The sequence below is a fragment of the Anomalospiza imberbis genome, chromosome 4 (genome assembly GCF_031753505.1).
Source record: "Anomalospiza imberbis isolate Cuckoo-Finch-1a 21T00152 chromosome 4, ASM3175350v1, whole genome shotgun sequence".
NCBI lineage: Eukaryota > Metazoa > Chordata > Aves > Passeriformes > Viduidae > Anomalospiza > Anomalospiza imberbis.
The window spans coordinates 21,892,195-22,008,878 of NC_089684.1; the positions used below are offsets into that span (position 1 = coordinate 21,892,195).

Sequence of the window (116,684 nt, forward strand, 5' to 3'; positions counted from 1 at the left end):
ATTACAGCAGAGGCTCAGCAGGGTAAGGCCTGTCAGGAAACATCCACACAGGCCAAGGATGGTCCAGAGACTACCTACAGTCCTTCAGAGACCCATGCTTGCATCATGTCAAGAAAATTAAAGACTTTTTTAAAGAGTCTCAGGAAGAACAATAATGTCCCGGTTGGAGACTTTGCAGAAAATTAAATCTGGGTGCTTGGAGTAAGATAAATAGTGGAGAGGTGCCATTTGCTAGGCTGTCCACACTTAGGGAGTTACAGAACACATTGTCACAAGTGAAGGAGGGGGTACACCTTACACTGCTCTTTTCTAGGATGCTAGGGGGTAGACTGAACCTGGAATCAGACAAAGACAAAACAAAACACAATAGATGAGGCCTAAAGCTAGGGAAATACAACCTGAAAGGTTCTAATTTTTAAGAGCAAGTGGTATTTTTTTCTTAAATTGTGGAATAATTTAGCAGGGGAAGTGCCAGAGCCTTTCCATCAAGGATTTATCTAAAATATACATCATGGTGCTTTAACTGGTTACCTAAAGGCTGTGCTGTGTGAAAAGTCAGAAAAGATGATTGTGTAGTCCATTTTAGTCAGTGGATCACACTTTTAAGCCATTTGTGCTGTTACTGCAACTAAAGCATGACACAAACCTGAAGATGTCTGCCCTGTTGCTGGAGGTCTATGCAGAGAGCAGATGCCAAAGTGGCATTCCAAAGTGAACAGATAAATTCAGTATGTCCTATGCAAAAGACATGTAATGGTATTAATTTCACAATCCTTCCAGGGCTTTTGAAACCAGGGATTGAGAGAGGAATCAAGAGAGGGGGCTGCTAGCCCCCTAGGGAGCTTGTGAAGCTCCCACATGTGTCCTGATTATCAAAGAAACTTTGTGGGCTGTTTCTTTGGGGGCTTCTGTGGCTTTGACTGTTTCAGTTGGCTGTGCTTCCCTGCCAGAGCTTTTCTTAATTTTCAAGCAACCAAAAAAAGGGTGCTCCATCTGAGGGAGGTCAAGAGAGCAACAACTTTATGGAAAGGGCAGGACTCAAATTAATAAATGTGGGTGGGATGGAGATGGTGAGGTGCAGTTGTCTTTCACATCTAGTCACCCATGTTAATCTGTCCTAATTGCATTAGAGAGAACGAACAGGCAGCAGAGCTGATGTTTGCTGAGGCTGATGTTTGTAACAGCTCTGGGCATCTGCTGGGAGATTTCACCAGGTCAGCTGTACTGAGGGCAAAGACGCCAATCCCAAGTGAAGGTAGACACTGCCTGTACATGTGTACACGTGTCTGTACTAGACTAGTACAGACTAGTGACAGGGATGTCACTAGTGACAGGGATATAAACATATGTATGCATAAATGCTCTCAGGAAAGATAGCTTAAAAGTTGGATGAATATAATGCCCCTTTACTCCAAACTTAGATGAGACCCCCACTTTTCATGTTGAAAAACAAGCTCTTAATTTCTCATTTGCTCCTCTTGCACTCTGAACGTGATGCTTTCCCACCAGATAATATTTATCATGTTCCCTCACAATGTGCTGGCTCTTTCAGACCGTTCTTCTCTGGCCAAGCTTTTGAGCAATGAATTGCGTCATTGAGGCTTAAATGCAGGTCAGAGTCTGAGTCTCACTAAGGACAAACTTTCCTGAGGCAAGGAGAGCAAGATCTGGTCTGGGAGCTGAACATCACAGAATTAGTGGTTTTAGCATTTCAGTCCATTTAAACTCATTGATACATTTCTCCCAACTCTATGGTTTTGCTACGTACAAATCAGCAGCAATGGGGAGGTTAAAATCCCCAGCTGAAGCCTCCTGATGGCATCACTGTACTTGATATGTGTCACCTGTGCATGGAGGTGACAGCCTGTTTTAATGATGCCTCCGAGCCCTTTTGGCCCGTGCACACCTGTGGTGGTATCTGTGGGTGGGGAAGAGTGGAGAAGAGCAGCATGTGAGCGCAGACACCTTGTGTGCATATTCAGTTGATCCAGCAGCTGCAAGGAGTTTGCATTTTTAAACAATGCCCTCATTACTTGGCCCCTGTCTTGCTTTCCTGGTTTGTTTTCTGTCTTTAGGTATGGCAGTGGTGAAGGCAGGGAGCTGCCCCTCAGCAGAGCACTGAGCTGGGTATGAAATGGGACATGTAATGAAACCTGCCAGGTAAAGGGCTTGTCCTGGGCTCATCTTCCTCTCATCCTTCCTCCTTCTCATCCCTTTTTGCAGTCACCTTTCCAGCCCACCCTGTGGTCCCACAGGAAAGCAACAGCCTTTTCTTTCTGCGTGGAACTAATTGCCATCCCCATCACCATGGCTGTAGCAGCATCCACAGAATACAGCCATGGAAAGCTTCTCTTTAAGGTACATCCTCCCTCTCCCCAGGACAGTTGAGAAAGCAGGGGGCCTGCATTCATCTCCTCTTCCTCATGCTTTAAAACCAGTCCTGTTTTAAGGTATCACAAATTTTGGCTGGCCTGAGTGTGGGGAAAGCAGGTTGCAGGATGCTGTCAGTGCTACTGCCCAATGAAGGGGGAAGCAAACCTTGGTTTGCTCTGGGTGGGACGTTGCAGGCTGCTGAGGGTATGGGGCTATTCCTTCTAATAGATTCATTGGTTGTTGTGTGGCTTTCAAGCTAATTCAGGTTTAAAAAAAAATTCCCCCCACTTTTCCCCACTTAACTGTTGGACTTTCCTTCTGCCAGTGGATTTAGAAAAAAACATTCACAGTATGCCAGGCCTCATCCCATGGGAAGCACTAAATGAGATTTAACATCTATTTCCAAGCCACCAAAAAGGTGTTGACACTCTCCCTGCTGTTAGGTGCTAAGCAATAGGCACTGAGTTGTCTGCACGTGCCGGTTAGTCTCACACGTGTGGCTGGGAGTCTTGTGTGTGGTGGCCATCCCCACATGCCTGCTCTGTTTGGTGCTCCTTCCCCAGAGGTCAGAGCTTGGGACCTCTTTCCAAAATACCTCTGTGCTGGTACAGGATGAACCTCAAGGGCAGAGCATCCTGAGGAGGGATGGGCACCAACTGGTGCAGCTCAGTGAGCAGCCAAACTCACCTCCAAAGCATGGAGAAATGTTTTCAATTTAAATGCACAAGCACTTCACAGTCAGGGGAGCAATCTTAGGCAGTGGCAGTGAGACCCAGCCTGCCTGGGCTTTAACACACCAAATTGAAGAGAGCAGCACAGCTCCCAGTTGCAACAGGGGCAATTTAGAGATGGATTTCCCTAAAGAAAAGGGTAGCCCTAGGCAGCAGAAACCTCTTGTCTTCTTTTGGTGCTTTTTGCAGGATTTCAATGGCATTAAATCCCTCTGAGTCCTGCAGGTGTGTTTTTTCTCCTGAGATAATGGTGTTGGTTGGAAAATTGCCTATAAAATGTCCATCCTTTGGGATTACAATCTGGGGAATTGACTTCTGTTTGTTAATTTTGTCAACGTATTTATTTCACATTAAGGTGTGGAAAAAATATATTTACAAGAAAGCATCCACCAAGATAGTCAGACCATCAAGCCTTGATGGTCTCTTTCAGCTTTGAACAGAAAGTGTTGTTCCCTGCACTTCGAAGCCAGCCCAAATCAGCACAAACAATCATTAAGCATTAGCAAAGGCTGTGAATGCCAATAGTCCTAATATTAAGCCTTCTGGTGCTCTTCCTGGAATTATCTGACTCAATTGCATTCTGTTACACTTGCAATCTGCTTTCTGCTATTGGTTGATAGACTGGCAGACATTGAAATTTTCATTTAGAACAATCTGAGATTGCTTGGTTTGGGACATTTTAGGTTTTTCTCTGGCTTTTTTTTCTTGTTCTGACAAAAATGTTATGGTTACCAGAGGACAGCTTGGGGAAGGGCTTGATCAACAGCTTGCTTTTGGGCCGGTATAGTCTACAGCTGAGAGGAAGGGTGAGCCTTGTTAGGTATGGGAGATGTCAGTGTGCTGCTTCCACCTCTGTCCTCATCCTCTGTCCCTTACTGGATTTGTTTTCACAGCCCAGAGAGGCACAAGCCTTTTTGAGGGGTTTTGTGGTGCAAGGAGACAGCATGGGGGACGTGGGGGGAGCTAGGTCTCATGGAGCTGGGGTTTGGGCTCAGCACAAGGATAAACTTAAATCTTCCTCGGGAGACTGAGGGGAAAAGAAGTTGTTGTTCTAACATGAACAGGGAGGTTCTTCCTCCTCAAACTATTGCACTCCTCCTCCTCCTCCTGACAGAAAACACGGGGGAGCAGGGAGAGCCCCCTCTTGCCATCATACCCTCCTGCAGCCATTTGTGCAATCCTGGCCCTCGGGGCCACATCCCAGTGCTGCGGGAGTCACTGCCCGAGTGAACAGGGCTCCTCCCGAGCCTCCCACCCTGCTCCCCGTCACCTCTGCCTTGCCTGGATGAAAGGCTCTTTGCCGGAGACACCTGGCAGCACTGGCGCCTGCAGTCGCCTTTCAGTCTCATGGAAGATTTCCCTGCGCAAACTCTCCCGGCTGCCCGAGGTGAGAAGCTGCTGCTGCCAGCGGCACTGCTTGATGCCTGCCATTTCGGCGTGACACACCACCGGGGATGCCAGCTACTGGCACAGCCTGCGGTGGCATTCAACACTAATTCATTTATTCCATTTAGCTACGGGCAAGGCATTTCCAGAGGATTTAAAATGTGCAGGGACATGAATTCCCCCTCCTGAATGCTTATGCGTAAGGCTCTCATTTGCACAATGGTGAAGGTGTCAGGAGGTTTCCTGTAGGATTTGGCTGGGATGCCGACCCCGAGGGCAGCTTTTGCATCCTTAGGTCTGCTATGTGGGAAGGATCTTTAGAAGTGAAAAACGTTCTTACAAACGCTATCTACGCAGCTGCTGGATTTGGGAGACTTTGTCCTGAGGGAGTATTTTCTAATTTTTGGTTGTGGCTCCATGAGATAATGAACTGTAACCATGTCCTGGCATATCTATCTGTATACAAATCATTAACCTAGTGTGAGGAAAATAACTTGCCTAGCAAAGTTTAGCTCCTTGGTACTGCTTTACACAACTAAATTCTATAAGCAAACAAAACCTGACAACCTCGTTTTTGTCTGTCATGAACCACAGCTGTCCTGTTGCGGGCCTCCTGAGAGAGGGCTGCACACATCCCCTGTCGAGGAGCACCATCGCATGTGCCTAAGCTGTGCTCGAGGACTTGAGGGATGCTTTGGTGAGCATATTTCCTCCATGGAAGATACTTTTTTTGGAGTGGGCTGGGAAGCCACAAGATGCAGATACATGCCAGCTGATGGCACTTCCCTTGACCTGCTTTCCACCGACATGTGAAAACCATCATTCCTCATTCCTTCAGTTTTGTGCGTGGGGGTAGGCTTGGCCTAGGGGCTGGTCCCCATGTGTGTGGTGGGAAGGAGAACTGCTGGGTGCTTTGGGGCAGTTTAGTTTAATCTCTTCTGCCAAAAACAGTCTCAAGGGAGTCTGAGGAGAGAAACAAGTGCCAGGCTTGCCTAATGGCTGCACTGCCAGGGAGAAACATGCTAAAAATCCTCAGGCAGATGTAGGACGCCTAGGAGAACCAAAGGGCATTTTGGTAGATGCTCTGAAGTGCTCCAGGGGCAAAGTTAGGACCGCCATTTGAACAGCAGGCTCGTGACTTCAAAATACAGTCTCAACATGCTCTTTTCAGGCAGCTCATAAATCTATTGCTTCCTCACTGGGCTCTGCAAGGGACCAGACCAAAACACAGGAAACGTGGCTACTGCATGTCTCTCCCACCTCCCTTGCCATCTCCTCATGACTTTGTTGGAAAAGAGTGGTGGTGGTGCTCCTCCTGCCACAGCTGAGCCTCCAGTTGTGTGGGCAGGTGTGGGGACTGCACACCTGCCACCATCCCTGGAGGCCAAGTTTGTTCCTTGTAGCATCTGCTGGGGAGGAATTGGCTCCTGCCACAGAAAGGGGCTTCATAAGGGAGGGGCAAAGGGCCATTATGTCACTGCCATCTCCCCTCCAAGGAAGCAGAGATCTCAGAAGCGCCACCAAACACTTCCAGGGAACTTAATCCCCTACTCACAGACTGCACAGGGGACGGTGACTGGACCAAGCCCTGCTGGGAAGGCTAGATAAGAAGCTGCTTACATGCCCTGAGGAGAAATTCCTTTCCCTTTTCCAGGTGACAGGTTTATGACATGTGGCTGAAAGATGCTCAGTTTCTCAGAAGTCACAAACATCCCTCAGTGCCGACAGCTGCCAAATTATGTGTGCTGTTTCCATATATACATGTGACTGCATAGGCAGGCACACATATATACGTGCATATATATGCAGATTAACATGCACACACATATGCATGCGTACGGCACGTGCACCCAAAGCTTTTAGCAGGGAACAGGGTCTGACTCAGTGGCACAGAGATGTCACATCATGGCACATGTTGCCCACCATTCCTGTCTCCCTCCCTCCCTCCCTCCTGGGGGCTTTAGGGGGTTCTCATCTGGTGTGGGGGTTCAGGGGCTCAGCAGCACAGCCTTTGGCACCAGCTGCTTCCCCTGGTACTGCTCTGAGTCAGCACAGGTGGCAGATGATTCATCTCTTGCATCAGTATGATGCTCATCTGTACTGTCTCAGGTTAGATTTTTTTTTTTTTTTTTTTTTTTTTTTTGTAATGGTAGGATGATTAATCTCCTTTTGCTGGTACTTCAAAAGCTTCAGTCCCAGGGGCACTGTGTTATGTGGTTGGTCTTCTAAAGAAAACTGTGCTACCACTTCCCTTTCTCTGTGCTAAGCTGCACTGCCTGGGTTTTTGCACTTTGCTCCTTCCTTTCATGTTAACTTATGGTTGGGTTTTTGTGGCATCCAGATAGCATTAGCTATCCAGGAGTGATAATTTTCCCTTCCACCTCATCCCTAATAATCTAGGAGGGCAGTGATTACCACAGCATCCTGCAATCTCACTCCTGCAGGGCTTGGTCTAAAGGTGGTGAAATGGTTTGGCTGAAAATGTCTTGCACTACAAGAAAAGCCTCCCCAACTGCCTCTGCCTGGACTGAGTGGGCATGTCTCTCCTGAAGGAAACCAGAATGCTCACCCAGTGTAGAAAAACACATATTCAGCTTTTAGCAGCACAGAGGTGAAACTCTTTAATTTGCCAGCAATTTTAGGTATTGGTTCTCAGTTGTAATTGCTGGTTTCTGAAGTGGAGAGAAAGAGCTGCTGGAAGTAATGAGAGTTGGGGGCACAAGGGCTTTAAATTGGGTGTTTGCAAGCACCAGCTGGAGATGCACAAGAGGACATCAAAGAGCCATTAGGTTGATCCAGACAGCGAGAGAACTTTCAAAGTACAGATATACCTACCTAGAGGAAGGAAATACCCTTTCTTCCAGGAAGGAAATATCCCCATGGATGTGGAAAAGAGGGACAGTGAAGGAGAAGGGGGAAGGTCCAGTCCCTGGCATGGATGCAGCAGAGACCACGTGGGTTTCTGGCTTTGATTTTGATTTTAGTGTTTCTTGAAAAATAGTAATAGTTTCTCAGAATAATCTGGCAGGTGTGAAATATGGCCTCACCACGGATATGTTTTCACTGCTTGTGGTATTCCCTCTGAAGTGGGCTGTAAAAAGCCTGCCTTTCTAATTGAATTTGTGTGTAGATGGAGAAGGTATAATCTAAGATAATTAATGCTAATTAATTATTGCATGGTCAAATGAGCAGGAAATGTATATAGAAGCTTGAAAAAAATTAATTATATGAAAATAGGATAATTGCTTGTGTGTTCAGATACACATTTATCTGAGCAATCATATACTCAGCATTTTAAAAAGGGTTACTGTAGGACAAAAAAAAAAAGCTGTGAAGAGAACACATTTCCTGAAAGACTCCCTATTGCATATTAAGAAAACCCCAAAACTAGCAAAAAATAGATGAAGTTAAGAAGAGGCTAGTTTCAGTATCACTTGCTTTTGAAAGGGAAAATATTGACATCACACAGGCTGCCACACTCTCACAATACAAATACACCTGGCCTCTGAATGTAGCCATTGTTAAAAAACCAGAAAAGGCTAAATTTTGATAGTTTGTCTCAGAGGGTGCAGCACTTTATTTTGTAAGGAACTGCAGTGAAGCTGGACAAAGCAAGGTGAGAAGGCTGAGGGGTGAGTGGCTGGGTCCCATAGGATGGGAGAGTGCAGAGACAAAGTGATGGTTTTTACATCTGCCACAACTTGGCCCAAATACCCATTACAGCTGCTGCAGACAGAAGCTGGTTTCCTTACAAATACAAAAATACTTGCTTAGAAAGTCTCCAGAGCTATCAGGACCCAGGTTTTCTTCCCATATGTTTTTTTCCTGTCAGCTCCCTAATTGTGGTGCATGATGAAATGCTCCTCCTCAGCAGCCACGGCTGGGCTCAGAGCTGGTGGAGGCAGGAGGAGATGGTGCTGCAGTCTGGGAAACTGGGGTTCCTTAAAGGACCTGTGGGGTTCACCTCCCTCTCTCCACAGGCTCTTGTGCTGAGGTGGTACAGTGCTGCATTGCTAAGCAGGTGCATCACCTCTGGGGTTACTGGTGGGATGTGTGGGACAGTTTGTGAAGGAAAATCTGTCCAGGGAGCATGAGATGGACTTCTGGGGGAGAGAGATCTATAACACAAACCTTTATAGCCAAAATTCCTCACTTTCTTCCTCCTCCTTGTCCAAGGATTCTGATTTTGGATGGTTTATTGAAAAAGCAAACTTGCCAAAGGTTTGCAAAAAGTTGCTTGGTGGGAAGCCTAATTTTTTCTTGTAAGTGTGTTTGATTCAGAAATTCATCCTAACCCTCGTCTGAAGACTTGCAGTGCCCAGACACGTGTTTATCTGTTTACACCTTTCCTCTGAGAAGAAAGTGGTAGGAAGATGACCAGAGCTTGGACCTTTCTCCATGGAAGAGCACCACAGTTTGCTGTTGGTGCACCTTAGTACCAACTTTCTATCATCTTTGGAGAAAAAGAAAGAAAGATGGAGGAACTGTCCTTGGAAATGGATAATGGGCTCAGCATTTTCTGGGACCTGCTCTTGTCCATAGGGCTGGAGGAGGAGCTCAGTGCTGCACCTTAAGGCACAATCAAGTCCTCAAAAATATCTAACAGCTAAATTCTCATCTCTAAAAGGCTGCAGCAACACTGGTTCAGAATTCATTGAATATTTTATTCAGGCACAGGCATCAGGTTGGCTTCCAGGAAGTGGGTGGATGAAAGTGTGAGGGGGAGTGTGTGATTTGTATTAAATTAGAAATAATCAGTTAAGCCAATAGTGATTCCAGGGAGCCCCAGCAGACCATTTCCAGTAATTGATTTTTTTGGGAGCCCTGCGGATAGAGCTTTTCTTTTTTTATAATGGATCTATCCCCTGATGATTAACTAAGTAATTCCTCTAGCAATTACATCCTCTCTGAAATGACAGTTTCATGGCTTAGAAGTTACTGGGAGCTGCTCTGATCACCAGGCCTATGCAGTTTATGCCCCTGGGGAAGTCCCACCTCATCCCTCCAACATCCCCATCCCTCTCAGATTTGTCTGTCCCCACAGCTTGAGTCCCATGCTCTGTCCTCTGTGCTGCCCTCTTGCACATGGCAACCTCCTGGCAACACTGTAAATGTAACATAGAGATGGCAAACAGCTCCCACCTGTCCTTCCCAACAGACCCTGGCACAAGGGCTGTGCCTGGTCTCTCGTTGGGCACTGAAGCCTGCGGGACTGGAAGGGAGGTGTTGGAAGATGCAGGGGTGCAGGAATTGGAGCACAGGTGTCTCGTTTCTCATCTGGAACCTTGGCATTTGGTGACACTAGGATTGCAGTGGTGCTGGGCAGTAGCTCAGGTAGGAGTGACTTGTTGTCCCTCAGCAGCCATAGGGTGGTGGGCATTTGCAGTTGGAGGTGTGTCTGCTCATGGAGGAAGGGTCTCCATCTGCGTGCGGGGCCAAACGTGGCACAGATCATCTGAATGTCGATGTTGTCCACTGAGATGCATTTGGGCATACCTAGGACATAACAGACACATTTCTGGTATTCTATTCTATTGTATTTAAAATTGCCTCTTGAATTCTAATAGTTAGTAGGACATGATTGACCACTTTCACCTTTTGAGTGGGAGCTGCACAGGCACACCTTTTCCCAGAAGAAAGCTGTAAACTTGAGGGCGTGTGATGGAGACAAGTCCCTATGGCTACTGGCCAACAGCAAATGATTACAAACCAGCAGGGCACTCACTTCCTTCAGTTTCATATAAACTGGATAATTATCCCTTGGCTTGGGTATCATCAGTGCAGTGTTGGCTTGTCAAGTTGGCAGGAGCCTGTTTGGTCTAAGCAACAGGAAGTTTCCTCTGTGAATACTTAAAACTTTAATAATTATTTATTGAATAAGTAGGATGAGAGCCAGGACATAGCAGAAATGTGAGGAGTTTCCCAGGTGACTTTCCAAAGACTTTGAGATACTAGCAGGTCCAGCTCTAAAGTTATTAGAAGGAAAGAAAATCCTCTCTAAAGAGCTTTTGGCTATTCTTCTTGCTCTCTTTCCCTCCCTCATTTATCTGGCCTAATCTCTTCAATCTGGCTTTATTTAGTGAAGTTGAGGAAACTTTTTTTTTTTTGATAAACTGAGTCCTTCCTGAGTGATCTTGGTGGAAGAGATAGAAGAAGAGAATACAAACCACAGCACCATATTTATTCCTGACAATGTGAGCTGTGGCTGCTAGTCCTGAGACAAACAGATAAGTCCAGTAATTATAGATAAGTGCTTTTGTTTGATCTGTATAACAGTTTCTGCATTTTCAGGTAATTTCCCTTAGGCATTCACAGGCAAGTGGGAAGCTCTTCTTTACAGTCTATATTTTAATCTATTTTCAATTGACTTGTTTATGAGCAGACAAACAACTTTCTTCCATTTTTAGGACTAAGCCTTTTCCTGAGACTGTATATGAGACTGTATATAAGCTATTACAGGTTTTTAATATAATACTTTCTGACTTCTGCCCTTTCCTCCAAGTAAGTCAGCAAATAAAATAAAATACCCAATTGCTTCACTCTTGATTTTTCCCAGTTGAGAGAACTTCAAAATGCCCTGGCATGTTGCAAGGCCACCTTGCAATACAGAAGGCAAAAGCCCAGGCGAAGATTTGTCCGAAGCCTGCTAGAAGTTATGAAAACTTCTCCAGAGAATTAAGAGTAGTGTGTGAATAACTCAAAGCATTCATTTTCCTAGCCTTCAGATTCCTCTGAAAGCCCACTGGGATGTTTTCCAGAGGTATGAACAGACACAGAGGCGCTTTGCTAAATCCCATTCACAAGCTCACACACAGTCAGAACTTCAGGGCTGCTTGCAGACACACTCCCCTGGCCAGGAGGTTCGAAAGTGGACATGAGCTGAAGCCAGCTCCATAAGGGAGTGATGAAGCCAAGCATTTGTTATCCCACCTTCAGCTCCCTGAAACAAAGCCAAAGTGAGGGGGCAGGCTGGGCTGTTAGCAGGATGGCTCACGCAGGTGTTTAGAAAGCACTTGTCTGTCTGAAATCGCTGCACTCTGTTGGTGGCTTTAGGTGATTGCCTTTTGGCAGCTGCCTCCAAAGTCGTCCTTTGGCAGTGCAAGACCTCTTGTGGTCAAAAGAAACATCTCCCTTGGCAGTGTTGTGACCAAAAGCCACGTCTGAATGGATTCCAGCTCAGCTTCTTGCAATGAAGCTTCAAGGATATTCCAATGAAGTTTCTAGAGCCCGAAGAACCCTAGAGTTTCTTAAGGATCTTGTCTGCATCTGAGTTACTGCCACCACCTTAATGAAAAGGCTGATGTTGAACCAGATAAAGAAATGTCAGTATAAGGCAAATGCAGAATGAGGCTCCCGTTTTGGACCAAGGAATATCTAATGGGCTCATATTGGGTAGTGTGATTGTGCCTGGCAGTGAGGGAGCACGGGTGTTTAATTGTGGGCTGTGTTAGTGTCAGCTAGTTGTAGAGGGAATGAGTGTCTAATATTTGACACAGCTCTCTATCAGTCATGGTAGATTAAATAACAAGACATACATTAACCCATTTAATAATTAGCTACCATCATATCAACTTGATAAAAGAGTACTATTAAGTTAGTCTGACATTGTGTTAATACAGTCTTTAATTTTTAACACAGAAGATTAAGATAAAGTGACTGTCAAGGATTACATTGCAACACCTTTTTCAGCTATGTTGGGGTAAATATCTTTTTGACAGCATTTGACATGTTGACCCCCATGTGTGGTATTTTTCTGAAACTTTGTATTAATTGCTCCCTTGCCTCCCTTTCCTTCGGGAAAGAGCAAACTTGGAATGGGCACCTGTCACAACAGAGCCAGTTTCAGGGAAGGAAAGGCGAGGATGCGGTGCAGAGCAGTGACTGTCCCATGCCGGGAGCCACACAGAAGAAGAATGGATGAAGGACCTGGCTCAGGTCTGTTGTGGGGTTCCCCATTCTACTCAGGGTCTCATTCACCTCTCTGTGCATTACTTCATCTGTGTAAAAATAGGAATATTGATTTTTTTTTTTCCCACGTCACTTTGTTTGGTATGTCACTGCTAGCATTGCCGTACTTCATTGGGGTTAACCATATTTCTTGGGGTGGTTCAGGAGGTAGTGAGAGCACGAGAGCTGCTGTCCTGTGTGTGCATTTCTGCTGACCACATGGAAAGTATGGGTTTATACTAATGTGGCAACAAAAGCGATGTGTGGTTTGTGAGTGACTTAAGCTGGTTACACCTAGCAGATATCTTCCTCATCATGAAATTGAGTAGGAAGTCTGATGAGAAACAATCATTTGGGTTATGATCATGTCATATAAATTTGCTGTGTGTATATTTTGTCTTTTATTTTGCTCCATTGGTGCTGGAGGATTTTGCGCTAGCAGTGCTTTTCTGAGCCCTTCAGGTAGCATCCTCTGGCAGGACTTTTGATCCCTTGCCTTCACTTCTGGATTTAAAAGCAGTACAGGGGAAGACTGCTGGTGGGAATCATGCCCAGCAATAGGCAGGGTATAGCAGCCTCTGGCTCTGCTTTGTCCTGTGGCCAAAGCACTGGTGGGCACCCAGGGGAAACCCTCTGTGGTGGGGTTTTCCAGCAAAACCTCCCCTTTAGAAGTGCTCCATAATGATGCTGGAGGGATTTCTTTTGTAGGAGCTCATCTAAGCCTCTTACAAACCCTATGTAAGCTTTCAGTACCCAAGAGGATGTGCTGCCAGGATTGGCCAACCACTGTGCAGATGAGTTTCTTTCCATCTCCAACACACTGCCTGTTACTTGTTTTCCATTCCTGCTTAGCTCCTATGTTAAAGTGAGTGTCTCTTGATGCATAACAATCCATGTCTGTTGATGCACAACAGCTCATTGCCTTTGCTATGTCACTGGGCAAGCCACTGCATATTAATGTGAAGGCTTTGGGTGGTTAATTTCAGTTTAAATTCAGAAACTAGATTTTTTTTTATCCTGGTGAAAAACTGATAGAAAATGAGTATTTGGTCTGCAAATAGATATTGACTAATTTGAATATTAATTTCTGTGTTTATTGCTGACATGAAAGACTAAGTGGCCACACCATAGAGGGGTTGGAGAGATTTTTATGAAAGGGACTTGAATACTGTTATACCTGTGCATTCCTTGTTAAACACCACAGTAATGCCAGTGGATGATATTAAAAAGTAATGGTGAGCTCAGAAAAAAAAGAGAAGCCAGCTTAAAATAATAAGAAGGAAAGGAATATACACTCACACACATCTGTGGAGAGGCCATTTTAGTTCTTATTTACCCTTTGGCTTTTGAGCTGCTGTTTATGTTGGTAAGCTCTTTTCCTACACTCATGCTGTATCAATACTTTTTTATTACATTGAAAATGAGGTGCCCATGATATTACTCAGCTGGAGGGCAGAGGCTTTAAGAAAAGTAAATATGACAAGATTCTTGATAAAATCATGGGAGATGACAAGCTACTGTTGCTGCTTAAACTGTCTTTACTGGTGAAACATGTTGAATAGTCAGCTGGGAGTGGGTACAGGTAATGATTCTGAAAAATCACATTAACAGCGCTCATTCAGGAAAATGAGCTCTTGATGGGAGGTGCTAATTGTTATTAATTAAACAACTTACAGATTATATGATTAGTATTGACCCACAATGTTAAAACAGTAAATTATTTATAGTGTGGGCAAGACTACAATATGGGAAATTGAATAAGTTAATAAATCAAAATTAATGGTTGTCTGGAACAATTATAGCCATTAGTGAAACTACGGTCACTTTAAATATGTAAAGAGAAGTTCATAAAAGCTAATAGTGTTGCCCTGATAAGGGGCTTCTTGGACCAAAACAGAGATACAGACCACCCCAGATTCCATGTAATAGGGGCATCAAATAAGGGGTCACCTGTGTGGTCAGGAGAGGCTTTTCTTCCCTGTAGCTTTCTTAAAGTGGCTCAGAGAAACAGTTAAAGCTGTATGCAGTATACACCTCCCCAGTGAAGCCAATGAAAATTAATGACTGAAAATATCTCTCAAGATCAGGCCTTGGTGTGAAGTCCTCCCAGAGATTTACAAATAATAAATTGCACTTCATTTAATAAGCCCAAATCCTGCTCTACACTCATAAGGGCTTTTTAAAGTGCTCTGAAACTTGGAGAATCTCTAAGGGTTTAGAAGAAAAACTACTGCTTGTTGGCTGCTGCTGGGGCACTGGGCTGCCAGTGATTCATGTTGCTTTTGCTTTCTCACCAGGCTGTGTTGGTACAGCTGCTTTGTTCCAGTTTGGAGCTGGGGCCTCAGTCCCTAAACCTTCTCTCACCCTGCTGAGTCCAATGGCGATGCCTTCACTGGCTGGAGTGGCATGACATGCTTGGTCTCAGACTGTGGAATCTCACATATCCCTGTGAGGTTTCTGTCTGTGAAAGGGAGAGGGGCTTGTGGGATGAACTCTTTCTACCACTGAGGGCAGAGAACCTTGTGTTCAAAGATGATCTCAACATGAAGCTGTGGGTCCTGGGCCCCTCTGGAATTCATGTCCACTGGCTTCCGGCCTGAAGGGTCGTGAGGACACATAGGGATATTTTTGTGAAGAGAGGGACAGGAACACACTCTGAACATACATCAGGGCAAAAGAGGTAGCATGCTATGGATCTGCTCTCCCTTGTATGTGTTCACTTATGTGGAAATGCAGTGAAGCCTTAACACCCAATCACCAGGAAACTGAATATCTCCAGCCAACGTTGTACTCTGTTACTGAGGCAGATTTAATCAACAGGAACCAGTGCTGGAGGGCAGTGACAGATAAGCAGAGAAATTAGTCGCAGAGTCACTGTAATTAAAAACATCTGGGTGATGTCAGCCTGCCTAAAAGGCCATTTCCATGAAGAGTTTGTGAGTACTCCTAAACCTCTCATACTAATTGGCAAGAGAAAGCCTGTGCATTACCTGCCACCTTTTTTTTTTTTTTTCCTATGTTCGTGTGTGCATGTCTGTGCAATATTTATTGGTTTGGATATTCCCACAAATAAAATTTCCCATTTTTCAATGTTGGAAAACCAATGCCACTTAGGAATTTAGAAGGACAAATTGATGGCCAGACTCCTCAGCAGATGGAAATGTTTAACAAATTTCTACATCCGCTGGAAAGACTTCCACAGATATATCTTACCCGGAGATTTCAGCCAAGTCTTTATTTGTACATGGGGAAATGTTCTTTTTTTATATGAGAATTTTCTTTTCACTGACACCGAGCAGAAACAAGAAAGCAGTACCTCTCACCCCCACCTCCGAGGCAATGGAGTTGGCTCTGGTGGATGCAATTCAGATGGAAAATGGACAGAGTTCAGCTCTCCTTCCCAGGATGCATGGCAAGGCTTTCAACATCAGTGCCCTTCAATCAGGGAATATGTCCTTTGCCTTATTAATAAATAGGGAGAAGACAAATGGGTTACTTCAGGCCAGCACTGGAGTAGGAGTTTTCCACTGGGACATTGGGAGAGTTGAGCTGAGTGCTGGGCAAGGGTAGGGATGTCGAGCTGGGTGCTGCTCTGGTTTTCTCCAGCATGGTAAAATGAGGCCACAGAGAAGGAGTGGATGGGCAGGGGACACTCTCATCAAGGCATCACAGTGCAAGGAAGCAGGGGTGACTGCAAACAGGCACCTGTGCTGCCTTTCTGGGGATGGGCACCTTAGGGACATGCAGAGGATTTCTCTGCCAGTGAAATCAGCCAGGGCAGATACAGCCATAGGATGTTTTCTCTTTTCCAAGGTCAGTAAGACTTTTTGATGAGGCAGGACTAATATGATTAATGTCTGAAAGGGACTTTTTTTTTTAATTGTTCAGTTTAATTGACAGCTGGCTGGGGTTTTTATTGTTTGTAGGACATGCTTTGCCCCAGCTAAACCTCGCATCTTATTGGTTTAGTTTACAGTCTGAGCAAGAGTCATCCTCAATAATGCTAGCATGAGACTGTCAAGTGGAAGAGAATTCAGGCCTTTTTCAGACGCTGTCCTTGTTATTTTGTGGAATCCAAAGCAGGGGAATGAATGCTTCAATGCAGACTTGCTGCTGCTGCTGCAAAGACTGGTGTGAGAAGGGGCAGTGAGGGTCACCAAGATCTGTTGCAAGACATGTTATGCAGTGAAGTGTCACTGACATCTCCATTAATGAGCTGCTGCAGGAAATTGTAATTGCACTAGAATTAACCTGGGGTATTATTTAAGCATTTTATCAGACTGATCTAATCTGCTTTTGCAGGTGTTTATAACATAACCATAGTTGGGATATTTTTGCATGCTACAAAACTCTCTTAAACTCCGTGAACATGTTACGTTAGAGATTGAGCTTTCTCTGTGTAAACATCTCCCTGGAGCAGAGAGGGCTTGCCTTGTCTTTCCTGTACAGAAAAGTAGAGGTTTTTTTTTTTTTTGATGAGGCCACCATAATACATTACAAGCTCGTTGTGACTTTATGGCTCCCCATGGCAGAGAACCTCATCCCTTAGTCCCACACTTTCAGGAGCAGCCTCTAACTTGGCCGCTGTGTGCATCAGGCCAGTTATTCTGGCACTGGCTCGCAGAGGTGTGGAATTCTGATCTCCCACAGGCCCTGGTGGGATCCTCTGCAGCTCTGGAACATGTCCATGGGCTGAGCACACCGCAACCAGTATGTGAGAAAAACAGCAGCTGCTTTTGTAGGTGTCTCAAACAAAAGGGAAGGAAAAGAGCCACATTCTCTGACCTCTTTGCTGCAATGTGCTCACCATATTATTTCTCCTGGCCCACAGGAGGTCATATTTTCTAAAGTGCACAGATAGCTGTCCCAGTAGCCAGGGCTATTTTGAAGACACCTTATTGTTATTTTTTTTCTCCGCCATGTAGTCTCTTGAAAATACTTTGACTTTCTGCTAAATAGAAAGTAAGTTTTCTTAAAGAGATTTGTGTTGTAGAGGTACGCACAGAATGAAACCCTGCCATGCGTTCAGAATTCCTAACTCAATTTGTATTAAAGTGTGTCATCAGCCCCATGAGACGAATGGGCTGCATCTGGGCAAGGTCAGGCATGCTGTCTCTTAACCAAGCTTCAAGACAAGTCATGTGGTGGCAAAATCCACCCAAGTAAAGAAACAGTCAGTCAGAGGGAGGCTTGTTGGCAACCCTGCTGCCTCATCCTTCTCTTCCTTCCCTTGCAGCCCCCAAAAGCTTCCTCTGTGGAGGGGATGAGAGTGGCCAGCCAGAAATGCTGCATGGGTGGAATGGAGTAGAGTTATCATCTGCCCTGCCTTCCCAGAGCTAATGTGTGTCCCCAGGTTGACTGTAGTGCATTCTAAAAAAAACTTAAGGACACCAAAAGATGCCTATAGGATGGGCTGGGGGAGCTTGTCCAGCTGCATTTGTTGCTGCTCTACCTCTCAAGATGATGAGAGGTGCGGGCCCTAACTTTTGTGCAGCTCTAAAGCCTCATAAAACATAATAGACCAGATCAAAGGCCTCTACAGCTTAATAGCCACTTCCCTCCTTCCCTCCTAGCCTTTTGCTAAGGCAGTGCTGGGAGTAGAAGCCTGAACGAACAGGTTGAGAGCAAAATCACCTGGTTTCACAGGGAATGACATTTGTGCTTCAACAACCAGGAGTAAAAAGCCTGAGACAACAATTTGCTGAGTGCCACAGCCTACTAGTTATTAGGCATGTACAAACCTGAGGGAATGGCTGCTCCCACAGCCTCATGCTCAGCTGGAAGTGGGCAGAGGAGGTGGTGATGCTTTTGCTGCCCCTTGCATCGGTCATCAGCCTCAACCCTCCTTTCTCCAGCAGTGAAAACTGGTGGTAGCCGCTCCATTGGAATCTGGGATCTGCCATTCCTAACAACAAAGCACCACAGGCACTAGTGGTGCTGCACTGGGAAAAGAGATGAAACTGCCCCTTCTTGTCACTTGGACTAACTAGAAGAGTCTGTGCTGGTGCAAGGGAGGCAGGGGATCCCTAACAGGTGTATTTTTGGGTGAAGTGCTGTCTTCACCCCACAGTGTAGCTCCTGGGAGTGAAATCTATTCATACTCTACTGTTTTCCCTGCTCCCATGCCCCAAAATGTTATTTCTGAACAACTCAGCGTGTTTATTGGGGAAGTTGATAATACCAGCTGGTGCAGATGGTATTTGAAATGAGAAGTTTTAAACTTTGGAATGTCACCAGTATTTCCAGTTTTCTTGTCATGCTGGGCTGCATTGAAAACAGTAAGTGAAACTTCTAGTAATTACCTGATTCTTCCTGAAAACAAAGGCATAGAGCAACTTAGTCCTTGTTACCTGCAGTGCAAGGTGACAGATCATCATCAGAGGAATGAGATCAGGACTTATGGAATGGCTTGCTCTAGAGCAAGTGGGTGAATGTAGTGTGCTGTTTTCCATGAATATTCATTCCCATTTTAAAAGTGACTTTACATCAGCCATTCTGGGGTAGTTGGTATCTCTGGAGATGATTACCCATTTAGGGGTACTGGCTAATATGTTTGCCTTGAACTTTTTAAAAGCAAAGGTCCCATGCAGTGTGTTTTCCAAGTGAGATGTTTTTCACAGAGATGGGAATAGTGAATGCTGGCCTGTGGGGTCCTCTTCTCCAGCTGCCTCAAGAACAAATCTTCCAAATGCTGGGGGGGTGGGGAAGGCTTTTTACCATGGCAGTGAAGGGAACTGAGAGTGAGCCAAATTATGGCTGCTACTGTCTTTCTGAATTAGGAAGGAGATATTCTTGATATCAGGTATTTTATAGCATGCCTCAAACTTCCTCTGATTTGTTTTTCAATTTTCATGCAACAGAGTTTTATTCCAAACACGGATATCAGAGTTTAGATTGGTGACAGTGCTGGGTTAGGGCTGTGTCCAAATATTGTGCTGAAGCTGAGTAACACCACTTTGCTAGGCAGCAGTTTTGCTCTTGATATCCAGGAGTGTGGCAGAAATGGGAACACACAACACACAACTCTGTCTCTGGAGGGGGCTGTTTGCCAGCATGCAAGGTTGCAGGTTGCAGCATGCAGGCTGGCCAAGCCCAGCCTGCACGGGTTATAGGAAAAGCAGCTCCATCCAGATTTCCAGAAAAGCTGGAAATGTTTAAAAGCTAGAGGTGCTGACCATCCTCGGGAGCCCCACCTGGCTCCTTTCCCTGCTTCCCACAGCTGCCTGGCAGGCAGTGACAGCTCTGCCAGCCGCTGGGAATACGTTTGCTCTAAATATTTCTGAGCTGCTGTTTAGATCGTTAAGAGCCTGTTTGCATTAGGAGAGGGGAAAAGGGGCCATGCAGTGAATAAAAAAGCTCTTGCAAATCTTCCAGTGTTCTCCAGCTCCAGGAGAACTGGTTACAGAAAACCTTTGTGTGACTAAAAGCACGGGGCAGCCGCTGCTCTGGTGCCTCGGACATGAAAGGGGTCTATGGGAGTTTCCAGCCCTGCCAGCATCTCTCCTTGAACTGGTCCTACCCCCGGTTACTGTGAGGCCAAGTGTGAGACCCAGAAGGAAGGATGCATGGATAGGCAGCTCAGCAACCCCCACCAGTGCATTTTTCTTGGGGTATCAGTGTAGGTTGGTTATTAGGGTCACAATTTTTTTTTCTGTAAAACATTTACTGCATTAATAAATAATGTTTCACAGAGCTCTGCTTTCAAAAGAAAAGCCAAAGTAACTTTGCTGGGTGTTGCCAGCCCTACCCACTCAACTACTTTTAGCTTTGAAAGACCTTATCAAGTTGAACACAACTGACAGGTCATATTTCGAGGAAGCGAGCCAAAAACGTTTTCACTATTTATTTAGGTACATTCAAGTGCTGAGCAGTTTAACCCCAATGCACCCTCTTCATCTGCTCCCTACATGCATTTTAAAATTGGTTTTGTAAAGGAAAAATGTAGCTTGACTATTTATGCCCTGAAACATAATTATGTGTTTTCTGCAATGTTATAAATATGTGGATGATCATTTAGTAAAAGGTAACCGGGGGGAAGGGGAAGAAAACCCCCAAAGATGATTTCCATCAGTGCTTCCAGGCTTCACTTCCACTGTTATGCAATTAAATCCAATTCAGTTGATGAATTAGTTACCCAAAATGGAAAGACAGAAGGTTTCTATCTCTTTCCATTATTATGAGTATGATGAAAGTACCACAGGACCCCATCCCTGATAGGGACCGCTATTGTCTGAGACACAAAGCTGAGTAATAAACACAGTCCCCAGGGGAGATTCTCAGCTGCTGTAAATTATCACAGCAATTAATGTGCTATTTTGAAGTATGACAATTTACAACAGATGATAATCTTCCTCCTGGCCAGGAAGAATTACTGATTTTAGCACACGATTCTATGAAGCCAGCTACAATTGCAAACTGCCCTGATTTACATGCTCGGCTGAGAACTACCTTCTCTGTCATGTTCCTCTGAATTAAAAGGATTAAGTGCAACATTTAGGTTCTCCCTCTTCTTCACAACAGACACCTGTTGAGGACCCACCTTCCAGGTGCAACCAGTAGTTTTTAGGCATTGCTCTTCTGGTGGAGAGTTGTCTCAGCCTCGTGAAGGCAGCCTGGACTTGCCCTGTTAACCTCACCCTGCCTGTGCTGTCTTCCAACCTTGTGTTATTGAGGTTTGTTGCTCTAAAGGTGGGGAGTTTTATAGTTGCTGCCTTAAGGAGTCTTTGAAATGATATGGGAATGCAGGCTTTGAAAAGCAAAACAGTAGACAAAGTTGGTGTATTTCTGCAGCTGTGTTGTGGCCTGAAGGATAAGCAATGATGAGGTTAGTGAGAAACTCCTGCAGAGCACCTTATTTGCCACAGTAGCTACCAGCACTGGCTTCTCTTTGCTTTACAGGCTATACTCACCCAGCACCTTTGGGCACGTGAGTATTTATCTGCTATTACTTTTGTTACCCTGTTTGGGCCTTGGTGTACGTAGGATACCGATATCACAGAATAAGCTGAATTGACCCATAGGGATCATTGATTCCATCTCCTGGCTCTGCACAAGAACATCCCCAGGAGTCACACCATGGGCCTGAGTGTGTTGTCCAAATGCTTCATAAACAGGCTTCATGCTGTGTCACCACCCTGGGGAGCCTGTTCTGGTGCCCAACCACACTCTGGGTGAAGATCCTTTTTGTAATATCCAACCATGATCTCTGCCACGGCTGAAATACTTCTGTCTCTCCAGAAGACCCTTGAGGAACACTGCTTTTTTTTTAAAGAGATGCATACTGACTTCCACAACATCTTAAACAGAAATTTTAGAGTCTGACTGTGTGTTTAGGCAGCTAATTTATCTAAACCAATCTCAAGCAAGGTTATTTTTTAATTTCCCTTTACTTTGAGGAGGTTGGATCGCTATTGTTTCTTCTGTACACATTTATTTTTAAACCTATGCATTACACTGAAAACTCACAAGAGCGTGGACCCCTCAGATGTACTTTACACCTAGCACAAATACACATTAGATGGAATCCTGGCTTGATTTGGTTTTTTTTTAGCCTCCAGATGTTCCAGATGCCAGTACTGTTACACGTGTCCAATGCAAACGGGATTTCTTTATCTGGTTAAGCACTTTTGGATCCTGCAGGATGTAGACATTACTATTATAATAATGGTTATGGTAATTTCCAAGGTAGGCAATAAATCTATCACTTAATCCATCTCTTCTAATTAGACAGCAAGCATAGCATCACTATCTTGGATAGAAGGAGTCTCAAGTGAGATCAGTGTTTAAAATCTAAAATTCAAATTATCCTTTCCTTTCTGAAGATGGGGTGGGGGCAGTGTTTAAAAATAACAGACTCCTGTGATTTATATGGTATCCTCTTGTCTTATCAAAAAAACTACAGATTCAAATTGAAAAAGCTTTAGTGGGCCTAATGGAGAAAAGTCTTGAGTTTAATCCTACCAGGCATTTTAAAACCATGAGATGATACAGAGCATAGATTTTAAGATGCAAAATGAAATACTTAATCTTCATCAGTTAAAAAAAAGCCACTTCAGTAACACAGAAGATTATGTAACTTTGAGGAGAGGGTTTAAGTAAACCAGGCTAAGTAAAACAGCCTAAGTAAACCAGGACTGTGGGAGCTGGGAACAGGAGATTTGAGTGGGGGGTTTGGGTCTGAGTTTGACTCACTGTTGGGGGGTCAGTGCATGTGAATTCTAGACCTGACTATGTAAGTTGAGATCCTGGCTCACCCAAGGCCCCTCTTATATAGGAAAAGTCTAAAATGTTTGAACAACTCAAAGGAGCAGGACCAGCTGTGCACGTCCCTGTGATGCTGAAGCAAGGGCCAGAGTGGTGGCTTGGCTGGTACTGTTTGTATGGGAATGGATTGCTGGTCACAGTCTGTATTGCATTTTACTGTCCTCATTTAATCTGCTAAAAATAGTTCTTTTGGAAAGGTTTTGCAGCCAATTTTACTGGTTCAAGAATCCTTTCAGGTGCTGGCTTAGAGATCTGGCTATGAACTGGAGCTGTTGTAAAGAGCTCTGTGCTCCTGCCTATGGCTTCTGGATTAGGGCTGTAATTATTGCAGTGCACTTGGCATCAAACCCACATGAGCTGCTTTCTCCAAAAAAGTGAGAATAAATTCCAGCTTTTGCAGGAAAAAAAATTAAAAAGGCAAGTCAATCAGTTTTAATTTCACCCAGTGGGAGCTTGCAGGTGGTCTGCTAGTTCTATGTTAGTTTTTATTCCATGAACTTTTAGTGGGATGCATTTGAAACTGGGCTGTGCCTGCAGTTCATGCTTTTCCCTCTTATTTTTTACTGCTCTAAACTTTTTCTTTCATTAGTAAAAACAAGGTGCTTCCTACACACAAATCAGAATGGTCTGAATGCCTCTGATGTAACAGGTGGTTTTGAGAACCAAAATGTTTCCATGTAGGGTATTTTTAGCTGACTTGAAGCATAACAAGCGGCTTATGTCTGTGGCCCTAAACATGAGTGGAAGGGACTTGTCACTCATAAAGCCTTATCTGATACAGAAGTTTTCCTCCACCTAGAGCTTCTCTGTTCTGCCAACTTCTATCCTACTGTGGAGAAGCTATAAGGATTTGGATCATTAATTAATAGTGGTATCCTAAGGATATTGTCTTAATCCAATGCCGTAAAATAGAGCACTGATTTATGGATTTGTTTCTTTCCTCTGCCTTAAAAGACTGAAAAAACTCTCCCCTCCCAAAAAAACCTCACCCAAAAAACCAAACCCCAGAAGTGGAGTTTTTTATAGTGGCAAAATCTGGACATAGTGAAACTGCTGCATGGGCTGGAGGATGGGGGACGAGGGAGGAAACCCTCATTTTGTTTCCCCTTCTGTCAGAAACACAGTGTGTATAAAACAGCTAAAGTAGCTTACAGAGAAAAGCTCTGCAAACAAGGCTGAAAGCAGCATTCACCCCTGCCTCAACAACAGCCTCTGGGACGTCCTGTGTGGCCTCACTGTCTGGGATGGACATGTCCACTCAGGGTCAGTCTCTGCAGAAGCACTGCTTTTGGAGGAGATGTGCAGATTAATACCAGCCATGGACCTTCCCCCACCAGCCATCAATTTTTTTTTTAAATTTTAATTTATATCAGCTTAACTCAGATCAAAATTGAGACCATTGTGCTAATAAACCCACGACCACTGTCCTGATGGGATATGAATTGGTGGCCTTTTACTTAGACCTGCTTTCATTGGTTTCATATACCAACATAATCATCTGGCATTAGCATCCAGATGAGGGTCTTAAAAAAGGAAAATTATCATGACATATTGGAGGTGACATTCAAATACAAAGTCCCTATCATTTTCTTGACTAGAATTATGCAATTATGAAAAAATGAGCCCATTACGTGCTGGAGGTCCTTTTCAGACTGCAGGAGAGCCTTGCAGGCAGGGAGTGCAGCAATAACACAAACCAGACTTTGTGTTCCAGCAGTATTTGACAGCATTAAATATAACGCAGGTTCATCTAACCTTCATGTCTCCATTCAGATGCCTGACAATAGCAGCAGTGTTGTTTTATTATGGATTGAAGTGCATCTTGACTGGCTTTTCTTTGCCCTTCAGAGCATGCTGGAGAGATCTAGATATCCTTTTTTGTTTAGTGCATTGAGGGAACTGAGGCAGTTCTCTTAACTCCCACATCTTTCCCATGGCATGGGCAGCCAGCTGTGGGGGCTCAGCATGTTCATAGCCCTGTCAGGGGCCAAGCCTTCTGCTCCCAGTTCAAGGGCAGCGCTGAGTATTTGGTGAGTGGCAAAGAGCTGCAAGGAAGGGATGGGCAATGAAGGAGCAACAGATCGGCCACACTGGTGCTGTTTGACTTTTCACACAATCAGCAGCAGCACGGAGGGGATGCAGGGGTCTGTGGCCATGGGTTAATCTATCCTGACAGCAGAGCTGTCAAGGTATCTTTGCATAATGGGACCTAGAGATAATTGGATTTAGCACTCTGGGCCGAGCTGTGAACTTCTGGAGTGAAGGGGCTGGTAATTAGGATTATTCCCCGTGGTGGGGTCAGGGTGTCTGCCTGGCCAGGAGGTGGCTGGGGTAAAATATTTGCTCAAGTCCCCTGTGCTTTCTGCTGAGCTTGGGGTAATGAGCCAGAACCCACAGCACCTTCCTCAGAGTAAAGCTTATTTTGCTCCTCTTCATCTCAAATGATTTTCTTGCCCCCCCCCCACCCCCCCCCCCCGGTTAATCTCAAAGGAATATTTTGAGGGAAAAAAAATATTGATATAGAATAGTTTTGGGTTTTTGTAGTTTTTTTTTTTTTTTTAGTTGTGGTCTTATACAGCATTTCAAACCATACTTAGGCAATAATAAAAGTTACAGAAGTCAGAGTGAAAAGAAAGATGAAACACAATTATGCTAAATTGTAATTTAAAATGCAAATTTGCCGGAGAAACGATAAACCCCTAATTGCTGTGTTCTCTCTTATCATTGCTTCAAAAGCTCTGTGTGCTCCCTTCCTCCCTCTGGGAAGGGCCTCAGCCGCGGCTGTGCTGCCACACTCTGACCTCTCCAGCGAAATACGGGTGACCCAAAATAAAACCAAGAGGGGAAGGCTGGGGCACCTACTCCCCCCGGGGGGGAAGAAGCAATGATTTACAGGGAATAGTCTGTGAACATATAGGTCTGGAGAACACCAACCTGCTGCCTGCACCTTCCAGTCTGTAATGCCAAAAAAACCCCATAACTGCACTTTAAAAGAAGCTTAGCTGAGAAATGTGAAAATACTGCAGCTATTGAGATGCGTTTGCACAGAGGCTGGTAAGTGAAATAAAAAAAAAATATATAGTTAGTTGTTGAGCAAAATGTTTATAGCTCTTCAAAGTTATTCTTGGTGGCTGAAATCCCTGGTTGGACTATGTAGCAGACAGCCTGATGTGCTCCACACACCACCACACTCTCCAGGAGGGCACCTTTTGCCTCTGGTTGGGTGGCCAGAGGCAGAGGGGCCTCTCCAGTGTCCTCTCCCCTACCTTCGTTGCTGCCACTGCCCAGTGTTATGGTAGAGGTCCCAGTGTTTGCACGTGGACCTGTGGCCATGCTCTGGTCATCAAAGATGTCCTCAAGGACAGCACAGAAGTAATTACACCCCGTGGTCTCAGGCAGGCTGACCTCCTGTGAATATCTCCAATCACTTTCTGAAGCTGTTTGTGTTTTAACCTTTGCCTTAAGTAGCCCCCATAATTTTACCCCATTGTTTTACTCTGATTCCTTGTGTGGCATTGGAGGATCTTTGCCAGGCTTTGTGCTCAGCATCTCACAGTGAATTCAGAAGAACTGTGCATTTTTAACCTGCAGCCTTCTTGTGGCTTTTTCTGCTTGTGGTCTGTCTCACTTTCTCTTTAGTTATACTTTATGAGATGCCCTGAGACTGATTACTGACAGGCAGTGCAGTCATTTTGGAAGCTCTGATCACTGTGGGAGGGGCTGACACCTCCATCTCCCTTGCACAGGCTGCCCAGGGTGGTGACAGACACTAGGGGATCACTCTGCCTGCCAGAGGACTGTGAGGGGCAACAGCAAGGGGAAACAGCAGTCAGATCTCCACCGAAAGGCACCAAGCATTTGGGGCCTCACAGAGTCACAGATGGGATTTGCTGGCTGTGTACTCACCATGGTTGCGCGACACGTTTTCCTTTCCAGCCCCACCTGTGCTCTAGAGCACTGTACTTTGCCTAGATTTTGGCAATGCACTGAGCTGAATCACTTTGTCTTTTCACTGGCAAGGTTTCTCAGAGGCTGGGGCACATCTGGGATGCAGGTAGGATGTCTCTCTGGTGTTTGCCAGAGACTGAAACAGTGGTGGGTCTGAGGGTGCTGGAGTGGGAGGTTTTTCTTTTGCCTCTGACCCAGCAGGGTGCTAATGTGAGCAGTGGAAAATCCATTACCTTTTAAACAGTCCTAGATGACATTTGGGAAGGAGTAAGCAAAAAAGAGGATGACACCGTTTCTACTTGCACAAGGGGCTTGGGAGATAGTCAGATGGGTTGTGTTGCTTCAGACAGTCCTGCTTTCTGTTTTCCCTTTTTGCCATTGCAGCATGAGGTAGGAGAGCCAATTCAGCCCATTTGGTGACTTGTGTTTTAGTTTAAATCCACTTTCATTGGTAATATGGACTCGGGTCCTTGCACTGAAGTGTCTCAGCTGCATCCTGCTGCATCCAGGGTAAGAGCTGCAGGATGACAAGGACTTGTGGGCCCAGCTTCAGGGTAGCCATATGTAGGACCTGCTGCTGCAGTGGCTCCTCATTGCTGCTTAGTTTTGCTTATCATTGCTCTGCCTTTTGCAGGCTCTGGTCTGCTTTTTAGGGTTGCACCCTGCATAGCTGCTTTTCAGCTATGGTGGGCTGAGTTCCCTCTGTGATTCCCCATCAAAGGTGCATCTGAGCATGATGAGGATTTCACAGCCTCTGTGCTGGCTCTTATGGGATAGAATTGTCACAGTAAGGCATTTGGGATGCTCTAAAACAGTGAGAAAAGGGTTTCTTGGCATGGTTGCTAGCTTCTCCTCTGGGCTTGCACTGTGGGACAGCCAGTCAGTCACACGCTACTTTTGTCTGCCATGGAGAGGGGACAGGGCTTTGCAGGCAGGCTGGCACATGTGTTGCTATCCAAGCTGGTTTGGGTGAAATGGCTATTGCTTAGTACCTCCAGCACCATTTAACTGGGTGAACAGCTTGCTGGCAGGTATGGCGCCAGCTGGAAGCACACCTACAAATGTAAGCACATTTGGAAGAGGCATTCACATCATCTGAGAATCAAACCCCGACTCTTAAAGGCCAGTGTGTTGTTTTTCCTGAGCTGGGATCTTGAATTATTAAGGCAGCTTTATTCTGGAGATATGTATTAGATGTGGAAATTTTTGGTGTTACCACTTGTTGGTGGCATTTCTGAGCTGGCTTTTGCCAATGTCTTTGACTTGATCAGTGCTTTATTGATTAGTGTCCTGCATTTTCTCTGGAAATACTCATACAGTGCTACTTACCTTGTGGCCTAATGACATGGTTTAATTTGGCACACCATTAATGCTGCTACTGTTAGTGTGTCCTCAAAGCACCACAGCAGTGTCTCAAGCCCTCAGTGTGCCACGGCTGGGCAGGAAGGTGGCGGCAGTGGTAGCTGGCCTAAGGACCCTAAAGCAGCAAATTAAGTTTCAAAATGAGCTTCCAAATGTCATTCCTGCCCCGAACCTGGGTTGGATGCTGTGCCCATTCAAACACAGGCATCACCCCACTCCTGAAGGCTCCTAATGGCTTTCATTCCAAGAGTCTCAGAAATCTAACCAGAATGCATAAACACTAGTTCAAAAGATGTTTGTAAAGCCAAAATGAGGGTCATCCTTAGTTCATGTAGCTGGGTGAAGTCAACAGGCGCTTGCTCTCATGCTAACTGCAATGTGACTTTCGAATTTTGGAGCTGGAGGTTGGCTGCTTCCACACAGTCCAGGGAGCTGCAGCCAATGGCTGTGGCTTGACAGCAGCAGAGCTGAGCGAAGATTATTTATTTCCACCTAGCAGAGCCATAATAAAAAACTTCTTGTCTCAGACAGGCACGGTGCTCACCTGGCTCCTTCTGTGCTGATGGATGAGAAAGCAAATGAGGTTTTACTTGCCTGTGGAAAAAATATTCTCAAAGAAAGCCAGCCTGAGATCAGCTTGTTGGAAGAGCTGACAGGGATTTTTAAAGCCATTTTTGAGGGTAAGGCACTAGTGAAGTAATTATTGTCTGAACGCATGCACACCGTAAAATGGGTATGTTTTCTAAATGGTCTCTTAAAGCAAAACTGAGTAGTAAGTAGGAATGCTTCCCTGCAGGCTGGCAGAAGGACACAGTTGGTATCACACATTTTAGCAGCTGGCATGTTAATGAGGCCATTTTTATTGAAATGAGCTAAATACTATTAACATTTGTGGACTCCCAACTGATTTCTGAAGCATTTATTGAACTCCAAAAACTGCCTCAAGAATCAATTAAAAATAATTTTTTAGATTTGATAGAAGACGAAAGAAAATTGTGCCATCATGTTTATGTTTATCTGAACAGATCTTACCTTTCTGTTGCTGACTTCAAAAATTTTCCTCTCTTTTTTCCTTTTTGGTGCTTAAAATACCACTGAAAAATATCTCTTTGGAGAAGGTGGTAAGGTGATTTGTAGACAAGATTTTTGTTGGCGTGGGTGCTCTTCCGCATGGGAAGATGGCTGGTGTATGGTTAAAAATGAACATAAGGCTCTGTTATACAGTGATTGCACTTGGTCATTTTTACCAGTGAATGAAAAGTGTATTTAAATTATTAATTAAAATATTAAAAATTTTTAGAAAGGAAGAAAGCAGTGAAGAGCTGTCTGGGAGGGGACAAGAGCATTGTGGGGGATTGGATGACAAGCAGTGCTTCCCATGTGTCCTTTCACCAGGCAGATCTGGGTGAAACCCCTGAGCTTTGATATGTTTTGGGAAGCCTGAGCAGTCAAATTTGGGAGCAGTGGTGAGGAGCTGCTTGTCCTCACCAGGGCATCTGGTGGTCCAGCATACCCAAACACACCATGGCACAGGCACATGAGGCCTTGTTGCCTCCCTGGCTGTTTCCCTTGGCTTTGGGAGAGCTGCAGCCCAATATTTAAAGCATTGTGACAAGCTCTAGTATCTTCAAGGCAGAGTCAATTATTCGGTGCTAAGGTGAGGGGCTTGTTGGTAAAGACAAATGTTAAAAAGAAAAATCAAGTCGCATTCTTGAAAGCGACATTAATCTAAGAGGAGTGTCAGCTTGCAGATGCTGCTGAAGTCATTACCTTGAGCTGAAACAACAACCTATGCAATTTTATTTCCCTTGTTTTGTATTTTTTGTCACAGCAGGGATTCATTGCCTGAAAATACATGTAATGTTCATCAAAGATAGTCAAAGGTTGCCCCAAGCCTTGACAGTGCATTTAGGGTGGCAGGAGCCAGGCACAGTGTGGTGGCTGAGGGCACCCCCTGAGCGATGGGCTTGGGGTGTCCTGTGCAGCTGCTTCAGGTGGGGGCAAATCCACAAGAAGGGACGACGGGCTGGTTTGTTGAAATAATCTGAGTAAGGGTGGCTGGGCCATCATTTGGCCTCCCCCCAGGGACTGCAGGGCTGTAGGTCCTTCCTTGCTGTCAGGTGTGCTTTCAGGTTGGGGCAGAAAACCTGCTCATCAGCAAGGCTCCCAGAAAAGCAGGTTTGTGCATTGAACGCTGCTGGAGTGGGAATTTTAGTCTTTATCCCAAGCGCATCTTGTCCATTAGCTAATGAGTCCAGTCTGTGGCAGAAAAATCCTCTTGGCTCCATTTAACAGCTCTGGAGAGGAAGGCAGAGCATTAGAGTATGATCTACAGTTACATACCAAAAATACAGGCTGTTATGTCTGCGTGTGGTCTGTGAGACCACAGCCTGCCACAGATGCACAACCATGCAGCAGCTGAAATGAGCAGCACTTCTGTTTCTGTACACTCTCCAAAAAGTTGTGTCATTGCTTCTATTTTTACCTCATATCTAACCTGAAAATTACTAGCCACTCAGGTGATGATTTTTTTCATTGCTTTCCTTTTAAAGAAAAAAAAAGACAACAAAACAAACCCTCAGAACAAGCAAAAAGATCCCATTATGAAAGCACAGACTGTGCAAAAAATAAACCAGTAGGCAAACCCCCTCCCCCCCCAAAAAAAACCCTACTACTTGTTTTATAAATATCCCTAGAAGTGGTTGGGGTTTTTTTTCTTATCTGACTTGAATCCTTTCCCAAACTTTAAAAATATCCTCATCTGAAGGAAGGATAACAAAACAAGAAGAAACAGCATTTCACCCCAGTGCCTTTAATAGTACATGTGTGCTTCCCCCAGCTGCCAGGCCATTGCCCAGCCCCCACTTAGGTGGTGAGAGCATGAGACACAAGCAAGAGCTCACCCTGAGGTGAAGGAAGGAGCTTCTCCCACCCGTAAGTGCTGGAGATGAGATGTAAGCCTGGCGGGCCAGGACGGTGTGGAAGAGAGCAGGTGAGCATCTGTGGTGCAGGCTGGAGCTGTGGCAGCAGCATGGGGAGCTGCAGGCTCATCGCGGCAGCAGAGTAGCATCCCTCGCCTGCTTCCTTCACCCCTCCTTGCCAATGGCATCCCTTGTGTGCTCATGCTTCTGGCTGTCAGGGGAACAAGCTTGAAACACTCTGCATGGAGGTTTCAGGGATCTAGAGCATGGCTGACAAAGTCAGCACACTACAGCTGTAGAAATCACTCAATGTACACTCATCACTTCACTCATCTGAGTTCAGTTCTGTCATGTGAAAAAGAAACATGGATGATGCTTGCATGTAAGCCTGCTAAATGGTGTCCATGAGCAGCAGTGTGGCAGAAATCCAAGATGAGCTTGTAGCTGTGCTGCAATTACAACACACAAGTAATTAAAACATTTAACCCCCAGCCAAGGTGTTTGATGATAAAGGCAAAGTTCGAAAGCTCCATCAATTAATCCCTGGGAAGGGCTGGTGCTCCCCAAGCCCAAGGGCTGCAGTGGGGCTGGAGACTGGGCTGGGGTAAGGGCTCCAGCCCTGGCATTGTGCAACCAGGCACAAATCCAGTGGATTATTGTTGGTTGATTTTAACATTGCTTAAACTATTTGTATAGGTCTCTTTAGATGCTGAACAGTTTTATGGCAGCTGCTGGCTGGAAAGCTTCATGTGCCAGGGCCCTAGTCCTGAAATAGTAATTTAGATGCTAACTCTTACTAAGATTAGTAGCTCTGTTTTACTGGGATTGGATTGTTCCCAGTAGTTAACCACATGGGAGTTTGCTGGAAGATGAGCAGCTGAAGATCAGAAGTCAGCAAGAGGATATGATGATGACTGATAGGTGTTGAAGGAAGCAGAAAGGATAACTAAGGTGATGGCATTAGTGAGACAGAATTTCAGTGTAATTCTTCTTACAGCTTCCCTTACATACTTTAACCTTGGTCCTATTTCTTTTTGGTTTTAGGGTTTTTGTTTGGGGTATTTCCTGGCTGATTGGCTGGGGGGGATTTGTTTGCTTGTTTCTTTTGTGTTTCCTACAAGTCTCCATTTTCACTTGTTATTATTCAGGGAAATCCACCTCATCCAGCCCCTGCCTGTCTCAGTGCCTTTGCTGCTGCAGGGATGTTCCTCCTCCTCTGCCCAATTTGGCCAATGAGGAGCACTGGCAATGTGCCTCTTTGGGAAGCTTTGCAGTTTGGATACTGTTTCACTTATATTTTCATTTTAAAAATTAAAAATGTACCAGCAGTGGGAACGTTGCCCACAGGACTCCAGTATGCCAAAATGAGTGGAGCCAAATGGCACTGGTTGCAGCTCCCTGTTCACACTGTGCCACTGGATCCAAGCATCATTTGCTGAAGCTGGACAGGTTCTGGGTGAGATTGCTGGCTCTTACACGACACAATGAGAAGTGTTAAAAAGCAGGGCTGGCTCTTGCCTCCAGAGAAAGTAGGTGGCTGCTGAGCAGCAGCAAGAAAATGCCCCAAAACATAATGGCCGTTTATTGCCTGAGAGGGTAAATGGGTATTTTCCTTGCAAATGAGAATTTAGAGTTGTCAATGGTAAAGTCTATCTTTCCCCCCTGCCTCCTGTGTGTGAGTGTGCCTAAGTGAAAGTCTAGAAGGGAAGGGTTTGCTGAGCAGGGAGTGACCTGTACAGGCACTTGAGATGGGAAATCCCAAAACAAACATCACGGCTAAACCTCTCTCCTTTGGGCTTGGCTTTGCTTCCCCATTTGGTGTGGAGGTGTCTGCCTTTCTGGGACAGGCATTCCTCACCCAGCATGTGTGACAAGCAAGGGCTGCAAAGAATTACTGAGATGAGTGAGTTCCCTGAGTGCCAGAACAAAAAATTAGTTCAGATGGGAGGTGGCATCTCCTTTATTACTCACTGAGAGACAATGCCTCAGCTGCTGTATACAACCCAGAGACTTTAACTCGAGGTGACTCATTCAGGAAATAACATTTTCCCTCCCTCCTCATCCAACCATTCCACTCTTCCAAAGTGGTGATGCCCTCTCTGCTCAGCTGTTCTCCATCCCAGCACAAGGGAATACTGGTAGCCTGGAGCTCACCTCCCTGCCCGTGCCTGCTGGTGGCTTGCCCGGGGCAGCAGCAAGGAGCTGGGGGCTCCCCTGCAGACATGCAAGGGGCACGACAGTCATTTGGCAGAGACTTGTCCAAAACCAAGCAGGCTTCTCTATATGATGCTGCTGGAATCAGCATCACCCCACACCTGGACACAATGCTGAACTGAGCCCCCGATTTTCCAGCTGCACTTGGCTGTGTTCAGGAGGCATCTCTCTGCCTCCTTAAAAACAAACAAACAAAAATCCAACAGAAAAAAAAACCCAATCCCACTTTCCCCCCTTCCCACCCCCCAACCCTGCCTCTATAAGACAGAGAAAGGGTGTTATAATGCAATGAGTCAGATGAAAGTGTTTTCTTCTGATCTCTGTTCTCAAATGTTGCAGTGTGGTCAAAGCAAAGCAATCAGAGGTGAGATGTTTTTAAGGCTTAAGTAATTATTTTTTTTTAGTGCAAACAAGGCATAAGGGCTGACATGGGACTAGACTTAATGATTCCTGCTTAGCAGTAGGTGTGTAAAACCTGGTTAGCAGTAGGTGTGTAAAACCAGGGGAAATGGGACTAGTTGAGGAGCTGGTTGAGACTGTGGCAACAGTCTGTTGATGGTAAAGCTGGACACAAAATTGGCATTCAGACCAAAATCGGTGCAATTAGTAAAAACAACTCTTCTCGCAAGCTCAACATTTCTGCAAACACTCACTGTATCATTGCCACCTACTCATTGTGACAAGTACAAGGGGCTGCCTTCTGAATTATCTATTTCATTTATATATAATCACCTTGAAGTCATGTGATGGTGCTGTAGTCTTCTCCAGAAAAATGCTGCTTTAAACAGAAATCTCTCTACTTATAGAACTATAAAAAATGCATGACTCTGTAAACATAAATTAAAAGGGCTGAATTTATCTTTCCTGTAACTTTGCTAAAGCTGATGCTGTGATCTATGTCTGTATGAATGAAATCAGCCTGAACAGCAAGGGAACCAACTTTATACTTGATTATTGCAAATGTTCGCAGATATTCCACCTTGCTGCCAGAAGTGCATCACTGTCACACGGATTTTAAGTACAATGTATCACATAAAACTAGAAATATGAAGCTCTGTTTTGTTAAATGACTGAATATCAAGTATTTATTTTAAACACCCCATTTTGTGAGGTATTGGGAAACTGCTATCACTTATATTTTAAGAGCCCACTTGCAAACCAGCAGTCACTAGGAAAACACAGTTTGAGCCTTGGTTTTGTCATGAGGTGGCTTAAATGGTTAGATTTGGTGAATTTCTGCTGTTCTGGATTGTAAGTGAAGTTATTGTTCTGCTGCTGTCTCTTCAGGAATAATGCTGGTTTTTTTCATTTCCCTATGAATGGGAAAAATATAAAGCAAGCTGGCATCAAGGACTGTGCTTTATAAGAAAGGAACAAGGAAAGATAAAATGGCTACATATGGCAATATGGACAGTTTCCAACTTAATGGAAATAAAAGAGTCCAATTTTTTGCAGCATATAGTAAGAATTGAACTGCATTTTTATGCAAATGCTACAGAAAATGCAGCTCAGCAAAGGCTGTATTCTGACTGTTGTCTGGAAAGCATTTTGAGTACCTAAAGACTAATATTTTCCACAAGAACTTGGTGAGAAATAATATAAAGGGGTAATAGAGCATTTAAACCCATTATACCTACCAGAGGTTTATTTTATTTTTTTTTAATCTAAGAATCAGCTAGGAGGAAGAAACGCTACTGTGCCCTTAACAAACCTAAATAGTGATTCTTCCTTGCTAGTTTGTTTGTTTGTTTGTTGTTTTTAAATTCAGTCAAACCCAAATTTGTTTATGGAGAAGAACACCAGGAAAAATTGTGTATGTTTGCACAGCACAATCCAGCCCTGAGGGCTGCCACAGGAGATACTTTAGGTGCAATGTAACTTTGATAAGGTGGAGCTTTATGTGTCCTAGAGGAAAGCCAAAGTACAGCATTGCTGTGCAGTGTGGACCCAGCCTCATCCAGGCCCTTCTGTACTGAATGATGCTGAAAACTCATTGCACGTGATGAATAAGATAGTATCGCTATCGGAGGGAGCTCCACCATCTAGAGAAGCCTTTGGGAGAGGGTAGGTGGGACAGGCCTTGGATGAGCATGGCTCAGAATGAGGGTGCTCTGTAGAGTAAAAGCTGAAGGGCCCAAGCCCCTTTACTGGCATGGATGGGATGGGCTGACTTCCTGTGTATCTATCCTGTTACTGTGAAAACAAACCATGTGGCTTTAAGCCTGGGAGGCTTAGACAAATTGCTTGAGTAAGTGTGAAGGAAATTAACTTCTTGTTAAGGTGTCCCAGAAAGGGGAAAGAAGGAGTTTTATGCTGTGTGGTTGTCACAGTAACTCCTCCATGTGTCTGTGTGCCCTTAGGGTTAACCGGGACTGAAGGAGACAGTCTCCTGCCAATAGGCAGAAAGTGACAATGTATTTAAGTGTAAACCAGACCAAAGAGCAGCACACTGGAGACTTGCCAGGGAGGGGCAGCCAGGAGTTAAAATGTAGAGCACTATGTAAGGCGGACATTTGTTTCCTAAGTGGTGCAACAGGAAGGCTGGAGGAGCCAGCGATGCCATTTCTCAGTTGCTGTGGGTGAGACTGGTGCCATTTGTGTAGGGGAGGGAGGCTGTGGAGAGGCGGTGGAATACATCAGAGGAGCAGTGGGATGGATTGCAGAGGCTGGCTGTAATTTCACCTGCAGATTCCGGGCAGCAGCTACACCAGCCATACGTGCTCCCAAGACTGGGTAAGGATTTGTGGGAACTACAAGAGTCACTGTGAATCCTCATTTACAAATGGGTCAATACCCGATTCCTACACTGTAAGATTCATTCACAGCAGTTTTGAGAAGGGGGGGATTCACATCTCCCAGCTGGTCCTGGGTCTTCTAAAATGATTTGATGGTGAAGATACCCAAGGGCCCATTAACAAACACATCAGTAACCCTCAGAGTGGCCAAATCTGTATGCCACAGGATGAGGTGTGGGAGTTACCTGGGCTTTTTGGAAAGTGTTTTAATGAAAAGGATGACTTCAGAGGAACAGTTCTAAAAGTCAGGGGGAGCACTAAAGAGACTGCAAATATATGGCTGTACTATTAAGAGAAGTAGTCTCATTTCACTTCACCAGAGTTATTCGCACTCTATAAGAGCAGGAGCAATCTGTTTATTAAAAGGGAAACCAAAAATAATTAAGAATGTACTGGTAAAACAGGATACTGTTTCTGGTCACATTAAGATGTTACAGTTTAAAAGTTTTATTCAAATATATTAACCTTGATCAGTTTGATGTCTGGCTTGTTTAAAAACTGAAATAAAAACTTAATTCAGAAGAGTGAAATTAGATATTTTGGCAATGAAGTAGCTTGAGCCCTTTGATGCATTTTATTCTTTAGCATTAGTACCTGTCCTGGAAGGACTGGTTCCTGAAATTTCAAACATCTATTAAGAGATGAGTAAATAGCCCCTGTATTGTTATCTTACTGGACATCTCAAAACTGGCCATCATTCATCTTAAATAATGCTGCTTTGCTGTGCTTCTTTCACTACAAAACCCTTTTGTCCATCATTTGCAAATAAGTGCTAGAATGACTCGTTGGGGTGAAAATAATGTCCTCATCACCAATCCAAAGCTACTGCTGGAAGCATTGAGGCTGAGGATGTGCATTTTTCCACTGGTAGAGGCCAGATAGCAGGCACTGAGTTTTGTTGGGTAAGCATTTTACCAAAATACATTTTAGAACAGACCCTCAAAAATGTTGTCTTGTACTCATGGAGGGAAAAAAAAAATAAAAGCGGTCCTATGTACATTTTCTATTCTACAGACCTTTCTTAGCAGTGTTAAAGAAATTGTTCTGGAAACAAGAAATAACTTCATTTTGGTTATAGTTGTACACTCTGGACTTCAGCGATGGTCACATTACATCACTGGCAGCCAGCTTGAACCAGAGTGCTTTTAGAAAATTGATGTTTTCCTTAGTTCTTTGCCAGGGGGAATACTAGGGACCATAAAAAAAGCTTACAAAGAGACACACTGGTATAATTACCTGAGTAGTACCAAGAGACTGCTAAATTGAAAAGGAGGAAAAACCTCATTTTGTGTGTCTGCTGCTTTCCTGCAGAGCAGACACAGGCAGCAGATTGTGCCCTCACAGCAGATCATGGCCCTTGCAGAGGCCAGGAGTGCTGTTACCTGGGGATGTGTGCTATGCTAGCACGTGTTAATTTTGCATGGGGGAGAAAACCTGCTGCTTTCACTGCTGGCTGGGGCACATTACCAGTGCCAGGACAGGATATGAGGGATGGGAATGTGTGCTGTAGAACAGCCCAGGCGCTTCATGAAACAAAATTTGCTGAAACCAGAGCCAGACAATCCCTGTACTGCCCCCAGTCCTGGGAATACTCACCCTGCCAACCAGACCAAGTGCTTTAGGAGGGAGTGGACAGACCTGCTTTGGTGCACTGCTACAGCTTCCCTTGTCTTGCACAGGTTGGCTGCACAGAAAGTATCACCAGGTACCCCTGACATAAAGCATTCCCTGTGCTGAAATCAAGCAGACTCAAAATGCCTGGCAATGGAAATTTGTATGTTCTCTCTTCCCCCCATGTAATGCCCTAAGTGTCTTCTCAGAGCTAATGGTGCCAGTATGCAATTGGATGGGACAGGGAAGTTTGGGAGAAGGCATGGTAAAACAGATTTTGTTGCCAGTGCTTTACTAAGCAGAGTTAAAGGGGGTGTGATGAAGAGATGTGCTGATTAATTGAAGAGTTTGGAGCAGATATAATATGTGGCTCCAGAAGTCAATAAAAATGGCCTCTGTTTTACAGATTTTTATTGTTCCAGAAAATAATACCCAAGGAAAGGAAAGAATGGAAAGGTATGTGGGCCTGCAGAAGGAAAAGGCAAGAGAAAAATTAGATGTTTTTGTTTCCTCCCTGATGCCCTGCACTGACCATTAAATTCAGAGTGCTTGCCCAAGGTTAGGCTTGTGATTTATTTTTCTGTTGGGGATGTCATTGGGGTAATGTAAGAGGGAGAAACTTGCTGTATTGACAAGCCGTGCTTTAAAGCTTATGGGGCTGCTGATTTCTAGTTCACTGGGTAAAAAACATCTAGGATTTTGTTCTGTTTCAATCGTGATTATTGCACAGTGGGATTTGGTAGATCTTCTGTGTCCACTTCCTCTCAAGAGTTACTGGTTTTTAACTTCTTCATGTATGTCAGCCACCTAACTGGAAACAGCTTATAGAAATGAATATGAAAGATAACAGCAGCAATCTAAAAAAAATGTGGAGAGATTAATTGAAAAAGCAAACTGTAATAACTTCATTTAGATTTTTGCAGTGGGCAGCACAAATTACTTATAGCTGATAATGTTCCTCATCAGATAGACTGTACCTCACTCACTTGGAAGACAAACACCCACAAGCCTTTAAGAGTCAGGTCCCTGACAGACTGGGAGGACCCATCCTTCCCTGTGGTGTGACTGCTCACTTGGGCATGAGCCAAGATTTGGACCTGGTAAAGGAGTACTACCCAGGTGACAGCCTGGAGGGAACTTCGTTGGTTTGTTGATCCCCAGTAAAGGGAGAGCAAGGCCTTGAAGATACTGACTTTATTGGTTTGTTGATCCTCAGCCAAAGCAGGAGAGGAACTATGTTAGGATGTTAGGACCTCTGTGTGCCAGTTTTGGTGCATGAGTGAAAGGCTGAGGGTACCCCTTCCCCAAAGGCCCAGGTGTGGCCCTGGACAGCCCTTTGCCTCTTTCTTTATGGGCTAAGCCTTGCAAGATGTGTATACTCCACCTGCCTGCCTTACAGTCTGCTTCATTTTTCTACTACATGATTTGAAAAGGAAAAAAAAAAAAAAAAGAGATTGTATTTCTCAGCTTGCTGTTCTTAGAGGGATGAAAATTTGCTCCTGTGGAGCCCATTAGTATTGCCAAAGGTTGCTTATTAAATGCTTACCTCTTATGGACTGTCCCTGTAAGTCTCAGCACTGTCTGGCTATACCTTTAGCAATGCCAAACCACAAACTGAAGGGGAAGGAACTTTCCTTGAAGCTTTAGTTCTGGGATTTGTGTGATTAAACTGGATTCTCATTTTCCTTTGTAAAAATGGATGTTTCCGGCTGCTGTGGTTGCAAAGAAAAGGTTGAAAGTCTAAGCCCAAAGTATGTAAAGCTAGAGAAGCAAATAAAAAGAATATGAGGTGTTTTTTTCATTTAGCCCTATGTTTTGAACTACTCCTTTCTCCAGGAGGCTGATTCATTCTTTTGAATGGATTGCACTGGTTATACCATATTTTTTTTTTTGTTTCCATAAGGGATGACTTCAGAGCTTTTCTTCCAAAACTTCTCTGCCCAGTTTAGACATCTCTTAGGAAAACTAAATGAGAAGGAATTTGTAAGAAAAATTAATGATCTACTATATAATTTTTTCACAATTTTGTACATGGATGGAGTGGGTTTGTAGAATTACAGAATTGCAGTGACTAATAATAGTAATGAAGTATCTGATTGTACTATGTAGTTAAAGATAGTAATAATAGTCTCATTGTCTTGTCTTCCCACTCCTTGCTGTGACATCAGCCCATCCCAGACCATCACATCCTGCTCATGGCTGTGTCTTTGTTGATAAATAGTGAGTCATTATATGCTCTGCTCTATGCCTCTTACAGCTGTATTGCCCAATTTTCCTCTCTCCAGAATGAAATCCCTTTTTGCAAGGATTTAGTACACCTTTAAAACAGCCAAGTTTGTCTTGTGACAAATGTGCACTTCAGAAGTAGGAACGAATGAAATAAGGTTTTCTTTTTTTCCTATCTGATACCTGAAGTAGGTTCACTTACTTAAATGATATATTTTTATTAATGACAGAACTCCACCACCACTATGTACTGATGGCACAATCTACCACATGCTGAATGCATCATTTCCATGCCTTGTCCTTGCAGGACACATTCGACCTGTAGAGCCCTGCTGTCCTATAGGCATTAAACTCTACTTGGAATATTCGGATGCTTACATGTAAACAGATACATAGAAGTTACACCTTTTTACCACAAATACCAAACTGATTTAGTAATACTGAATTCAAAACTTCTTGCTCTCCAGCATGCTGCTACCTACATAGCATACTCAGGAAGCTCTTCTGAAACTAAAAGGTTAGCAAAATATTTTTTTTTAAGTACAAGAAATAATCTGGATGCTTTCCAAAAAGAAAAAAGTATGCACTGACACTGAGAACATACAATGATCATTCTGGCTCTCTAAATATCTGTTTTGCATAGTTGGGAGATAGTTGTTTTCTTTCGATTTAAATTTAAAAATATGATCAAGCATGTGGCATAGCAAACTTCGAGTTCTGCAGACCTACTGAATTAATATGAATTTCTTACCAAGAACCAATGAGCAGTTCATTATGCCTACCTTGTACAGATGAGTTGAGGGGAAAGATCCAAAGGTGTAACAGATCCTCAGTGAGGCGAGATACACCGTATGTTTGTTTTAACTTGTTGCATTTTACTTGGTCATTTTGTAACTCACCCTTGCAAAGTCTAAGAGACCAGACGGCCCAGAGCGTTGTACTGTTTACGGATAAAGGAGGGGTGGTGGAAACCAGGACAAAACGTGGTCCCTGGGGTGGACAGATGGATGGATGGATGGATTGTCTTTAACTCCTGCTCTCATTGCTGTTGCCTTGCCCTCCCTTTGCTTTCCCTAGGCTGAGGATCCCAAGCCCCAGCCTATCAGCTGCCAAACAAGCTTCACATAGTCAGTGATCTGGTGTAGGCTAGAGCATTGGCTGTAAATCTTGCTCTGCTGGTGACCTCCCATGGGGCTGCACCTGTGTGCCTCAACAACCTTCCACCGCCCTTCCACCTTCTCTGTGTGGAAGCCAGGAGCAGGGTGAGGTGGTGGGATATTGCGTGGGTGTGCTGCTATGGAGCAACATCTATGCTTAAGGAATGTTGCAAGCGTGTGTTCAGAGGTCGCTGTATGGAAAACCATCACCTCTCTGGCACAGCCTGTGTGTTGCACTGAGCCTGCAGAGCCTCCTTAAGAGCATCTCTTTTCCACTAGACCTAAAGTGATCCAGGAGAAGTCCTGTTCTGACTCTCTCCCAGAAGGATCCTGAGTGAAACTTTCTCCCCCCGTCCATTTACCATGAGCTGGCCTGGGGCAGGTGTGAGAATGCTGCTCTTACCTTGCCAACAACCCTCCTGCAGAAATGAAAATGTTTTCACTGCACTAAGTGGTGTATTTCATTGCAAAACAACTCTGCTGACTGCTTGCACATCTGTTCCTCTCTTCCCTGTATCACAGTCTCCTCCTTTGGGTTTCTGAGTGCTGGGGGCACCATAAAGTATTGCTTGTGGTGCACCAGACCTGCACAAGGCATCCCTTGTTCCCTAGCCCCAATTAAAGAGCCATTCTTGTGCACGGGAGGGACTGACTGGATAAACAGAGTAGAGCCCCTGCAGCCCTGCATGGGAGATAATTCAACTGCCCATTTGCTGCCTCTTTCTTTCTCTGTTCCTTCTGATGTATTTTTGGGTGGAGGGATTGAAAATTTGATTTGCTAAATAGGTTTAAGAAAATGTAAATGATAATTATAAAATTCCCTGAGTCTTTTTTTTTTTCATGATAGATTTTATGTAGCTGGCAGTTAAAATAAGTGATTACCTCATAAATATCATTTTAATAGCCTAGTAGCCTCTGCTGTTCTGAGATTTTTATCTCAGAAGAGGGAGGGAAAAATCCTTTCCTGTGGATTTATATTGCTGTAGTGGCTGCGGCTGCCACTCATTACTTGCTGAGTAATTTGAGGGGAACATATTCTGCTCATACAGGCAGACACAGAGTGAGTGAGCGTGGATGCTGCTGGGGACTGGCCACCCTGTGCCCACCAGCCAGCTGTGCCCTGGCCAATGGTGGCCCTGGCCAGTGTGTCAAGTGCTTCAGCTGAAGTTTTCAGAGTGACAACCTCATGTTTTCCAAAATCAGTCATTCCTGCACATGAGCGCCATCCTCCTCCATCAGCAACAGGCCAGGACCTTGCCCACATCCTTATTGCAAAATTGGGAAGAGATTAATTTGTTGAGTGCACTGTTCGTTGGGCAAGGAATTGGCTGGATGGCTGCATCCCAGTAATTTTGCAGTCAATGGCTCAATGTCCAAATGGAGATTGGTTACAAGGGATCTCAGGGGTCCGTATTGGGACTGGAACTGATCAATATATTTTTTTATTGCTACAGACAGTTGTGGCCAGTGCTGTCTTGACAGAATGTGGATGACAGCAAGCAGAGGGTGCAGTGGGTTTGCCTGGGGGAAGGGAAGGATCTGGACAGGCTGGAAGGGTGGCCCTGTGTGAACCTCATGGAGTTCAACGAGGCCAAGGGACACCTTTTCAACTCCTTTCAATATATATAAAGGGGCTTGTAAGAAGGATGGAAAGGCCAGCAGTGACAGGGCAAAGGGCAACAGTTTTAAACTGAAAGAAGACAGGTTTAGGTTAGACGTAAGTAAGAAATGCTTTACTCTGCGGGTGGTGAGGCATTGGAACAGGTTGCCCAGAGAGGCTGTGGGTGCCCCATCCCTGGAAACGTTCGAGGCCAGGCTGGATGTGGCTCTGACCAACTTGATCTAGTGAGAGGTGTCCTTTGCCCATAGCGGGGGGTTGGAGCGCAGATGGTCGTGAAGCTGCTTTCCCACCCAAACCATTCCGTGAGGGCGGCCTGGGGTACCTGAGATTCCAGTTCGAGAGTCGCTGAACCCCGAACCGAGCCCGCCCGCTCCCTGCGTCCCCGCGATTGTCCCCGCGATTGTCCCCGCGGGAGCGGCGGGCGGCAGGGGGCGCTGCGGCCCCGCCGTTGCGGCGGCGGCGCGGGGGCGGCGGGCGCGTTGATCCTAATTGGAGCCGACGCGCGGCTCCTCCATAATCCTTCGACATCCCCCCGCCGGCTCGTAATTCCTGGGCGGGCGCTGCCGCCGGCTCAGCGGGGGAGCCGCCGCCGCGGTCGGGCAGGTGTTGCCGCCGGGCGGGCCGCGCCGCGCCGCCCCTGCCCGCCTCCCGCCGCGGGGGGCGCGGCGGCCATGTTGTCCCCCGGCGTGAGGGAGCGGCAGGGTGCGGGAGCGGCGCCCGCCGCCCCCGGGTTAATAATAGAGCGGTAAAAGCTCCTTTGTGGCGGTAATTGGCGCACGTAGCCCTGGCGCTGCCGCGTGCGAGCGCTGGCGTCATTCCCGCAGAGGCGAGGGATGTCTCGGCTGGCCGCGGCTCTCCGGAGGGCAGGACGGGGATCCCTGGGATGCGGTGCCTCCGCCCGCGGCGGGCCGGCGGCCGGGCTCGGGGCACCGCCGGAGCCTGCCTTAAGTAAACGCAAGGTCGGTCGTGTCTCGCCGCCACCTCGCAGGCCGTGTGTGTTCCTGTGCCGTGCTCAAGGCGGTGTTTTGCTGCTGATGCTGTTGGTGGCTGGGTGGTATTTGAGGGAAGAATTGGAGCAACTAGGTCTGGCTCCAAGCCTTTGTACGTGTGAGTACCAGTGCTGCCGGTAACAATACCAGGGACTTTCCGGGTTTTATTGGCGCTCTTGGCACGGCTCAGGAGAAGAGTTGATGTGCTCAGCATGGCTGCTGGTCAGCCGGAGAAAATGCCAAGAGCTATCTCTTCCCCCCTGTAGCATCTACACGGGTTCTGTCTGAGAGGTAGAGTTCCTTTGCTCTATGCACTCTCTGAACAAAGGGTACACACTGATTTTGCACCTGGGCTGTGCAGAGCCCCTGGACCTCAAGTGCTAGAGTCATTGCAACGTGTGTATGTGTTTGGGACAACAGGGCAGAGATACCAGAGTTTGCCTAGTGGCTCCAAGCCCTGCTCTCAGGCTGGCATTATCAGATGACTGCTATCTTTGTTCATGTAGGCACTCATTTTTTTCTCTTCCTGTGAGCACACAAATTCATCTTGCTAGGGATGGGGCGCTTCTGCGGGTTTGCCAGAAGTAGAAATATGCTTTAAAGCTTTGGAATCTATGGTTGTTTCCACATTCATTTTAAACAGATGTAAATCTAGAGTTAACTCTGCTGAAAGAAGAGTTGTGTGGCACAAAACCATTGTGCTTTTCTGTGAACAGATACAGCTGCCAGAGAAATGAAAATAATGAAGTGGTGGTGAATAAGGCAGGCACCTTGCTTTCAGCTGTAATACACAGGGTTTGTGAGGAGCAGATGTTCTTCCTCTTGCAACTGCTGCTCTTTAGCTGAACATGGCTGAGGAGACAGCGAGGTCCCCATAGCCTGTGTGAGGTGTGAATGTATGTAAAGGTTTTAATGATGTCTTAAAGGCAGAGTCCCCACAATCTGATGCAGAATTACAACATTCGATACACTGTCAGACATGCTAGAGACATAGACTGGCTTTACAGGGACCTGCCTTTGCATGTCTCTTATGTGTGCAGTAAACTCTTGAAGCAACATTAATGGACATACTCTTTGGCAGTTCTGTGCTTTCGGGGCAGATTTATATCTGTACGTGGGGTCCTGTAATCACTGGTGCTGTACATTATACCTTCTGCTGATTGCCTGTGCCATAGTGTAATGTAAGGACTCTTTCAGTCCTTTACAACAGGTAGTAGTGCCATTTCTGACAGGACTGGGCAGCTCTTCCAGCCTAGGCTCTTGTGTGTTAGCGGGATTGATGGAGGTTTCTCCCATCCATTCACTTTAACGTGCTCCCTGATCCCAACAAATAGCTGTGTATTGAACTGGGACAAAGAAACTTTGACCTTTACATGAGCCTGGAACAGACATGAGGAGAAACTACACTAGTCTGCTGCTCTGTTTCTACATTTGGACTTGAGGTAAACTGGTGATCCAAGAGTAGTCCATTCTCAGATGCTTCTGTTTTTCTTCTAGTGGCCATATAGAGAGGATTGTTTATCACACACCTTAAGGAGGTTTGCTTTACAGAATTTTCTGATGATTTTCTTATTTAAATAGCTTTTCTCTTTCTTTGCAGTGACCTTGCTATAGTCAACAGCCGCTTAATAAAGTCTGGGGGACTGGACTGTATTGATTTGGGATTGACCTGGACACTTCTGAATATTTCCCACTTCTGTCATTCTAAGCAAATTTTGCTTCAATTTTGGTGTATATGCACTTATATATCTGTTTCCTCTAGTGACTGTTATTGCTCATTTTTACTGGTGGCAGTTCTAGTACATATGTGCTGAATGCAGAAGTCTGAGGACTTAGGAACTTTTTTCTCTTTTCTCCTCCTGAGCAAATTAAATTCTAATTTTGGTGTATATATTAGAGGGTATCTCTTGGTATTTAGTAAAAGTCAGTTTGGCTGCAGAAACTCTTGAATCCAATTTAGCTGATTCTGTGGAAGCGAAGGAGCCAGCTACCAACCCCACCAGTCCTCATGGCATGGTAGGATAATTGAGACCCACAGGGGTTTCCGAGTGCGCTCTCTGCCAGCCACACATGCAGCAAGCTACTGAAACTTGTGGAAATGTGCCTGTGATATCTCATGGACTTACTGCCACCAGTGGAATCCATCTGTAACTTTCATTTCACATAGGTACTGCAGCAGGAACTTACAGGAGAACTAAATGCAGGGGTCACTACTTATGGTAAGTGAGGCTGCTTGTCTCTCCTTCAAAGGATGGTATTTGGTCCTCTTTGTGGGAAAAAAATTTCATCACATTTTTTATTCATACTGATGGAACTGATGAATTTTCTTACTTGAAAACTTGATTCTCCTTAGACAAAACTGTGGTCACTAGGTCTCTGTAGTTCATCATCTACAGTTCTTCTGGTAGCTAGAGCTCAACAAAATGGTCTAAGTAGTAGGTTTTCTCTCAGGGAGGGCAGATCTACTTTGGTATTACATGAAATTTGGTGATGTTTCTTACAAAAAAAAATCTCCCCCAAATCAAAGAAAAGGATAAAAAGAAATATTAAAAAAATTAATTTTGTGGGCATTTTTTTTCCTTTTCAGGTAAAAAATAAAGAGCAGAGTAAATAATAGGGAGCAGTAAATATTTGCTATTTTAAAGGCAAACATTCCCTCCTATGTTGTATTTTTTGGTTTGGTGTTTTTGTTTGGTATGCTTTTTCTTTCCCTTAGCCAAACCACTCTCTTAGCTTTTATTTCAGGTAGATTCAACTGAATTTTTTTCTGCCCATGATTGTTTTTTGTTTGGCCATTGAACCAGATAATCCAATATTTGCACAGCACTCCCTGGAGCTGCATGAAGAGGTAATGTTGTCATTATGACAGGTAGACCTCAGGAGATTACGTGAAAGCACAAGGTCCCCTAGCAGAAGCTCCTTGGCCTTTAAATGTTCACTCTCAAATGTTTAGGATTTCCCTGCAGATCTCTGGACTGTGTTATGTTAGAGGGTGTCTGTGGTTTCCTGAAGGAAGAGCAATACTGGTATTCAGCAACAGGGCATGGAGTTTTTGGACTGTTTGTGAGTATTTTTCTCTTAAGGGAAAAATAAGGCTTCTAGTGCTAAATGTTGGGATTTACTCCTATATATATTTGAAATTTATTTTCTTTTTAGTGTGTGGCCTTTTATAGTTCTAAAAATGTGGTGATATATCTATATCATCTATATCTATATCTAATCTTTTCTGCTATGGGTTCTTGCTTAGGTCAGTGTACCTTGTTCTGTTTGTACAAAAATATTTGTTCCTCATTAAACTCACCTTCTTTTGTTTGTACCAAAACACCCTGGGCTCATGAAAACTGCCTGACCTGTGAACCTATCTGCTTGGACAAGGATTTTGCAGATCACTCTGCACACTGAAATCCAAAATTTCTCCTGCCTGGCTTATATAGTTAGTAGTGTACATTTTTAAGAAAATGCCCAGTGTTACAAGCAGCTGCAGGTTTTGTGCTTGTGAAACCTATTTGCACAAATAATAAAAGCCACCAAAGTCTCCACCCAAATCTGCCACAATTGCTCAGATCTCCAAACAATTACAATCTAATTAGAGCTGGCATTCAAAGTTGCCTCCAGCATTTGAAACAAAAGTAATTTAGCGATAATAAAAGTGTAGATTGGCAGCTCTGGATGTTGAACTCTGCCTACCCACAAAACTTACGCTGGGTGGGAAAGAGCTACAAGAATCACCACAATGACTGAAGGGCCTGACACCCTGCCTTGAGATGACAACCCCCAAGGGATGAACAAATGGGCAATTTTCTACAGGTCTCTTTACTGCCACTGCCAAGAGTGCTGCTAATTACTGACAATAATTAGTATGTTGTCTATGGCATGAATACTTTTCTGCTAGGAAAAACACCTGATTCGTTGTATGATAACAATCAAATGCCCATCATGTAGTGATGGTGTTTATGAAGTTAAGGATTATTCTGAATTTGAACCACGGCCTTTGAGGTGAAAGGCCTCAATTCTGTTACCAGCCTGCCATGTGTGAGGCACAGGGCTGTGATTACCAATTCATTTCATAAAGGGCAAGCATTTAAAATTCTCTCAAACCAGCAGCTGCTGGAGGAATGAAAAAGCAGCTGGGTCTGGACAAATATCTTTTTTTCCTCTGTGTTAATTTAAAAAGAAATCCTGCAATTCTCCCCCTGATGAATGAGACTTTCAATCAGTGTTGAACTATCACTGCTGAATGATAGCTTGTCCGTGCTTGCTTGACATAAGGAATTCTTCCAGTTCCAGAGGTGGAAGTCATGTTTAGGCTGAAGAGCACCTTAGAAAATAAGCTGCTTCATGTTACTAGTCAGTAGGAGGAGTCATTTGGATTTGATGTGAAGGTGGGTTCTAGATGAACCTGCTTTAGCAGGGGTGTTGCATTTGATGATCTTCAGAGGTACTTTACAGCCCCAACCATTCTGTGAAAAGAACCTGCTTGCCTCAGTTTCTTGTGGTGCTACTGGATTCTTTTATTGTTGTCAGTTATAACTAAAGGCAGAAAAAAGAAGCCCTTCCCTTCCCTTCCCTTCCCTTCCCTTCCCTTCCCTTCCCTTCCCTTCCCTTCCCTTCCCTTCCCTTCCCTTCCCTTCCCTTCCCTTCCCTTCCCTTCCCTTCCCTTCCCTTCCCTTCCCTTCCCTTCCCTTCCCTTCCCTTCCCTTCCCTTCCCTTCCCTTCCCTTCCCTTCCCTTCCCTTCCCTTCCCTTCCCTTCCCTTCCCTTCCCTTCCCTTCCCTTCCCTTCCCTTCCCTTCCCTTCCCTTCCCTTCCCTTCCCTTCCCTTCCCTTCCCTTCCCTTCCCTTCCCTCCCATTTTTATACTGTAAAATACTGAATTATAACATAGAAAGGATCACCAGTGACTTCTGAAAACTGACAGGTCTTAGTTTTCCTCCAGCCACGTTAGCATATGCCTTACTGCAGCAGGCAAACCTTAATTCGGTTGGCAGTAGGATTATAGCAGGTATATTTACCCTTAAGAACACTAATTTTCTATTTATAATTATCTTCTCTGCTGAGTCAGGAAGAAAATCAAAATTATCCTCTGTTTTAGATTATGTTTTCCTTGGACTGATGTGAAAATTCTGGGTGACATTATCAAAAGCATCCAATTTATGTAGGATCAAAAGACTGGGTCTTTCAAGATCATCTGCTCCTCAGATGTATAAGGGACATTAGAAAACAGTTCCCTTGGTTTCTAATGTTGAAGATGGAGACATAGATAGAAGGTTGCTGCTTCTATTGCTGTTAGTATGGGATAAGATCCTAATTTATGTTTTCAGATCAGGCTTTGAATATGATGATCTTATGTGTTTTAACTAGAAGTCAGGTTGCCCCTGGGGCAGGTTTCAAAAGTGTATGAATATGTACTAATAGTTCCACTATATTTTTTTTCTTTGTCCTGCTGCAATATGTATTTCTGGCAGCCACAATCCACTCCAGAGGATGAAGAAGAAGGTAGGAGGCTTTGGGGATGCATGTGAGAAAAAGTATTTTTTTCTGGGGGAAGTTGAGGTTTGGGTTTTTGTTTTGTTTTGTTTTTTCCCTGTAACATTCTTCTCATCTGCAAATTACTACTTCCTGTTTGAAAACTGTGTGTAAATAAGATGCTTTTATGCCTCCTTCATCATTGTGTTCCACTTCCCCTACAAGCAGATTCAGACAGAGGATGTCCCTTATTCCAAGGAGTTTGTATGCTATCAATATCCATGCCTCAGTGACTTAGAAATATTATGCTAACCCACTCAAAAGCCAAAGCTGTTTATAGCAGTTGTACCTACAGACATGCAGTAGAGATCCTTTTCTTTTCCAGTTCTGTTCCCTCATCCCTATTTAAGAAAAGCAGAATTCTGTGAACAACTATGACAGCCAGCAACCTGTCTCCTCATCTGACTGCATGGAGCTATATCAGCAATTTGGCCCAGCATCTCACCCAACACCTCATGAATCTCACCAAAATACAAGATAACAATACAGATGGAGTAAGATAACAATACAGATGGAAGCATTTAAGTCAGTATATGTATGTAGAGTGATTTGGGTTGATAAATGCTGCAGAAGTTTGAAGCACTATTTAGTCTCATGCTCACATAAACGTACATTCCTTGGCTTTGTGTTTTGTTGTGTGGATTAAGTTATAGCAGATCTGTCTGGAACACCCATTGAGGCTAAACAGTGGTGTTTCATTGTTTAATATCAGCTGCTTTATTACGGGAATTCAAATAAAATTTGACCTAAACAAGGCAGGCCTTCCCACTATTTTTAGAATGTTATGCCATATCTTATGTCCATGTTTTACAGGCCGGTGTGTAATTAATGATGTGTGTCCTCCCTTCTCTCATTAATTGACACACAGGCTTTTAGGAGCTTAAAATCATGCAGAAATGTGAAAAGTGAAAAAGGAAGAAAAGAAGAAAAAAATCTGCATGCCTTGATACCACAGTTGAAGTGGGAGCAGGGGTGGGTTGCTCTAGGCAAGTTCAAAACTGCACTGTCTCACAGTATTGCTGGGATCTATGAGCTTTGAACATTGTCTGGTTCCAATGCCTCCATGATTCTGTTCAGAGAAGTTGCTTCAAATGTGTCTTTTCCTTCTGTTGCCCCTTGCCCTGGCATCTGGCAAGAGGGCAGAGGAGCCTCTCCTTCAATTTTCTCCTGAGTGATCTCCATCTCACCGTTCGCTTTCAGGTTGGAGGCAGGTGTGCAGGAGACCATAGGTTCCTTTAATCCCTATTAAGAACAGCAGATCACAGTTGCCCCTCTGGCCTTGTTCCCTATGACTATGAAACTAGTTTTAGCAGCAGAGAGATTTAATCTTTCTAGTGGAAATGTAGTGCTGGTCAAAGGTCTGCACTGCATCTTTTAGGACAGTTTCTTAGCTGTGTGAAGTTAATTGTGAGGCAGTGTCCATTCCAAGGGATAGATTTTGGCAGAAGGCTTGTGCTACACTCTTGCCTTTCTGCAGCTCCGCTCCCTTCCCTGGGAGAGATCTCAAAGAGGAAAGCCACAAACTATGCTAGACGTGCAAAGAGGCCTCCGCCCCTCTTAGAGGCTCCTTTATTTGCCTGCCTCCTCTTCCCATTACCTGTCTGGTGACCAGAGGGAGGGAACAAGCAGTTCTGGGATGCACTGCAAGCTGCGTGAGGATGATAAGCAGCTCTGTTTTTCTTTGTTATCTCTAAAACCTACCTGGTGCAGTCTGTCAGCTGCTTCAGGTGCTCTCTGAGAGCACGGATGAGGATGAGCCAAGGTGTATATGCTACATAGTATTCTGGCTGTACCCTTGTTAGTGCCTGCAGCAGATAGGACAGGCTGATACGAAGCAGCCAGTCAGTCCTTCAGCAGTTGCTGCCCAGTTTTGTTCCGCCATCTCCAGTTAATTTAGATCATACCTTAAGTGCGTCCACAACTACGTTTAAGCAAAAGCTGTTACCATAGTAACACTGGAGATTTTCTAAATGCAGTCTATGATGTAAACAACTAAAATGACTGTCACCCCAAATAGTTTATTTCTTCTGTGTAGTTTATTGAGTATTTAAATATGTTTTGGCACACACAGATTTACCACTTCTAAGTATAACTTGGAGGAGTAACACATCTTTTCTTACTGCTTCCATTTCAGCAGATCTGTTTCCATGTCAACAGCTCACATTGATAAAGAATTGACATTCTGACTGCATTTGGCAATGTAGGATAGAAGGTGACAATTAAAATAAATCAATGTTTCTAATGATGCTGATGTTAAAACCATGCCAAAATACTGAGATTCCCATGCACAGTAGGCAGAGATTGCTTCTTTTAATCTGCAGAGAGTGAGGCAGGAATTCTCATGGGAACAGACTTTCTTTGCAAGGTTTTTAAGCCTTCCTGCTTACAGATGCAGAAAGACTGGAAAAGCAAACTCTCTCTCACACACAGAAAAATGCACCTAGCACTCTGTGTGTATGTGCACATGTGTTTGCTTTGGCTCATCCACTTCTAATCTAGGTGAGGTCTAGGAATGCATAAAGCATGTAATAAAAAATAAAATGCAATTCTTGGATTAGAAACCTTGTTTTGAGCCGAGTTTCTTGCAAAAACTGTGGAGCCAGGTGCCCCTTCTTTCCACTCCTGATTTCCTTGTAGTGTATATATGTGTTGAAATTACTAAGGGACAAGAAGAATGGGGGCCCAGAGGGGCATTTTTTAAGCTTCCGTGCCTGATCAACAGACTGGCACTTCACATTGTGTATTTTGGGGAGGTTTTTCTCTGTCTCTGTGAGTAGCATGTAGATGCATAGTAGTCACTGTTAAGGTGTCCTCACTGTCCTTGTTCTCAATTTGTTCATAAGGGCTGAGAGTAGTGTCCCAATGCATTAAGCACCCCAATTATACATGATATGAGAGACAGAAACATGACCCCCATTTTACAGGGGCAGAGAGGGATTGAAAGAAGTTTTTCAAAGCTGCAGGTTGGATTGGATGCTTACAGGTGGTGCAAGCTCCCTACCTGTGGTTGGGATGCCAGAAAATCCTTTATCTGGTATTGGCTCGGGGTCATACTGAAGTCTCATGGCAGATGAGACTTGGAAGATGGAAATCCAGATTAGCTCTTCTGATTTATAATGTACTCACCTTTAAGGGTGAGCAAAATTTGGGAAACTATTTCCATGGAGGCATTCAACTTGTCTGAAGGTACTCTGTCTAGTTTGAAGTAGGTTTAAATCTAAAATTTCTGTTACATCTGAGGACTATAAATGCCTTCTAATGTTAAGCATGTAGGTGATGTGCCTAATGATCTTAGTTGCTGTGGATTCTCCTGCAATCCAATGAAAAGAAATAGTTGTGTTCAAGCAACAATATCACCTTCAGCATGTGTCTAGCAGTGCCTGATACTGCTTTGTGAATGCGTAAATTCACTTGTTACATCTTTCATATTATGGAATTAGATAATTTTTGTGGGTTTGACAAGTGCACAAATTTATTTTGCCTAGTGAGGCTTCTATTTTTGAATGAAATTCTTAGGTGTTGTTTTAGAGAAAAGACTATAAAAGCAGAAATACTGGTAAGAGTAATGTGGTTCCTGATATCATGGAAGTATACCAAAATCTGGTGAGATTTGCTCTCGTACACAGAATCAGTCATATGCGTAATGGAAAGTAGAGATGAATATAATAAATCTCTCACATGTACTAATGACAATTTTATTTTCAAATTGCATTATTTGGAGGATCTCTGGGCACTTCAGAAGAATTAGTTGATTATGTATCACAGCAGCCCATAAGATGATAAGTATTATTACTGTATTTTATAAATGTGAAAGAATTGTGTTTTATTAATAAACAGAGAACTTGCAAAATTAGTCAAGTCCATGGCAAATAACTTTTGCCTATAGAAAAATCCCACTCTTTCAAGTACAAGACATGAAATGTTTATATTTCAGCAAACGAGCCATTGCTGAATGACTTTAATTTGATTGTGCAGGAGAGAGACACTTTTAGGACATATCCTGTGAATGTCACTGAAGTGCTGTAGCATAAAAAATAGATTGCAACTGAGACAGGATGTGTAATCTCTGTTCTTTGGTCTTGACTATTGGCTGTAGCTGACAGCAGAATAGCAGCTGGTTAGATGGGGGTGCACAATAATTAGGGCTAAGAAGATCCAGCACTCTCTGTTGAACTGCTGTTGGCCTTCCTTACTGTATGACCTAATCTCCTGGCTTCAGGGATTGGCAATCCTTCAAGGGGGCATGCACAGTATTGTTTTCCCCCACCTTGAGTTAGAGGTATAAAAGTAGCACAAGGCTGTATGTGCTGCTTCTTGGAGATTGGGCTGAGTGAGAGGTCCTGTGAGGGGGTAACCTCCAGCACCTGTGGGAATTGGTTTTGAAGGGCACCAGGGCCAGGCAGGTGTTCCTCCTGGTGCCACAGCTTTCAGTAACTGGCTCTGCCTGAGTTCTGGTGTCTCTGGACACTGGAAGATTTTACCACACACTTGCGGCTGTTCATTCTCAAGCTAAGTTTCAGTACCTATAGCCATTGTTCCATGGAGACATGACTAGCCATATGGTAGTGCTGCTTCTACCCATTTTATTACCTAAATTTAATTAACAGGCAGCTATAATATCTAGACAGACAAATATAATAATGTACTGTCATGCTTCATTGTAAATAATGTCTGTAATAGCCAAAGCAATCTTATTTGACTTAATATGAATGTGCTTGACATATGCCATCTAGAGTGAGATGAACATGATGCCTAAGACAAACTCTGAAGTAACGTGGTCCCTATTGTTCAAAAGCTCTGGAAACCTGTCCATAATCAATAACAGTAAAGTTCTAAAGAATGAAAGGATGGACATAATAATTTATATATCTGAGTTAATGCAAACCAGAAGAAATGCATAACCAAACACAGACTGGAATTGAAGAGCAGCTATAACTTAGTCCAAGAAATTCTGTACTAAAGACCCTGACTTTAACAAGACTGTAATGCCTAAAACACAGCTGAGAAACCTTTGTGCAAAACAGAAGGAATATATGAATTAAGGATGTTAAATGGTGCTTGCCTGTAATTTGATACAGCATAAAAGCCCTGAAAATGATAACCTAATTCTGTCCAAATCTGAAAATAAAGTTTGTTCTTTCCACCCAAAATTTCTTCTAATTTTACAGAGGTGCATTTGTGGACCACTAATTGAAAAAAAGCTATAATTCTAATAGCTGAGCAAACCCTGTTCTGATCCAACACTAGAAAGTGGAGGAGGAAAGAAATTAGTTACAACCCCTCATGTAAGAAAAAAAAAAAAGTGGGAAATAATAAAGAAAATTTGTTTTCCTAATAAATCAAAAATATTACACTTTTGGCTTCTGCCCTTCTAAAATAAAAGAAAGCAAGAGGTTGTCAGTGGCTAAATACTACATTGTTGGACTTTAACAGAACTGTAAAACCCATTCCTCAGCCTTTGTGAGGATGTAGTGGAAATGCAAGATGCTACTCACAATTCTGCTTGGTTTCATTCAGTGTCAGAGTTGCCTTTTGTTGTCAGTGGGGTGCAGTTCCTATGGAGTTAAATAGCACATACAGCATGGACTAAAGTGCCTCAAAACAGCTGTGTGCTGCCTTAGGCAGTACCTCAGTGGTTAACAGGGATAATGAATGTGCACACTAACAACAGTGAACATAGCCAGTTTAAGGATCAAGACCAAAGGTTATTTTGGGGTAAAAGAGAGAAGAAGGTGAAAATACACAGGTGTGCAGGAATACAGTGTTGTAAGCAGATTTAGGGCCTTGGCAAAAGCCAAAAACTTCTTACTCTGCTGTTACTTTGCAACAAAGATTTTAACCTGAAACATGGGTAGCTAAAATATCGCTTCAAGCTGCCTTAAGCTTCACAGAGGCTCTCTTCTGCTGAGGGCTGGGCAGAGCAGAAGGGAAGGGTAGTAACTAGGGCTTACTGAGACCTAGTGGGGCTTTCTGGTGGGGCACACATTCCTGAGCAGTCACTTTGCTACTTTCTGAAAGGATTGGGATGTTCCTCCTAGACTCTTCATGCTGGTGCTGGTAGGTGTGCTGGCACAGAAACCTCATACCAGGGAGAATGCTACAGTTTCAGTAGTAATAGGGTTTTGGCCAAAAAGAGAGTGGAAGAGCATGCAGTGATACATGCAATACCACTGTCTTCTTCTGCTGTCCTGGGTGTGCCAAATCCTCCTTCTCTTTTTCTAGTCCACAGCAGAGGAGCAATACAGCAAATTGACTGCTTGCTCCATTCTCTCATCAGTAGCTGTAAGATGACAAGCTGTTGCTACCACTGGAAGAGTGGCGCTGGGTCTCTGGTGACAAAGTAAGCAGGTACCAGTGACTGGCAAGTGCACACTGCAGCAAAAGGGAGATTCCAGGGTGTCAGAAATGTCTCACCTTGGTTCTGTGTTTGCATGTTTAAACGCTGAGTCAGCATCCCAATGCACAGTGTTATTCTGAAAGAAAGTTACTCCATTTACTCCATTTACTCCTCAGGTTCCTAATTGCTGGGGTCAGAGACTGGCCTATAATTGCAGCTGTCAGCTCACTGTTAAATAGAGAGATGTAAAATACCTCCTTGCACATCATTTATTAACATTTAAAACCTATCAGGGGACATATAAAGCATTCCTTTTTTGGTAACATTTATAAACTACTGAGGAGCGCAGAAATATTCCCCTATATTAATTATGGTAATTTAGGCACTGTCCATGGATGGCTGGTGAGCACAGCAGCTATGATTCTCCCCCACAGTTCTTTTATTTCCAGGCAGTGAGGTTCTCCTGAGCCCCTTCCAGCTGCAAATTCTCATGGCATGAAGCAGGGTTATGCTGGAGAGTGAATGTATTTTCAGAGCATGTATACATGAGGGAGTTGCACGAAGATTACTGGTAAGCCTGCTTAGTTAAACCAATGGAAAATGTGGCATGGATAGTCTTATTTCACCTGGTCACTTTTAGATTTGGATTAGGTTTGAAATCAAGTAAACTCCTATTTAACATCTTTAAATAAAGATGTATGAAGGCATTCGCATTCGTTTAACTTGAATTGTTTCAGTCAAATGTAAATGAAACTGGTGAAGCTTTCTTGTACTGAGGTGACCTCAGTAAATAAAAATTTCTGTCTCTGTTCTACAGACGAAAGGAGCTGCAGCTCTTCTGGGTTTTCTCAAGGCATAATTTTAGTCACCTATGCCAGAAGCTGGTGGGAATTATAAGCTTTGCTGGATGAGGGTAAATCGAGTGAGGGACATTTAGTGGTCAGGAAAGGAACATGAAGGAAGGCAGCTTTACTTGTCACTCAATGAAAATGAGCACAGCAGCTTATTTGAACTTCTCCGGGTCTAAGTGCTGTGAATGCTTGGACCTGTCATAGGCCCTCTGTGTCCTGTTATTGTTGGAGTATTGTTGGTGGGGCTAGCACAGGCACACCTGGGGTAATCCAAGTGATGTATCTGACTGGGGAGGGGTCAGCCTGGAACATGTGTAGATGGCAAATTCCCTTTAGATCATTCACTCATCTGCTGGGACAATACAGAGCTCTTGGTACCTGTGTGGGAGGGCAAGAGAATGGGCATGTACCTATTCCCATTGGGTTATTTCAGCCAGCTGATGGAAAGTAAGAAATGCAGTTACTTTCAGCTCATGAAACCTTGGTGGTGGGCATGTTTTCCTGCAGTAGTGTGACATTTGGAGAATAGAGTGTGTTATGCTGAATGTCATCTTGAGTTTCCCCTATGAAATAATTTGAAGAATGTTCCCCAGCTGCACATGCTGAACTGTGACAATTGTTGCTGAAAGCACATAATGTGGTGTAGTCTTAATTTTAAATTACTCCATCATGGAGAAACATTAAAGAATTGCTGGTTTTGAAGGATACAGATATGTAATTTTATTCATCAGAGGTGAGGCCTATATAAACACTCCCTGTCACTTTCTTGTTATGCACTTGCTGTGTCACCTGTGTTTCAGTGAGTGTCCCAAAACAGTGATGGAAAAGCACTGGATCTAAAATAGTAGGGTTCTTGAGCTAGAGGGAAGCTGATTAGATCCAGTGTCTGAAGGGGAATTCTTTTGCAGAGGTATTCTTCTCATTACTGTGCCACTAGGCCATATATCATTGGAGGGCTGAAATTTGTTTTTATCAATTCAGGAACAAGATCCTACATCTGTTCCTAATTACAGGTAGAGGTCTCAGAGGAGGTCTGAGTTACTGTGTATGGGGATATCAAAATGCCTAGCTCTCATTACTTGAATAGGTAAATAATTGTATTCATCATCTGTGCAGGGACATAGGAAGTGTAGCTGAGGAGATGTTAACAATTAACAGCAATCTCATCTGCATTACTGGCTATCAATATCTTCAGCTCTTCTGCTCAGTAGTTTAATATTGACTGTGTAAAGCCTCTGAAGAGGGATGATTTTCTTTTTTTCATGTGAATTGGACATTTACAAATTTATTTCTGGCTTTGTTCAGATTGAATTTACATTGTTTTTTTCTACAGAGGATGTGATTTATGGGTTTTGCTCTCTGTGGGGGAATGAGGGACCAAGTGTCTTCTGTAAAATGTGTGCTACCACAGCTTGTGACTGGCTTCCATTCAGGTCAAAGTGCTAACTGTTGTGCAGGACTGCTTCCTGTGCCTGAAGTGGATAATTTCTCTGGACCCAAAATTTTACTTTTGCCAGAACTCATATTGTTGCTTTTCATTTTGAAGGCACCTGTCCTGTTCCATACAATGTACAGTTTTTCCTTCCAATAAGTGCAAGGATTTGCTGTTAGTTTTTAAAAGGCCTTGTCCTCATTGTACAGTTACTCTGGTTGCTTGCAAAAAGGTCATGTGTAAGAAATGAACCAGCCTGTATTGATACAATTTACTGCTATAGATTCAAACAGACATGAGAGAAAAATAACAAAAAAGTGTAGCTACTTGCAAGTAAATACACTACTATTAATATTTTTAATTTGAGATGGCTTACCTGAAACACACTGGTGCCTTTTACTGAAGTCATCCGCATAGCCAGAGAGTATGGGCAAAAAATAGAGTTAGTACTACATACCAAATGCTGATATGACTCTTCTGTATAGTTTTACCATGATGCTACAAGGTGGCTGTCCTCCCTGTAGAAACTGTAACTCAAGGGTTGTTAACTCAACCCCTGTTAAACTGTAAGTGCTGGGAAACTTTTTTTTTCTGTTAGAAATTCAGCTGTAATCCAGGCAGTACAAACTACTGCTGACAGATTTGTTTTGCCCACTGCTAATTGTGGTAGCAAAAATGCTTTGATGGTTTCTATGTATGAGGCTGGGAAATCCCTCTGAGAAACTTAACACATGCAGTAATGTAAAATACACTGATGCTGTTACTTGAATTTTTCAGTTTGTTGAGGTGAACAGCAGTTACCTGCCAATGGGATCAGGAGACAATCTGGTGATTTCAAATTGATGCATTTAATTTGAATTCAGTACCAAGCACATTGCTGGAGTTATTAGTAAAGCAATCAGTTTGGAAGCAACTACAGCAATATGGGCGGTAAATAGATGGCAGCATGGGTTTATTAAAAGTAAGTCATACAAACTAATTTCTTTCTCTGATATGATAAAAAGCTTAACTAATAAGTAAATCCATCAGAATTATATATATCCATTTAATGGACATTTTTCTTACAGCTCCATATGACGGTCTCATAAGAAAATTAGAAGCATGAATAAGATATAATATTTTATAAAATATGATGGATTGTGAGTCATTTTGAGTGACAGTAAATATATATGTCAAGGTATATCTGAAGTGCTTGTCACATTAGTACTTATATATGTATTAATAACTCAGTTTTGAGAGAGGAGAGTGCTATCTCCTAGGAATCAATTCTGACTCAAATACTAAGTTAATGTGCTCTATTTCCATTAATTGCTTGGATGGTAGGATTAAGACTTCATTGTTTCTATGTGTGAATGATATTAGTCTTCTTGGGACTGCAAATACCATGTAGAGAGTAGTCATTAAAATATCCCCTCCTCTGTATGTGTTCCTGGCATACACACTAGAATCTTGGACAGGGAATATGTGCATAGTTGCCACTTTAGAATTTTGTCTATGAAGTAAAACTCCTTCTGTCCTACCTGAGATCAAGAAATTGACTTCCTATCTGCAATTACTCTAAAAAACCCAAACCCCAAAAAAACCTCACATTGAAAACTTACATTAAAAGAACATTGAGGTTGTAAAGCAAATCACTGAGTAATTAGGAAATAATAGAATTCAAGCGGCCTATATAATTTTATTTCAGCTTCCTAATGCAAATTTATTATGAAGCAGTCTTTAATTCCAGGAATTCACACTATTTTTAATTCAGGATTCTCCCTTGGTAGCTGTCTGCAAAGGGAGGAATTTAATCTAGACAGATTTTGGCTTCATGCAATTACATGAAAAATTCCTCAGAACTTTATTGCAGGCCAGTTTGCAGTCCACCATTCCTAATTATATTCCTGCAAAATGGAGATGTGCAGGCAGAGACATTGAAGCACTTCAGAAAAATGTTTCAGAAGCGCTACAAAGAAACATGTAGTTCTGAAGTGCAACAATGGTTTAAGAAATTGGTGAAATCTGACTTTAAAAAAAAAAATAAAACTTCAAAAATCCTTCCAAATTCAAGTTTAAGTGCAGATATTTTGTAAGGTCTGTAATTAAAGTCGTAATATGATCTTTACGTACACTGAATCTTTGTGTCTGAAGGTTTGCACTGTTGCCTTAGATGCATGACAAGTAGGTATTTTCTGCTGGATGCTCTGGATAATACCATTAGATGCACAATAATTAGGTGTTTTCATCTCATTAATATTCATTTTCATACATTTAAATGCCTCTCTTATAGCATTTGTTAATTAACATACATTTACAATGGTATATTCCTCTTCCCCATTCGCCCATTCTGACTAATTTAATGAGCTGACATATCAGATGACTTCTCATACAGGATTCTGCTGTTGTATCTTTGGTGGGAACAAAGGAGGGGTTATTGTGCTGCTTGCAAGCAGTATTAGCACAGCTATTTTTTTCTCATAAGGAATCTGGGCCATGGAGAGTTTGTTCTCAGTGATGCTATTGCAGAATAGAGGGCTCCTTACTGTCTATTTCCTTTTATTTATATTGTTAAAACTTGCATTTCAGGAGCAAAGTTTGTGCCGTAATGAATTATTCAAATTGAAAGCAAATACAGTTTGTACCCTTAAAAGTTTATGTTTTGTGCATCTCAGAGAGTAGAGTGCAGCCTGTGAGACTGTAGTGAGGGACACATCAACATTAACAGAAGAAAGCCCTTTAAACATTCTTGTAAGTAGGGCTAATTTAAAAGGTAAACTAAAACATTCAGGGAGTTGAAGGAAATCTCCATTTCCTGATAATGTCTGTAAGGAGGTGAAATAGTAACTGAAATGCTGCTGTATAATTACACCTGCTGGGGATATTCATTATGATTCTTTGGGTTCTCTGGAGTCTGACTATTAGTAGTAAGTTAGACAGCTTGCCTGTGTATCATACAAATATTTTAACAGACCATGCAGAGCACCTCCCACAATGAAGTCTGTGGTTTCTGTTCCTGTGTTGCTGCTGAAGGAAATAATAATAATAATAATAATAATAATAATAATAATAATAATAATAATAATAATAATAAACAATAGCAGCAAAACACAGACCGAAAATAAACATAGCTCCTTCTGTAAGTTTAGCAGATAAAGTTTTTGTGACACTACAGTTTTTTGAGTCTCATTTCACCAAAAATTAAGGTGAAAAACTCCTGTAAAATTCTTCATACTGATACATCAAAAAGCAATCTCAGCAGTTAAAAGATTATTCAAATTCAAAGGGAGAAAACACACCTGGAGGGGAATTTTCAAAAAGGCTCAATGTCAACTTAATTCTGTTCCCACTGAAGTCAATGGGAGTTAAGCCAGTACAGAGCGTTTTTCAAAATCTTAACCCTGGGATCTGCATAGCCATCTAAGTTCAATGAGGTTTACTCTTTAGGAGATTCCAAGTTATTAAGGGAGAGATTTTCAGTAGCACCTGAGGGATTTAGAAGCACAGTTCAATTAGTCTTTCAGTGCAATTTGTGCTTCTAAATACCTGAGACAGGTTTGAAAATCTCACGCTAAAACCCTGTCTCAGCTGTTGGTTAAAGCCTCAGTGCACATGTCTATTCTGATGAAAATAGGATTGCAGTGTGAGGCACATGCGGAATTTTGCGTGTGGTTGGATGGTACGCCGGGAGAATAGGCTGTCACATCCTCGTTAACTATAAATGAAGGGCACTGTCAAGTGAGGAGCGTTTGAACAACACTGCAAACACTGCTGCTGCCGTCCTGTGCTGGGCTCTGCTAATACTGAGGAGTCACATTCCGTGACCTGTGTTAAACTGAGAGGCACAGAACTCCCTGAAGAGGCAAGGAGGGTAAGTTAGTATTCATTTTGAGCACGGTGGAAGGATCTGGTGCCCCACTTTTTGGATTGGCATATCACTTAGGAGTGATGGATGCGGTTATACGTCAGTGAACATGATTTACATGGGTTTAAATGGCTCCTTTTGACGTGGTTTTTATACTGCAGCCACCCAACAAAATCTTGCCCTGCTAGTGCACTTGAAGATGATCAGATTTAGGTGTCTTGACAGTCCTCACTTTTTCTGCTGGCAAGAAGAGACATATTCCTCCTTTCCCAAATTTCATGGAAGAGAAAACACACTTCTTTTTAAATGTCTGAAAGAGAAAAGAGTAGACAATTCTGTCAGTGTGTTAGAAGCTGGGAGATTTAGCTGTGGCTCTTAGGAGAAAGGTTTCAAAGTCCAGTGTTCCTTCATTTTAAGGGCAGCTTGGCTGGCAATGCCAAGTTAACTTCCTCACTGTTTGGAAGCTCCAGGTATGAGATGCCAGTGATTCAAAGATTAGTCTGCCTTCTTTGCTCATAGGATGCAGTGTATGTTTCACAGAGAAATGGGCAGTATGCTTTTTCAGAGTTCAGATTCTCCTTGAGATACATCTAAGCACTCCCACTGATGGGAAGTATCTGGATGGCTACTGAACAACATTACTGCCAGAATGATGTTTTGAACCATACAGTACTCCTCAAGACCTCTTGTGAAGGTGCCTTGATTTACATTTTAACTCTGCTGTGGTGTACTTGAATGGGAATTTGGAGATCAGGAAGGAAGAAATGGGAGTAATAAGCTGATAAAGAAGTTGTTTTCCTTTAAAAATGATGGCTAAAAAGAGGATACTAAATTTGAATTAGTTCAGTGTGCAGTACACCACACAAAAATTAAGAGGAAGCTTGTAGTTTATTGCAGGGGCTGTCCTAGCCACTCTGAAATTATGTTTGATAGAAAAATCAGTCTTAGTCTTTACTTGGGTAGGCAAATGGGTGAAATAAAGTAAGTCTGTTTTTCTACTATCTCTTCTTCTCAGCAAGCCTTGTACTCATGTCACAGGGAGGAGCAGCAGGAACATTACAGCAGCAGACCTAGAGAAATGCCAGATGCTCTTCTGTGAGCAAAGGGGGATGAAGCAGCAGGAAATGAAAGGAGCCTCATCCTGATGAATGCATAGAGGTAGCAAGCTCTGCAAAGCAGGGCGAAATAGCTCCCCACTCTGTAAAAGGAAGGAGTCTGGGAGGTGAAGTAGTGGTAATTCACACAACCCATGCCAGCCTATTCAAGGGACTACTGTGTAATTCAATACAGAATGAAGAATTACCATCTTTATACACTATTGAACCTAAACCAAGCCCACAGACAAACTATTTCAAGGGAAAGCATTTGCACTTGTACTGGAAATAACAGTTAATGAATGGCTGTAGAAGCTTCAGATTACATTAAGAGTTGAGATTTACTGTCTGAGTAGGATATCTCTTATGACAATACTTTTGTTTAAATATAGCCCTTTGGAGCTGCTTGATAAAGGAAAATACGGCCAATAATGTTATAGAGCTCACATTTCAGGGAGAAGAACTCTGCAGAGAACTGCTGCTTCTGAGGCCTTCTGAGTACACTAAAATAGGAAAGCTCTGAATGTCAGAAGGCTGGAAGAGGATTTGTAATAGGCAGTTCCTAAACTGAATAAGGCAAGGCAGTGTGTGGCTGGCTTATCATCAGGACAAAAAAATGGTTGCATTATGGGGAGGCTAATGTCATGCAACCTAGGATAGGTCAGGAAGCAACTGAATTAGAGGTGAGAAAAGTGAATCACAGAATGGTTTGGATTTGAAGGCTGTATAGATCAACACCCTTGTAGTAAGCAGGCACATCTTCAACTGTACCAAGTTGCTCATAGCCCTGTCTAATCTGACCTTCAATATTTCCATGGATGAGGGATCTACAGCTTCTCTGGGCAGCCAGAGAAGTCCAGGGTTTCACCACCCTCACAGTAAAAATTTTTGTCTAATATATCTAGTCTGAATCTACCCTTTTTTGGTTTAAACCCATTCCCCTTGGTCCTATCACTACTATAAAAATTTGAAAGGCTCTATTAAAAATTCTGTCCCCACCTTTCTTATAAGACTCTTTCATGCACTCTAAGGCTGCTGCAAGGTCTCCCCACAGCCTTTTCTTTTCCAAGCTGAATAACCCCAAGTCACTCAGCATGTATTCATTGGAGAAGTGCTCCAGCCCTCTGATAATTTTGATGGCCCTACTCCAGACCCACAACATCAGGGATGTGTCTTTCCTGTACTCACCTGGATGCACTTCAGGTAGGATCTCACCAGAGAATCAGCCCCCTTGACCTGCTAGCTATGCTCCTTTTGGTGCAGCCCAGGATATGGTTGTCTTCCTGGCCTGCCAGCACTCACTCCCATGTCGAGGTTCTCATCAACCAACACTTTCAAGTCTTTCTCCTCAGGGTTGCTCTCAATCCATTCTCTGCCCAGTCTGTATTTATGTTTGGTATCACTTGAAACCACGTGCAGGATTTTACACTAAGCCTTGTTAAACTGTATGAGATTCCTATGGGCCCATTTCTCAAGTGTGTCCAGGTCCTTCTGGATGGCATCCCATCCCTCAGGTGTTTCAGCTGCGCCACATAGCTTGGGTGTCACATGCAAATTTGCTGAGCTTGCACTGTCTCTTTTTCTGTGTCATTGCTGAAGGTATTAAGCAGTACTGGTCCCAGTACAGACCCCTGAGGAACACAACTTTTCTCCAGTCTCCATTCGGACAGCAAATCATTTACTGCAACTCTTTGAGTGTGACTCTTCAGCTAATTTTTTATTCATAGAATAGTCCATCCATCAAATCTGTGTGTCTCCAATTTAGAGAGGAGGATATTGTGGGGGACTGTCAAAGGCCTTGCAGAGTTCCAGATGGATGACATCTGTAGCTCTTGCCTTGTCCACTGAATGGATGAGCTGTTGGAGTAGTCACAGGAAAATGTAGCATGAAGAGAAGGATGTAAAGAAGTGAGGAGAAGACAAAAGTATCCCCTTGACACAGATAAAAGACTGAAGAGCTCTGGGTAACTTTTCTGATTTAGTCTGCAAAAGTGTCTGATACACAGAGACTCCTATGTGGTGGTCACTCTCTGAACTCTCTTAATGCAGTCTTATTTTAGTTTCAATTTTGTGAAAAACTGCAGCTCCTGATAATCAAACACTGGAGATATCATTTTGATTCTGCATGGCTTGCCTGGCCTGGAAGCTAGACCCAGAGTGATGGGGAATGGGAGCTTTGACAGGATCGCTGCACAGATTGGTGATTTGGAGAGCAGCATTTTCTTCACTTGTGGTCTAATCTTGGAGGGAGTGAGTCACTGCTATCCTTTTTTCATTTGCTCGGAAGTTGTGCTGGTAGCAAGAACACATTATAGAAGAGTCAAATTTGCTATCCTTCCTTCCTATACTTGTGTCTCTCTTGCACTAACTTATCCCACTTAATGCAGAAGAAACCACTCACCTTGAGCTAGGGTCCATAAACAAGTGGCTCTAAAAGGGACAGACAAGCTGTTTAATTAATGGCTTCTATTCATCCCTGCCACTGAGCCTAGCTTACTCCTGCCTTTACATGGCTCAAGGGGAACAGATGACAGGGCAGTAGTGCTGCAGTATTCCTTTCCTTGCAGAGCCTGAGACCTGTTCAGCTTCATGGGGAAACAGTGACCCTGCAGCAGCAAGCCCTCTGCAAGATGTTAATCCTGCTGTGAGGATGATAGTGGTGCAAAGCTGTCATAATGGCAGCATTAGCAGGATGGATAGGTGAGATGTAGAAAGAGCTGATACAAGAATTTTGAGAGATTCCTTGGGACCATCCCTAAGATTGTGCAAATCTGTGTTCTCTAAAGATGCTTCTCCTCCCTGACCCCCAGATGAGCTGTTCTCATGATGCTGAGGCCGAAGGTTGGGACAGAGTGCATATCCTAAGGTAAAGTGGAAATAGAAACATATAACCACGGTTTGTGCTGTGCTCCTTCCTGAGTAATCAAGTACCGTAAGTTTTACACACCAGTGCACAGATTACTGGCATTTACTAGGAAGAATGAGGAGCAGGCTGGCAACTGCTTGGAGGCACATGGAATATACAGGCAATTGCTCTGGAGCATGGGGAACACACAGGCAATTCAATTCCCAACTGGTTTCTAGGCAGGAGCTACCAATTAAAATTAAAAGAATAAAAGACCGCAAGCTTGGGACTGATGATACGCTCTGGAGAGTGGAGTTGCCAACAGCTTGTGCTACAAAGATGCCTCTCTTTCAATGGATTTCAAATGGTGAAAGAAACTCAGGTAACAGATCATTCTTTTCTTCTGGCTTCCCTGATTTTCATGTACTCAGTCATACAGCCAAAATTCCTACAAAGACAGACGGGGCTGCTCCCCATGAATTCCAAACAGCAAGCCAGCCGTTTGAGAGCTGATGCAGTGAATATGCCAGCAGTCAGCTATGCCTAGGAAGTGAGATCTTAAAACCAGGCATCAGGTACCTGAGCAGAGAATTTTGAATGATAAGGCTCAGATAATCCACTAATGAGAGTGTGCTATATCTATCTATTTATCTATCTATCTATGGAATTATTTAGGAATTAGAAAAAATCCATCTGACATATCTTTCACATTAATTGTTTATGAGTCTCTGAAGTAAACCCTCCCTTCTGATGAAGGAAACTGAAGCCTGACTAGATGAGGTTATTAGACATATGTAGGATCTGCAAAGCTAGGATTTATGCTGTGTCCACCACAGTAGTCTCTGAGGATTTTGTGGAAAGTGTGTAAGTTTTAACTGTAATTACCAAACTGCAGCTATCATGGGGAGATGAAGTTGTGAATCATAATCTTTCATTGGTTAAGAAGTCAAAACATGTTTTCCTTGCCTCTCTGAGAAATCATGTGAATGTTGATTAACTAGTCAGGTAGAGGCTGCTGGATAGGAGAATTTTCACAAAAAGCAGTGAGTTTACTCAATTTTTAAAATGTTTTGCATGAAAGACAATAACATAAAGACTGTTAGTGCTTCAGGATATGGAAGTCCTCATGGTGGTGCAAGGCAAGACATGTGCTCTTACCTGAACTCCCTGCCAGCCAGGGAAAAAGCTGTGCCCACCAGCCACTGAAAAATGGTGGCAACTAATCCAGTCTAAATGTCTGGAGGAAGTGTATGCATTGTTTAAAGATGCATTTTGTCACAGGTGGCCTTTGCTTGGGAATCAGAGTAAGAAAGTGAAAACCTTTCTGGCACTTCACCTCTGTTGGGTAACTTAGGAATGACCAGACTCCACACCACAGTACTTCAGTCATTGTGGTTCCTCATGTCAACACAATTCTGCTACAGTGGGGTTTGCTTTCTGAAGGATAAACTCAGTTGCTTTTGGATTTCTCTTTCGGAGAGCTTAACGCAGAAACTGATCCACCAGCAGGTGCAGGATGGAATCATTAATTATTGCTTAGCTTAACAAACTGCATCTTAAATTATGATATCGATTACAATGCTGGATGAAAAGGCTGAGCTGGCGTTACAGTATTTGACACAAGCAGCATTTTAAAGTGTTCACACTGATTGCATGATGCACCAGTATTGTTTTTGGGAAGCAATAGACTTAAAAAATGGCATTGCATAAAGTGCTAGGTGCTTCTGAATTCATTTACTTAAACTTTGATTAATAAAATTTGTATGGCAAAAGGTGCTCACCCAGAGTTCTTGTTCTCCTTAACAAGTACAAGCCAATGTTTGCTGTATCAGTTCACCAAATAAATTATATTAAAGCACAGCAAAAATACATTTGCAGCATCCCTAGTAAGTTCTGTAGGATCTCCTGACAGGATAAACATATCTTTTCTGCCCTCCTTTTTTTCCCTCCCCCTCAAACGAGCAATAAAAACATTTTGCATAAACAAATTCCAAATTATAACTAATCATAGGAAAGCTGACAAATGTATGCTGTGCTAGTCTGTGAAAATACTAATCAAAGCAGTCTGTCAATTGTTAAAGTTAATGATTTAGATATGCAAAACTCTGACTAAATTTTTGTGGATAATTACATAATTACGCCTGGGTTAACACAATCAGAAATAGCAATTGCATGCTCCATCTTGAAACCACCATAGCAGTTTCCTACTGTCTTTTAAAGGCCTCTTTACCCTTGTTCACCCTACACACAAAGTGCAGTAGGAAAATAAAATACTGGGAATCACCCGGGAAGGAAAAGCAGCTTGGTAGGTGTCTCCTGCCTATTCCAGTCACTCTTTGCCCTCTGCAAAAACAATCCCCTGGAGAACAAAGAGCCTGCTAGCGTGGGTGGAGGTGTGGGAAAAGACAGGCACATAATGGAGGATTGGAAACAGGAGAGTTATCTGCTGTAACAAGCTGAAAGAGCAGCACCTCCACCCATGGATTAAAATGTGTGTGACAGTGAGCTTTTCCTGTGGGAGGCATTGCAGATCGAAGGGAAGGAGTTTATACTTTGTTTTAAAGGTCTTGTGGTCATGCAGGAACCTAGGACTGGCAAAGCTTACCTAGGTCATTTATTTTTTCATTTAATTATCAAATCACTCCAAGGCTCCTTTTGAACCCAGACAGTCCCCTGACACTTGTTTGCCCTAGAAGGTTCTATTAAGCTCTTCCATCCAAACCCCACCCCCTTGAGCTATGAAATGACCCCTCCACCTGAGCACAAGCTTAAAGCCCTTGCTGAGGTGCTAGAGGAAGGAAGACTTTTGGAGAAGGGGAAACAAAAGGAGGTAAGCAGACCAGGTCCTTGTGGGCACTGGTCTTTTTTCATCTCCTTTGAAAACAGCTCTGAATTTATTCTAGGCACCTTTGAAAAGCCCAGTCCTTGGAAATCTTTAAATTCTCTTGCACCACTGTTTCTTTTTCCTTTTTATGTTGGCTTTGTGCTCTCTTTTTATACTAGGTCTAACTAATACTGTATAGAGATCCCAGTTGTCTGGAATCTCAGGAAGGTGACAGAGTATAAAAGTAATATTGGGCTCTTTGCTGAATGTCACATTGGCTGGGATGGGGTAATGATAGTGATGGGCATTTAAAAAGTAATCTATCTCTTGTGTAATTTTTTATCATAATTTTTCTATAGAGTTTCCATTAAATAGATGAATGACCTAAATGAAAAAGAGAAATAAAGTGAAAGTATAAAATCAGTCCTTGTCAAGAGCTACATAAAAAGAGCCAGCCTTCTGAAACTGGCTGCCTAAGCTCCAGAATCTGCAAATAGGTGTTCAGGTGAATTGACTGGCTTTTTACTAGTGACTTATTACTAACAGGGATCCAACATATAAGGGAAGCAAATGCTTATTGACACAGATGTATTCACAACACCAGCCTTCTGCCCAGAATATGCTGTCAAAGTCAGCTTTAGCTCATTGATGTTATGGAGCACATTACTGTTTTTGTTATGTTTTCAAGTGTAACTATTAGAAAAGCACTCAGTGAGTTGCTCAGCCTGGATTAAGGGTGTGAAGTTAAATAGTAGTGCAATTGGATGTCTGAATGAAATCCAAAATGTTGTTTTGGAAACCTTGCTAGCACCTGGAGCAATATCAGAACTCTGAGGCACTATTCACCAGTCTCACACTGCTTACTTCTGCTGCACTGATGAAGCAAAAATAAACTTCCTGTACTTAGACAGATTTTAAACATTTTTCTACAAGACAGAAACCAGATGGAATATTTTCACAGCTGACACCAAAATTCACAGTTTTCGTGACTTCTGTAATATTGTGATTTATACAGGGACTTTCTGTATCAGCAGCCCTGAGCAGACAGTGCCTTGCCATTCAAGCTTTTAAACGCTGTTTGGATTGGTAGGTCAAAGGATTGTATTAGCTGTGTGAAACATGAAGTATCAGTGGAATTAAATGATAGTTCTGTGAGCTGCTCTGTTTTCACATCTTGAATATAAGTCATAATAAAAAAATATGTTGAAAGTACACTGCTCCAAAATGGATAGCAAACCCTTAAGTTATTTCTAGAAGCAAACAAGAAATTCTTACGTCAGGGCATGAGCACAAAGCAGGCAATTGCTTTAAGCATTTGTTAGATCTTTTCAAGGGGGGACATGAGTGGCAGAAGGTTTTCTGCGTGGGTCTGCATGTTTCAAAGGCAATATTTTCAGATAAACCTGACAAAAAAGTGTTGAACGTTGTTTCAGCATTTTGAGGAGGTGGATTTTTTGTTTGATTGATTTTTTTCCCTGCTGAGAATTAGGAAGCAAAGTCAAAATTGCTGGTAGACCAGTTGGAAGGAACAGGTGGTTTATGTGCCAGAGCTTAATGCAGGCAGGCGTTTTTCTCCACGTCCTATTTCATTTGCTCTCCATTTGTGTCTGGATTAGCTTGTTGTTCTTTGCAGTCAAGATTTTTCCCATCTTTGTGGGAATTCATGGTTTCATGGGAAACTTGTCTTGACCTGTACCTGAAAAAAAATTCAGAAATGCATTAGTTTTTCTGGTTTTACAAGACTTTCTCTACACATGAGAGCAATAGTTTGGCAACCTTGGTGGCTTCCTGCCTGTTTCCAGATGCAGTTCCAGATTTTATGTTTTCCTTTCACAGTTGTAGCTGATGTGACTTTTGGCTGTGTGGTATCCTTCCTAATCTGGAGCAGCATGTTGGTGGTTTTGGTTCTAATCATACTCAAAGAGTTCAGTCTGCTGAAGGAGGCAGTACATATTTATAGGATCCCATACTCTGAAAATCCATTTACCCACTTTTCTCCCTATGCAAGACAGCTGGTTTACATAGGGCTCCAGAAGTCAGAGAATTGTCTTTTCATTAATCACGCGTTTGTTTAGGAAGGGTTGTGGTATTGCTAGGGAATGTAATTTCATAGAATCATAGAATGGCTTGCGTTGGAAGGGACCTTAAAGACCATCTTATTCCAACCCCACACTGTGGACCGGGACACCTTCAACTAGACCAGTTTACTCAAAGCCCCATCCAGCCTGGCCTTTAACACTTCCAGGGATGAGGCATCCACAGCTTCTTTGGGCACCTTCTGGTGGGCACCTGTTCCAGTGCCTCACCACCCTCATAGTGAAGAATTTCTTCATAATATCTACTCTAAACCTCCCCTCCATCAGTTCGAGGCCATTCCCCCTTGTCCTATCCCTGTGTGGCTGGGAGTTCCAGAGCTGGATGCAGTGTTCCAGGTGGGGTCTCATGAGAGCAGAAGGGCAGAAATCCCTCCCTTGCCTTGATGGCTGCACTGCTTTTGATGCAGCCCAGGATGGAGTTGGCTTTCTGGGCTGCAAGTGCACATTGATGGTTCATGTTGAATTTCTCATCAACCAACATCCTCAAGACTTTCTCCTCAGGGCTGCTCTCAATCCATTCTCCACCCAGCCTGTATTGACAGTGGATGTTGCACTGACCCTGGTGCAGGACATGGCACTTGGCCTTGTTGAACTTCATCAGGTCTGCACAGGCCACCTCTAAAGCCTGTCCAGGTCCCTCTGCATGGCATCCCTTCCCAGTGATTCCAAACAGCACTGCTCCCAATACCAACTCCAGAGAACACTGCTCATCACTGCTCTCCACTTGGACATCAAATCATGGACCAGAACTCTTTGAGTGTGACCATCCATCCAGTTCCTTATCCATCGAGTGGTCCATCCATCAAATCCATGTCTTTACAGTTTAGAGACAAGGATATCGAGCAAGACAGCACCAAGTTTTGTACAAGATGAGGTAGATGATGTAAGTCCCTCTTCTTTCATCTACCAATGCTGTAACCCTATTATAGAAGGTCACCAAATTTGTCAGCCATGATTTGCCCTTAGTGAAGCTGTGTTAGTTGTCACTAATCACCTCCTTATTTTCCATGTGCCTTAGCATAGTTTCCAGAAGGATCTGCTCCATGATGTGTTGGACACAGTTGTGAAACTGACCAGCCTGTAGTTCCCTAGGTCTTTCTTTCCTTTTTAATAATGGGGGTTTATCTTTCCCTTTTTCCATTTTCTAGTTTCTTGACAACTCTGAGAAAGATGGAGGTACATATAATTGTAGGTGCTTCTAATATGTGCACCTTATCTTTATAGAAGGATTTATTGTGTAAATCAAGGGCAAAATAAATGGTGAGCAGGTAATATGCAGCAAGAGCAAGGCTAAGGCTCAGTCTCCAATGTGTTTTTCCTGCCCAAACAGTTCTTAAGGCATGCCCAAGTATCCTTCAGTCTTCTGGAACATATGTGCCAGTCTCAACTCCAATGCAATGGTCAAATGAAGTAGCATTGAACCACAATTATCCTCTGTGGTGAAACGGCACTTGATGTTGTTGGACTCTCGCATACCATCCTCCCCCCAGAAAAAAGATACAAATATGGTAGAGACAGAGGGGGAGAATGGTTAATAATTTACAGCAGATCTTACGGAATTTTGTGCAAAGTAAATACTGTTTCCAGTGATGTCTGCTGAAAATTGGCATACAATAAAACATTTGGTGATAACATATGGAAGGAGGTGTGAGAGACAGTTGAAGAAGCTTTTCTCTTTTCTGTACATGTTTATAATCTAGTGTCCTCAACATTATAGATACTACATATTGAAACTGTCTGTATGCAACCTGGCTTACCAAAAAACAAAACAAAACAAAACAAAAAAAGCACTGTTATGAGAAGAAAATACTGGCATTCTCAACATGTTATTTCCCTGTTTGGACCTTTTATGCCTGTTTCTTTCCTTTTCTTTTTTCACTGCCAGCCATCTTCAATGAATATAGACACTGTTTTACAAGGTTCATGCTAATAAACAATTGTTTAAAAGGCTGTAGCACAAATCCATGGTGTTCTTCTATAGACAGTTTGTGAAATCCAGAAAACCACATTTTAAATATAATGCTGATATATATCTAGGGCAGTTTAAACAAATACAGTCACTTTTGCAAGATACTTCCTTTGGCTACACTGATCTGGCAAGATTTGCATATATATATATATATATGCTTAAATCCCATGTGTACTTGTTTTGAAATCAATGGGATTACTTGTGTGTTTATATACTCTGGTGGTTTCAGGCTTTAAAACATAGGAGGACATTTGACATTTAGAAGAGTAGGGCTGGAAGGGGCCTCAAGAAGTCCCCCTTCTGCAGAATTGGTTATATTTATATCATTCCTTAAAGAATTGATTTTTTTTTTCTAGGCTGTTCTTAAAAACATCTGGTGATAGAGAGTCCAGATTTCATAGTTTTCCCAAGCCCCATCCCAGTACTTCACTATCTTTGTTATTTTAAATGTTTTTCTCTAATGTCTGACCTGCATCTGTCTTGCTGGAAATTAAAGCTGTTATTCGTCAAACTATGTAATATGCAAGAACCCTGTGTGTGACAAACTCTTGTACAAAGTTTTAAAATTGCCTTCCCAAAAATTTTCTTCTCTGAAGACTCTAGAATTTTCAAATCTTTTCACCTGGATACATTTTCTAGACCTCTGGTTGCTTCCACTGCTTTTCTTCTGGGGTTCTCCAATTAGACCATCTCTGCCTTGCAGTCTCTTCTTTCCCATGTCCCATTAAGTGTTACCGCTTTTCTTGACACCATGGTTATTCCTCAGTATCTCTTCAAACTCTGAGCTTCTGCACTTGTAATTCTCCTGTGCATGACATTTGTATAGACTGCAAGCACAGTAAGTGTGCTGTGTCATGGCCAGATGATTTATGGAAGTACTAAAACACAATCATTTCCACAGAAGAATTTTTTAATCCTCCTGTCCCCCGAGATGGCTTTGACTATGGGCAAAAGATAGCTTTCTCCACGCATTAAATCCAACCACTTTCGTACCTGTCTTGCAATTTAGTTCAGACCATGTTTTGTTAGTGTGTGTGTGAGTGACATTTGAGACAGCACCGCAAGCTTTACTAAATCAGGAAACGTGACATCTCCTGCTCTGCTTCTGCCACAAGGCCTGTTCCCATATGGCAGAAGGAAATTACATTGATTTGACAGGATTTATGCTCTAGAAATCCATACTAGCTGCTATTCATTTCCATGTTATCTTCTAGGAACTTAAAACTTGTTTGAATATTTGTTCTGGTGTTTTTCTGAGGATTGAAGACAAATTGGCTGGCTTGTAACTCCTTAGTTCTGCTTCCCCTGCTTTGTAGAGCTAGATAGTCTGTTTACTTTTTCCCAGTCTTTTACTACCTCATCTTCTATTCTTGCATTCCCAGAGGTGACTGTCCAGTGATTCAGAGCGGTCTTAAAGTGGTCATGTAAGATTCCTGAGTTGAAATACATTGCACCCAATCAATTTGAAGATCTCTGATTTATTTAAGGGCATATTAATTTGCTTTTTTTAGGCCGTTATCTTCCTGCTACTACGTCTTCTGTTCCTTGTCTTCATTGGCATCTGTGTCCCGTAGAAGTTTCTCAGCAGCACTATCAATTATCCTAAACTGTTTATTGTGCCTTGTATGAAATCTCTTGTGTTTAGATCCTGCTGATATCAATGATTGTGTTGCTTTTGGATCAAGGCTTAATTGTAGACCATGGAAAGAACCTTGGTTTTGGTTCATTCTTGGACAGTAGTCTTGCTGAATACTGAATGGAACTAACTGCAATAATGGGACCTGAGGTGGACTGTGATTTGGGATCCTTGCTGACCAACTTGTGTACAGCAGGGTCTGAGCTGTTGTATTGACTTGTTTTCAACCAGAACAAATGGCTCAGCTGTCACTCTGGGAGCTTAATGAACACTTATGCCACAGCATCTGCTCCTCTTTGTTAGATCTGAGAATTTATTTAAGCAAATATATAGTATGTTTAGAGAATAAATTGAGCACATTGTATTTACCTTCTGAAGTTTCTTGTTTGTGGTGGCACTTCCTCATTTGCAGTTCTTCACTGTTGTTGGTCAGAATATTGCAGTTTCTCCTTGCAGCGGTACCAGAATGGTCACTTCATCCTTTATTTGTTTCCCTTAAAAAAAGTAAAGTAGGGAGCATGCTACTTTAGTTAGAAACTTGAGTACATTTTTGTACGTAACAGTTTCTGTAATGTCAATTTTTCCATAGTCAAAAGAGGAATGTTCAGTTGAGGTTGCTCTTGAGCTGGTAAGAATTGACTGTATATAAATTAAAACTTTCAGTGCTAATTATAATACATTTATGAGGGCTTCTGGTTTCCTTCCTATAGTAGAGTATTTTCATGCCTATTATATTTTGGCACAATCTATTTTTCTGAAAGGAAGAAATGTAAAAAGTCAGTAGCTAAGGTTGTAATTTTAAGAGGTGCAATGAGAGACTAGGCTAAAAGAAATTGCAATATTCTATATAAATTCATGGAGTGTTTTAAGAAAATGTGTCAATTTTATGAGGGCTCTTATGGAAAAATTCTGATTTTGTGTGGACTCAGGTGAAAAGGTAAATTTCATGGGATTTCTGAAAATGGCTTGATTTCACTGGTTCCATGAAATCTATGACAGCCATGGAAAAATGCACAGTTCTTGTCACGGAAGAAATTTTTATTGCAGTTTGCAGAACTTTTATTTTCTGTGTACATCTGTTCCTCTGGCACATATTCTGCATTCTGGACCTCTTCCTCATCTTGTAGTCTCTTCCTGTGAATATTTTACCCTTCTTGATGGATGCACAGTGCTCTGATCCTCAGATGATAGAAATCCATGACTGCCTACAAAGGAGGTTCAGTGTGCAAATGTGGGTGGGGGAAGGGCATGAAAAGTAAGAAATACTAAATACAGTCCGGGGATTTTGTTTTTTATGGTAATGCCAGCTTATTTCATGCAATATAGGAGGAAAATAATCAGGACTAAGGAATAGGAATGATTTATCATATTCAACATGAGATCTAAGCAATGTAGCATCAAAAGCCACCTACCTGCAATCTGTAAAATCTGGGCTTGTGTGGAGGGTCCAGCACAAGACCACCCGAGGAGCATCTAAAACTTCAGAAGAGAACAAGTGTATTGTGGCATCTCAATTTATCCTCTAAGCAATGCCCTCGTTGGCTAGGACACAAGTGTGACTCTAGCATGCTCACGTTGTTCCCTGTCTTCATAGAGGCAGCAGAGCTGAAAAAGATCTTGCTTTTCAATGAGAGAAATTAAGATACAGAGGAGAAAAGGAATGCATCCTCAGACAGGGCTTGAAAATCAATGGTGAGATGAGGTGAAAACTTACACGAAGGCTGTGTCAGAAGGGCATGGGAAATGACAAAGAAAAAGCGATATTAGATAAGTAGAAGAATTAGAAAAGAAAGAGTTGTGAAGCAGATTGAGCTGAATCTATGAAGGGTTTTAAATGAAGAAGTCTGAACAGTGTCTTGAGGCAAAGAGGGAGCCATCTGATTAGCTTTGATGTAATGATATTTTTTAACATCTTTGTGTGCCTGAGCAGCCAGAACTGAGAACATTCCTGAGAGAAGCCTCTTCTGGGGAATTCCTTCCCCTTAGCTGAGGGAAGATGTGGAGTGTCCTGGTTTTGGCTGGGATAGACCTAATTTTCTTTAGTAGCTGTTGCAGTGCTGTGATTTGGATTTAGTGTGAGAATATTTAGTGTGTTGATGAAAACAGGCATGTTTTTGTTACTGTTGAGCAGTGCTTACATAGTCTCAAGGCCTTTTCTGTGCCTCAACCTACCCCACCAGTGAGGAGGCTGAGGATGCACAAGGAGTTAGGAAGGGACACAGCCAGGATAGCTGACCCCAACTGACCCAGGGGATATCCCACACCAAAGGGTGTCATCATGGTCAGCATATAGAGCTGTGGGAAGAAGGAGGAAAATGGGGTCATTTGGAGTGACGATGTTTGTCTTGCCCAATAACTGCCATGTGTGAAGGAGCCCTAATCTCCTGGGGTGGCCGAACACCTGCCTGCACAATGAAGTGATGAATGAATTCCTTGCTTTGCTTTCTGGCACATGGCTTTTACTTTGGCTATTAAACATCATCACCTTTTGCTATATTCTTTTGAAGGAGATTTTGGTCTGCTGAAACCTAGAACGGTTTTTCCCACTTGACCATCAAAAAACCTACAGTCCACCTCTTCTTAGCATTTGTGCTGCATGTTCAAGGCCAGGTTGGATGAGGCTTTGAGCAATCTGGTGTAGTGGAAGGTGTCCTTGCCCATGGCAGGGGGCTTGGAACTAGGTGATACTTAGGGTTCCTTCCAACACAAAGCATTCTATAAATGGGTGAATACTCCATGAAATTTCTCGGTTTTATCTTTTGATTCCCTTTCCCCATTGCCACCAGTGGGGAGAAAACAACTGGCTGCATGGGGCTTAGTTGCCATGACAGGGAGAAACATCACAAAGCACAGCAGGGGTGATGGTACTATGGGTTATTACTCATACAGAAAACAGAGATGACATGAATATCGGGGTCCTGGCTAATGTCATGTACCACTCCCACACTGCCATGAGAAATGGGAAGCAGAAAGCTGACCCTAACACTGGCTATTGATGCACACAAAGAATTACCTATATTTAGCAAAGCTAAGGGGAGGTTCTGAGGGGTAAAAGGAACAAATGGAAAGCAATGGCTGAGGTATGAGAGAGTTGTTTGTATTTGTGGACAGAGGTATTTGTGCTGCATGTACGCTGTTGATTATTGACTGCTATCCACTCTCTTCACTGAACCTAATAAGTTTCTAGGACCTGTATTCCCTTTTTCTCAGTTTCTGTAAATGCTAAAATAGATTTTTGCCATGTATAATGCTTTCCAGATAAAACATCATCACCTTTTGTTATATTGTTTTGAAGGAGTTTTTGGTCTGCTGGGACTGAGAACTGCTTTTCCCACTTGCCCATCAAGCAACTTGCAATCCATCTTTCCTTTGCATAATCCTATTTCAAATACGAATAATATGAATCCTCCAGTTTATACTAGCAAGGAAATTTGCGTGGTTATATTTCATCATTGCCTTAGAGAAGAAGGGCAGGGCGGCTGCCAGGCTGTCTGTACAGATTTTCTCTGCTCAAATGTAGTGAAGAAACTGTAGTTGTCTTGTTAACATATTCAAGATCTTTCCCCCCTCTTTTGCTAGCTCACAATGCCAGGAAGCTGTGGCTGTGCACTTTTCAGTTGCAGCAGATAACAGCCTGCCCACCTCATCCTCAAAGTGTACAGGTCAGACAAGGTCCTACTGTCTCCTTCTCTGGCTGCAGCATCTGGATATAGCTGGCTCTGTCTTGGTGACACTCAGATCTCTCAAGTGATGCCTAAGTCATCTCTAGTTTTAGTGAGCTTTTCAACTTAAAAAAGGGGTGTTCAGCTCCAGGACAGCAAAGCCCAGAAGCAGATGTTTGCAATAGTATTGACCAAGACAAGCCTGTAATTCAGGGAGTCTGCACAAGGAGCTGTGGAAGGTTGGAGTAAAGTGGTTTGCATCAGGCCTGTGTTGTGGTGCCCTCTCTTTTGCCAGGAAGCTAACATATGCTCTGAGGGGCTGATTACCAGCAGAGCTTCTCCACTTCCACTCTTTGTGTATGGCAGGGCAGGGTTGGAGTTTGTATCTCACTGGGACACCTGTCCTGCACCTGGTCCCTGTGGTGTTGGAATCAAAGCCCAGTGTGATGTCTTGTGGGGTCAGAACAGGATGTGTTGGTCTTCTAGTTAAAAACACAAATTAGTTTTGTTTTCTGAAACTTCCCAGTTGCTCCTTTTCCTTACATCTAGTGTCTGCTTGTATGTTTTGTCAAGTCAGGTAGGAAGAAAATGTCCACTTGGTGTAATACGTTTTGGCAGACTTTTTTCCCAGAAGCAACTTGTGCCAATATTCTATCTATTCTATCAACTAAATATACATGGCTAACATCTACAAATTTATTCATGCTGATGGGCCCCACTTGTTAAAAGTGTGCTGTTCACACCAGATGCTGCTACCTTGACCATACGCTTGTGGATTGGTATGCTTGATTTATATGCGTACAGAACTGGAGGTCACAGTGCAAGGGTATGGGCTATCTCGGCCTTTAATCACAAATGTACCCCATGGTAAGGTAGATGGATTAGTACCATCACAGGTAATCATATAATTTTACCTCTCAACCTCTTTGGTTGTCTCCACCTTGGGAATCTCCAAAGACCCATGGGGAGATGTGACACCTGTGTTCACATAAGCAGAGATCCACATTACCTGTGGTGGTGGTTTCTTTCCACCAAGGAAGAACTAGGTGACAACCCAGATATTTCCTTTTGAGTGTTCCCTTTCAAAACAGAGGCAGTGGGACTTGGAGTGCCTGACACCCTGCTTTTTGCATGTATCTGACATCATCATTTCTTCCCCAGAGTAAGCTGGCTAAATTGATTTGATTTTAAAGAAGTGAAGCACTGAGACTGTGCCTGACATTTTCAGAATTCCAGGACGCTGTGTTCCCAAATCAATATGCCGATTTAGTAACATAACTTATGCTCAGGAAGGCCATGTGACTCTCTCAGACCCATCTATCTTAGCTGAGCATTTCTATTAGAGCTATGCAAATCCTTTCCAGGACTGCAACTGAGATTTTACAAGTTTCCCAGTAGAAGGGGGTTGTGTGGAATTACAAACATCCTGCAATCCCCTGCACCAAATACCAGATTTGAATATATCCCTTTTCTTGTTTGAGTCTCAAGCAGGCCCTGACACAGGACCATCTCTGCATTGCTAGCAGTCAAATAGACAGGTGCACACACCCATAGATGTGCAGATATAGCAGCAGTAGCCTACTGCCCATAAAATATGCACTTCCATATGTAGATAAAGTTCCATTTTTAAGCAGGCACTTTAGGGAATCAAAAGATGCACTTGAAAAGGTAAAAGGGTACCTCAAGAGATATTTAAGTTTTTCACAGATTTAAATAGAATCAGAATAGTGTGCAAATGTAGTCTGTTTCTGTCTATGTGAAAACAAACCCAATAGCATTTGGCCATGTAGCTTATTTAATATATATCAAAAGTGTTTGGCTGTAGGCCATTCATGTTTATTTTACCCATGGAAACAACATGCTAGAAGCTGCAATGGCTGAGTCACTCAAAAAGTGAGTTTAGGACAAGGATAATGTGAGTGAGCTTCTTATTTTGGCAAAAGTGTTGATAAAAGTATATCAGAAAAAATGCTACTTTTCTTTGTTAAACATCAGATGGTGCAGCCTTCTTACATGACACAATGCTTTGAGTTTAAATTCCCTTTTACTTATAAGGTACTGGCAGCTGAATCTCCTAATAGTGCTAGAAAAATCTTTGTGTTATTTCAAGGTGCACAGAAACTATGTTTTAAATAGTGAGATTGTAGCAGTGAAGTTGCCTACCTTCTAAACTGATACCACTTGTTTCTCTTTAGGCCCAGCTTTGACTGAGGGTATTTCAGTACCAACCTGTTTACCTGTAGGGACATTTTTCTGACTACAACTTTTAAGAACAGGCTGAAATTTATGCTGGAAAGTGTCTGCATCTTATCATAAGACAAAAATTTTCTTCTCAGTGCCTTTCCTTACTCCAAGTAGCCCAAATACTCCTGAAGGCATCACATCTTTTATGCCCTATGCTGTGGCTGGCAGGGCCCAGTACATCAGAATCCTTTGTGCTCACCAGGGAACCAGGATTTGAAGGATCACTAAACTTAAACATTTTGTATATCAATCCACGAGGCAACACTTTAATCATGTATTTTCAAGGTTAGAGTGTTCATTTTGGCCTCATACTTGCTAAGTGGCACAGAGATGTTATGCACAGTACATGGTAATGCTATAATTTATTGCTTTCTGAAAGCCACCCAAAGTACTGCGCTGTAATCAAATAGCACTTCTTGATGACATTGTGTGCTCCAGATATAGCCTGAAACAGACTGACACAAATAAGTCATTTAAAGGTGCACAGCCAATCAGAAATTCTTGCCAAATTGAAGATTTGTGAATAAGCAGTTTTCTGGTTTTAAATTATGGCTTTGTATTAATGAGAAATTTGCTAACAATGAAGCTATGTACACACATTTGGTCTGTCCCTGCTACTCTAAATGAGGTAATTGACGTGGCCATGTTCTGATCTGCAATGTGGGACCAAACTAAGCTTAGTTTGTCTTTATGAGAAGAAAATATTTCTGTCACTCCTATTCCTTACTTGACTTTGGGTACTGACCAAAAAACCACAGTTGCACTCAAAGTGGCTGTTTATAAGTAGGTTTTTGGGGTTGGTTTTTTTTTTTTTGTTTTTTTTTTTTTTTTTTTTTTTTTTTGTTTTGTTTTGTTTTGTTTTTTTTACACTACAGAACTGTGAATCTCCCACAATCTAATTTCTGCCTCAGCTGGTTCTTACAAACATTTTCAGGTTACTTTAGATCGTATGGAAGGCATTAGTTTTTATCCGGCTTGTATCATTTAAAATCTCTGTCTTTTGTTACACTGTAGACAGTCTTCCTCCTGAATTCCTCTTTTTTTGGTGAGGACCCTCCAGTGACCACTTCCTGTCATGCTTCTCCAGGAAGCCTGGAGGAGCAATGCTTCACCTCTTACCTTTGCCGAAGTGCTTCTGACTCCTTGAGTGGCCAGGCTTCTGCCTGTGCTACTTTCTTGGCTCTACCAGACATCTGTGCTCATGTCTGCGTGTTTACTGGGCTGTTGTGGAGCCCAGTGCAGGCATCATTTCTGCCGCACTGTCACGCTGTCATTTGCCCACCAGTTACAGGAGCTGCTCTTCCCTGCATCAAGGTACCTTGCCCAGCACCTTCAGGTACAGAAAACAGCCTCAATTTCTAGTGACTGGGGGAGATGGGTAGCACACCTCTTTACTGTATTTTTGAGACTGTTGAAGAGATATTTATAGGGGTAGGTCAGCTACCACATCTGTGTGAGGCCAGATAACATTTACTAAGTGTCTGCTGGATTTTTAGAGCTCTCAGGGACAGGCATCATTACTTCATTGCCAATCATTATTGACAACAAGTAAACAAAGTTCATAGTATATTCAATATTAAACCTAATTCTCAGTATAATGTTGCTCTGTCTTCGTAGAAAATGTAACCTGTATCCCAGGAAACAATGGATCATATTTGACATTGGGAATGTGTGCAACAACATAAATACATTTTGGCACCTTAATTTGCAGAAATGTAATATTTAGCTATGTCTGGTATATTTTTAAATGCTTTTCAGCACAATTCACCTGAAGATAATTTGTTCTGTAAGACAACTTGGTGAACACTATGATTCTTGGAGTCTTGTGTTCTATAGCAGAAAGAGAAACTGGTGTATTTTTGCCTTGTGAAGCCAGTGGAAGTCTGTCTGTTGACTTTCATGGGGCTCTGGATTAGATCTTTAATGAACATCTCCTGATATCATTATGGGAGCAAACATTGGAGCAGCATCATGAAAACTTCAGATTTAGTTGATAGGAAGGATTTATTAAATTTTTTTGAACATACAGTAGTTTGAAAATTGCTTCTTGAAAATTGCTTCTTCACCTGATGCTTTGTTCATCCTTATCCCACAGTGACCTGAGCCACCCAAAAGATTATTTTTTCAGAATGAAGCTAAGGCCAAGATTAGGGCAAATGAAGAAACTATGCAAAATTAAAGCAACTGGTTGTTTTGAAACAAATAGACAGGGTGCAAATCCAAAAATCAAATGCACCCAGAGAGCTGTGGAGAGAACTTTTTGAACCTGTTAATTTCAGAAGTGTGGCATTTGGGTTGCAGAGAACCTAGTAGTTTTGAAATGCAAACACATGGTATGTAAAACATAAACCACAGAATTAATGAATCATGTTAATTTCACACTGCCCCTGCTTTGGACTAATTAGTGCAAATTAAATGTTGCACTTGTCAAGCAGAGCAGTTTGTGCACCATGTATTGCACTAAGAATTATTTTTGGATCCATTTGCACAACGTGAAAATAGTGTGAAAATATTTTTATTTCAATGAGTGGTAGTTTTGCAGTCATTAGAAGATTTCTTTAATAGGCTTAGACTCCCACGGCCTCACAGCTGCATGAGGTCTGGTTTGCATTTAAAGGTGGGAAAAGATGTAGTGGGAAGGAGGACATTTAGCTGACTGGATTTATTTAATTACCCCCCACCCCATTCTAAAATGCCAGACCAGGCTGGTCAATTATCTATCCCTTCATCAGAGGCCAATTGCTTAATTGCAAATTATCCATAATAATTACACAGCCAAATAACAACTGGATTTATTTTTAATGAATGTGGAAGCCCTTAACAAGGATTTAAATGTACCCACCAGGATTAGTCAAAATCGACAGTTATCAAAGGGCTGGAATCTGCCACTCCCACTTCTGTGGAGGAGAGCATCACTCTGCTTATTTTCTGTTCATTTTCCGTGAGATTCAGAGAAGTGAGGATACTGTGTCCATGCTCTGTAATGTTTTCAGGGTCTAATATTTCCATTGTTTCAGTGAGACAGACTGAAAAAGAGGGATTACTGAAAATGGAAAAGGCTGTCAGAACGTGGGATGCTGTGAAGCCGGGGCAGAATATAGGACAGAGTGGAAATACTGCTTTTGCTGAAATGAGATGGAGCTCTGCCAGGCAGCAAAAAAAGGGATTGTCAAAACAGCAGCACACTCCCCCTCGGAGGCATTCCTGGCGCGGGAGAGGAGGGTCTGCCCACTGCAGGGAGATGGAGGCCTTCCCTCTCGGTGGGATGCAGCGCTCAGAACTGGCCGGCAGCAGCAGGGATGTAATTAGCGCTGACACAAAACACAAGGCAAGGCTTTTGACGCTTGTTTTTCAGTTTTGACAGAAAGGAAAATCATAAGAAAGGTGGCTTTTTTTTTCTGGTTTGTTTGTTTTTTTTTTTTAGTTTTTTGCCTTTTGCTTTTTCCTTTCTCTCCCTTTCCCCCCTTAAATAGCTTTCTCTCTTCAAATTACCTGGAATCACTGGGTGCAATGGGCCACGTTCCATGGTGCTGCCCACTCCTCCACACTTGTCAGCCTGGAAAAAAAAAGGTGTACTTTATTGAAATACTAAACGAAATGAGAACAGGAATTTAAATATAATGTTCTGTCTGCTCACAGGCAGATGAAGAAGATTCAATAGTGGAAGATGTAACAGAAAATTTGGAGTGTGAAGGAGGAAATAAACTGAAGGCAAAGGAGCATGCAGAGGGGAACAAAACTATATAACGTGGTGCAGGTGAATTAAAGAGGCTGAACTGTTTTTGAAATAGAAACTTGGCATCTGTCTGTTCTCCATCTTGCCTATACTGGTGTCCAGAGGTCCAGCTCAGAAATCTGTGTCCCACTGTGCTAACCTCAGTAAAAACGCTGTAACTCAGTGTCTCCCGCCACTATTGCCCGGCATCTAAGCAAAAGCATTCTCTCAGTTCTAATTTACTTTTTCACTTTTATGTTGCCTGCTCTTTGTAGGTCATGTGTAAGCAATTTTTTCTGCTGCTTTTTCTAGGAGGTTAAGTAATTAACTTGGAGGAGAATGGGAAGCTGTGATCTTGCCTCACTTTGAAAGGCCATTTCCTGAGATTTCTGCAGCATGCTTCTTCTTTCTCTGAAATTTCTTACACTGAATTCTTGCATGGCGAGTTGATATTCTTGACATAAAAGCCCCAGCTGGGATCTCTTTTTGATTGTGAAGCATCCTATGGAATATTATACTCCTAAAGGGATTTAACTATGCTAGAGTGAGGCATGATAAAATATTGGACTGTTTTGTTTCAAGGCTTGTTTTTTTTAATGACTGAGCCCTGTCTTCTTGTACCCTGCTGTGATGTGTGTCAAAGTTTGCTAATGCAAACACAGCCTGAAAATTTCAGATTCTGCTTAATGGCTCGGTGGTTAGAGGATGTAGTCCTGAAGTTCCTGAAATGTGTCTGGATCTTGTAGATGTTACCACATGAAATAGTGATCCCATACCTGGTAGACACTTGACTTTTCATCTAAAATCTGGATTTATTTAAGATGTAGTTGATCCCCCAAATATAAATTCAGTACCATTCATCATTTTCATCCATGGCTTTGAATAGCTTCTCTAGTCTGTCTCTGCTGTTGTCAGTCTGACAGGTTTGTTCCTTACAGGGTTAATTAACAATACACTCTGGTTCCTACATGTGGAATCTATGTTAAAATCAGTGTGGGTTTCTACCTACACTTCTTGTTCACAGAAAGGAAACAAAGACCGTGCACTATGAAAACAGTTGCTGCATTTATTCTCTGTACCAGATGCCAGTAATGAGGTGGGGAGGAGGAATCATCCATCCATTCTTTTAAATTGAGCAGATATTTTCTTTCCTATTTTTCTAATTGATATACCTTGTCCTTCAGTGTCTTTATTATCATTTTATCATTCCATCCTTCTTGGTTTCTTTTCACCTTAAATATGCATCCCAGTCTGTACTGCTGTTTGCTCTTCTTAAGTCATGGTGTAGTTTTGACTCTTAGTCACATGAAGAATATCTGTTTCCAGTATTTCCAGCCCTGAAATAAATGCCTGTAATCGTTAGGGGTGGGTGCCAGAAAATTCCAGCGCTGCTGTTTTTTCTTATATTTTTATTTTTAATCTGGAAGCAGTGCATCTTGCAGCTTTCTCAATTCCTTTGTAATTTGTTTAACATGGACACTTTTCTGAGGGCAATACTAGGTACAGGCACCTTGATTTTTTTTTCTTTTTTTTTTTTTTTTTAAGATTTCTCTTTTCCATCTCTAATGTGGATTTTTATGCACCAGAAATGATTGCAAAGCAACCTTTTCCTCAGCCCGAGTTTCTCAATGAATCTTCCCTTCCCATGTCCTTAGCCTTGTCACAATAAACAATCAACAGTTCCAAATAATGCTGTAATTAGAATTTCCTCAAGGAGTAGCTGTTACGGATACTGTTCAGTATACTGAGAACTGTCGGGGGGTTACAGGGAAAGAGGAATTGGCAGCAATAGACGGCAATGACCTGGCCCGCCGCCGCCGGGAGGGCGGGTCCTTGTGACGCGGCCCGGCGGAGCGCTGCCGTGCCCGCAGGAGCGCGGCTCCGCGGGCTGCCCGTGTCCGGGACACCTGCCCGCTCTCACCGTCTGCATCGCTTCGTGCTCCAGCCTGCCAGTGCCGGCCGGGCCGGGCTCCTTGGCTCGCCGGGGCTGGCAGCCTGTGTGTGCTGGGGTGTTCTCTGCTTGCTCTGCCTGGCAGCCTCATAGGGGACTGGCAGATCAGAGAGGAACTCCGCCTTCCCTTCCCCACAGCCCGAGCTTCAACTGCTATTGCCTGTGGTAAAGAAAGGCTCTGCGGGCACTCTTATAAATTTACTTTATAGCATGTTTGTTTTGTAAAAAAAAGGAATGAAAATTTGGTAAAAAATAATTTATTTGTTTCTGCTCAGCCATTTAACTCCTTAATGGCTCAATTTTTTTTTTTAAGTGTCATTTAATCCAACACATCCATTTCATTAATTTGGCCTGGTACCCTGTGTTTTTGCTCCTCCTAAATGAAAAGTAAAGCATGGCGCAACAGCAGTCTCTGTTGTGAATTCAGGGAATTCAGAGAATCTCTTTGGAAAATAGATGCTAGCTCACCCAAGATAGAAACTGTGGCTTTGCTTCAACACCCTATTGCAACAATGTCAGTGCTGCTGGCATTGCCCGCTAGGAAGGACGGTGGTCTGCCCAAGAACTCTTTAAAATGCATAAAATCAGTTTGGAGGGAAAAGAGCAAATTACCCTTGGTCATCCTGGCAAGCCCTGGAAAGTCCTACAAACAAAAGTAAGGAACATCCAGAATGAGCTAGAGGAAAGATGAAGCTTAAGAAACATTTATAACAGGGAAAGCACAGAATGGCCTCTCAAGTGATGGGAAGGCCTCTTGTATTTGAATACCTCATTAGGAAGTTGCATGGGATATTTTAATATCTTAAAATATGGTCCCAAACAAGTAAGATTTTAAGCTGTCTCAATAGGAAGGTGATCTTCTGTTTCAGGATATGAAAATGTGGGATGAGCAATTTCCACTCCATGTGTTTAAGATTTGTCTCATCAATCACAAACCTAGGAAATAATAGTAAAGATTTATATTCTGTATGGCTCTGTACTGGTTTATTCTGAGAAATACAGAATGAGAAGGGATGGTAGCGATCCTACTTTATGAATTAAATGTCTTGTAAGTGGAAGTTGTATCCTGTGAAGTGATTGACTCTGAACGTGTGTAGTGCTCAATGGGACTACCACAATGCTTGAATGGGTGGATATGTGTGTGTCCCTTGTGAAGTCAAGGCACATCCTAGTTCAGCCTGGAAAAGCTCAGAGGCTGGGGCAGAAGCATTCAAGGTGTACAGAAATACTCTTTCCTGCTGCAGATATTCCAATCTTTTGTTCCTTTTAAAAGACAAACCCAAGCTTTTTTATTCCATCTTAGGCATGACAAATTTGAAGTTTTAGAAGATAATGACTTTTGATTTATGATGCTGAGCGAAATTCCTCCCCACCTAAAATGGTGGGGAGGAAAAAAAGGCATTCCAAAGGTAAAATTTGGAGTTAATGCTAAAAAAACTTCCGTATCTAGACACAATTATAAGTGGCTAAGAATAGGAATTCAAAAACTACTCTGCCCTCTCAGTCAGTTGCTACCATGACACTACAGTAATTTATTGCTGCAGAACATTCCCTTCTAGAACTCTCTAAATATTTTAAGGAATTTCAATTACATATTGCACAGGAAGATCTTTAAAAGCGTTCAGGTTTGCTAGCTTTAAGGACCTTAGAGGAATCCATATGCAGAAAAGCAAACAAACCCAGTGAGAAATGTACACAGTTTAATTAAAATACTAGTGTTTGGCACATTCTTTTTCTTACTATGACTTATGAAGGAAAAAATCCCTGCATAAAATCCCTTAAGCGTACAGAAATATTTTTTTTTTCTTTTGAGCTTTGTACAAATGGCTTGTATTGTCGCCAAAAAAGTCATAGACTTGGGTGCATATTTTGTACTTTTCATATGTTAATGATTTATGGACTGTGTTGCACCATTTACACAATCAACAGTAAGCTAAATGCTCATTGTCCTGAGAAATGTTGACTTCATTATGAGGGAGACGAGTAACAGATTCCCTATCTGCATCTCAGTAATCAGTTGTTATGATAGATGCTCAGCTGCTGTGGATGCAGGCAGACAGGAGAGCTGCTCAGGAAGAGAATTGCCACCCTCAGTGCCAGTCGGAACTCACTGGCTCTCAAGTTTCATATGGAAACGCACATTTTTGCTACACAAATGTCTGTAACTAGGAGGTGTAGTTTCCAGGCCGTTACAATTGCACAGTAGGTATTTTCAACACAAAACAGCTCTTCTCCTTGGTCTTCATGCAAATCTTTAAAAGAGTGTGATTAAGAAGGGGAGGAAGGCTTGGATGCTTCAGCAACTTGGTAAGGGCTCAGTTATAGCTATCAGTCCTGTACTGCCTGTTTCTGCAGTGCAATGCATGGTACCTCACAGCTATGTAAAGCTATGTAAAGCATAGCATTCAAAATTTTAGTTTGGGAGGCAGTAAATAGTGTTTCTAACTGGCATGTACTTGGGAGCTGGACTTTTCCCGTGATGCTCTTCACTTCACTTTGACAATGGACTCTGCTTTTGCCTGCTTTGCGAAGCTACATAATATAAGTAGGATCAATCTTTAGAAATAGATATTTTCTTCCTTTCAAAGTCTAAACTGAGCCTACTGCTGGTAGATTAAGGTTAAAAGGAGTTGTGAAAGGGTTAAGCCTCTACCATGATGGTAAGTAACAGAGCCCTTTTTGGGAATAATGCAGAGGTCTTGTTGCATCAGGAAGTTCATTCCTTGTTGATTTCTCTCATGTCAGGAATCAGCACTGCAAAGGAAGGAAGATCCTGGGCATGATTCTGAGCCTTGTGGACTAGACTTGGCCATACAGCTCAGTGAAGTGCTCCATCTCTGCTTGAACCAACCTAGCTTCTCCCAGTGAGGACAGCGAGGGATTATGCACTGCAGGAGCTGGTGACGAGCTGTGCCTATCTCTTATATAGGTATGATCACTATTAAATATTTGTTCCAAGTTTTGATCTTGCGGGCATCAATGCTCTCTTAAAATCAACGAGCAAAGAAAATGTAACTGAGGGGAGTGTGGCTATTTATTTTTACAATCTCTTGTATTTGTGGCCTCAGTGGTGGGACCTGATGGTATCAGTGCCCTAACTCAGAACATCTCTCAGCAGGCACTCAGCTCACCAGCCCAGCCTGGGCTGTATGGTACTAATTAATTCTAAAGAAGGCTAAGTGGATTTCAGGTATGATATTATTGGTACTGAGGTAACTGAGTGACATACCAAAAGAATTTCAAATTGCTAGGTCAGTTGTGAGCATAAAAGACTCTGGCTTGTTCTTGCTTAAATATGCTCTTTCTATATTCCCTTGGCTGCAACTAAACTGCAGAATATTTACCTGGTTGATTGTTGTTTGTAAATCTAGGCTCTTCCCTACCCCCCATCCCCTAAATCTTCCTTAGATGCCGAGAGGAAAAAATAGCATACAAAAAAGTGGCTGTAAAGCATTTCTTTTCTGTTCTGCAGCTCTGTGTAGAGCTTTTTGTGGCACTCAGGGGTGCAGTAGGGCTTGAACAGTCCAGACAGTGTGCCAAGGCATATTCCTGTAGGACATTGCTAGAGATCCCTGCTCGTAAATGCTGCCTGCAGAGCTGTAACTGGAGAGAGAAAGAGAGAGGGAAAGAGAAAGGGAAAGAGGTGAAACAGGGAGGACACAGAGCTGTGATTAAGGACTTACAGAGAAAACAGAGAGAGAACATAGTGAACAGATTGGTAAATGGAGAACAACCACCCAGGGCCAAGCTGAAGACAAAGGGGCTGAAACAGAGAGGAAAGGAAAAAAGGTAATTGCAGTTTTGGTGTATTATATTAAGATGAAAAGCTGGACCAGTCCCAGCCAGCCTATATGGAAAGTCCAAGAGCTGGCTGGAAATCAGGAGGCAGAGGCTGTGAAAAAAAAATGGAGAGGTGGTAGAAAGGAAGGTTGGTCTTGAGAGCAATAAAATGTGCTGTGCTTTGTGCAGAATTGAAAATTGTTCAGCTGGGAAGATGCATTTGGTTGTGGACAAAATGCTCAGAAATCTACAGGGAGAGATGGAAAAGGCCTTTTGCAAAGAGGCAGTATGAAGAGCTTTGCATAGAGATAATTTTTAACAAAGTAAAAAGGGTGGTAACTTCATTAAAAAGTGCTTGATACTTACCACAGTTTAATCTCAGGCCACTTGTCTGGGTATCTAAACACAGATTTAAGGGCACAATTTTACATGTGTGAAAGAAAAAGAAGTGGAGTGGGGGGCTTGGTCTACCTTCTTAGCTGGTGTAAATGTCTGGAAATCAGACTTACCTGGATGTCAGATTACTGCTGTTATAGCAGATTGCTACTAACTCAGGTTTTCACACTTAAAACCAGGAGAGTCTGAGGAAATGGAAAGAGAAGTCAGTGGTGGAGCTCTTGCAAGCCCTGCTAGTGCAGAATCTTCCTGGATGTTTTTAGTTATGAATCAGCTTCATCTTGGTTTCTAATGAGTGATTTGGAAGCTGGTGCCCATTTGTGAGAAGCACTTTTATAACAATAATATTGTCATGCGTTGTTAGTCTCATAATTTATTTCTGTGTTTGGCTAGCTATTCTCAGGCATGTACAGTCTAAAATTGAACATAAATTCCATACCACCTATGGTGTTAAATACCAATTTTAATGCAGATTTTTATTGTATTTGGCTGTGACTGAACAGAAACTAAAGAATACAGGCAACATTAAGAGACTCTCTAGAATTTCAGCCAGTCCCCTTGTTCTGACTAGGGATGTCATGAGAAACTGGAATTGGGATAAGCAAATGGGGCTGGTTAGGGCAGTTCGAGGGTTCCTTTTCTTCCCTTCTTCAATTCCTTGAAACTTTCATTAAATTATGGATAAACACTCAATAAGAACAAAAGAGTAAAAGAATGACATCTGAATTTTTAGACTCTGATGACCTAAAAAATTGCTTTGTACACATAAAGAAACATAAAGGACTGAAATGTATGACTGTAAACATCCAGACATTATACTGTCTTTTTTCAGATTCGGCTTCTGATATTCACGTTCATGAATAGCCCGTTTCAGTGACATTACTGGGACAAAATCCCTGTGGGTGTAATTCCTGTTACTTCACTAACATCAGTTAAAGTCAGTATCTCTACACAGATTTGAACGTGATTGATGAATTTGGTGAGGTCTGTGTTATACATGCAACAAGATGTGTCTGCTGTCACTGTGTGTGTATATACTGGAATCTGGTGGCAAGTCCCATCAGCTGTGTGGGGAGAGGGCTGCAAAGGGCAAACAGAGTAGAGCTGGACCAAGCAGCAAAGGACTCTATGAGGTGTCCTCTGTGGGGAGCAGTGGGGAGGGAGTTAGTGAGTAGAGATGTTGCAGAACAGCAGCTAAGGACTCCCAAGGAACAGGTACTTTGAAGAGCACTGGATGCCTAAAAGCAGTTCAGCAAATAGCCTTCTGTGAATTTGAAAGGGACTGTGAACACCAGACAAGTAGCTTTATTTAATATAGCTTGTTCAGCAAACTAATTTAAGTGAGGGAGTAAGAAACAGTTAACAAACCGCTGCAAAAATGAGAGATTTATTACAGTTGGAAAGCATGAAACTCTGCAACTACAGTATTAGTTTTCTATTTAAAATGTTAAGATTTAAAATTTAGGAGCTGCACAGGTAATTTGGAATTCTTCCTTCAGAACCAGATTGTAATGGGCATCAGAGATCCAAACTGTGAACAGAGATGTTTGATTATCCTGAGTTAACCTTAGAAAACCAGTAAGGATGGAGGAGGCCACAGCACAGAGGCAGACCAGGCTGCAGGAGCTGGAAGGAAAACCGAGGCGATGGTCTCTGATTCAGGGCCACAGCCTATCACAAGCCCGTGGGAGCACAGGAGGCAGAGCCAAACCGATGACTCCGAGGGGAAATGTGCCAACCTGCACAGAGCTCTTTTTAAATGCTGCCCCAGCACACCGTGCTGTCTGCATGTGATGGCTTTCAGCAGGCTGTGTGAAATGATTTGGTAGCCTTAGCTGAGTCCCACCACAGAAATGCCAAGCTTCTTAAGCTGCTTAACAGGCTTGGTGAAGAGGATAATGATTAACCATTTATTAAAGTCAGCCCCTCCAGGTCAGAATGAGGATATTGGTAGTGAGAAAGCTTGTGCTGCTCTTGCCTTCCCAGTGCCTTTTATGCAGATAGAGGACTTTAGCCTTTGGGGATACAGTCAGTGGTATTAAATTTACTTGAAAGTATGAAGTGCCATCATTTCAGTGCTGAATACCACTGTGGGCCATTGTAAACTTCCGCCGTGCAGTCTGAATCTCCTTAGAGGCAGACACGCACTGGTTTCTCAGGAAAGCCCTACTGAGAGCATGCAGTGTACATGTCAACTTAATTAAATGAATTTGTTGAAAATATGATCAATGGTGTGTGAAATTATATAATTATTCCATAAATATATGTTGTTAATTAATTAATATTTTAATTAAAGAGTAATTGGAAACTCATTGCATTGCTACCTTTTTTGAAGGACATGAATGTGTCTTTACCTCATATTCGCTGATTAGACCAAAAACTACCTTTTTATAAAGAAGGTATTGAACTAGAAGCCCAGGAGATTAAAAAAAAAGGAAAGAAAAAAATGGCACACCATGACAGCTATGTACCAGTTTGCCATAGGAAGGAATTTGGCTGCCCTTTAAAATCTTCACTTTCAATCAGCCTTCAGTTTTTCTAATATCCTTCATGTCTCTTATTCTGGGAGAGTGATTGTCTCTCTGGGAGTTTTGCCTTGAAATGTCTCTCTGGAAAAAGAACTTGGAATAAAGTGCTGTGGACTAGTTGTTGGTTGAGAGAGGTTGGTATTAGCAGTTTGTCAGAGTGAGACATAAATCCCTCTTTTCCCCTCATAATAATTTTCCTCCTTCAGTTTACCTGTTTATTTTGAAGACTATCCATATTAACAAACCCAGACTCCCTATTACTCACTGCCAGAACAGCACACTAAAATCCCCAGACCACTTTTTGTAACTGCTGGTGTGGAATAAATGAAAAGAAATGACTGGAAACCAAGAGAGAAATGACTGTGGCCCTTATCTTGCCCCTGGAAATTCATATATAATTCATACTGAAGCCAATAGGCTAGGAAGGACAAATTTGAGGCCTGCCTGTGAAAAATTATCAAGGGCTCACAAATTAAGGCCCTAATTTTGCCAACTTGCACAATTAAATGCAAGTGCCTTCTGTGAAGGTAGTGGAAAGGGTGCTGCTTACAGGTCTAAACTGAGCTCATGCTCTTGTTTGAAGCTTTGGGATGTACACAAATATGAACCAGAGAATTCTGGACAGTAGATAGTAATTCTGCATGTTTAGATTGTCTGCTTACCTGGCAAAATTAAGCCGGTAAGTTTCTGCAGCTGTTAACCACTCTGCAGCTGCCCTCTGCTGCAGACACATCAAGAGCTAGTAAGTGTTGTTTGGCTGTGACTGGTCTGAAATGTTGGTGGTTTTTGATTTCTAACCTGTCCTGCAGTACCATACCCACTGTAGACTGTAAGAGAAATCATAAGTTCATCACAGGGACTGCTCTTTAGTGTGTGACATAAGATTGTATGAGGCTAGCAGAGAAAGAGCAAGGAATACCATAACTAGCAGAGGGACAAGTAAAATCTAAGCCACTCAGGAGTAGATTACAGCACATTGAGTAATGGCAAAGGACCCATTGTGCATCTGTTTGCACAGGAAAACTTACACAGCTTTTCAGTGATTCATAGATTTTTTAAAAACAAAATCTGAGATTTAAATTTTTTTTTTAATTCCTATTTGCAAAACTGAGCTCCCTGTGTTGTATTCTCATAGAAAAGCTACCCTTATTTGTCTTTAAACCCAACAGTGAATCACCAGGCATGCCTGACTTATTCATGTGTGACATGTCAGGTGCATGAGAGCTTACATCACATGCTATGCCGATGCATAAAAATTTTAAGCCTGTCCTTGACAACTGAACAATTCAACAACATGGACAGAAGCTGCAAGGATCAAAAAGTAGGACAAAATTACAACTGTTTATACAGCTTTGCACAATGCCATGGCAATGCGTTTTGTAAGAAGAAATATTTACTGAGAGCAAACACAGTTTAGAATGAGATTTAGTGTCCGTGTCTTCTCTGTGGAGATGCACACACAGAATCCTGGGTTTAATGCTGCTTGAAGAGCCTGAGCTTTTTCCTTGGTGAATCCTTTGTTTTTCAAAGGTACAGGAACATTTGGGGTAAGAGGAAGTGTCCATGACATGAAAAAATACTTGCATAAGCGAAAGGGAAATTTCATTTAAGTTCTACTTCTTTTTTTTGCCATACTGCAGGTTGTTTGACAAGAGTGATACCAATTAGTGCCAACTATAGCATACTTTATGATACTGACATCTGTCCAAGAGAAACTGGCCCAAAAACATCAAACTTATTTTGCAGATGTCACTGAATAATCATTAGGTGGTGATAATTTTCAGCTGCCCAGTGGGGAAAGGTTCCAGCATATTAAATGGTTGAAGTTTCTGAATTTCAAAAATATTGCAGTGAGAATTTTCACTTGAGACAGCAGGCTGAGGGTTTGCAATCCATCTTTTGCTGCCTTGCAAAGCATAGAAGCAGAGGGAATGGTTTTTTTTCAGCAAGGCTGAAGAAAGTCTGAAATCTTTGTAGGGTTCTGTGTTCTATCTGGATTTACAGGTCCAAATTTTTCTTGGGGCTAGTTACATTGGCATCTCTGAAGTTGTGTTTGTTTATCTCCATGCTGAATTTGCATCAACAAAAATGATCATTGAGAAATGGACATTTTTATTACATTCAGCAGCTAGGTAAATGCTGGGGTGATTTTAGCTGTTATCTATTTCACATATTTTTATACCATCTGCAAACGTTCAGACTTGCAAAACTGAAAATACAGTAAGGAGTCACCTAAATAAATGGCTTGATTTTTTTTTTTTTTTTCTGCTCCCAGGATTGTTGTCAACAGACAGGACTCAGTGGAAGCTGTAGCTACACAGCAGCTCTGGTCATTGAGCTTCAAATTTAAGTGAATAAAAATGAAGTTAGGTGTCCCTGGACATTCATGTGTCTTGCATTTAGAGATCCAAGGATATCCTAAGTTATACTGGGGGCTGTATGTCTTTATATATCCTTTTGGGTGTTTTGTTTAATTCCAGAATTATCTCCCTAAAAGAGAACATCTCTCACAATTTCCAGACAAAGTATTACAATTTGGAGGGGACAAGTCTGTGCAATACTCATATCAGACTCAAACTAAGAAATTAGTCTGAATAAATCTTAGCTGCTATTTTGTGTATTTCTAGAGTCCTCAGCCTCTTCCTGGCAGTGATAAAGGGATTGGGATTCCTTCCTGTGTAAATCCAGGAGGAGGACAAAGCCTTGAGGGAAAATCTTGTCCCTTCTCACACCCCAGTGTAGAATTTACACCTTCTTACACATCCGCTCTGAAATTAATCCTCTTGGTCTAACTGAATCTGCAATAGTCTAACATGGAATAATTTACATGGATGAGGGTCTGAAAAGAGATATGAAAGACAGCAATCATAAGGATATAAGAATATAGAAACTAAAGTAAGGGGTAGTTGATTTATAATTCAGATTCACTTAGATTTGTATGTGAATTTGGCCCTTACTCTGTGAGGGAGAAAGCAAGACCTCATTGTAATTTCCTGTTGCTAGATGAGACAGTTGTAACAATATCAATATTTTTTAATTCATATGTACCTGGTTTTAGAAGAGAATTAGGAAATAGATATGATTCTTCGTTTATTTTTGAGTTGCATGCCGGGAAAACAATGCAGTCGTGTAGATATGAACAAAAATCATTGCTGCCTGTTAAAACAAATTAGGAAACATGCTTTCAAATCTTAATGTAATTTCTAGAGGAAGGAGCCTCTTGACTTGAATGGTAAAGGTCTGAAAATGGTCAGAAAGAGTCATAGAGCTAAGTGGGGATCCCAATTACAGATTAGCAGTAATGCAAATGTTGCTGCAGAGGGACCACTCAGCTTCTGCAGCTCATGATCTGTGTCTGTGCCTAGAGTGCAGGCACAGAAAACCTCCCTTTCATTATTGTTTTTAATTATCTGCACACTGACAGAGCTGAAATACCTGCTGCACACTGAGGCCCTTTGTGCAAACCCATCAGCAGAGACTGTGCAGCCAAAGCCCATATTTTTTGCCTTTTGCAGGTCTTTCAGCTGAATTCTGCTTTCATGCAGATGCCTTTCTTTCCCATTTACTCCTTATCTTCACTGGCTATTTCCCCTGCTCCACTGAACATACACAACACATACAGCTTTATGTGATGACACCAGGTTTTGGCTATCCAGCTGTGATCCTGAAGTTCTCATGTGCAACTGTAAGACTCTGGTGTTACTGTGAGGAAGTGAGGGTGTGCTGCACAAGTGTGGCCCTGGGGCACAGATGCCTTGGTGATGAGCAGTGTGTGTCTAGCTCCCTCCCCCTTCATAAAGGAGCTTGCAGGTTTGGACAAAGAGCAAGAAGCTGACAAGCTCTTCCTTAAACTCAGGAATGAGGTGTTAGTCTGTTCTCTGGTCTTGTTAGACTTATGTTCAGCGTCCCCATGTTCTTGTTGCTTATCCCTGTGTTTTTCCTGTGTACTTAGCAGGCATGATATACCTTCAAGGGAGGGCAAAGCAGCCAGGAAAACAAAGAGGAAGAGTTGGCAAAGGGCAGTTCACTTTCTTGTAGACAGTCATTGAAACTAATCCCCTCTGAGAAAACACTGCCAAAGTTATATTTCGAGTTGTGTTTCCAATCAGAGGCTGCATAGTTTGAGATCATGTGAAAACATAAAATACTGCTGGTGTACCTTTGATTTGCACCTGCTTAGTCATGTGTGGGACATGCTGTGCCTGTAGTACTGGGAGAATAAAAGGAACTGGCTGAGCAATCTGTGTGTTCTGGGGCAGAAGAGTCCAGGCCAAAGCATAGGGTCAGGTGAGCACAGGCAAAATGAATACCCACTGAGCAGTATTCACTCAACAGCAAGGAACTAGTCAGAAACAGGGAAGTGTGAGGAAACTTTGCCCAGGTTTTTGGCCTCTTGGCAGTGCTGAGCTGTTCAACATGACAGGAAAGAGGCAAAAACAGGGTAGCTCAGCCCCTCTTCACATGAGCACCTTCTACACATTGCAGAGCCCTTGCCTCCAATTCAGCCTCATTGTGAGGAGTCTGAGGAATGATTAATAGCAAAGGATGCAAGCAAGTTCTGATGGATGCTCTTGAGGTATCAGGGCTTGTGATAATGCAGATCCTCCTTGTTCACCTTACCTGCTTTCCTGATGGCTCTGTGCCAAAGATTCATGTGGCAGCAAATTTCTACCTGTTGTAAACACATGAAGGATGACTTGTGTATATGAGGGCATAAGGTACCCTTTTGTCAACAGAGAAGCAGGCAAGAGTAAAGCCTGGAAAAAGCTGTGTAGGTGAGGATGGAAGGAAGCAGCAAAGCTGGTTAAAGCTGGTCTGGGGAATGAGAACTGACTGCACAAATGCATCAGCAGGAAGATAGATGCTTACAAAGAGCATGTCCATTGATAAGTGAGGAGAAGGAAAAGGAATGATGAGGAAAGTCATAGCAACACTATACTTCTTTTAAAAAATAAAGGAAGATTGGAAAGTAATACGGATTTCAGGAAGATAGCTCTTTGAAAGCATCGAGGGGATAGAGGGAATAAATGGAAATCAGCTGGCCTACATCATGCATATCCACATGAAGGCACGTGCATACATACAATTCAGCATCATAAAGTCACTCCAGGACAGCAATAAAGGGACAAACTTAATGAATTGCTAATCGCTGTTCCCCAGAAATCACCGAGAGCTGTGGCAGCTCCGGAGGGCAAGGGAGGGGGAGAAGAGAAGGTGAAATTCCACCCTGAGCCTGGCAGAGCTGAGCAATTAAAGCCCAGTCAATCCAGGAGCAGTCCTCTGGGAAATAACGCAGCAAGTGAACGGAGCAAAGAAAAATCTTTCAGAAAAAAGGAAATGATGAATGGTGGCAGGTGGCCTGGTGCAGCTCTTCTCAAGGTGATAGGAGCAGTGCAAAGTGAATTCTTGAAAGTTAAGCTTTGAACCCTGTGTTGTGATTTGGGTCTCCATGTTGTTCTCTGGGCAATTCAGAAGGGCAGTGTAGGGGTAAGCTTTACATGGTTATATCTGCAAGGCACTTCTAGTTTTTGTTGTGGGAAGGGAGTCCAGTGGGGGGAAGGCAAATTCTACTTGAGGGTTAATAAGATGTTTAAACATTAATAGTACTAAATACCGTAATGACATATACTGTGTAAACTCATACCAGTAGCACTGTGCCATTTAGGATCTGAATGAATACAGGAAAAAAAGGAACACAAAATTCAGGGGACAAAACAAGTGGTAAGGGTTTAAAATGTACTTTAATTTCCTATTGCAGTTAGCCCATTTTTCAAATGTTTGTCTGATGTTACTTCATCCCAAAACATCTGCTTTACACAGCAGGGACTATGTTTTCAATTGGAGTCTTCCTCTAAGTAACCTAAGATTTCTTCGCTGAACCCCAGAAACCTTAGCAGCTTAAACACTGCCAAAAACTGGGATATCTCTGCAGGGCATTTAAGTTTTGTCGAGGTTTTCCCAGTTTTTTTTTTTTTTTTTTTTTTTTTTTTTTTTTTTTTTTTACTGAAATGCTGATTTCTGGTTATCTGTGACTGAGAATATATTTAGACCTATACCACAGTAAGAATTGGATTATGGCTGGAAATAGGTGGCAGGTTTGGTTTTAAGCTGAATCCAGTTTTGGAACAGGATTTGGGCTTATTTGTACCATTGCATGCATGCTGATGCCAGGGAGAGGGATCAAGAAGTTACCTTGGAGGGGACAGGGTATTATTGCCCCGATGGCAGCAGCTAGGAACCCCAGTAACCACTGTGGGAAGTGCTTTCAGGATTCATCATTTTGATGAGTCAGGCCAGACAGCAATTTCAGTTTGCTTGTCTTTCACTGTTTGCTCTTGCAGGGTTTTAGCATTTTATTTTTTTCTGGAAAGCAAGGGGATATAGGGAAAAAGGAAGGAGAACTGGGATTTTTCAGGCATTTTTGAAATTTTTGTCCATCAATGTGGCTCTGAATGGCTGCGATTCAAATGCAGTGATACAGCAAATGTAACAAAGAAAGAGATACCAGGAAAGCTGGATAGCTGGAAAATGAGAGTGGAGAAAGTAATAAAAATGAGGATCAGATTGGAAAAATAATGCAAAATACTTGATGTGAGGACAGAGTGCTTGGAAAGGGTGGAAAGGCACAGAGAGCTCAGAGATTTCTAGCAGGTGTTGAGCCTGATGCGCACATCCTTTGCACAACAGCAAGTGGCTAGGCAGGGAGAATACAAAGAAGCATGACTGACATAAGCACAGTCACCATGCCAATGAGCACAAGTGGCTGTATATATTAATAGGCCAGAGGGAAGATGTGAATGCAACAGGAGTGCAAGCTACTGAAGGTGAGCTCTTATCATCAGCAATATGTGGAAGCAGGCTGAGAATTTGACATCTGGTTGCACTGCTCACTCTCTCTGGGGAAAGAGAGCTGTTCAGGTATTTTGGAAATGTGCCTTCTAAAGACAGCCCAGGTATTCTGAGGTTGGAGCAGGGGATGGTGATGATGGGACTAGGTAACATGCAGCTAACAGTGCAAAATTACCCAGAGGAGCTGAGCCTCTGCAGCAACAGGGGACAGATGTTATATCATCAGGATGGCCTTTATTGACTAGGGTTAGAGAGCAGCCTGCAGTGACCCCAGTGCTCCAGCTGCTCTCCAGGGCACCATAGCAGGGAGCTACCCCTGCCTCTGGTGAACAAACCTGGGCTGCTGTGGCCCCTGGAGGGGCTGAGCCCAGACAATTAGTCTCAGCTTATATGACACAGCTCAGGCTTCCAGAATTTAAACTCCCTGCTATGTGCTTTTCCTTATTTCTAAAACATAGGGACAGATGGGAAGGCACTCCCTATTTCCTGTCCTGATCTGAGTGCCTTGGTACCCTTCCCCACCTCTCTGGCAGTGTAGCTGTTCTTTTTCTATGGGTTATCCTGGCTCTGTCACCCTCTCAGTGTGTTAATCACTGAGCACAGTAAACATGCAAATGGCCTGGGATGTTTTAACACTGGGGACAGCTATTCTCCTTGCTGATTGACAGCCGGGCCTCCACTGGCACATTGTTTGTTGTTGTATGAGGGTGAATAGATATGTAGATAAAGAGTGGAGCTTTCATCAATGTTTTGGGAGCTATTGTGTGTCTCTGTGCATGTACCCACACATGGACTTCTTTCTCCATGTGAGAGACCACTTTGCCATCTGAAAGAGGATGTTTTCTTCTTTTACCGTGGCTCTTCATTTTTTGCTGTGGCTTCTCATCACCTCCCTCCAGCATTAGAGCCGCCTTCCACAGAATTTGCTCTTGCTCAGTAAGCAGAACCCCCAGTTTTGTGCTCCACACCTGTGCCATTTCTTTGCTTTCTGGAATATTGGCAAGCCATTTGCCTATTGAGTTTGTATTTGAAGCATCTCACCTAATTTCATCTTTTTTATTCAGTTCTTCTACCTGCCAGTAGCTGCTCCTGGTTGAGAGACATCTGCCTTGTAGGTTTTTTTTCTCCCTAGTCAGGTTTCTAGCCCTTTTATTTCCTTGTAAATGGCTCTCTTATGTTTGCACACATATTACATAGCACTTGGTGGTTGTAGCCAATCTGACAGATGCAAATGTGCAAACAAAATAGTTTCTGAGGTATTTAAGAGCAAACCAGTAATTTTGTCCACTTTTAATATTTGTGTTTCTTTGAGGGAATTCCTTTCTTTTGTTGCAAACACCTGAAGACATCCTTGGCTGAATTTTTAGTTGTTGATTTTCTAGCAGGTTTCTACAGGTCTCTGTGATTTCTATCTTCATTCTCTTTTCCATGTAGAGATGGATAAGGAAAACTTGCAGGAATGTGCTAAAATGCATGCCAAAAAAAAAAAAGTGATATATGCTAGCATAATAGTGAGTAGTGAAAAGGGAATTTAGTAGGCTGGAGGAGTTTTCTAAAGCTCTACTCTACATTTAATTTTATGATTCTTAATGACAAATGGTGATTGTGAATATTCATGAATTTTTCCCTGGGTTAATGTCATAACCTTTGCAGTAAAAAGGCTGTTTTCACCGGTAATAACTACCTTTCAATATATTTATGCTTGTTTTTTTCTTTTTTTACAGAAATAGATCCCAAATTAACATTCAAAATGCAGGAAGGTAATTTTGCATGTTTGTTTGCTGGGGGGAGGGGACAGTGTATTTTATAAGTCTTATTGTGTTGTGTCTTTATTGAGACAATGCATTTCTTTACTTTCAAACTCTTGAATTTTTATCTCAGCATTATTAGAGTGCTGGAAAAGATGTCTCAATTCAGCTTTACTGAAGAGACAACTCAGTGTGTAGTATGAGAATTTGTTTGTCTTTTTAAGCATGAAGAATTTGCCTGTCTTTGTTTTTCTTCCAGTTATTCTAAGCATTCATTTAGTATTTGATCAGTAATTGCCTTATATCCTTTCCCCTGGACAGTATTCCCTCTTCTCCTTCCTTTTTCCTGCCTATGATTATATTTGGTGCCTTGCAGTCATTATGTCTTACTCTGCTGCACTGAACTGGATGTGCCCTTTATCTGTCCATAAGCCTAATTTATTCAAATCATTTTATATTTGCTTGCTCTGTGCATGATTTTACACTTACGTGCTATCAGCAAAAAAATTCCACTTCAAAAATTATATCCCCTGTGGGCCATTTATATAAAAGTTGAATAAAAATGGGTAGGGTGCTTAAATTTGGGACTACTGCCTTGTTCCTGTCCCTCTAGTCACCCTGAACTGTGCTGTTTTGCTGACACCTTGCTTCTTGTCCCACAGATAATTTGGAAGGCATTTGCTGTTGTGCTTTTTCTGTGCTGTGCTTTAGTGATTCTACTGAACAGTCTCACTGTGTTGGGTGCAGCACCAAATGAATCTCTTTCATCTGGATAAATTTTGCCCATCACTTCACTTTTGACTCTGTTGAGGAATGTATTGAGAGAACTTAGAGCACATTTGAGAGACATGACATGAATCCGGCTGCCTCCCCTTCCCCGGCTGGCCATTTCTACATGTTGCATAACCCCATCCTGTATTAATGTTTCCAATATCCGTTCTGTGGCTGCAGCTGGGATTACTGGTGAATGGACTCCTAAATCCTCCCTTGACTTAAAAAAGAAAAAATTTTTTTTGTTTTGTTTTGGTTTTAGATACTGTTATTTTTAAAAGGTAAAGTTGGAGTAGTTACTTTCTAGGCATCTCCAGATACACCATCCTCAGGAAGCTATCAAGCAGTATTACTAAAGGTTTGCCAATTTCCCTTGCTATTTCCTTCCAAATTCAGAGATGCAGTTAATCTAAGTCTCAGGTCCTGTCAACTTTTAATAGTTCTAATTAACTAACTACCTGTCCAGATTGGATGATAAAGCCTTTTAACATTTCATTTTTTCCCCTCATGAAAATGGATCCTTGTTTCCGGGATGTGACCTTCAACTTCTTCTGTAAATACTCAGGCAAAGGATATTAATTCAGGCTCAGTGCAGCATCAGTCTCATCTGTCACTGACTTCTCACTCATTCCCTTTCATGGCCTCGCTGATTCCACCCCTGGTCATCTGCTTTTCATATATCAGATGAAAGATTTCCATTGAGTTTCTTCACATCCTTGCCATTTTTTAAAAAGGATTTACTACTCCAGCGTTTCCTGCCAGTGTTTATAATTGCTCCATTTTGAATGCAATGTCATTGGCAGACCTGCTAAGTAATATAATAACAGTGCAATAGAGGAAACTGAAACCGTGGTTAGGGTCTGGGTGGCAAACTTCTCTGGATCTGGATATATTGAAGTGGAAGTGGCACTACTTTTACAGTGTGTAGTGCAAGACCAGAATCTGGCCTTGTATGTGAAATAGCTCATTAATTACCCAAGGCTTTTTAGCATGGCATAGTGGTGATGCTGCCTCACATTAAAGGCTCTAAACAATGTTTTTTAGGGTAATCACATAGAAACGTGGAACTCACCAGAACACCTTTTGGAAGAAAGCTTATATTTCCTCATGAAGAAAAATATCTGACCTGGTTCTGAAGTAAATCCCTTTTTCTTCCTAGAAGGTTACAACTGCTGTATGTCCATGCTAGGTTTTTTTTGTGGCACCTCTGTACATTTTTGTGTTTGATTACATGGCTGTGTTTGATTTACTGTGTTGTGTTCCATCCCACTGTCATTACAAGCTCAAGTCCCCTTCTGATAAACTTCTTCCTTTTCACACATGAATATGTTACACACCAGAGACCCGCTGTGAGGTTCTCCATATGCAGGGAGGGATGTTTCTGGTGTGCAACTGAGGTGACTCCTGACAGCTCTTGACCCAGAAAGCACCTTCGAGAGGCAGCTAAAACATAAACAGGCCCCCAAGCCTGCAGGCATCGCTCACCTGCCTTTGCAGATTATTAAGCAGACCATGAGAAGGCAGAGGTGATGTAAAATGACCATAGTTTATCTAGGAGGTCTCTGTAGCCTGCTTGAGAGATGGCAGGTTTGCCAGTGGGCTGTGGAGGGCACGCTGCTTGTACCAGCACTTTGCACTGGAGCAGAGCTGTGTAGTGGGGTGAGGGGTTTTTTTGTAGGACCTACTATTGCTCCAGCAAGGATGTGTAGCCACAGCAGCCTGTACCTCTGCCCTCCGTTTTGGAGTGTATGTACACCTTGTAGCTGGCATAGAGAATGCTGCTGCAGAAGCTCTTTTAGCTCAGCAGTCACTGCACCTTCTACCTTTCTTTATTTCGTTTTGTACCTTAATGTCCTAAATCCTATTCCCTGTGTTGCTTAATACCACATGTGGTATTCTTCCCTTCCTTGTTGGTTTATGTACACATAAAATTAGAAAGCTGTCCTCTACCAGATCAAGCTTTGCTTCCTCCCCTTAATCTACTCTGAGGTCTAGATACTTAAACTCTCCCACTATCACTGCCAATGGTCTTTCACATGTTTTGCTTCTTATATGCCATGCTTCACACCTCCTTCCCAGTCAAACTGTGAACGACACATTCGTTTTAGTACATCTCCAGTGCTCCAACCTAGTTTATTCCAGGCTTCAATTTTCAAGATGGGCCAGATTCTCTTTTGGAAACATTAGAATCCTCAAGAGATGAAAAAGGAAGGGAGGGAAAACCAGAAATATTTCTGATTCTTTGTGCACAAGGCACAGTCAGCTCTAGCCAAGCCTTCAGTAATTTAAATTCAAAATAGTTCCAACTTTTTTTTCAAAATACAAATAAGGTGTTGTACTTCTGTGTACACGGTTGTTTTCCCAGTTAAAGTTTTTCAGTCAGCAAAAGCATAAATAATGTAATATGTAACATCATTGGAGGGAAAAAATTCTTGTGCTCTTTGTCATGTTCTGTAGTGGAAATACCACTGGACAGCATTATAGATTTAAATATGTTGGTGTATCCCAGGATATGATTCGCTTCCAACTTTTTCTGAAGAAGATATCCAGAAATTCTCATTTCAGTTGTTTTCATTTTACTGTGTTTTCTCTGATTTGATATGTGATCATCAAAAGTCTTTCTGCCAACCAGTGTAGGTATTTTTTAGTGCTTACAGGGTACTAAATATTAGTATTTATGTTAAAGTAGTACATGGCTGTACTTTAGCACAGCACTTGCTGTTTCTTTCCCACATAGGAAAACATACAACTTCATTGGTAGTTTGGTTTGATGAAGGTGGGTAAGGGGCCTGTGTAAGCAATAGCAGTGCCTTCAGACCTGATGGTATTTAGAGGCCAAAATAGCAAGACAAATTCACCGAGATCTGAGCATATTGTGTTTGGTCAGGATTACCAAGGAAGGCAGTACTTTGAATGTTTGTATAGAAATGACATTGGAAATCTCCATGCAGCAGACTCATACTGAAATCCTAGGTAGAGGAGAGATCCACACCACTGCCTGCCCATGTACCTGCCACCACCACAGCCAGAAAAACTCCTGAGGGTCATGGATATCTTTTACTACTCAGCTCAACACTGATGTTGGAAGAGTTGGCTTTTCCTTTTTTTATTTTCAGCTGAAGGGCCTTCTCAAGGAGTCCTCTTTGTTGTTCTCCAGCAGCAGCCAGTGCATCAAATCACAGCCTGCATCTTTCCACCCCTCTTTTGTTGCAGAAGAGAGCCAGCTGCCTCCATACCCTTTCCTCCCCGAGCAGGGAAGTGACTGTCACTGTTACATTTGCCAGCCCCTCTGGGACACTGAAGAATGAGGCTGAGCTCCTGAGACCTGAACATATAATTTGCAGCACGCAATTTATGTCACATCATACCTAGCTGGAGTTCTAGTGCCTGGAGTACCCAAAATACATCTACAAATAGATCATGTCATGTCAAAAAAGAAATGGAAGGTGATAGTAATTGTGGACTATATAATTAGAAAGCAAGAGTGTCTAACTAACGGCAACACCTGGAATACCGGCACAAAAAGCTAATCAAAAGTCAACTTGAAATCAATGGAAAACCTATATATGGCTGTTTCTGCCCCTTAAAAATCTGTTCAGAACATTGAAAATTACACTCTGATCACACTTCTGCTGGTGTGAACCACGTGGAAATAAAGCCTTAAACAATAATCTGACTTTTCAAGACTGTTACATCCACATAAATGTACGAAGCTGGACATGGTAGGTTTTTCTAAATGTAGAATCTATCTAGAAAATCATGATGATTCCAAATCTAATAAAGTTTCCTTGATGTTATGGAGTGTAAAAGTCTGTTAGAAGTAGAGGGTAGGAGGAGAAGGAGGAGGGGGAAGCAGCTTTAGGGCCATGTGAAAACAAAGCCTTTCTTCTCCTTTTAAATATTTCTGCTGAGCCTGATTGAACACAGGATGAAAAGCTGCTGTCTTGAGATTTGAGAAAAGCAAAGGATTTCTGTTTCCACTATTACATTGAAAAGTTCTTGACTGCATGAAAGGTCATCTCTTCTAAACATCCTCAGACTTGTGGCTTAAGTGTTGGGAGAACAGAGCTGCTGATACCACAGAAATCTATTATCAATAGGATGTGATATCTATGAGTAGTCCATGTGGTCAGGAACATTAGCTCTCTATTCTTTATATTAATTTTACATTAAGCCTTAGCTTAGATACTTTGAGAATGAGGTTTTTACTAGTAAAAGTAGCATAGAGAGGTGGTGTGTTTTGACAAAAACTCTCTGTTGTACCATGGTAAGAATAGCAGAGTAATGATCTGAGGTGTTGCACTGAGACTGGCAATCACAGTGTCAGTATGAGCAGTGGGCTCTTACAGAATCGGGCCTAAATATTTGATGTTGTATTTGAGATGATGTTTCTCTCTGTTATCTAGATTGTCAGAACCACACCTAGAATGCATTAGAGCCTTGTCATGACAATTGTTTGGGGAAAAAAAAACCCAAAACCCTTCTAAAAGACATTCTTCTGTCAAAATACAGCATTTTACAGAAATACACAATGTTTCATGGAAGTGTTTGTTTCAATGAAAATTTCTCGGGGAAAACTTTCCAGGGCTAGACTGAAATTCTTAGGGAAAAAAGAAAAGAGAAGAAAAAATTACTCCCTGGGAAATAGCGTGACCAGCTGGGTCATGATGACCTCATATTTGTCCAGCCTGGGTGCAGAGGTGATTTGTACTGCATGTCTGCCTATTTATCTGCCTCTCTAATTTCTCTGAGCCTTGTCAGAGGTATTTTGTGGTGTGAATGGTTCACCATTCTCTGGTACAAAGAGTTACTCTGTAAGTCAGGGGTTAGGTTCCTGGCATTCACCACAGAGGCCAGAGTTCCTGTAGGGATAAAGCAGGACAAAAATTTAAACTCAACTTTTCCACTTCTAAGCAAGTTGGTCACCTTGTTATTACTCCTGTGGTGGATGTGGGTCCAAATGTCCCTATTAACTTTTCCTCTTTAAAAAAGGTTTTCCTTCAAAGCTGACGTAAAAGTCAGCTCTGAAACTGAGCTTTTCCTCCTGTCCCTGAAATAAATTTGTTATATTCCTGTTTGCTTCTCAAGTACACTGTCCATCAGATAAACCGACCATGAAACAGGCTGTAGTCCAGTAGATGCTAGACCAGTCATGTGTGGTTGATATGCAGGCCTTACTAGCAGTCAGGGGGAAGGTTTAATGTGTTTGGGTGAGCAGAAGGGGAAATCCTGCCTACCAACCAGTCTTCATCTGTGCTCACGTAACCTCCACAGTTTGAATATGGTGCAGGCTCTTCTACGAGGAGTAGCTGCCATTGTGATGTTTGTAGTACAAGCCAAAATTAGCTTCACTTTGAAGACAGGAGAGGATTGAAGTCAGGTCCTGGTTGCTGCTATGTCTGAGTTGTGTAGTATGCTAATGAAAATAGTGTTGGCATGAACAATGCACAGTTGTGCTTTCCAGCCGTATTTTCAGGTCAAGAGCACCCTCTTGCATTCTCAATCAATTATGTATCAAAGTGGAGGGAAGCAGGATTGTAGTCTGCTTCCTTATTGTCTCATTTCATGTTATTTATTGTTTGAAGCAAGTGGGAAGAGGCAAGCAGGCTCATCTTGGACCTTGCTGTTGTAAGAGACTGGTTTGGGTGCAGCTCATACAAGAGCTATGATCTCATCTTTTTCTTCTTCCTCGCTTCATGACCAACCCCAGCCTATCCCACAGGAAGTATTTCCAAGAGAATCGTGTATCACTGACATCTTCATCATAAACCACTTAAACATAGAATCAAAGACTCACCTTTAGACATTTCCACTGAAGTTGTTTTCAAAGAAAAATGTGAAGAGGAAAACTCTGCTCTCCCGGATATGCTTATAAATCTAGTACAACTGATTTACTGAACTCAAGTGCTAAAACTGAAATAAGGCCTGGAAATTTTATCTTCTGGCTCAGAAAACAAGATTCTACAACGGACCTCATTCATTGTGGAGGAAAGCTAAGTCCACACTAAATGTTCATATTAATTGGATAATTTGATTTAGGACTTGACTGGTAAGGCAAGGTGACCCCCTAAAGCATTGAGTTCAGTCAACTTGAGCTATTCTTAAAATGTTGTAAGATATTATTGAAGACAGGCACTGCTCTAACTGCAGAGGGGCACAAATTTGAAATGTATTATTATCAAGTGACTGTGCAGCCTAGTCCCAGACTATGATGCAAGTATGATGGGTGCTGGAAAAAAATGGACATTAAGGGAAGTAAGTCCCACATACTTTTACAGGTGCAGGGGACACATATAATATTCAGGTACTAGTTCACTATTACAATGCTTGTAGGAGATCTTTGTTCTGTGTCTTGTTGTCCTTGCCCAGTAACATGCAGATCTTCCAAGTGTCTAGTCTTGAAAAGCTGACCCTAAAAAAAAAGCAGTCTTTCAAATGTCCTGCTGTGAATAGTAGCCTGGCCCCAAACTCCGTTGATCTGATCCACATGAAGAAGTGATTGGAATTATATGTACAGGTTAGTTGCTTGAATGGCTTTGGAATAGAAGTGAAAACTGCAGTCTTGCATATTGTGTGCTTTAAGCTACAGGTGAACTTATGTCACATTTCCTATTACAACTTCACATTGCAGATATAGCCTTATTTGTAGGAATAATATGGGAGATACCGTTTTTTATTTACAAATTATTTCTTTGTAGTAATTATATGAATTTCAACACAATGATACAGGGTTTTTATTTATTTGAAATTTTAAAAAAGAATAAATAGAATTGGTGTGTTTCATCCAACTAAAAATTTCCAATAATCTATTATTAAATCATTAAAATATTTTAAACTAAATTGGCTGTAATATTTTTACAAGCAGTTGCTTATGAAGGTGGTAGTTTCCTTCCATATGCAATAAAAAGTATTTCACGTGCATGAAAAACTAGTGCACCAAATTCCAGGCTATAAATAAGGCAATTGTAAAATGTAAGTGCTTAGAAACATTGGCAAACTTCAGCCAGCAAAGCAGGGATCAGAAATTTATACCCTCGTTACTGGTAATTACAGTCGCATTCTTTACTGATCTGTATTCCCAGCCAAAACATAAAAGTGTCCTGGTGCATTACCTGCTTGGAACTAAGTCACCCCGAGCACACATGTTCCAGAAAGCCAATCTGTGGCCAGGCTAGCACATGGAGCTCTGCGTGTGCTGCTGTAAATGTACCTGTCTACCTTTTAAGCAAAATAACTGAAAGCCCCTCAGGGTGTTCTTACGAAATGTAAATTCACTGACTTGGAGACCTCAGCATTAAATCGCTGCTTTTAGTGGATGGCAGTTTAACTCCCTCCTTCCCCTAATAAAATGAGGAAAAAGAAATTCAGTCCCATGGTTGTTTTTACACACATGCAGCATTTGTCTTTTTTCTTCTTCTTCTTTGACAAAATAAGTAATTTAGGCATCTAAAAGTAGCTGCTTTTTTTTTTTTCTAACAGCAATCAGCAATAAATTCTTTATGCTCTTGTGACAGATTAATCTCAACCTGTCAATAATTCATATTTGAAGCTTCTGCTATTCAAGAATGAATTGTGAGGAAAGATGAGCCTTCTCTTGGGTTCATACTGATGTCTCCTGCCAAATATTATTAATATGCTTAAAAAAAAAAAACACATGGGAAATTAAATTCATTAGCAGTTGTCTTGTAAATATTTTGACAATGCTGCATGAATCACGTAGTTTTCTTTGAATGATGTGCAAACACACATGATTAATGTGTCTTAAACAGTCCAACTAACTAGTCTTGGTTACATAAAATTACCCATCCAGAGTGGCAGGCACCTACATATTTGACTTCAGGGGAACTGTTGCAGTTCCTTCATAGATGCTAACTGGGCTCTTTTCCATGTGGAGTGGGGTGCCAAGCACTGCCAGTCCAGTTCCAAGGCCACTAAACTGTAGCCATGAAGCAAGAGCAAAACATAGGGGATGCCCTAGGAATGAGAGCTTGTTGCCTGGAAGGCTGCTGTGACATGAGCACCTTCAAGAGTGAGTCATTCAAGTCTAAAAGTAATTTTGTAGTAAGATGGCTTTCTGGACAGGACAGAAATTTCAGGGCATGTTAGAGAAGTCCTCAGTACTGTTATCCAAATTCTGATCCTCTTAATTTGAAAAAGGGAGATCTAAGTAATTATGGAAGTCAGAACCAAAATTTCTTACTGAATGATAGAATGGTTTGGGTTGGAAGGAACTTGAAAGATCATGTAGTTCCAATACCAGATCCCCATCCAGCCTGGCCTTGAACACTTCCAGGGATGGGGCATCCACAGCTTCTTCGAGCAATCTTTTCTTGTGCCTTGCCACCCTCACAGTAAGGAATTTCTTTCTACTATCTAATCTAAACCTACTCTCTTTCAGCTGGAGAATTACCCGTTGTCCTGTCACTACATGCCCCTATAAATAGTGTTTCCCCATCTTTCTTGCAGACTCCCTAATTCTTGTGGGTATTGGGAGGCCGCAATGAGGCCTCCCCGTAGCCTTCTCTTCTCTAGGCTGAACAGACACAATTGTCTCAGCCCTTCCTTGTAGGAGAGGCTCTCCATCCATTTCATCATTTTGGTGGCCTTCTCTGGACTTTCTTCAACAGGTCCATGTCCTTCCTGTGCTGGGCACCCCAGAGCTGGATGCAGCCCTGCAGGTGGGGTCTCACCAGAGCAGAGCAGAGGAGCAGAATCCCCTCGCTGTCCCTGCTGCCCACGCTGCTCTGGATGCAGCCAGGACAGGTTTGGCTCCCTGGGCTGTGAGTGCCCATTGCTGGGTCATGTCCATCCTGCCACCACCAGCAGCCCAAGTCCTTCTCAGCAGGGCCGTGCTGGGTCTGTTCATCTCCCAGCCTGTATTGATAAGGTGTAAACTTCCTCACAAAAGGCGTCCTTTTTTCTGTTACTTTTTCATTCTATTGAAGCCGTTAATGGAAAATCACCAGTCTTAATGCATTTCAATAAGCTGAATCTCTTTGGGATCTTTCAAAGGCAATGATAAAACAACCTTGAGTTTTAAAGCTTAGTGACACTTTATGTAAAAATATTCTCCAGGAGTTTTTCTGTATGTTGCTAATGATGTAAACAATAAGCTTTCTTCCATTTAAAAGTTAAAATGCTACTTTTCCTTGTCCGGTTCTCCAAATTTCTTTGGGCTTTAGTCATCATGTATCTGTTCTTTTTGTTTTCATCACCACCTTTTTTTTTTTTTATTCTTTTTCAGATGAAGTAAACTTATTTCAAAGACTTGCAAATTAATACTGGTTGTCTCCTGTCCTAAGTGCTGTACGAACATAGAGAAAGAAACGGTCCCTTCCCAGAAGGTCTTCCTTGATGATCTGAAACAAGAAGGAGCTGATGGAGATATACTAAAATAGGCCTTGCAGGTCAGTGATGTTGGCTGGTAGGCTTGATTGAACATGCTAGAAAAAAATGCCATTGGCAGTACACAAATTTCACAGAATTTCACAGAATTTTCTAGGTTGGAAGAGACCTTTAAGATCATCGAGTCCAACCCATGTTCTAACACCTCAACTAGATCATGGCACCAAGTGCCACATCCAGTCTTTTTTTAAACACATCCAGGGATGGTGACTCCACCACCCTCCTGGGCAGATGATTCCAGTATTTAACCACTCTTTCTGTGAAAAACCTTTTCCGTAAGTCTAGCCTGTATCTCCCTTGGTGCAGCTTGAGACTGTGTCCTCTTGTTCTATCTGTTGTTGCCCAGAGAAAGAGACTGACCACCAGCTCACCACAGCCACCCTTCAGGAAGTTGAAGAGAGTGGTAAGGTCACCTCTGAGTCTCCTTTTCTCCAGGCTAAACAATCCCAGCTCCCTCAGTCATTCCTCATACGGCTTGTGTTCCGAGCCCCTCACCAGCCTCGTTGCTTTCCTTTGGACACGCTCAAGCATCTCAACGTCCCTCCTAAACTGAGGGGCCCAGAACTGGACACAGTACTCAAGGTGTGGCCTCACCAGTATCGAGTACAGGGGAAGAATGACCTCCCTGCTCCTGCTGGCCACACTATTCCTGATACTGGCCAGGATGCCATTGGCCTTCTTGGCCACCTGGGCACACTGGTGGCTCATGTTCAGCCGACTGTCAACCAGCACCTGAACATGAGCCACCAGTGTGCCCAGGTGGCCAAGAAGGCAGAGTTCTTTTCAGTGCCAGATCAGAGCCAGATCAGAGATGTGTACAGAAGCCGGGGAGACCTTTCTCACGGTATACTAAGGGAACAGGTCTCACTCATTCTGTTCTCAGGGCTATGTGTGAACTACTAGACAAAGCCTAAAGGGTACCTCATAGAGGGTAGAAGAAAGGGTGCAGGCAGGACTGCACCCCAGGGAATAAGTAAGAGGAAAGCCACCTGAGCCCTCCTGTTATATCATGGATTGTTCCTGATGTGCTTAATTAATTTCTCTGAGACAGTGTGGTTCTGCCACTGTCTCTGAATTAATCACAGCTGGTTTCTCAACCCAAGCAAATTCTTACAGAAACTTGTTTCTGTCTCCTGTGCATGCATGCAAGAAACAAAGTGCTATTTTTTAAATGTAGTCACACTTTAGATTAGAACTCGATGATATAAGCACAAGACACATCATTAACTACAGGAATCTGTTAATACTCATAATCAATAAATGGCTACAGGACTGTTTCTTGTATTACAGACACAAAGTGATGCATATTGTTTGCTAACTGCTGTTCACTTCTAAATACTGCATGTTACTCACTCATTAATTACTGCCACAATTTTCAGGAATTATCCCATAATTAATTGGCCTCTAAAACACTCCACTATATCTCTTTCACATTTGGGAAGTGCTATTCAACATCCGATTTTTCATACAAGTTCTCCATACAAGCTTTGCTAAAGCTCTTTGAACATGTCATCTTGGCAGATAAAAACATGACATGGGAATGGCTACAAGAAATGGGAATGACTACAAGAAATGAGATAGTGTGAAAAGTTTTGGAAGCAGTGAAATATCACCATTAAATGTAAAATTATTGTGGCATTCCTACATTGTGAAATTCTTCCTTCAAACTATGAACCAGGTAATACTGTAAAAAGTTTGAATGCAGACTACTTAATAATTTATCTAATTCAGGAATTGGTTCAAATTTTAGAAAAACTAATTTATTTGAATGTATTTGAGCAATATGAGTGACATAATGGCATAAATAATAACCCATACAGACTGGGCATCCTTCACTAGCATGGATCCCAAAGTAAAGCATCCATTGTGGAAATGAAGCCACTGCTTCAAGCACCTCTGCCAGCTGTGTTATAGATCCAGTCTTCCCCACAACCTCTGGTGAGCTCTTTATGAATTGCAGGGATTCGGCATCACAGATGAGTGAGCCAGTCTCTGTTAGGAAAGAAGTATCTTCTGTACAGAGAGTTGCAAAGAGAGAGGGGCAGGCAGAGATGTAATTATTTATGTGGCATATAGCTCCTTATGATCTCTAATGACTGAAAATACTGGGAATGATTTTAAGTCTCATTTTAAAAAGCACCATAAATAGTAAGTAGCACAATCCCCACTTCACAGGACTCTTTCAAGAGCCAATCTCATAGTGCCAGTCCACACAGCAGTGATCATGTAGAGCTCTGGGAAAATCTTGACATTTATTTAGGTGCTTACAAGGGAGAAGAAATCTTCTGAAAATTTAGTCCCAGCTGAAGGGGGTGCAAAGCCTTTGGTAAATTCCTATCAATAGTTGGATTGTAAAGCTGGAGATCACACAACAGCCTTGGAGTAAATCAGTATTATGCACTGTTAATCCACACCCACTCTCCAGCCAAAACAAATAAAATAAAAGCTCTTAGTGCATTACAGTAATGCAAAGCCCAAGATAATACAGGGAATGTTCTCCCATGAGCCAGAATGCCTGTTCAGCTGAGGTTCTGAGCAGTGGTGATCACAGCATGGCCAAGCACACCCAGGAAGAAGTGTCAGGGACAGAAAGGGAGGCAGAACAGGAAAAGTACCCTACCAGGGGCTGGAGGATGGTGTCACTCCATCTGTCACACCACATGTGCCAAAACCTAGTAACTTCTGCATGCTCTGTACTGGTTGCAGCAATCATGGTAACCTGACCATTGCCTGCTTTGGCAAATACAGTCTCATCCAGACAAAACAACTAAATGATGTTTCATCTTCCTGGGCCGCTCTCCCTAAAAGCCTTTATTATGAAGCTTTTGGACTGCTCCTCTTTGGCTCTGGTTAGATCAAATGGCAATTTGAGATATTTGCTGTTCTATTAAACTATTTTGCATTTATCACCTCTGGTTCCTTATCACAGTCTGTTTTGTCTGTGTGCTGAAGCCATACTCAGAAGACAAACTCTTAAAGGAGAACAAAACCTTCCCAGGCACAAATTTCTACAGTGCATAGTGAGGAGGGTTGCAAAGTGCTTCAGTGAAAATGAGCTCTTAAGCTATGTAGTAGATGAAGTTGTGGGTTTTATTAGAGAAAAATGATTCTGTTCTATATATTAATTTAAAAAGCAGATGGTGGTTGTGAAGATGGAGGAGGTCAGTACTGTGGTGGCTCCCTTTAGTAGTAACTGAAGATTGATACAGTTTGATGTGGTTTGGGTGCATTGATAAGGGTTGAAGATGAGTAGGTATATACAAAATGAAACAAAATCTTAACCATAGCTAGCACATGATCTGCTCTCTGGACTGAAAAGGACTAAATGGGTACTGGCACTGAAGGACTGACCTGCAGAAGAGGGCTTCCAGAATAAAAAGTTACATTACACAGCTAAATATGGTCAAAGATTGTACGGTTTCATGTTCAGCTTCTGTAAATACATTAGTGTACTTAGATCTCCAGGGCTGCTAAGCCAGCTTCCACTTTTGTTAAATCAGATGGGTTTTTTGATGAATCTGCAGTAGATGTGGTGGTTTGTTGAGTATTACATGGAGCTAAAACTACTGAGACAAGCAATTGTGGACCATCTAAGATGAAGAGCATTAACAATTAAGCTTTGGTGGCAGTATTTGATAAAAGAAAGATACAGTACCTTAACTTTACTGAAAGGCTGCTAATGTTGTGAAGTGTTGGACATGACTCTGAGGAGGGTATGAATGTGAACTTGGACTAAATGAGTAAAATGTGAAGAAGGTTAGTTTTTAATTAAATATGAAAATGGTTCAACTGTAGATTTAGCCTGAAAGTTACTTAGAAAGCTTAGCCTGTTTTTTTGCATAGTAACAGAAATGTTAGCAGCTGTTTGATGAATGTATCATTCCATATGAAAATGTTTGATTAGAAACCAGTGACCAACAATGATACAGAGTGCAAGAGATTACACAGAAATGTACTGAGGAATGCAGAAACAACTGGCTTGTATTAATACTGTGACAGCAAATACAGCTAAGCTATCAAGATAGTAGAAAGGCTTTCTAGCTTTAATACAAATTCCCAAATTGTTTTGGCACTGAACTCAGAATTGCACAGGCAGACACACAGGATGACTCTGAACATCATAGGAACGCAAATAGCTGCTTTTGCTGAAACACGGAAATGCTAACCTTAGTACTAAATGGAAAAAACATGATTTGGGGAGACATCAGTAAAAAAGCTGAGTGTTGTCAGGTGAGAAAATGAGGTCAAAGAAAAAGAAATGTACTTTCTTCTAATGTTTAAGGAGGCAGAACCAAAGCTGAGTTTCAAACAGGCAGAAAAAAAATGAGGGAGATAAAATGATGCAGGAATCTGACTGAGAGGGCCGCTAAATCAAAAAGGTAAGAATTAATGATCTATCCTGAGGTATAATACACATGGCACAGTTTAGGTGGCCCAACAGAAGCAGCATATCAAGCTTAGTGAGAGGTTTGGAATCAGAAAAACTGAAAAGAAGAAAAAAAGAATCAATTTATTGCAGAGGGAGAGAATTTTATAATAAATGCGAAGCAAGGTATAATGCAAAGTGAATACGTGAGATGAGCTAGATGTATTGTTTTCTTCTTGAGCAATATGACTGAACATTAATATAGCTTCTATATGTGGAAAACATAGCTAGGCTTTGCAGGGAAAGCTTTAATGTCTTATTAAGATATGGTTCTCAACCTAGAACTCGAGGAGAAACACTGCACTTGTCACCCCCCCCTTACCAAAATGATTCCGGGCAGACTGAGTTAGATGGGCTGATGGACTGTACACATAACACACAAACACCAAAATCAAAACCTTTATCTGTCTAATTCTCTGCTATGGCTGGTCTAAATGCTACCCCAAACCATAGCTGTACAATAATGTCACTAGATCCTCCTAGTCCTTAGTCTGCCATATGCATATGGCACTTGAGGGCAAAAATTAGTTTAGGTTGAATGGGGAAGTAATCCATTCCCTTTACTGATGTATGCTAAGGCTGTTAGAGTGTACACAGACAATACCATATTCTGCTTATCTACCTGACTTCATCTCAAGTGTTTTAAAGGATGGTCAGAGTGAAGGAAAACATCAAACAAGAAGCTTTAACTGAGATGAGAGTATGACTGAAGGGAAAAATGCAGATTTAAATTGTTGATGCTTTTTACAAATTACAGCAACTGAATCATCTATTCCCTTTCCTACTACTGCCAAGTCAAACAATGTGCAACTGGAACTGGGAGAACTGTCCTTGTGAGAGAAACAGCCTGTGATCATTAATACATAGCTTATGTTTTCTATACTGTGTCAAACCTTTTACCCACTTTTCTTGGGTCATAACCAGCCACAACCAGTAGACAGATAGCTTCCTAATGAAACGGAAGCATTATGATATCTAACTTTTATTGCTGTTATTGAGCCAGCAGACTTCTCTGCTTGCTAGGTCTATTTCACAGCCTACAGGATAAATCCTTTTGGGTAAAAAGAACCAGAGGAATTAGTGTTATTAGAGACATGTGTGTATATGCATATTCCTGTGAATTCTAAAACTCTTCCTAGCAATTTAAAAAGCCCTTTTAAAAGATATACCCAGTGTACAACAATGATCTCCATAAATCCCTTATTGGGCAGTCT

General features: G+C 42.4%; 2 long non-coding RNA genes across 3 annotated transcripts; both read left to right on the plus strand.

The window, feature by feature from the left end:
• The first annotated feature begins 21,002 nt into the window (after positions 1 to 21,002).
• LOC137472402 (uncharacterized) lies at positions 21,003 to 49,822 on the plus strand. 2 transcript variants are annotated; one of them, XR_010998150.1, is made up of 6 exons: positions 21,003 to 21,261; positions 21,336 to 21,363; positions 45,712 to 45,763; positions 46,278 to 46,392; positions 49,007 to 49,059; positions 49,236 to 49,822. It is a non-coding gene; the product is annotated as an uncharacterized lncRNA (long non-coding RNA). The 2 variants fall into 2 exon arrangements; XR_010998149.1 differs by lacking the exons at positions 21,336 to 21,363; positions 46,278 to 46,392 and having other exon boundaries at positions 21,005 to 21,261.
• Positions 49,823 to 52,157: 2,335 nt separating this feature from the next.
• On the plus strand, positions 52,158 to 61,531 carry LOC137472403 (uncharacterized). Its single transcript, XR_010998151.1, has 4 exons — positions 52,158 to 52,850; positions 55,858 to 55,975; positions 58,465 to 58,648; positions 61,301 to 61,531. It is a non-coding gene; the product is annotated as an uncharacterized lncRNA (long non-coding RNA).
• Positions 61,532 to 116,684: the final 55,153 nt, after the last annotated feature.